Below are 144,179 nucleotides of genomic sequence, written 5' to 3' on the forward strand. Positions count from 1 at the left end.
TTGTGTTCGAACCCTGCACGTATATAACTTGTTGCAGTGCATGGCTGTGTCCTGGATATCTGCTGTCTTAAGTTGCCGGCAGTGACGAAATCTTTAATTGTGGAAGTATTCTGGCTCCTTCGTGGCCGAACACGACTCAAGGTGTGGCAAGGTGCCCATGCGCAAAGAGGATCATACAACATAAAACTGTACCTTGCGACAGAAACCGTTGCGGATGATCGTCAGGGTCAGCGGTAGCTTTCTCGTGTGACTTATATGCCGCCTATTTCTGAGACGTCTCACACAGGGTGAAACTTGCCGCCATGCATCGACCAACATACTGAAGCAGCAGCGAGGGTGTTTACTTCAAGACGAGGGAGTGTTGACAAACTTGAAACGCGATCCGGCGCATGCCTTGTGTACGCTCTGTGCACGTCTTGGCCGTGACGCGTGGCGCGCATCTGTGTTGGGTGCGCGCCTGCCTTTCAACGCTCCGCACTTAGCTAGATGATGGCTTCCTCCGAGATCGTGTGGCGCGTCGTTCGATCTCGGAGGTCACGTTTAGATGACGTCATCGCGAGCGTTCTGCAATCGCGCGGTCCGCTCTCTCCGTCTCCACACCCGCGCTTCCTCCTATATGCATCCTGTTGCCGCTCCATCTGTGGAGGGAGAGACACCACGCATCCAAAGTAATTGAAGGAGCTAAAGTTATATCGTCTTAGTATTACTATTTCATCAGGTAATGACAGTATACCGGGATTGCCGCGGAATACAATTTCATACTAAGCGCACGTTTAATTAGGCCTTTGCGCAACACAGTGTTGGGTGTTTCTCTACCGGGAAATGTTGCTTAGTGACTCAAAAGGTACTTCCGGCGAGTTGTCTGCTTCCCATTCGCTGAGGTCGCTTGCAATCAGAAATTTTCAGCTTTATTTCTCAATTTCTTTTTGATGAACTCCCTCTGCCACAAAGAGTTCATTCAAGGACATACAGCATCACGCAAGGCAAAAAAGTGAGGGAGTGCATTACAAAGGTACATCTCACTTTATTTTTCGTGTGATCACAGTGCGTAAAAAAGTACAACACGACGATGACAGCGGAACACCGACAGAGTTCTAAAAAAATCACCAAGCTCTCGCCAAACAGAGTTCTTCGTAATTTTGGCTTAGTTGTCGCACACGCGGCCACAATGGACTAACACAAAGACGCATCCATTTATGCATGCCGACGGACAGTGGGACCCTGGTAGAAATTGACTTTGCGACTTCGGACCGACGTGGCAACGTACCTGACGTCAGCCTGAAAGTTGTCTGAACACTGTTTTCCGACGCGAAGTCATATACAAGACAGACGGAACACAGACGCGGGCGCCGAGATTCCAGTTGGCACCAGTACCCAGGAAAAACGAGGCAGCGCGTCATTTGGCGTAGCTTACAAGACAAAATGGGGAGCTTTAGATTAAGGGGATGTAAGAACGCAAGGGTTGGGGCGCCCGCTATCCCTTGGGGCTACGGTACTGCGCATGAGCAGACCGTCTACGCATGCGCAGTACCGTGGCCCCAAGCGCTAAGGGGCCCCCCAACGCTTGCGTCCCCCTAATCTAAAGCTCTCTAATAGCTTCGAACTTCTCTCCAAAGTGCGAAGGTGATCACAGAGCAATGTTGCAACAACATGGCGCGCAGAGAAAATAATAACTAAAGCAAAGAAAGCAAAACGCACAGGACACCCGCAGTGGCCAAACCTGGCATTGCAACACCACTGTCAGAGAGGGCGTATGCGGGACTCGTTGTATTGAAAGACAAAGTAGCGTAGGCCGACGCCACTGCCGGCGCTTAAGTGAGAATATCTATAAGTATTGCAATGTGCTCGGTCGCACTGCCTTGCTGTAGCCTATAGTGCTGTGTGCAGCAACACTTTTTGTGCAGAACAGAACACAACTTACGAAATGTGGCTATAGTTGCCCTTTGAATAGATGACTGGCTAGAGGTCATCTTCAAGAGGACTGTAGCGTATGCCGGCGTTTTGTTTATTTAGCATGCTCTTTTAGCATGCACTTTTAGCAGGTGGATAAGTCTCTAGATAATTGTATAAAACACAGCGTAATGCGAAAGCCTCATCTGAGGATGCTTATTTTACTAACGCTACTTCTATCCACGCCAGGCGCTACTCTACCTTCACGCTAGCTTCAGAATCGCGCCATCGTGATATTGAAAACGTCAAGAGAAAACAACTCCAACCAGCTTAAATAGTGACGTCAAAAATTAAAGAAAGAAACAGCTCGGGCCACTTTACTGGTGTAGACATGCAGACACAGGGTCTGAATTGTGACATCCCAAGTGCAAAGTGAACAGACGGCAACGAAATTCGTACAGTCAACAGCAAAAGTTTGCGGGATGCGGTTTCCCTTTCAAATGTGAATTCCTGCACTGTTAATGCATGACACTTCGTTTTTAATGAATCACTGTGTAGGTGGCGAAGGCTACTACATGCTGGAACATTTAATTCGAGGCTGTGTGACCACGCTTCGCGAGAATTCAGCTTCTTGGCAGATCCTGCGTCCCGTAAACTTTTGCGATTGACTGTACATGTAGTAGACAAGAAGACAACGCTTAAATGTTAAGCTGTCCTTGGCAAACGACAGGTCAAAGAGCAAGATTAGACAACACGATCCGCATCTCTCGTATAAGCGTGCGAATAGAATGTTTGGCTACAGCGCCTTTAGAAACCAGATCAAGAGACATCTGTTCTCGATCTTAAACCGCAGATCACTTCTGGTCATATTTACGGGCACCCACGAATTCGCCTGTGAGCCACTGTTTTCTTTTTTTCCACGTGGGCGTTTTGCTTGGCACCGTCGAATCCTGCCATCTTGTCAACTCTGATGAGCTCACAAAGCGGCTCTGATTGGCTCTGCACAGAGCTCCGATTGGCTCGAAACGACGAAATGGCGGCATTTGACGGGATCTAGAATAACGCGACACGACAACACTCTCGGACGCGGAAAGTTGACCGTGGACGTATGCACGTCTTCGTGCTCGAGGAGCGAAAATGAATCGGCGATTCGACTCCGCAGAAGCGCAGGCGTTCCGCGTTTTCGCGGGCGTTAATTTGCGGCAATCAAAATCGGACACGAAGGCAGTTCGACGAAAGGGCCCCTCGTGTTGGGGACGTACGCGGGGCGTCAAGTGAGCCCCAGCCGCTGCAGGATCTGGACGAACCGGCTGCCCTCGAAGAGGGCCGAGTTGACCATGGCCAGGAGCACGGCGAGGACCATGATGGGCAGCACGACGGCGACCACGTAGTAGAGGATGACCAGAAGCGAGGCGAGCAGGACGATACCGACCAGGAAGAGCGCGTCGGCGCCCCACGGGTACTGGAGTATCTCGGACGCCACGACCAGCGCGGGCTCGACCAGGCGGGTGCACCAGTGCGCGGTCGCGAGCTTCTCGGGGCAGTCCCCAGGGTCCGCTGCGCCAGCGCCGCCGCCGCCGCAGGGTTTGTGGGTCGCCGCTACGGCGAGGCTGGGAGTGCAGGGCCACGGCTTTGCGTCCCGCGGTGAAATTTCGTCGGCTCTGCGTGTTTAGGGAGAGGAGTGATGCGTAAATGAATCACTGAAGGTACACTAAAGAGGTGAGTAGGCGGAAGTGTGTTATTGAATTACTTTTCTACAGATAAGGAGGAGTCACTGGAACCGAATCAATCAATCAATCAATCAATCAATCAATCAATCAATCAATCAATCAATCAATCAATCAATCAATCAATCAATCAATCAATCAATCAATTATTCATTTTCTTTCAGTGTTAAATTCCCACAAAATTTGTGGGGACTCAACATTCATATGGGAACGGATTAACAGCGAAGCCGTTTGGACTGCATACTCGGGTGTATACATTATAGACGGGGAGAGCTAAGAGAGTGCGAGTAGAAAAGCGGAGGAGAAGGGTGCAGCGGTACCATGAGGAGGGTATGGCGAAAGCGTAATGTTATGATCGACCTGTCGGGTGTGAGAGACATTCAGACGTACGATGCCATGACAAGATGATTTGCCTCGTACCAGAAAATGCTGTTAGGGTAATCCTGGACCGCGACAAGTCAAGTATGAAAAGCGTTCACGCGTTCCGAAACAGCGTCACCCCTTTTTTTCCCGAGCTGACACAAAGGGAAGGACGAAGAAAACTGCGAATCGGCCTAGTTGGAACAGATTCATCTTAAAACTTTTTGTGCGCAATGAAACAGAGACGAACAACCGGAGCAACACAAGCGCTCGTCCTTGTGTTGCTCCTATTCTTCGTCCCTGTTTGTTTGCGCACAAAAAGTTTTAAGATTAAGAAAAGAAAACCTGAAGGGCAGGAGGTCGCCGACAGCAGAACCTACTTCTGCAGGCTCCCCACAAATACGTCGACGATCACAAGACCGCCAGGGGTTATTTAAGGCCGTTGGCCCCCGCGTTAATCAGAACCGCTCGAGACTCTGATGAGAGTCACCACTATGTACCAATGAAGTAAATACAATCTTTCATTCTTTTTTTCATCATCACAATGCCCGCCTTCATCGTCGTTTCCTGAATCTTGCGGTGAAGACCCACCTTCCCCGCTCGAGATCAGTAACAAGAAAAACCTAGTGCCGCGCAAGACTGGCTCTGCGGTGACGACCTCTACGAGATGGCGCCATAATAGCGCGTCACCGTCTGTTCACCGATGACGCCATCAATAAGGTGTACGGCGAGCGCGTCCACCGATACCATATATGGAAACAAAGGGCTGCGTGAGCGGAGGTCTGTCTGCGGCGGCAGCTGTGAATGGCGCCCACGCGTCACCCACGCGCTGCCTCTCGCGATCTCCTGATTAGCGAGGCAGTCGCGCCACACTTCGCTCTGTTTGCAATGTTCCACACGAGACAGATTGTCCGCGCCAGCCACGCTACTCTCGCAGCGTTCTGTTTCTAATATAAACCGTGTACCTATGCAGTCATAATACAAAATATTGACATGCATACTTCTTTCACGTACAGAGCTGTGCTCAAATTGCGCGTTAGAGAGTATCGTATTTGTTGGCGAAATCTCTGTTTTTTTTATTTTTTTTTTTCTGCGAATGGAGGAGAGCAAATGCCGCATCTCCCACTATCGCTCATCTTTCGGCTCAGCTATTTCACGTGAATTTGCCGGAGGTACATTAAAGGACTCCTTGTCAGGCTCCGTAAGAAATTTTGGTTGTTCACAAGGAGTTGTATATGGCCGTCCAGGCCCGACGAGACGCCGTCAAAATGCACGACATCACGGCGAGTATATATATGCTGCGAGATGGGTGTCGCGACTCGCGTTTTATTTATGTATTTATTTATTTATTTGCTTCTTTTTAGGCTTACTGAAAGTTTCAGTTCTCACGGTTAAAATAGCTTTTCTCGTTTTGTAGAATTCTAATTTACTGACGCAGCCCAACTGAATTTCCCCTTCAGTGTCTCTTTAGAGAACGACAGGGTGGTCAGAATCACTCCGCAGCCTTCTCACTGCGGCGTCTCTATTGATAAAATTCTACGTCGACCAATTTCTTTGTCCGGTTTTTCGCGCGCTGCCGATTTTCTCCTTATGCGCGAATAACATCGCGTAACGCGACCGATCAAATGTGAGAGCGCTCGGGCAACCTTGCCGTGGTCTCTCTCGGGGGGAAAGGGTGTTCTAGATCGGGCCGCCTGAACTGGATGTGGTAACGAAACGCCGAAGGGCGACTCCGTTCCCCTCGAACCGACGCCATGGGCTCGTTCAGGGTCAAGTTTACTACCTCCTTGACCCTCTCTTGGATTCCTTATCTCAAGATCCTTGAATCTCGTTACACAACACGGTTTCACCGCACGCGCACAGCGCGCTGTCTCCCCCGCCAATAGAGAGTGAGAGGTTTTCATTTTCGGCGTGAACTCGCGGCGTTCGCCATGCCAGGAGTTTTCGTTGCTTCTCGACTCGCGCGATTACAACCTCAAAGATGGAGAAATGAAAGTGCAGCGTGTGCTTTTCTTTCGCTGTTGCCCCCCTGAAATCCTTTGCTGGCTTTGGCATCTCGTTTCTATTTGATTCACCGTAATTAGTTCGTTTGGAACTTTTCAGTGCCTGTGCATGAGGCGAACACGTTCGTGTTGAGCAGGTGTTGGGCTTTTAATTGGCTTCTTACGACACCGAAGGGAAGAGAGCATTGAGTTCCTGTACTCTAGGTTTTGTTAAGAGGGACTCTTCTGGGATGGGATAACGTAACGATCCCGTGTCAACGACATTTTCCGTGGCCTCAATTTTGCAGCGATGCCTTCCGCTGTGTTCTATGCCACTCTGCGATCCACCGTTCGCGGCCGGCCGATATCATCATCATCATCATCATCATCATCTTATCTTTACTGCAGGACGAAGGCGTCTCCCTGCGTTCTCCAATTACACCTGTCCTGCCTCCAACCGATCCCTCCCTCTTGCTTGGTATATATAGCGTGGCAAATATGGCAGATATAGCTCAATTCCGATCCTCAAACTGGATTACTGGAAGAGGTGGGCATTACTTCCACGACTAATTAACAAATGTGTCATGGTTCATTAATTAATTAATTTACGGCACATATTTGTAATTTACGAATGGCGTAGCCCATGAGTTCGCAATGTCTATTGATTAGGAACGAATTATCTGGATGACATCAATATCAAGATATCCATTGCCAAAGTTTGCAACGAAATGCAGTTCGCTTTCTAGTTACATTTTTTTTTTTTTTTAAGGAGAGAAAACCGTTTTATGCGTAGAAGCACAAAAGTAAGTGGACCAACATCGCACATTTACTACAAGTTTGGCGGTGCACATATATCTCGAAACCGGCTCAGAATTCGTTCCAAATCGATATACCTTTCAAGCTCGCCGGCTACAATTAGTCAATTGCAATGTGTGCATAAAGTAATAAATATGTAGCGAAGAAGACGGGGCGTGTGCTTTAGGCGCATCGTCAACGCCTCGCTCGAGAACAGATCGAGCTCGAGCGCTCGGTGCCCCACCAACAGACCTGCCTGTGTATCGTCTAACGTTCTGGCCTGTTAATTAAACTGGTGGTGGAGGTTGCTGGTTTCACCTAACCTAACCCTAGAACTCCGCAAGCGGAAGTTGCCGCCCATCATGCCTGACGACGCAAGCCAAACACCACCGCCGGCCTCTAAACTAAGGAATATTTGTTAATTACTCGACGACACATTTTTGTACCTCGCGGATGTTAATGTCCATCTCTTCGAGTAATCCAGTTCAAGAACTGGAATTGTGGCGCCTGCGCCAAAGGCAAGCGGTGTACCGCTTGCCTTGTCGTCTCCACGTTTGTCGTCACGCTGTGTTCTCGCATCTCTCTACTGTCGAACATGCACAAGCCGCCGCTGCTGATGCAGCTGCGGTACCGTAACCTATATGCCCCGCTTTCAACGCCATTAACCTCTGCGTTCGTTAACCTTTCTCCGAGCACATCACGAAGGGCGTGACGCCGTTCTACTAAAGAGCTTTAAACCGTGTCCTCCCAGCTGCGCGTTTCACCTCCTGCTGCGCCTTCGCGACATGCGTCAGAAGTTTGAGTAAGGACTTTATAAACCGGCGTGTTTCCTTTTTTGTTTGTTTCTTTTTTTGCCCCAGTCGTCAGGAGTGGCTGGGAGTCGCTCAAACGGTGCCGAAAGCCACTCGCTCTGGAGTATGGCGCTGGGAGTGTCGCGGTGACGTGTGTAGTATCTTGGGCGTATACATATAGGGCAACACGCGTGTTCACCGTGGACGTCGTTTGCGCCGCATTCGCCTCGACCGGCCGCATTCCTTTGCTCGTAATGAACGCGCGACGTATATGTAGGGTGTCCCAGCTAACTTTAGCCAAGCTCTTCAAAGAACGAAAGAAGAAACAAATATTGAAAGAACACCGTGCAAGACACGATTTTATTAAAAATGGTGTACGGTCGTCAGAGGTCTGGCTACCGAACACCGTAGCTCTTATATTTCTCTCGTGCAACGTGGGAAAACACGGGAAACGCGGGAGATTGAAATTCCAGACGACGAGCAAAACGAGAACAAGGTAAAAGCGGGAGCCTATGTTTCGACAAGTGGACTTGTCTTTTTTTCAAGGCGGCTTACAAATTCTCCCAGCGCGACAGCGGGATGCTCCACGTACGCATGCACGTTTTAGGAATAGTTGCGCCTAAGAAAGAACAAGCACAGGAAAAAACGAGCTACCTCGATTTTTTTCCCGTGTTTGTTCTTTCTTAGGCGCAACTCTTCCTAAAACATGGCCATGCACTAACTCGCCCAGCAAAACGTTCTTTTAAACTCTCCACGTACGCATTAGGCCATACACGCAGATCACCTCCTTCCAAAGCGGCAGCTTGCGCTTTCAGACGATTAACGCGTTGGTCACGTCACATTGCATAAATTTCGCTTATAACTGCAAGAGCGCGCCGTTACTTTAGTGCTTGAATGCATAAAACGACGTTTTATTAATAAGGTAACTGGAACGCCAATGCATTTCTCCGCAAAGCTCGGGAATTAGTATCTCGAAACTGGTGTCATCCTGAGAATTCGTTCCAAATGGATCCGTCTTGCGAACTGCACGGCTAGAATTTGTAAGTTGCAATGTGGGTCATTAAGTAATTAGTTAGAAAGTTAATTAGTGATTCTTTAATTAGCCGATTACGCATTTCAATCTTTTTGTGCATGTCCGCCTTTCGAGTAGACCAGCTGCATTAACTAGAACTGTGCTATCTGCCGCAGGTAACATTTAAACATATTGAATTGTAAGTGTCACCTGGTATATATGTACACTGCGCCAGCTTACTACCATTGGCTCGATCGGGCTTAGGGGCCATGAGTTTCCCCGCAGAATTTAGATACACCGCCTTTTAACATATAGAGCTTCGCCCAAATTTCAAAATGGGCAGTATCATAATCGTCGGTGAAACCTCGGTGAAATCGGTGAAAAAAGATATGAGGCACATCTTTCAAGGTGGCAAGAAGGAAGAGGTGCACGAATTTTTTTTTCAATATTACTTATTCCGCACCAAACATATAATTGGGACCCCAGAACCCAGATAAAAGTTCCTTGGGTGATTACGTGGGATTCGGCATACCGTAGACAGATACAACAGGATATAATGACGACGTATGTAAGCCCTGTCCTGTATGCCCTTCTGGATATGGCTCTGCGCTGCCGGGTTCGGTCTTCGCCGCGTATTTCATTGGAGGAGAAATGTCAAAGTGCTCGTGCACTTAGATTTAGGTGCATGCTAACAAACCCCAGGTGGTCAAAATTAATCCGGGTTACACCCCCCTCCCCCACGACCGTGCACCTCATAATCAGATCGTGGTTCTCGCGCGTAAAATTTCTACTAACGCGACAGCGTTAAGGAGCTCGTGTCGCAGAAAAGCCGGTGTCGTCGTTCTGTTTTTCTTTTTTTTTTCTTTGTACCCTTTTGGGACACACACTAAAGCGCATTTTCAACAGCACACCCGCCATTCGGAACTGAAATCTGCGCTGTGTTTACATAACGTGTTCCACATCGCGTGCTGCCCGCCCATGCCTTTCGTGCCATATAAATAGGATCATCTGGGAGTTGCGTCTGCCGAGTTGAGAAGGTCGCACACGACAGGAGTCACGCAAAGCGTACACGCTTGCCGTCCTTTGCTGTACAGCGTCTGGAGCGACGGCGTAGAGACACAATAGCAAGCTAGGAAGAATGAACCAAATGAAAAAAGAAAGCTCATTTTAGACGCGACCGCAGGAAGCACGGCGTTTCTGATAATTCTCACTCACAATGGCCGGCGCGTGTATGACTGTCCGGGTCGACCGAACGAACCAAGCACACGGGGACGGAAACCGCAAAGGTGACACGCACCGCGTCAGCGGAGATCTTGGCCAAGAAACGAGTTTCGGGATTACGAAAGAACAATTCGCGGGCCCCCACCGGTCGCGTGCCTCGTCGAGATAATGAGGCGTTCCGACCGAGTGTGCGTGACGCCGTTGCGTATGGGAGTCGCATGCCGCGACGCTTCGCTTTCGGGGCGCGCAGCGTATCCCAGTGAAAGAGTCCACCTAGTGGACACGGCCATTTCGCCTGCTACTGAAGTGCTGATTGGCTGGGGTGGTGCAGCTGATTGACTGGGGTGGCCCACCTAGTTGGACACGGCCATTTCGACTGCTGCTGAAGTGCTGATTGGCTGGGGTGGTGCAGCTGATTGACTGGGGTGGCCCACCTAGTTGGACACGGCCATTTCGACTGCTGCTGAAGTGCTGATTGGCTGGGGTGGTGCAGCTGATTGACTGGGGTGGCCCACCTAGTTGGACACGGCCATTTCGACTGCTGCTGAAGTGCTGATTGGCTGGGGTGGTGCAGCTGATTGACTGGGGTGGCCCACCTAGTTGGACACGGCCATTTCGACTGCTGCTGAAGTGCAGATTGGCTGGGGTGGTGCAGCTGATTGACTGGGGTGGCCCACCTAGTTGGACACGGCCATTTCGACTGCTGCTGAAGTGCTGATTGGCTGGGGTGGTGCAGCTGATTGACTGGGGTGGCCCACCTAGTTGGACACTGCCATTTCGACTGCTGCTTGTTGGGGTCTCGGTGCTGGCGCCCGTTATTGCGAATGGGTCGCAAGCCCCAAGGGTAGCGTTGGCCTGGCGGCCTGGGGCACTGGAAGCATCCGAAGGTCCCGGCAAAGCATGAGAAGACTGGTAACAGAACAACTTGTTTATTCTAACATAGCAAAAGAGCGGCCGGTCAGGTCGACCGAAGTGGAGAGACGGGAGAGCACGTAACTCAACAGTACAAATCGGAGCCTCTCTCCTGGCGTCCGGGGGCAGCTGCTCTTATACTCTCGGCGTCGCGGGCCAGAAGGAAGGTCACGGGATGAGCCCACGCGACGGCGGAGCATGAGCCCACGACGGCGCGCACGGTCGAGCCGAGAGACATGGTGAGCCGAGTGTAGTGACGCATCGCCAACCCGCCGACGGACAGACCTGCTGGCTCCTCACTTGGGGAGCTCCGCTCCCCGGCTGCCGCGCTTTGACAAGCGTGGGCACACACACACACACGCACATACGAAGACACGTGGCACTGAAACACGCCTGGACACGCTTGGCGGGGAGGCGTTGCGGCGGCGTCGAACGGCCCAAAATATCCGCCGCTTTGAACGAAGCCCCGGCGTTCGTTGCATCCGCGCCGGCATTACCGCGCGTTGTAGGCGAAACGTAACATGCTGAAGTGCTGATTGGCTGGGGTGGTGCAGCTGATTGACTGGGGTGGCTCACCTAGTTGGACACGGCCATTTCGCCTGCTCCTAAAGCGCTGATTGGCTGGGTGGTCCACCTAGTGGACACGTCCATTTCGCCTGCTCCTGAAGTGCTGATTGGCTGGGGTCGTCCCCCTAGTGGACACGTCCATTTCGCCTGCTCCTGAAGTGCTGATTGGCTGGGGTGGCCCACCTAGTGGACACGGCCATTTCGGCTGCTCCTGAAGTGCTGATTGGCTGGGGTGGTCCCCCTAGTGGACACGTCCATTTCGCCTGCTCCTGAAGTGCTGATTGGCTGGGGTGGCCCACCTAGTGGACACGGCCATTTCGGCTGCTCCTGAAGTGCTGATTGGCTGGGGTGGTCCCCCTAGTGGACACGTCCATTTCGCCTGCTCCTGAAGTGCTGATTGGCTGGGGTGGCCCACCTAGTGGACACGGCCATTTCGCCTGCTCCTGAAGTGCTGATTGGCTGGGGTGGCCCACCTAGTGGACACGGCCATTTCGGCTGCTCCTGAAGTGCTGATTGGCTGGGGTGGTCCCCCTAGTGGACACGTCCATTTCGCCTGCTCCTGAAGTGCTGATTGGCTGGGGTGGCCCACCTAGTGGACACGGCCATTTCGGCTGCTCCTGAAGTGCTGATTGGCTGGGGTGGTCCCCCTAGTGGACACGTCCATTTCGCCTGCTCCTGAAGGGCTGATTGGCTGGGGTGGCCCACCTAGTGGACACGGCCATTTCGGCTGCTCCTGAAGTGCTGATTGGCTGGGTGGTCCACCTAGTGGACACGGCCATTTCGCCTGCTCCTGAAGTGCTGATTGGCTGGGGTGGTCCAGCTGATTGGATGGGGTGTCCCACCTAGCGGACACTGCCATTTCGCCTGCTCCTGAAGTGCTGATTGGCTGGGGTGGTCCAGCTGATTGGATGGGGTGTCCCACCTAGCGGACACTGCCATTTCGCCTGCTCCTGAAGTGCTGATTGGCTGGGGTGGTCCAGCTGATTGGATGGGGTGTCCCACCTAGTGGACACGGCCATTTCGCCTGCTCCTGAAGTGCTGATTGGCTGGGGTGGTCCAGCTGAATGGATGGGGTGTCCCACCTAGCGGACACTGCCATTTCGCCTGCTCCTGAAGTGCTGATTGGCTGGGGTGGTCCAGCTGATTGGATGGGGTGTCCCACCTAGCGGACACTGCCATTTCGCCTGCTCCTGAAGTGCTGATTGGCTGGGGTGGTCCAGCTGATTGGATGGGGTGTCCCACCTAGCGGACACTGCCATTTCGCCTGCTCCTGAAGTGCTGATTGGCTGGGGTGGTCCAGCTGATTGGATGGGGTGTCCCACCTAGTGGACACGGCCATTTCGCCTGCTCCTGAAGTGCTGATTGGCTGGGGTGGTCCAGCTGATTGGATGGGGTGTCCCACCTAGCGGACACTGCCATTTCGCCTGCTCCTGAAGTGCTGATTGGCTGGGGTGGTCCAGCTGATTGGATGGGGTGTCCCACCTAGCGGACACTGCCATTTCGCCTGCTCCCGAAGTGCTGATTGGCTGGGGTGGTCCAGCTGATTGGATGGGGTGTCCCACCTAGCGGACACTGCCATTTCGCCTGCTCCTGAAGTGCTGATTGGCTGGAGTGGGCTGCGCATCCGCGGCAGCGAGGCGCAGCCCGTTTTTTCTCTTTTTTTTTTTTTAATCCGGACAGTGAATTTTTACCGTAAGTTTGACGCGGCAGATTCCGAAACCAGTGCCGTACTCAGAATTCATTCCGAAAGGATACGCCTTGCCAACACACTAGCTACAATTCGTAGATTGAAATGGGCCATACAGTATTTAATCAAGAATTTAATTAGTGCACTTACGTTATTTATTCAATTACGCATTATTTTTAAAAGCACCCTATAGAAGAAAATATGGCGCTTGCGTCTATGGGAGGCACAAGCATAGCGGTTCAGCCACCGTGGGAATGATTGCTGTAGTTACAATACAGTACATGGTTTCACATGAACTTCATCCTACTGCTTCGAGTGATTTTGCGACTACGCGAAGTTATTGTTTGCTGTACAATGTTGCGTTACAAATACAATTCGCAGTAGTTATGCAAGTGTGCAGGGTGTTGGGTACTCCAGGGTAGCGTAGCGTACTGCTGCCGAGTTGTAGCGACGCCTGTTTATCGAAGCTCGACCGACGTTACTTATTGGGTAGCGTGGCGTTGTCGGCGGGCTGCAGGCATCCGGTAGACCATGGCGACCAGGCAAGGACGAGACGATTTCTAGTGCGAAACTTGCACGGTTTATTCAATGGTTGGTGAAAGATGATAAGAAGAGAATGAAGGGATGAAAATACATTTCGGAGCCCCTTAAGTGGGCTCTCTAAAATCGTGGGAGGGATATAGCTCCCGTCCACGTCACGTGACAGGCACAGTCTGGTTTGTGTATGGGCGTCCCACCTACGTAGAGACCAAGCCTGCAGCAAGGAAAGAGCGTCCCGCATCCGTATATACCAAGCCGCAGGTCCGGGAATGTAGACGCTTTTTCCTTTATTCTAGGCGACGTTGGTTCGCGGAAAGGGCGTCTAGTTGCGAAAGGGCGACTGATCCATTCTCCCAGTTAACGTTTTTCGCGAGCGCCCTTCTGCAGGCGGCAGTCCGCGGTCCTGGGAATAGTAGACAGCTAAACCCTTCTCTTTCGCGCGTTGCTGGTTCGCGGAAGTTCTCCTGTAGACCTTGACAGTTCGAGGAAAGTGTCCCTCTAAAGTCGCACACACACAAAAGGGGCCTGTAAACACTGCGGGGCTTCCGCCAGACCGGCGTACACTCGAGACAACCATGGCGAATTTAGGAAGTCACACTTCGTTTCGATGAGGCATGGTGGGCGAGAATCCTTTTTGCACGGGGTGCTAGACGCCAACCGTAACAAGGGTCTTATCGCCTTCGTGCGTTCAGGCAACCATAAGTGCTTGGTAATTTCTACCAATAATGGAACATAAAGCGTGTTAAAGCCACAAGGACGTCTGAAGCCACAAGCGCGAGGAATAGACCAATTAAACACGGGATAATCCTTACACGAAGGAAAAAAAATTCAATCATAGGGTTTTACGTGCCAAAACCACGATCTGATTATGAGGCACGCAGTAGTGGGGGGCTCCGGAAATTTGGATCACCTGAGGTATTTTAACGTGTACCTAAATCTAAGTCAACGGGTGTTTTCGCATGTCGCCCCCATCGAAATGTGGCCACTGCGGCCGGGATTCAATCCCACGACCTCGTGCTTAGCAGCCCAACACCACATCCACTAAGCAACCACGGCGGGTGATCCTTGCATGATGCAAGTGACTTCAAGCAAAAGGGAAAAGTGTAGGAACGCTTGTAAATTTGTTTGAGACGTCAGTCCTGATGCTGTCAGCTTTATGTGTAGAGACAATGGTAGATAATTGAAAATATATCCCTAGAACCGCTGCGTTCTACGTTAGAAACCTTCTCGCCAGAGGCTGCTAGAAGCGTTTTGTAGAGCACATGCCTCCGTACCATCGTGAGACAGTAGTATAGTACTGTAACTGACACAGTTTTTTATATCATCCCTTCGTAACACGTTTTTATTGCCGTACCCCACATCACTAGTCATTGTCATCATTTTATAACTTCCGTATTTTACGAACTATACAGCAACTGATGTTTCTTTTTTTTTTAAGGCCCCTCTACAGTCATGCTACCTTCCGCAGTTCATTACTGCATTGAAAACTCGCGATCACTTGCTCGGCGCTCTTTGGCCAGACCTGCAGCCTTCTCGTGACGAAATCCTGACATCGATTAAATCGAGCAATGCTTGCTGGCGTTCGACGGAAGTGCTACAGGTTGTGAGGCAATGGACGAATTTTGCGTGATTGGCACATCGCCCAGCCAGTTAATGCGGGACGCGTCGCAACGTACGCAGCCCTATTGATCACGTGATCAATAGGATCACGTGATCACGCTCGTGTGTGAAGAGAAGAACCTCGCTTTCCGACTTTTTCAAACATGCGGCTAGTTGAAGAACCCGAGCACGTCTTAGCATCGTAACTTTTTTTTTTTCGTCCGCTCCTTACATCTTCATGTAGCCCACTTTCCGCTTCACCTGTATAATTTGCTCTCCATTTCCTCTTTTGACATGATTCCGCGTCATTGCCGGGATAACCTTCTTGTGCGAGGCTGTCAGAAGACATTTCATACAGTTCACACCCCCTCTACTTGGGCGCAAGCGCCAACAACGTGGGCGAGTTCTCAACTTGATTCAGTTGGCAACACGCGACGTATCACGTATAGGATGCGCGTAATTAGAAAATTCCGCTTGGTGAAAGTGTCTGCAATTTCATCTCACGTTGTTTTTCAACCCGTTTAGTGATATTCCTTACGTCCACTGCTTTCATGAATATGGTTGCACGTCTTGCAGTTATCTTCCTGATACTCGAATGCGGCGAAGTATCATAATCGCCCTTTTCGGATGGAAGTTTATTTCGGACTGGCTTGTTGTGAACGCGAAAAAAACTACGGCAGCTACGTGCCGAAGCAAACTACTTCATGCATCTCGGCGAAAGTACAGGGGCAGGGGATTCCGCAATAGAGGGTTTTAGATCAGGGAATCAAGCGGCTTGCGTACGCAAGAACTAGGGGCCACGGTACTGCGCGCATGCGCAGACTCTCACGTCGGGGTGTGCGCATGCGCAGTACCGTCGCCCCTAGTTGCGTACGCAAGCCGCTTGATCCCCTTATCTAAAACTCTCTAATAAAGCCGACAACACGCGCGCTGGCAAGCGTGCATGTTGTCTGCACTTAAGTTTCGCGAGGTTCGAGGCTAGTTGAGTGTTCAAAACTGGCCGAAATTAGCGAGGCCCAACGGCTACGGCACCGATAAGCAGGATGGCCAAAGTCTAATTCCTACTTGAAGAAGAGAGCGCTACGAAGATGCGGATTAAAAGAGGAACATGTACGACGGACAAGGCGTTACTTCCAACTACACTCTTCCAACTTCCTCTTTAGGTCGGCGTCTTCGTAGCGCTCTTTTCTTCAAGTATGCAAAGCCAACTCGCCCACATCAAGCTTCTGCTGCTTCTAATTCCTACGCGGGCGGCTGCGGTCGAGGTGGGCAGACGATAGAGTCGGCTTCTTCTGGAAGCACATAAATTATTATCGAAATTCGAAAGCAGATTTTGGCTTACTTCAACGTGTTTGTTAAACGGCGTATACACAGTAACATCAGGAAGAAGAGCGCTGATCCAAACACCCTTCTTGATTGATGTCAGCTATTTATTGGCCAAAAGCAGCCACGTATGGGAATCTGCTGTATTACGAAATCGAGGGTCCAGAAAGAAAGAGTGAGGAGCAGGCTTCTGTTGAAAAGAGAGTGTTTGAGAGAAAAGGGTGACTTCGTGCTCCGCTTGCGAGTCCCACTCGTCGCTTACGACTGCAAAGTTTGGCTGAGATGTTCACAGCAGCGTACGCTATCCGCGCACTGTGTTTTTTCACCAAGCCCCGATAGATGGTTCAGGACCCCTTAAAAAAAATGTCTTCGGCACGAAGCACGTCGTCGCGTGCGGCCGAGCAAGTGGCCATTGCCTTGGCCCTGCTGGACGACGGACATGCCAATATCTTCAGTGACTCCAGGGCAGCCATCCGCGCCTTCAGCGTTGGCGCCGTGTGTAAGGAAGCCTGTCGCATCCTCGACGGCAAAAGCATCGCCACCCACACTCACGTGGTTCTCCGCTCACATGGGATCCATCATGGGAGGCCCCACAAACCTCAACGAGCTGGCCAACTCCAAGGCGCGAGGTCTCGCTTCCCGCGGCCATGGAGAACTCCAACGCCGGCCCGCAGTGGCGGAGAACAAAGATCAGCCGACCACATACCATGAAATTACGCAGCACTTTTATCTCGGCAGGAGAGACTTTCCCCTTTCACACAAGAAGTTAAATAGAACGCAGGCATTGACTCTCAGATTATTGCAAACAGGCTCGTATCCCAGCCCGGCTTTATTCCGCAAGCTTTATCCCGACACCTATGCCAGTAGTTCTTGCAGGCACTGCAATGACTTAGCCAGCCTAGACCATATGCTCTGGTGTTGCCCCTCGTTACGAGGCACAGAACAAACCAATGAGGACAAGTGGCTCTCCGCTATCAAGAGCCCCGATGCCGGGGCGCAACTATGGGCTGTCCAGAGGGCCCACGATGCGGCGCTCGGGCATGGCCTGACTGTCCCAACGTGGGAGCGGCCCGCAGCGCGCCGAGTCGCGTACCTCAGGACCTTCATTAAAGTTTTGCATCCATCCATTCCTGAATTTGGGGTAATATATCGATTATTAGAAGAGAAGATTAAGGTCAAACTTCCATCATTTTTTTGTCGTGTCCGTAACCCCAGCGTCAGTGCGGGCAGTGTGACGTCACATATTTGAAAGAATTTTTCGTTTTTGCATTTGGGCCGTAGTGGCCCAGTATGACTTTCTTTTTTTAAATTGATAGTTCGATCTGTGGCTCTTTAAGAATACAATGTAATCCGTTATCTTTACCGATAAAAACGTTAACTTGACTGCAGCAGACGCCGTCAAAATCCGTGACGTAACGCCTATAGCTTGTGCGAGAACTTCGTGGCGACGTCGCCACCTGTCTTGTTTTTGCGTCTTTTCTGGTTTATTAATCTTCACTTCATCGTAAAAGGCCCTTCTTTTTTTTTATTGGTATCGTATAAGCGCATTATACAATATTCATGGTATTTCTTTTTAGTGTCTCTTTAAATAGTTTTTTTTTTCGATAATTCGTTAGAAGAGCACTTGTGTAGACGCGTGGTGACTCAAACCCACTGTCACGCCCGGTGACGCAAAAGGCGCCCCGAGCGGAAACTGTCTCCGACGACCGACAACGTTTCCTTCCCGGACCGGCGTCTCTTTGGTTCTAAAGAGTCAAGAGGAAACAGCCCCTGCTCTGCTGACTCGACAACGCGCCCAGTTCATTGCACCCGCACAGTGTGCGCGCTATCGACGAAAGAGGCATTACTGCGACAGGATGCCGAAAGACGGAAAGAACCGCGTGCCTGGCCTCTTCTTTGTTGCGTGTTTTCCGGCAGGGGCAAAACACTCCAAAAGAAGAAAAAAAGTTTATTGGTGGCAATGCTTTCTCCCCGTCGCCAATACTTCGATAGACGACAGCAGAAAGTATACGTATACCGAGCAGTGTCTTGCGCATGCGCACCTCCGACTACACCGAATCAGGGGCGAGAGAAGTCGTCAGCGTTTACGAATATTTCAACGCGATAGCAACATATAAGCGGACCTCAATCGCTCTCTAGGTAGGATGCCTCGATACCACGCTGGAATCGAGGGAACCCTATTTGGGCGCATCACGTCCCTCTGACGAAAAAAAAAAAAAAATGTTGCCCGATCTCACGCAGCTCCTCAAAGCGCTATAGCGGTGCACCTCGGAACGATTCGATTAGCTGGCGCGTTCAACACGCGCCAGGCGTTTCGAGGAGCGACTTTGGCACGCGAGAAGCATGCGCGCGATGGTGACCATCTAATGGTTTGGTCATTGGGCTGCTGCGCTGGGAGACAGAGGTTCGACGCCACCGTCGGTCGCGCATGTGCTTATATCACTACATAGACTGACTTCACCCACTTTGGAGCTAACAGAAAACGCGAGGTTTGTCGAGGCTATAGAAACGTCACGACACGTCACGAAACAGGAGGCTATAGAAACGTCACTTCAGTAAAACGATTTCTTGGCCGAGTTGGTCACCCATTGCAGGCATAACAGCAGCGCCAAAAAAACACACACAAAAGAAAGGAACACTGACAGACATCGACAATCGCTGGCACGACAATCAGCGCGGGTGCAGCAGCGATTGTCCGTGTCTGTCAGTGTTCCTTTCTTTTGCGTATGTTTTTTGGCGTTGCTGTCCTGCCTGCAAAAAAAAAAAAAAAAAGAACGTCACTTTGATAACTGAGGGTACCAGGTCGCCCGTGGTGCGCACATGCACTGCTGTCCATGCGTCGGAATCATCAGTCTTAGAGAGGTAGCGATGGTGCTGGCCTAATGTTTTCAAAAAAAAAAAAAAAGTAACGAAAATCGTTACGTCAGGCTGACGTCACTGGCACTTTCATGGGCGCGAAATTCAACAGGATAGTTTTCTCTTCCATTTTATTCGTTCATAATCAGCCTGTATCAGTCAAAAAATACCAGTAGAGTTCTGAATGCCTTCACCCAAAACTGATTTGAGGTTTTCGTGTGCCCACATATATGACCGTTGAGCACTTACACTGCGGAACTTATCTCGGCTCGCCTACGTTACGCCCTTTGTTATCTGTATCGAGTGGTCAACGTAGGTAGTTAAGCTCACCGCGCCCTCTGCCGCCTGTAGACACCTCGGCATCGGCGACAGTGCACCTCTTCAGTGCTGTCATCGGGCAACGTCTGCGTCCTGCAAAAAAGAAACACCGCATATCTTAGCAATTACTGCCACTCGGAGCTCGTTTACTGCTACAGCAGTCAGTCAATCAATCAATCAATCAATCAATCAATCAATCAATCAATCAATCAATCAATCAATCAATCAATCAATCAATCAATCAATGCGTCCATCTCCAATCAAATAAATGCTAAATTATTCTATGCATAAATCACCCATCAGCGCTAAAAAACATAACGACTTGTTTGCGTTGACAATGTCATTATTATCTATAACAATTTGTTTCGTGTTCCTGAAAATATTTATCTTGTAGTCGAGGACGTAAAGATAAATATTATGCAGATCCCACGCACTGTGGAAATCTACGTCAGCGGAGCTTTCTGTGCTGTGCGCAACTGACTACCGTCAATTGCACTTCGCTCCTCGAAGAGAGCAGGAAGTGTGTTGAGTTAGCTCCCGAACAACACTTTGCAGCGTGATGAACGCGGTTTCAATGTGGATCCGGGGACCTCAGAGAAGTGCGACCTAACGCTAACACGTTTCCCTCGCATTTGCTGCTACAGCGCCACTGCATTTGTTTTTTTTTCCTAACACGGAGCTTGAGCATCATATTTGGGCTATCCCGTGGGCGGTGACACGGCCAGCTTGGGGGAGGGGGGGGGGAGGAGGGGGTGACACGCGACGCTCGCTTGTCCATCGCCGTCGCTCAAAAGTGGGCGTACGTTTCGCTGGCCCAGTTCCGGGCCGTTCCCAGGTCACCGCCTCGACGCGCTCCTTTTTAATCTGCGCGCTGGGGCGCTCTTGCAGAACGGGCCGCCAGGTGTCGACCCGCGCAGGTCATCGGAGCGGTTTGGGGAGATAAAAGGAGGCGGTCCGACTACGAGCGGGGAGACCACAAACAACGGAGGCGTACAAAAAATCAGTTACCGATAGTGCTTCGGAAAGTTTGATGACGGGAATTTAAATAAATAAAAAAAAACAGCGGGGTGTAGGACATCAAGCAAAATGAGAGCAAGAGCTTGGTGGCGCAACCCACCGGCCCGTTTCAAAGGGGACGCCCGCAGCATCCATCCATGTATCGGAGAGCGGCGAGTGGTTCAGGTGCCCGTGGAGGAAGCGTATAACCGTGCACAGCACGCTTGCTTGGACAAGCCGACTTCATTCGTTGGGATTTGAAACTGAGCAAGCTCGTGGATATGCATCTTGCGAGTTGTGCAGCGCCCACTAAGCGTGAAACGACAGAAATGGAACTCATCGTGACCTTCCATATCGAAAGGGAAGGAGGTGCACGTTGCCTCAGTCAGCCGTCCATTGCTATGAGTGACAATTTAAGTATATGTATACCTTGTCTGCGCGTGCAGAAATTGAATGGGGTCTACGCATCACCTTAAAAGACTTTCGAGATGTTGCGACGTATATGCTTTTCCTTATATATATATATATATATATATATATATATATATATATATATATATATATATATATATATATATATATATATATATATATATATATATGAACGTTAACGAGAGGAAGTGTAACCGAGGGGCCCGATATTTAGTCATTGTATCATAAGCCAACAAACAGACACCAAGGACACCATAGGGGAAATTACATGTACTAGGAATATATACTTAGTCGTTTTTTTTTTCTCGTTTCATGAGAGATCGCCCTCTTTTCCGTCAAGTGCAAATGAGAACTAGAATTTTCGAACAATACTTTCTTTTTTAGTCAGAGATTCTTTAGTCTCCATACTCTGTAGAATGTCCAGTTAATGGAAGGTGGTTGTCAGAAACGTCTAGAGATGGATGAACCAACTGAATAAATCCTACCTTTTGCCAGTTGGTTCACACAACCCTAGACGTTTCGGACACCCAACTAAATCACCTCTGATAAAAAAAAGGTATTCGAAAATTCTATAATTTCGCTATAATTTCTAAAGTTTCCCTTCCAACAGACACTAGATTTTACCCTTTTTTCTTTTAAATGCAACAAGCGTCATCAAATTTGGTACAGCGGTTGCCGAGAAAAATTAGTTCTCTTTTTTCACATTTATTTAGACTCCGAGCTGAAGCTTCCTCTTACGACGTGTGCCTGAACTACTTTGGCACAGTTAGAAGCCTTCGAAACTTGCCAAGCCCAGTGTGATTTTTACAGAATGCAATTTTCATCCTACTTTTTTTTTTTTTACTGATAGGGAATTGACTGAGCCCGACTAACTGTTAAACTGATGACGTCACTGCGTGCGACCAGGTTCGGCAAATTATGGGCGGAGTCAACGTCGTGGCGCCGTGTTTCATTATTGTTCGAGCTTATAGATGCAACCCGCCGTGGTTGCTCAGTGGCTATGGTGTTGGGCTGCTGAGCACGAGGTCGCGGGATCGAATCCCGGCCACGGCGGCCGCATTTCGATGGGGGCGAAATGCGAAAACACCCGTGTGCTTAGATTTAGGTGCACGTTAAAGAACCCCAGGTGGTCGAAATTTCCGGAGTCCCCCACTACGGCGTGCCTCATAATCAGAAAGTGGTTTTGGCACGTAAAACCCCATAATCTAATCTATCTTATAGATGCAGGCTATCTAATTGTTTTAAGCGTCGCTTTAATGAAATCGTAATTAAACCAGTCTATGAAAACCGCTGCGCACGAGTATTGACACTGACACAAGTGTGCGCAGCAGCTTGCCAGTGTAGACAGCTGGTTGGCGTACGTGTCTGCCGAGACACAATAGGGAGTTTTAGGTTAGGGGACGCAAGCGGCTTGCATGCGCAAGAACTAGGGACCACGGTACTGCGCATGCGCAGACCCCTACGTCTCGGTCTGCGCATGCGCAGTACCGTGGTGCCTAGTTCTTGCGCACGCAAGCCGCTTGCGTTCCCTAACCAAAATCTCCCTGCTAGGCCGCTGAATTGCGCGTCTTGGTAAAACGACTGTTCACGTAATATATATAAATGAGTGACGCTTAAGAGACGCTCGAATGTCACGTATTTAAATACGTGTGCGACACAGATAACCCAGTCCATGCGTTATAAGTTATCTATTGTGCCCTCCCCGCTCTCCGCCTCTCTCCGAAAAACCCGTGATGGCGTCGCTTGGACGTTCGCCATCTTCCGAGATTCGAACGTTTCCCCGCTGCAACTTTTCTATAAGCTCCCTCATGCCTGCGTTAAGCGATATGTAAATGGGTAGATTCTATTTTTGAAGCCGGCTTCGTCTGTTTGCTGCCGTCCTCGCAGGATGCGTCATAATACAAATCACTAAAATGGCGCGTGGCGTGACGCATTGGATGTGACCTTTGCGTATAGAGAGTACATATGGGGGAACTGAATGCGGAAATCCAAGTTACCCGAGATCTTATTTATATGCGATTTCTTTTAGTAGGCTCTCGGTGATTTTCGCGCGCTGTATAGGCAGCCGAAAACTGGGAACGATGTACGTCTCCCGTCTTAGCTCGGGAGCTGCTATCTGAATACATGGGAAGGGAAAAATAATTTTGCTCTGCAGCAGTAGTGCGCGGAATTAGATGAGATTTGCTGCGCTTCAAAAGAAAAGTAAAGGTCTAACCCCCGTATAGGAAGCGGATATATATATATATTTTTCAAGTTGTGTTGATACAACTATATACTGAAGTTTGTCCGCTTGAAACAGAGCCAGTTTACAGAACTGCGATATGCTTTTGGTGCAGACACAAATTTGTAAACTTCGCGCTTGGGTGTATTGCTTTACCTTACCAGATTTCGGTAATTTTAGTCAAATTAGATATCTGTGTCTCGTTTTGGCGGTGATCGTCACAAGCCGCAAATAGCGGCTTGTAGCCTCTGCCTCTACCATTTTTCTGTAAATTGAATATTGATTATCTGAATAAATGTGTCCAGCGCTCAACGATATGCATGCAAACTTGGTTGGGTCGGTTTGAGTCAACCCGACTTGTGACCTGACACGATCCGTTCATGGAAATGGGAGCTACAGTTCGGGTGTCCACCGTTACGACTGGCGAAACTGTTTCTACGACAGGGGCCGATGTCATCTTCCGTTGTTTCCTTGTGAACTATAAACGCCGTCTAAAAAGGTGACTCGCCATCCCTGCCCTGCGAAGGTGCATGTCCAACGAAGCTGTGGAAAACCATACAACAGCTGAGGGGCCCATGAAGCGAAAAATCCGGCGTTGACATCCGAAGGTACCAAACCCACGTGAACTAGAGGTGACGTTGCGATTGACATGATGACAAAACGTGATGACGTCATCACCTCGAACATCGCGCGATGACATCATCACACCAAAGGTCGCGCGATGACGTCATCACTTCAAATGTGACGTCACGCAATGAAGTCATCGTCAAGTGATGATGTTACTTTGTGACGTCATGTGATGCCTCTTGGAGAAGCAGCACATGTGCGCTTCCCACTTCTTCGCGCTGTCTCCGGGATCGGCCCACATTCTCCATCGGCAGTGGGCGCATTAGAATTTCCGCTTCACAGAAATGTAATCTTTCTGCCAGTTTTATTGAGGCTGAAGGGTCGTCGAGTGCTCGGAACAGAAACTGCCGGACAGCATTATCGCAAGCGACGTCGTCAGAGCCGCGTTTGTAAGCACATGACGTCTACACCCTAAAGCCATTTATCGAGTGAGCACCAGTGATTAGCCCAGTCCAGTGATTGGTCCAGTAATTGCTATTTTTGTTTGCTAAGCCGCAGTGCTTTTGAGGGATAAACGAAATGAGTCGCCGGCTTCATATTCAGCGCGAACTTGCCTGCCGAATGTTACCGCGTTTATGCCAGCCGACGTCTACAGATATCGCAGTATATGATATCGCCCCGTTCGCTGTCAGCAGTTTGAACTACAAAAAAAATCAAGAGCAGCGGTTCTCGAGTGCTAGCAGTGGGAAACAAGTGCAGGCGGTTTCCTGTGTAAACGCAACATTGTCCACAGTGTCGATTTGAACTGCACCGTGTCGTTGACCCGAGAACAAAGACGACTGTCTCTCGCCCAGCACTGTCGGGTTTTGTTCCTCCACTCGGATGTCGCGCGTGTAATTAAGCGCTGGCGTTTAATTGATCAGTGACTCGATTACAAGCTGACGATGGTTAGTTGGGCTTCGCAGCTTTTCCTAGTGCGTGTGTTATACGTACATAGTAATCTCATAATCTACCTCATAATCAACTTCCGGTTCTCGTGGTGGACACGGCTTGGGCGCGAGGTCATCGGTTCGATTCCCAGCCGCTGCGGCCGCGATCCGACGGAGCGCAGGGACGCTTGTGTTCTCGTATGTAAGTGTCATTAAAATAATACAACGTCACTCTATCGTTTTCGAACTAGCACTGGAATGTGCAAAAAGATCAGCTGAACTGTAACCTGAACCACGTGACCCCTGCAGGCGCTTTTAAGGTTAATGCGGAACCCGCTTCTACAGTGCATTTCGCTGACCGCAGTGTGTTCTACGAGACAGAGTTGCCGGTAATCCGCATCATCTTATTTCTGTAACGGGTACTACGCAGACACGGCTTGAAAAATGAACGCGTCGAGGTTACTGTATAGTCTCTTTCGTCGTCTGCTCTGCAGATAACGAGCCACAGTGTGGAACTTCCGGACGACGCTTTACAAAAGAAGTACTGGATTGGAGGCGTTATATAAGTACTCACTGTGCATCTGAGAAAGCCGGTGCAGAAGGCGCCTTGGCCGCTCCGAATCGAGCTCCGAAGGCGCTCTGCACCGCCAGGAGTCGCCTGACACGCTTCGCAGCCCAGGAGGCGCCGGGAACCTGCGGCGATGGCGGAATGCGCGACGGACGGCGAGACATTTTTCGGTCATCTCACGTCGACGGCACAAGCGACACGTCAGACACAACATCCAAGAGGTTCAATCGCCGCTGCAAATTCCTCTTTTCCTTTTTCCTCCCGCGACCCGCCGTAAACAAGCGCGCCGCGGCGAAAACAGTGAGCCGGCCGGACGTCGCGCGTGCGCAGCGCCGATCGCATTTCCTCCCCCGAACTCCCGGCGCAGTACGTGTTCGAAGAGTCGTCGTTGACTGACTGACGACGCGCGCCGTTGCACGAGCACTCCGCGTGGGTTACAACAACAGTTTATCGAAATCTGATTGTTAGCGCGCCGCGTGGAATATGAGAAGGGAGATAGAGAGGGAGATAGGGGAGAGAGATCTGGGAGACGCGACGCTTTGTGTCTCCTCTCCGACTCCGCCACCGCCGGTTCATTCGGGCGTCGAGGCAGGCCGCCCGCCGGTTGCGTTTGCTGCTCCCAGGCGAGACGCAAAAGCGCGTCCTGTTTCCGTTCGGAACAGGCCGCTCGCCACCGGCTTGGCCGCAGAGGGGTTTCTTCGTGCCAGAGCCGGACGCTGTCGTGCTAGCTCCGGGCGGCCCCGTTCGGAACGTTTGTTTTGTGCGACTGCCTGGATTTTCGTGCGTGCATGGCCTCGTTTTCTCTCTCTCTCTCCTCGCCGTTTTCTACTCAACGGCAGGGCCCTGCCGTCACTGTGCGTGAATCTTTGTTGCTATCTTGTTCCTTTGGGTGTCAGAATAAGCAGACGACAGTATGGGATGGGGCAACGTGGGATGGGGATCGTATGCGAAGGCTTGAGTAGAGGGATTGGAGTTGAATGGGGGAAAGGTGTGGCGGAGGGTGACGCGGCCCCTCGGGAAATTTATGCAAGATGCACAAATGCTTGGTCGTTAGTCAGTGTTTAGCTCGACGGCCTTGTGTAGATGCGCCAGCCCTAATTACGTTTGTTCATATCGGTGAACCGAAGGCTTCTATAAATACCAGCGTCTCGTAAGACTGTTTCGGATCGCGGAGGCGCAGCAGGTAGGTGGAGTAGTATTCTGAGGTTGGAGCTTGTACCGAATTCTGAGGCTGCCACCGAGAACATGTGGCTTCAAGTCGACATTCCTAAACAACGGAAACAATGTGGACGACACATTCACATTTAAGCTTCCTGCCTCTCTCTCTCTGTAGCTTGCCTGCAACCTGCGTCGCTTGCATAGCTTGGGACTCTGGGCCGAAATATTATCTGTATTCTTTATCTAAATATTTTAATCTTATCTAAATTTCGAGGCATCCCCCTTTTTTCGACACGCGGTGGCCAATGATACTCCCGAGAACACGATTTTATTCATTCCGAATTGTTGCATTTATAGCGTAGTAAATGGCCGAAAATGATAATTTCCAAAGTTTCAAAGCCGTTTGAAGCCACAAGGACGAAGTTAATTTTGGCAAATCCATCTAGACATACTAATAATTGCCTTAGGACGTCTGAACCGCATTGCTACAGCTCCCCCTAGATACCATCGTCATAGTTTCCTTTGGTGTATTTTTACCCGCCGTGGTTGCTTAGTGGTGTTATGCTGCTGAGCTCGAGGTCGCGGGATCGAATCCCGGCCACGGTGGCCATATTTCGATGGGGGTGAAATGCGAAAACACCCGTGTACTTAGATTTAGGTGCACGTTAAAGAACCCCAGGTGGCCGAAATTTCCTGAGTCCTCCACTACGGCGTGCCTCATAATCAGAAAGTGGTTTCGGCACGTACAACCCCATAATTAAATTTTTTGGCGTACTTTTCTAAGAAATTCTATGCTACTAGAAGGAGGAGGGTAGGGAGGGAGGGAAGGAGTAACGTTGAAGGAGTTTTTGTGTCACCCGTTCGCCAGTCAAGGTTTCAAATCCGCTATAAATGCGCATGGTCGCGCAGGTGTTGTGGCCAGCTATATTTGGACGCGGCGCAAAGTAAAAATAGCAGCTGCGCAGTTTGGTTCAGCGATGCGCTGTCTCAAAAGCAGCGTTTCAGCTAGCTGCAAAAGTGTGCTTAAATAACAAAAGAAACGCCGTAAATCCCGACTCAACACAACCAGTGGCATTGAATGCGAGGAATGTTTGCGGGAATGCTAGCAAAAAAAAAAAAAGCTATGTATATATACTTTGTTATATTCTTCGCGAGAAGTCTTTCTCGTTTATTCGCTGCCTATATGAACGTAAGCGACCCTCACTGACCATGTAAACCAGGTAGACGATCATGTAGGGAACATTCATAGATGCCCGTGTTTAGAAATAAGTTGCGTGGCAATTGTTGAAGCATGTTCGGACGTCAACAAAGGTATACGGACTACGTGCTCGCCGAAAAACGCTAAATTTGTTCCCATGTATGGCATACGAATTAGAGTACACGAGTGCACTAGAAAGCTTGCTATGCCGTGTCTAAACAGAAATCCTCAATTTCAATTACATTCATAGGCGGAGGAGAAAGTCTGCTTTATCGTGGAATCCCTGGATTGCGTACTTTTTCTCAGGGGAGAAGAAAAAATAAATAAATTAAAAAATCACATATTCTGGGGCCTATAGCGTGGCCCCCCAATAGTTATCCTTATCAATCTTTTTTTTTTTTCCCACAAACGTCTAACACTGCTCTCGCTACTTTCCGGTAAGGAAAGGTATCTCACGCTTAGACGTTCGTGACCTAAAAGTACCGGTCACACAGCTTTAAAAAAAAAAAAGAAGGAAATACACGAAAGATGGGTGAGGATATTTGGGGAGTTGAGAAAAGCACCAAAAACATTCTAACTCTTGAAGTTGTTCAGTTTCGGCTCTGTAGAAATTCAGTTCGTCAGGCACATCCGCTCGTCAAGTGTTTCGGAGGCTTGCACCAGTTTCAATCAATGAATCAACCAATCACTCAGTAACAGTCGATCAATCAGGGGAGTCAATCCCAAACACTCAACCAGTCTCAGTTTTCAATCTCAGTGAGTCAGTGACAGACTAGTGATTGTCGAGTAATATTTTTATTCGATTAACGATTAATCATTAATCGTTTCATCCTTTAATCGATTAATCGCTCTCGATGCAGGGTTTTTCATCGATTTATTTATTAATGGAAAGTATTGCCGGGCACCCTTAAAAAGGTTGCATCAGTTAACTACTTTTATTGGACCCCATTTTGATGTCTGGGAGGTGGAACCATGTTTTAAACACAATTGCATAAACATTTGATAAAGAATAATATTTAACTTGCTAAAGACTTGCAGTTGGCACTAGTGGCTTTTGAAAAAGATAAACAATATATGTTATAAAATGGCACTTAGTGCAGAATTAAATAACCTACGCACAGTGCACTGGTGAATCCTTGTGCAGTTAAACAAGAAATAGGAAAAATTGCAGAAGCGATGGGTAAAGCCCAACTGAAATATGCTATAAAATGCAATATCCACAGGGGAAAAGAAAACTACTGGTTTAAGATTTTAAACCATATGCTCTTTTCCACAGAGCAAGGGAACGTCAATTAGCTGGGATGTTTGGGTGAAACCGACACCTTCTTTGAACGGCCACACAACTCGACACAAGCGAGAATATATGCTCGGACGCTGTAGATCTGGCTCGCTGGAATCGACACGAACTCCGTCGCTATGTCAAATACATGCTCCAAACTGGCATGCAAGCTGTGCCACCTCTTTAGTGGCCTATAGGAGTGGCACGACAATCAACGGCTGCGTTGCTATACTATAGTATGCCCTGAATCGCGAGGGAATTTCAAGCGTCCGGCTTGAATCCATGATAGAGTGTACAAGCGCGACTGAACGAGGACGCCGAAAGAAACAGACACACAGAGATACACACTGTCTCTGTGTGTCTGTTTCTTTCGACGCCCTCGTTCAGTCGCGCTTATGCACTCAATCATGGATTCTAACTAACTAGCCCGCCAACGCGTTTTAACCTCGGCTTGAAATTGAGGGAGAGGGGGAGGCGCTCGACTCGGCATCTCTCGAGACTCGGAAAAACAGTCGACATTCGCAGCTCTTGCGTCACCATTCCAGTACACGATTTCGAAATTTTGGCGCCTCTCTCGTCCAACTCTCTAAAACGATTTATTGAACATGTCTAATCGATTAAGTCGACGAAATTAAAGGTGGACATCGATGAAGATAAACCGTTTTGCGGGATAAATTTAATCGATTCATCGTTCATCGATATTACTAACCCTATATTACGGACGGACGGATTCCACGACGTTAGGACAAAAGTAGCCAAAAACAGCGACAAGACTGATTCTAATGGCCAGGACAAATAATAAATGGTCGCAAGCTGTATACGGAGTGAAAACGTACAGAACCGAGTTTCAAGATATGCGTTACCGAATCTACAGCGAAATGCATTGGTGTTCCGGTTACGTTTGCCTTACTTTGCTTAAACAGGGCGTTTTCGTTTTCTGTATAAAGGGGAACGGGACAGCAGCGTAGATTGCCGCGCAAGCATTACAGGGCTTAGCTCCCAACTGGCGCTGTAGATTCAGAATTGGTTCTAAGCGCACGTGCCTACAGACTCCCCGCGGCTTAAATTTGTACATTACAATATGCGCCCTAAAGCCCATTGGCCGTACAAGTTAATCAGTGAGATATTAATCGTAAATCACGTTAATTTGAATCGTGTGGTTCAAGGCAACACTTGTGGAGGAGAGAGAGACGCCGGACCGAAAGCCTCCGGACTCGCGTTGACCACCTATAGCTGCTAGGTTCTCTACCGTGCAAAATTTTGCATGTAAACGTGGCCGCTGCGCCTTGTTAGCGAACCCGTAACCTAGGAAGGCGCAGGAGCAGATCGTCATAGTCAGTGCGCGTTCGCAGCGGTTCGTGCAAGCAATGACCTGTTCTTCGAGTGATCCAATTTAGGTAGTAGAATTATGCTATCTGTCAAAGAGGTTGCGAAACATTTTTTAAGGTACAAAGACTACTGGTTTAAAAACTTATAACTACAATTGACCTCTTATGTGGTTTGCACAATTAGAGCTACACACTTCGTCGCTGTCGATCACGTCTTAATTGACGCAAAGCGCCCAGCTGTGGGTTGGCGGGAGGGGAGAGGAGGGATGTCGCGCAGACGGCGCGCGCGTGTGCTGTTGATGACAGCAGCGGCAGCAGCAACAAAAAACAAAAGGACGTAGCAAAAACCTTCAAATGATCGATGACATAGCTCTTCTGTGAGTCACGTTTAAATATGCACACTCGCGCGTTGAACTTTGGCCGCCCGCCAGCGCGAGGTGACAACAGCAAACGTGACGGGCGGAACGGCGGGCACCTGGCCGTGTCTTTTGTGTCACGCCAGCTTTGTCTCGCAGATAGGTCGTATCGTGCGTGGCCCGTCCGACAGACAGTGACGAAATCGAGACCACCGCGACACTCAATCGTCGATTTACGTGGACTTGCGCGACCCTGCGCTCCAAACATTTTTTTTACGCTGTTAAGGGTGTTGGCTTGTCCCATGGCTGACACCCTTATCTTTAGGGCTATAGCGTATTTATTTTTTGTTGCGCACGACGGCGAGCTCCAACTGGACGTGAGAAAAGACGTAGCTGAAAACTGCCCATTGTACCCACACTGTAAAATCATTTACACGCCTAAAAGTGAAAAGGGTGTAAATGGGTCTATAACTCACACATTAGGGTGTGAATCATTTACACCTTTAAAAGTGAGAAAAGGTGTAAATGTGTCTGTAACTCGCACTCTTAGGGTGTGGTCACCCGAAGTATGAGTTATAGACACATTTACACCCTTTTTCACTTTTGAGGGTGTAAATGATCTTACAGTGCACCTGGAGCGCGCAAAAAGATATCTGACGCGAGAATGTGACAGCGATAGCTACACGAAAGATTGTTTGATTCGCTTTTCGTGCCATCTGTCGCAGCTGTCATCAATTTGACTTGCCGCACAAAGTCGGCAAACAAGAAAACTTCATTGGTCCCCAACAAAAAGACTCGATCTTATACACCTCTTAAACGTGAGGGTGCTAGCCATGAGACAAACCTACCAACCTTCCCGAAGTTTCTGAAACGTTCCGAATTTGGTCTCGTTTTACGATTCTACATATATTGCGTCAAAATGTACACGAAATAAACCTTGCGCTTGTCGATCGTCTCCGAACTTTCAGTCCGACGTCTTACGACGCTAAAAGAACGCTAGAGGAGGTACTGGTTTCGAGCAAGTTTATTCAAACTAGTTCCCGAAGCAGGTGATATCGGCAACAGGAAAGTCCCTTCCTTTTCTGATTCCTTTTTGCTGCTGCTTGTTTGCATGCGTCTAAAGGGGAATAATAGTTTATAAGGTGCTTTTCGATTCCAGTAAAGGCGGATGCTCAGCGTGCGTCATAGAGAAAAACAAGTATTACTCTCTTGGGACACTTCTATATATGGCACAAGGAATTAGCGAAAACGAACTTTCATTTGACGTCAGTAGTTACATATATGCCTGGATTACAGGCTAATTAAACACTCCTAGATTCGGCTTCACAAAGCCTGTATATTCCGTAAGGTGTACATACCAGCCGGACAAAATAAATTAACGAGTATAATCTGTTGCAGAAATGTACGCGTCATGTACAGATGATTCAGCAGTTATAAATACACGGCACGCAACGGCTCTGCTAATTTAGGAATAACTGCAGCTGCTGCGGCCAACGGAATGCATATCCTCGTCAGACTCCTTGCACACTAACTTCAGTTATTTGCAAAATTAACTTTGAAGACAGGATGTGACGTCACAGGTGTTATTGGGGTTTGGTATGGTCTGTCGTATATAGTCGGACGTCGCTTAGTGGGTCGCTACGTAGCCCGCGCCGTCGGAGTGTCTCGGAAATGGTCAGCTGGCCTACGATACCGGGGCGTCACGCGGAACAGCGAATTGTTTGTTGAAATTTTTGCAGGTTGTTACAGAGCATGCAAATTTACAGGACTACTTCGTGGTATTGCAAGGGAACTCATATCTACAAGTTTTGGGGCCCTCACGCAACGCGCGAGGTGCCCCGTACAATATGAACAGCCTGTCTGTTCTCCGGATTCGTGGGCTAGGAAACCAGTGACGTCACGTATGGCCACTCAGGTGGCCCGAGGCCGTCGTAGAACTCCGCGTTTGAGGGTAAAACGATGAGGAAGGAAAAAAAAAAAAGAGCGGATTGGAGCGTCGCGTGACAATTTTGATGCCTAGTCATAAAAAACGTGAAGAAAAGGCTCGTGAGAAATAGGCGCCCACCACGTGACAGACCAGCCGCGATTTCTCGACTATATACGGGTGGGTTGTGGAAGGCGACTATGATGCGAGAGCGACACTAAATGCTGCCGCTAACCGAACGATCCACGCAATCTTGCAGGGCTTATTTTCCCAATATATCAACGCGCAACCAGCAGGCTCCAGAGGCGAGGATGCTCCATGACGATCGTGATTGACGTCCGCACGATAGCGACGCAAGACGCGTTTGTCTGAGCGATGAGACGAGACGAGAGGTCAGCGCCTCTGCGCGCTGATGGCCACGGCATGCCGAACATCACCTTCGCTCGTCGAATAGGCTGGCCACGTCATGAAGCATCAGTCCGCTCTCCGTGGCGGTATAGGCACGGGCTGCTTGCACATCTCGAAGGACCCGCGCGCTTTTTTTGACGGAATTTCTTGCAGAAGTCCTAGGAGCCGTGTCGTCGTCTCTGTCTCGGGACGAATGCCGCTCGATACGAACGATAAGAATGTAGAAGCTGCCACTGAAATTTGTTCACCGGATCTATTGCAATCATACTGGCGTTAGACCCTAAGGACACCTCTTAGAACCATAACTGATAATGATATTTCCTTGTCTTCTCTGCTATAATGTGGACGCCAGTTCCTTTCTTTTCTGCATGCGTGCTTATTGTGCCGCGCCTGATTTTCATATTGTTACGCTAGAGCGACCGCCAATACGCAAGAAAAAGGAAGACGATGTGGCCTTGTCTGTGGAGCGGCTCGCTGCCAGCGCGGCAACCCTTCTCCCCTTTTCATCATTGCATCTTTAAATAAGCGCACCCCACTGGCAACAATATAGTTTTACGTTTAGCTTATTCGCTAAGAACGTCTAATATTTGTGCTCGTACAATGCTATATAGCGCCCCCTTGCATACCTATCGCGCGTGTTTCAAAGCTGATATATTTTAACTATACTCAGAGGTCGCGATTTTCGTTTTGTTTGTTCTCTGCGTCGCCGTTCACGCTGTGTTAGGGAAATGGTTATTCCGGCATCCCCCCTCCGTTCCCCCTCCCCCCCTCCATACTTATGACAGGTATCCCGTGTTCGCCGCAAGGCATACGAAGGAAATCCGACTTCTCACGCACGATTGGAAGCAATCATTAGAACAGTTTTTGCGCGACTCACCGTTTTTGAAGGGCGCGCCTCCGTCACTCCGGTTTCGCTGGCCACCGAGGCGGTGTCGGTTAGTTCTCCATCCTCGTAGTCATCAGCCTGTAACGAAAAGGAGGGAGACTTCCGTGTTTCAGTTGGCCGACCGAGGCGGAAACAACGACTTCCGCCATCTACTTCCGCAGATCGTTTCCTTTTTCCGGCTGCTACGCGTGCATATGTTCTTGTAATGCTGTAATACTGGCCGAGCACGGACAGTGTTGCTGCCAAGCAGGGTTGAGTCATTGATCGATTAATCCTTCAAACCATTCTGCATTTTAATCGAACACTACACAGGAATATTAAGTTTAAACGGCACTAATGAAAATCATTACGTCATCTCGCGGTAAGAGGTCGATTACTGAAAGAGTAAGCGAGTGCAACATTATTGCTCTTTTATTTCTTTTTTTGTTTTTTCATTTTCGTGCTTTTATACAACAACGCCGCTACGTCACTGTGACGTGGATTTCAAAGTCTTTTCTCGCCTTCGGGACGCTGCGGCACTGTGAATTTTCTCCAATGACGAGAGCGAATTTTTTGGTCTCGCAGAACGGTGATTTGCTAATAAGCTTAACTTTCTCTTTAGTGCTACTTGCATTTGTATAGTATGCGATTTAGCAAACCCAGCCATGGCCAACGTTAGCCATGGCGTCGTGGTGCTGAGCACAATTCTCTCTCTCTCTCTCTCTCTTGATATATATATATATATATATATATATATATATATATATATATATATATATATATATATATATATATATATATATATCGCTTTCGTTTACTCTTAGTGTCCACTCATGAGGGAATATTACCTGTTTGGCCAACCTTCCAAAGTTAGTAGACCTGAAAGTTAGCTCTGAGTAAGTGTACTGCTGCCAGGTACGAAAGTATATATGGACTGTGTGTTACAAGCGCACTTTGCACCCCGACGCTGAATCGTTGCCAATCGGAACTCTTGGCAGGTGCTGCGGGGACGTGACGAGACGGTCACTTCCTGACCGTAAACGGAGATGTGCATGTAGCTGTAAAAGAAGCGCCGGTTACCTAACCGTAAAGAACCACAGGCCGAACGCGACACTTCGCTGGGTGAGGCAATCAATCGATCCAATCGATGTCGTGTTTTCTTTTTTTTTGGGGGGGGGGAGGGGGGAGGGGTGTCTGTGCGTTGGTTTGTTACGGTGTAACCACGACGACTCGCTCAGTTTTACTGCGCTGCCGTGGTTACCTTTAGGTTGTGCAAACGTGCAACTTCGTTTGCAGTGTACGGTAACAGAGGCACTAAACGCGGGGTACGGTAACAGAGGGATTCGCTGCGCAAGCGAGTCCCTGAAGTGAGCCTTTTGGCTTTGACGTTGGTCATCAATCTTCGCATCTCTCTCTCTCTGTCATGCTTCTGCTGCTTGTATTTTTAACGTCTTCCTTTTTTTTTTTTTTGCTCGAACGAGCTTTGTTCTGTGCGCGTGACACACTCGCGGTTGTGACCCTGCGGGACTCTGACTCCACGATCGAGTCCCGACGGTCCTGGACACCTGTTGTTAGTGCGCCGTTCCGACCGGGACGCGTGTGTTTTGGGCAGCGCTGCTCGCAGCCTTAACGGCAGTCGGCGGCTTTGTCCTATATACGGGTCGAAGAGAGAAGATGCGCTCTGTTTTATCTTCCCAGTTGGAGTAATTCGTGGTTGCCAACTCTCCCTCCAGCCGCGGTCTCGGTGTGACCATGGCGTTGCGCCGCTCCACGGGCGCGAGGTCATGGGTTCGATCCCCGCCGCGGCGTGTTGCTAAAGAACGCTCGTGTGCTTATATTTAGGTGGACGGGTTAAAGAAATCCCACGTTGTCAAAATTAATCAGGAATCCCCGGTGTGCCGTATACGAGGTGCCTCACAATTTTCGACGTGCCTCGTAATCAGATTCTAGTTTTTTTGCCGCGTTAAACCCCAGAATTTGATTTAAATTGCCAAGTCATTGCCAAATCTCCCCGAGTTTCCCGTAAGTTTCACGAATTCGTGCTCGTCCTGTACGTTCTTACGGATGTTTCTTCAAATTTTACGAAAAAATGAATTCTCTTGACGAATAGAAGTTTCGCTCGTTGGTGACCCCCACTGCGTATACCCTTGCAAGTCTTCTAATTGTAAAACGGGGGGTATACCTGCTCGGATCGAGTTTATTTGGAGGAGTTCCTGAATGCCGAGCACAACAATCGGGTTAAAGAAAAAGCCGCCGTGATATAAAAAGTTCGTTGTTTGTCATTTCGTGCTGTTTCAGGTGTTCCGTTGCTTGTGCGCTCCGACTAAATGTATATCAGGGTTAATAGTGTGCGCATGTATCGCACAATATGTAACGCATCTGCTAAATTTGTATGTGCTCAGGGCAATCTTAAATATGTGTGTGCAGCTACTTCTCCCCCCACATACACATCCCGGTGTTCTTTCTTTCAGGGTTTTTTTTTTTTTTTTCTCCAGGAATCAGATGCTTCCATATTGAGAGGTATAGCGATTTAATCTTGCAGGTTTCAGCCTGCCGCTCCCTAATTGAGTAAGTGTGAGCCGGAGAAATGGTCTCATATACGGAGCCGCTGCAACAATTTTTAATGAAATTTGTCACATTTATTTTAGTGAACATGCTTATAAATAGGCCACAAGAAAGGCAGGCACAATTGCGATTACAGGTAAAATCTCAAGGAACGAGCTGCACCAGGTCAAAGAAAGACGAACGTACGTCCTTACACGTCTTCGGTGTGAACCAATGTTAACAGCACGCAAAACCCTATAAACTGAAGTTCTGGCACTTTTATACATGACTCAAATCTCGAGAAAATCGACAATTTCAGTCTGATTGGGTGCAATTTACCCAACGGAGAACTACGATCGCACAGAGTACTTGTAAGTGTACTCAGTCGTGTTTTGAAGTACAGTTGTCGCGCGGATTGCTGCACCGAACTAGTTCAATAAAGGTACTAAAAAGGCATCCAGTGTTGCAGGTTATTCCGCGCAGTCCTGCGAGTAATGTGGAGGCGTGTTCGAAAAGGTCGCCAGCAGCGAAGCTCCTGCAGAGCCGGACGGGGCCCAAACATTAGCGTGGGTTTTCCTCTCGGCATGTTTTCTCGAGAAACGTGCAAACAGAGACCAGCCTCGCGAGGGTGGAAAGAAAAATATGACATGTCGTTTGCTCGCGCGGCAAAACCTTGACGTCGTGTTTTGACGTTGCGCAGCCCTTTTCGGTTCCTTCTGTGTTTTTCCTTCTTTTATTTTCTTTCCTGAGCGCACCCCTTAATAGGACAGACGACTACATGAGCAAGGTCAAAGGGGCGGGGAGGGAGGGGGGGCGTGTCGGCTTACGTGGTTGGTATTAAACGGGCCAGTGCATTCAAACGACGTCTGTGTTAGTAGTCGGTAAGGAATCAGAAGAAGAGTGCAATTTTGGAGAACGCTACCCACTGCAGCAGTGACAGGGACACAGGAGTGATTTCTAGCTCGGATAAACTCGGTTATAGTCTACATCGCGAGTTTCCAAGGAGAAGCCGATTCAAACACTTTTGAGTGCATGAAAACCAAGGCGCGCAGGCGCATAAAGTTCCTACACTTATAGAATTGTTTGCAAGCGACAGTGTCAGCTTACCGCGATGTTGAACGCATAGCGAAGGCGGCCATACACTTAACGGAAAGAGCACTTACGAACGAAAAAAGCTTTGTGTACTCGGTCCTATCGATTTGCGCACATCTTTAGCAAACTGCGCATCTTCGACAAATATTAGTTTCCTCTTTGTGGCTGTTCCGAGAGGCATCGAAGCCGTTTCGTTGATTGTGTATGGAGGCAGTTGTGTATAAACTGTCATTGTCATGTTGTAGGAAATACATATAGGACAGTGGTGCCTTACGTAAGAAAGAAGGCGGGGCCCGTGACGCATTCGTCACGCTATCCTCCAGCTCCGGTATGGGACAACGCAGGGAAGGAATTTCGCATGCGGAGGCTAGACGGGGCGAGTGGAGAGAGTGTCTCGCTTGTCAGTGGAGCTCGCCTACTGAAATCAAGGTTTCACGGCACTTGAAATATTTCGATCTTGGCTGTTAATGAACCAATTTGAAAATTCTTGCGGTAGAACGCTTCCTGAAGGGCACGTAACGACTTCAAGCTGATAACCAAAATTTGCTATGTTGCCTAGTGAGGGGCCCGTTAAGTGGGCTTTCTTTCTAAGGGTGCGAGTTAGACTGATTTGCGCCCTTAAGGACCCTTAAGTGTGCAACTCGGCTTACAGCGTTCAAAAGAACTCAAAACAGAACTTCAGAAATAATGTACTGCTTACATCGTGCTTCGGCTAGTTCTAAAAGCCGTCACCGAATCGGTGAGGGTTAGCGGTAGTCTATGTGCACACATTTATCGACATTCTGATATGGATCTGGGGCCCAATTCACGAAGCTTTCACTTTGTAAGTGTTCTTTGTCATTGACCGGCCGTCTTCGCTAACGAAATGTCCAGCATCTAGATTAGCTGGAATTTGCTCTTACGAACAATTATATGGTGTGCTAGGTTTCTGTGCACACAGGCAACGGGTATGCTATGGGGGCGGTTCTAAGCGTATACTGATATTTTTTTGCCGTTGTCGACGTTTAACCGTCGCCGTTATCGACGTGCGATTCAAGTCGCGGGCGTTGACTGAAGAACGCGCGTGGCGATTAAACAATTTGCCCGATATTGTAGCTTATCCAAAAAAATACCTTCTTGCTGGGCAATGTTCACGACTGCAGCGGACATCAGAAGCCATACGCTGCAGTCCCCGATTACGGCTTTGTTTATGAGGAAGAGTTCAATTCGGCACGGGGCCACCATTTATTTACCCACTAGTGTAAAACGCCGGAATGCGCTCATTAGACAAGCGTGTAAGTGATGTGAATAAAATGTGCCGTAATTAGGAGTGAAATACTGTAACATGAGATTTTGATTTAGGGCCTCGATTTTTTTTTTACAAACGTTTTCCAAGATTGAGAAGCTTTTATAAAATATTTAAGCGCAAATTTTGCGATCCAGTAACTGCGACATAAACATGCGTCGCATTTCTCTAAACTGCATCTGAAGCGGTCAAATTTGGTAAGAGTTAAATGATCACATTAATTCGTTACAGTGTTTACGGAGATTTTATCAAAGCCCTGTTGACAAATTACTGGGGTACTTATGATCGCTGTGCAATACTATTTTTTTGTCCACTCTAGATGTCTCAATAGATGGAGTTTACACAATTGCGATATTTCCTTCTTGTCCAGTTCATTCCATACTTCCATGTTTACAATTCTGCAATATACGATAATTATCTTAAAACATTTACTGACCGAAATAATCTAGCCCCTACATTCTGAAATTCCAATTTCACTGCAACAAACAGCACCGAAATTTGCTGTGGATGCAGAAAAAGAAAATGACTTTTCCTTTTACTGTGTACTCGCACAGACAGGTTCCTGAACTAAACGAGTGGTGCGAATTAATTAGTTCAAACGTACATGACGCACTTTCACAGCTGGACACAGTGAACGTGGGTGACATTGTATAGCATCTAATTTTCGTACCTATTTGCCAAAAAACCAGCCACGCAAAAAAAAAAAAAAGAAAATGCAAATCCAACGCACATCTCGGAGCCCTTGTTAAGGGATCGAGCTTTCGTGAAACGAATAATGAAATGCTTGCGGACTCGGGGCCGTGGCTTCTTAGCCACACTGCTGCAGCTGAGGCTCTGGGAGACCGACAGACAAGCGTGGAGCACCACCACAACCACTTTTACTTCGCTGCGTTCAGGTATGCATAGTATGCACTTCCGGTTTACGGTAGTGCCATGTTGGGGAACCTATAGACCTTTTCATCGGACGAGGAGGATAGGGCGCGCGGAGAGCCTTTCCTCCTCTCTGGCTTGGGCGAGCCGGCGCGGCGCTACTTGAAAGTATTGCTGTCGCGTGCTGCGGAACGATTTCGAGATGTTTTAGATGGTACTTTGTGAAATTTACGCCATGTCCGTTCATATAAGGTCGTCAGGGAAGCTTTTCGATGCATCGGTAACTACTGTAGGCGGAAATATCTCTTGGGGGCGCAAAAATGTGACGCGCTTTATCAGCCGCGGTGTACGCACGGTGTATGTATGTGTTGTGAACTATTTTGCTTATATCGGTTCTAATTCAACAAATAAAACCGGTGTCTCTGTATTAGCAGCATGAAATGGTAAATCTGCTCACTATCTGATCACTTGGCGTAGGAAGTAAAACATAAAGCATAAGAGCGCATGCTCGTGCACGGCCAACCTAAGGCAACCACGAAACATCTAAGCGGCAGGCGCTATCAAATATTTGTGATGCACCGGCATCGTTCTCGCGCATTTCAAGTCTAGTAGGCTTCAAATTACCATGTGTCTACGCTAGCCTTCCTGCATGAGGCTGATGGCGCTGCTCAACACAGCGATCTCTGCGGTTGGTGAACCAGCACGATACATATGTAAGCTGTGCGTTTCAGCATTGCCTTTTTGGCCTGTATACAGCCATAATATATGAGAGGGATCGCATAAAAAGAATGCGATGCCTATTTTTGAGGACAAAATTTTCGCAATACGTGTGAGTGCGTCGTAGAAAACGGAACGAACACAACCGAAAAAAAAAAAATTCGGTTATCATCCTCTTTCTCGAAAAAGCAAGAGAAAACGGACTAACGCCGCAATACGACCTCGCATAGTCACGCCGCACAACGTTTATAAATATATAACCGCTGATAATATATAACCGCTGGACCATGCGGTATATAGAACAAAGCTATCTGTAATCCAGCACCTACCACTGCTTACGACGCTTGCGCAGTTCGTAAGGAGTCCCTTTGCTGGACAAGCTTAATTCAGACTGTAAGGTATGCTACTATTGCTTGCCAAAACTATCTTATTCAGGGGCGGAAACCTTATCCATCGAACCAAGTAGTTACGCAATGTAACCTGTAGCGAACAGTTTTAACGATTGTCAAAGTATAACATCACAGCTCCTATCGTAGCAGAACGGTACCCACGCGATCGTCGCGTATGTTTCATCGCTCCTATAAACCGCAGCTTAGAAATAGAGGATAATACTGCAATAAGGTCACATTAGTGATCGGAACATTCAGAAATACACAATTGATCTCCGAGGCTGATTGTGGGGTCAAATATGCACGCACACATCGCGCTGCGTGTTCTGTCCACCTCAACGCCAGCAGAAATTCCAGCCATGATGCCTTAAACCACTTCAGCACGTTTCACAGAAACGTTTACCACGTAGAATACGCACGTCATACTAAACAGACCGCACGACCGCGAAAACAAACGCCAGAACCTACCGCCGAGCGCATACCTGCCATGCAAAAGACCGCTTTCACCCAAGCCAGTATGGCGCTGCTCATAGGCGGCGCCACTGCGTTCACAATATGGCGGCGCCTACGAAAAAACGGTCTATAGGCCTGTGCGCGCGCCTGTTCATAAGGTACCCCAAGATGGCGGAAGGTAGCGAAAGCAGGCGAAAGCAGCGGATGTGACGTCACGTGCATACTATGTATACCAACTGCCAGCTATCCAGATCCCCGGAGCGCTTGCATCGCGAAGAGCGTCTCGATGTCGAGGCACACTAGCATCGAGGCGTCGAGGCACCCTAACATGCAAGAAGGAAAACGATAAGGAGGGAGCATACCGCAACTCGATTGAAGCCAAACGTGGTGGCCCAACACGTGATCGCGCGTCGAAGTGCGCGTTTGGTTTTAGGGTTCCCGATCTGCAGGCAGAGCCATCGCAGGGCAGCCGAACAAACGCGCACCGAATAAAAACTACTGGCACAGCTATTCGGAACTCAACGTCTCGGCAAATCTCGATTCTCGCTCCCTGATCTCGACGCGAGAGGTCACGTGTTGGGCCACCGCTGTGGCTTCGTGGAGCGTTCGCTCGCCAATGCTGGCTGCGTGACGTAATGCTCCCTCCTATATTTTTTTATTTCCTCCATGCACCCTAGGCCACGGCTGATGGCAGCGCCCCACGCGCTGTAAACTTGTTCACATCATTCCTGCGTTGCAGTGTACTAGAATATAAGTGTACTAGAACGTAAGTGTACTAGAATGTTTGCCCAGCGTCGCCGGTTGCGTGAAGCCGCTGATGTCAACTTGGAAACGGAGTTACACATTGAAATGGAAGGTGCGGCCGCAGGGAAAGCGCGTATTACTACGCATGCATAGAAGAGCGGCGTCGAACTCCGTAAGCGTATGCGACCGCGTTCGCGCCCTCTCCGTTTGTACTTCGACGCTGCCGTGCTCGCTGTGCATGCTTGCGACGTCTCTTCTGCTATATGTATTATTCGGCTGTGCTATATTTTGAGGAAAGCGTCAGCGGAATTGTAGCTGTGTACCAGTTTCAAACCCCAGAAGCCTGAGTGGCTCCCCCGAGTGTTTAATGATTGTTATTAAGCATGCGCGAACTTCAAAGGCGTCAAAGCCAGTTCCCTGAGAAGGGTATACCCCCAATGCGTGTACCTTTTGATGCGCTTGTGCTGTTCATTTGGGCAATAAAAAGAAGAAGAAAAGAAGAAACGTAAGCGATGGTGGGCTAATGGTTAGAGCATTGGACTGACGTGCAGGGAGACCAAAGTTCGATCCAACTGAAAGGCCCGCAATTAATTCTCTCTTTCTTTTTTAAGTGTGAGCTACTTTGCAAGACTGCAGCAGCCCGTAGCAGCCACGGTCAGTAAAGCCCTGGAGGGCTCTCGAAGAAAGTTTCGCTTACGAAAAAAAGAAAGAAAAAAAATCAAGAATAAGAAATGAGTTCACAAGCTTTGGCGGCAGTTTGGCCTCCCCAGGCTTTGTGGGGACAGCGATATATGCGTGCACCGCGGATGCATTTGGCCACGAGCCTATAATACAGAACATGATCCTGAAGACTGCCGTTTGGAGGACAAGTGCCGCGTTTCATGCTGCAGCACAATCGGCTATTGTCTACGAGTATGACTCAGCTGCTTACGCGGCCGGCGCCCATGTCGCATTTGATCGCGCTGCGAAGCGCGCGCATTTTCTGCGAGGTTATAACTCATACTCTGTGTACAGCGGTTGCCTTAAACATTTTGCTTGACATTATTGTACGCACATATTAAATACGCGTGTATGTTTCCTTCGCTATTTTTATCCGACCTTTGCTTCTATCCGCCGTGGTGACTCAGTGGCTGTGGTGTTCTCGCTTGCCGTGCAAGAGGTCGCGGGTTGGACTCCCCACCGCGGCTGCATTTCAGTGGCGGCGGAACGCGAGAGCGTTCCCGTAGTTGCACGTTAAGGAAGCCCAGGTGGCCAAAATACAGATCTGTTTATGACGCGGCTGCTTGCACGTAGGTACGTGCCAGACTCTAGCATTTCCCGTACCGTTTGCGAATTTGGGCTCGTTTTACGATTTTAAGAATGTTCCGTCAAGTCATATGGAATATAGAAAAAATAAAAAAACGTTGTTAGCGGACAAACTTCGCTCGTTGGTCTCTGAACCTTCCGTTGGAAGCCTTACGATGATGAAAACGACATCAAAATAGATACTCTGCATCGACTGGCAAGTTAAAACTAATTTCCTGAAGCAAGCGTTATCAGAGACTTCCATGTCGCCGTGATCTGAAAACAAATGCGTTGCGTGTTATAGCCTACGCTGTCACAAGTTGACTGCCGCTTATGTGCGGCCGTCTAAAAGTGTAAACCATCGTTTATCCCTGAAAAGGCGTGTTGTCCAGGGCAACATTTAAAGTACCCGGGCTATTCTGAATATTAAACGACGAATATTTTATTGAGAACTTCGAAATTCGCAAGATCTTGCGGGCACGACAGGAAAAGAAAGAAAGGGGCGGGGGAGGACGTACAATTCGCCCACGCCTTCCCTTCCCTTCTTTTTTCTTTGTGTCGTGTCCGCACGAATTTTAAAGTTCAAAGGTTGTCAGGTGCGTGATTGGCTCTGACCCCATTGGTATTTCTGTGGAACTTCGGCCCAAAATGTGACAACTTTTTTTCTGCCCCTGTTCTTGCACGTTAACCCCAGAAGCTTGCTTCATTGCGAAACGAACAAGGACGAAGGGGGTAAAAGGAGAGGAAGTGTCATGAAAGTATGCTTCTTTAAACATTAGAGAGTTTTACATGTCCGTAAACTTATTGTTTGTAGATTACTGGGCCACCGAAGAAGCGATCGAACGGCATCAGTAGCGCTTGCAGCGCCATTGTTGCGACGCAGAGTTTAACGAGAGGGCGCACATAGCTTATGCTGCAGTGGATTACCTTATTCTATTTAACTAGTGCTGCATACGGCGTTGGTGTACCGACGTAATTGATTGAACGCGCAGTCCGTTTATGTTCACACGGGCACACCGTAGCTGGACAGAGCACCACAAGGTGTCGTTGCCAACTTTGCTGTATCCCTAAAGGGAAAGACGATTACGGAGACGCGAAGCGGTCTATTGCGGTAGCTCAGTGGCTATATATCTATAGCGTTTTCATCTGCCGAGAACGAAGTCGATGGTTCAATTCCCCAACGCGGCGGCAGCATAACGATGTGCAGGCGGGACGCAAGAAAACAGAGAAGCGCGTTAAAGAAAATATACAAGTGAAGAATAACCGTGAGGCGCTCCACTAGGGCCTCTTTCACAGACCCTGTCTTGTTTTGGTACATGGAAGTTCATCGATCAATCAAATTGTTTTCCCTTTGACGACCTTTTACTGCAGAGCGCTGTTATTCAGAAAAAGAATTTACCTCTTTGTGTCTTATCGTTTGCAGGTCTAATATTGGCCTTCGTTTACGCATCGGTTACTGAAGTCTTAAAGAAGTCCGTTCGCCAGTCTCCCGAATTTAATGTGACCCTGTCAAAAAAATCTCCTATAACACATGACACATATCCAATAATTTTACGTGATTATATGAGATTATTGGGTATGTGTCATATGTATCACTTTTTTTTTTTGCTGGGGATATATATCGTGTGAGATACTTTATAATTTAGCGTAAATGCTATATTTGTGCGGGTGTACTACATAGAATCATGACGTAAAAGTATCGGTAAGCAGCGAAGTGAGTTAAGAAAATAAATGTGCGGCTGCAGGAAAGAACTACGAACACAGGCGCCGAATGCCAAATGATATTTAGGGGTCAAAGGACGTATTCGTATACAATGTTCTTATGAATATTTCTTTTGCTACTGCTATCGCACTGTGCATGTGACATCAGTTTTTTTGTTAGCAGTGGTTATTTTTGCTGTTAATCTAAAATGTTCTCTTTCTAAACAGTTGCGATCCGTTCATTAAGTTCCTCAGCGTTGTTACTATATTTCTATAGGTTTGCTACCTACTGTTTGTGTGTATGGAATCATGTAACTGCAGCTACTAGTTATCGGGGCGCCTGTGGCCTATTCAGGCTATTGATCTCGACATCTCTAAAACCTTTAGTTTCCAATTATGTATATTGCGTTATGATGCAAACAAATTTGTTTACTATAACCAAGTACGTCGCAGTCACGTGGCAACGTCGGCCGGGTGCAGTGAAACAGCAAAATGAATTATTGGGCAAATTACATATAGTGTTCGAGAACCCCCTCACCTTATATGCATGTTTTACCCACGTATACGTCCTTTGGCCAATAAAGTTCAGTTAGTGTAGTCAACGCCTATTTTTTTTAGGTCCTTCCTCTAGCCACACATGTTTTTTTTTTTATTATGGGGTTTTACGTGCCAAAACCACTTTCTGATTATGAGGCACGCCGTAGTGGATGACCCCGGAAATTTCGACCACCTGGGGTTCTTTAACGTGCACCTAAATGTAAGTACACGCGTGTTTTCGCATTTCGCCCCCATCGAAATGCGGCTGCCGTGGCCGGGATTCGATCCCGAGACCTCGTGCTCAGCAGCCCAACACCATAGCCACTGAGCAACCACGGCGGCACATCTGGTTTGTTACCGCACTTCGCTACTCTTATTTTACATTTACATTGTTAACTGAGTTCGATAAAATCGCCCAAGCCGCTGTACCGAACAATTCTGGGTCAAATTTCGCGTTCCGCCATTGGTCCGTGCCGCTCATTTCAGCTGTTGTGCTGGCCGTAGCCACTGTAAACGTATGCCTTTTTTTTTTTAAACTGCCACAGCTGCTACGCGGAGTTCACAGACATAGCAAACAGACAGGTATCTGTTAATTTCCTGCAGTTTATTTGTTGTCATACGTGTTACGGCGGTGCTTCTCGATTTCCGCCGTTTAATCGGGAAGACGCAGAATCGCTCGGTGCGGAAGCAGGTGCGAGAGCGAGTGCGTCAGCCTAAAATTCCGACACATTTCGTCGCGGCGAGAGTGGAGCAGGTCGCGTCTTTTTATGCAGGTGCGAACGTCTTGCTCGTGTCACGCGTCGCTGTCTTTGATAGAAAGCAGTTTTGCTAGCACGCCTCTTTTAAACTCTTTCGTGTCCTTGATGTATAGATGGCGTGTCGAATGCTCTCCGTCTCATTACGCGACAGGTCGTCTAACAGTTCTGCGTGATAGGGGTCCGTACTTTGCATGGCGCAGCTGCCTCGATTGCATGCGACGCTTCAGCGGCGTCGCGACCTTGGAGACGTCTTCGCCTTATACATATACCGCGTTTTGTCGAGTATAGTGACGGCTGCCCGGTTCCCGCTTCGAAACTCATCGGGAGAGAGAGAGAAATGTACTAAGACAGAATGAAGCAAGAACGCAACGAAATACGTAATAAGACAAGAAGGAAGGAAGCACGAAAGGCGAGAATAAAGAAGGAGCTAGAAATGAGAAAGAAGGAAGGGAAGGAAGGTGAAATCGAATTCGTAAGAAAAGACCGAGAAAGGAAACAAGAAATTAGAGAATAGGAAAAAAGCAACCCAGGAAAGAAAGACGAAAGAGAATGAGGTTAAAAACTAGGGAAAGAAGGGAGCAATGACGTAGACGAAAGAAGCTATGAAAGAATCAAGAGAGAAAGAAACTGAGGAAGTAAGGAAGAAGCATTGAAGGAAGCAAGAAAAGGAAGGGAAGCATTAAGGAAGTAGGAAGGAAGCAAGGAGGTAAGCAAAGAAGCCACAAATGACGTTGTCCTGTTACAAAGCTTGGTATTGCACACACGAGCACGGTCAAAGACTTTGTAAGCGTTCATGGCGGATAGCGCTCCGCTGATGTCTCAGTTAACATTTATCAGCAGCGTGGGGCAATTTGCTGAGCGTTAACTGGAACAACGGGAATATGTTATTTCGGTTTTGTTACGCAATGTTACCTTAGATTAATTGTACCTGGATTCTTCTTAATGCTTGTTATGTTGGATTGATCATAATACTTTGAGATATAGAAATGATTGTTTCTTTTTTTGAACTGGTGGTGATTTTTAAGCTGGCGTTCAGCGATTCTTTCTGATGTGTTCGTTCATGTCTGATTGTACGACCTGCTTTGCAGAGCTTTTAGCCCACATTCATTTCCAAGATGCTTTCTGAAGGAATAAACATGAATTCAATTGAACATCAGCACTTCTCGCCACAGATTTTAAGGACCCACTTTTCAAAAGTGGTCAGATGTTCTCAAATATGACTTCATTACAGATCGGCTTCAATTTCTCTTGCAACGCATGCCCGACGATGAATAATTAATGTTAGTGAACTTCGTTATATAGGTAACACCACCGTGGCGATGTGTCGTACAAGTCCTCACGTGTTTCACCTCGTGATATATAGAGAGAAGGCGTTACGTCTGTTTGTACTTGCCGTCTTTTTTTTTCGTTTTTTGTTTTGTTTTTGGCGCAAGGACAGCCGGGGCCATATGTGTACCATGAGAGGTTCTGTTTACCACGCCGGGAAGTGAAAGGCAGGTTAGAGAGGAGAAAACGCGGTACGCGGCCTCGTCGTCGGTTCACTCACTGCTTCGTCGCAGAGCGGCGTCGGTGTCGGCTGCTCTACGCCGGTACCTGGATCCCGCTGTGACTCGGCCAACTTCTCTAGTTCTGCTTTGATGTCGTCTTCTCCGAAAGGCTCGGTAGAGACGCCATGTAGCAGAGACGTGACGCTCCTGCGTAGATAGGGCAGCATCGATGGGAACTGTCCGTTTCGGTCGGGTTGAGGCGTTGGGTATTTGAACCCCGCTCGAAAGTCGCCCTTGGCGCCTGCCGTTAGGCACGCATGTGTCGCGGTGAATCACGTGGCTCTTTTCTTCCTTCTTTTGAAAGCGCGTTCCGACTGCGTTTCCAGCAGATGCGCACAGCTGTGTTCGGTTTTGTCCTCCTCTTCCCTCTTTTTTTTTTTTTTATCGCTTGTCGCCATATTTGGATCGTCTGTTTGTTTTTCTGTGCGTTTCTTTTTCGTGTTCATCTGTTTTTGTTTCGCCTGTAAACAGGCGTACATTGCTCTCACTCACACACTCACAAAAAGAGGGGGGGGGGCAATCGAATGTGGAATGCATCGTGTATGTTTCAGGGCTAATGACGTCTTTTTTTACCTATTATCTTTTCGTATGTACTGCTTCATCTGAGGTTTCACCGGAAGTTTAATCTGTTTTTCCTGTTCGTCTGTTCCGTTTCGCACGGAAACAAATGATCGAGCAGACGAAGATGAGGTGGGTCGCATCGCGTTTGAGCACGTCTGCTACTTTCCGTTCTTTCTTGGTTTTGTTTACATGTTTCATCTTATTTTTACGTGCTTCTTCATTTAAATGTTAAATTAAGGAAAATGGGAAGCCAGCACTATGTAAGCCTGCTATCCCGAAATCCCCAATACATTGATCAGGCAAGAATAAAGAAGCAGAAGTGAGAAGGCGTACGCGTAAACAAGCACTACACGCGCGAATTCATCTGTATAGCATGGTCCAGTGCCTGGGACGATAGCCTTCACGTACGAGAGTCTGTAAACAGTTTAAAAGCACATGCACGGACACAGAAAAACGACAGGTTGTTACGATTGCATTTGAAAGCTAGCGACCCGCAAAACTTTTCTTCGTCGAGTCATCCGTGGATAAAAACAACGCGCTGTGCTGCCCGGGTCAATTGTTCCAGCGATGTAGCAACCTGCGGCACACGTTGCCATCCTCTTTCTCAATTTAAGCAGCGTCGCATAGTCGGCGCGCTATTTTCGATGCCGTGACTGTACTTGAGCGTGTTTCTTATTGCATCGAGCGCAACTGCATATATATTAAGAACGATTATATACCGTAGGAGCTCCTATTTGCATGGGAACGGAGAACTATTTTTCTTCTTTTTTTTTATTGGCACGAGCATTGAGCGACACTTTTCGTTCTTGCGCAGTACTTCGGGTTCACCATCTGAAATGATCGGAGAAGAAATTCGAAATAAATGAAAGAATAGGAAAATATAGTACAATACATAATTAATGGGTTTCGTTATAGATATATCAGATAATAAGATTAGTTGCAAGGTGAGTTAATTAGGTGTCTGGAATAATTAGAATTAGCAATCACTGAAACGACTGATGATGAAATTCAAAGTAAATCAGAAAAAAAATTAACAGTACAGAATTCATGATTTTCATATAGATATATTAGAGCATAAGTTAAGTTACAAGTTGAGTTACGGAAGTGTCTGGAATAATTAGAAATAATTAGAAATCACTGATTACCGCACAACAAAGCAATTAATCGACCCGCCACGCGTGGGCACGACTTTGGCGAAATTCCTGGAAACCTGGAAGTAGAAAGAGGAAGTAATGACGTCACTGTTGACGTACGTCACACACAAGGAGGTGGCGTGATATTTCACCGACTAATTAATGGAAAACAGTTGCCTCCGTGTTCGGTTCGTGCGATGCGTCCGCCTAAAGTTCACCTCAAGAACACCAACGCCGAGGTTAGAGTGCCACTAAGAGGTGCCCAAGCCAAAGATTAGGGCCGCCTACAATTTCTCTGCATACGCTGCACCGTACTTGACGTGTGTTACATCTATAGGGAAAATTTGAAATCGCCGGCTGTATGGAGCAAACTTTTTTTATTGTGGCCATCAAGTTTTCTTTAGGAAAATTCCTGAAAATTCCGAAGTTAAAAAATTAAGAACTAGGATCAAGCCTGCACCTATGTAACTAAGCAATGAAAAAGACGGTATCACAGTCCTTTAAACTGAGCCCACTGAGCCGTCGTTATAACAGACAAAAATTCAAGAAATATGCGCAGCTCTGACATAGAGCGCTGATTTGTGAGTAGGACTTTTGAAAAACCTTCTTGAAACACTGTAACAGTTTCGCGTATAAGTTGCAAACGCTCGTGGCAAACTTGTCTGCTTCAGGTGCATGCTCTGGAGATGCACTTTAAGAATTGTGATGTCTGTTTTTGTCGCAGAGCAATGGATTTGCAAACGCTGCATGTGCTTTATTATTGTCATAAACCTCTTATTTCCAAGGACTCAAAATGATAGCAAGCTTGTTTAGCGCTTTGCTTGAACTTCGCACATGGTTTTCTAACACGCGCAAGCTGCATGGCGCCACGCAGCACACGAGAGGGAGAAAGAGAGAGAGAGAGTAAAATGGCATTTATTTAGAATTAGGAAGGAAGGAGAGCGTAGGAAGAATCCCTTGGTGGTCCTGTTCCCTTTGACGTACTCCAGCGACTCGACTTATACCCGAGGGGCATCGTGGCCCAGTATCACGGCGCACCAAATCCTCGGAGGAATCTGAAGATTCGGCTGTGTCGCTCTCGTGATGCCTCGTCCTGATTAGGGATGCAACATTTCCGGATATTGTGAGTGGGAGGAAAGAACCGGTCTTCCTTTTTCTTTTTCAGGAATATTTGAACATATCGAGACAGGCTCAAATAGTTGGTATTTATTATTCCAGCAATAAAAGAAACTTTTGGTACGGTATCAGATCGACGGGAAACCTTCGGTGCCGCGTTATACCGGCGTTGCACTTTTTGTACGGTATCATATCGACGGGAAACCTTTGGCGCCGCGTTATACCGGCGTTGCACTTTTTGTACGGTATCATATCGACGGGAAACCTTTGGCGCCGCGTTATACCGGCGTTACACTTTTGGTACGGTATCATATCGACGGGAAACCTTTGGCGCCGCGTTATACCGGCGTTACACTTTTGGTACGGTATCATATCGACGGGAAACCTTTGGCGCCGCGTTATACCGGCGTTACACTTTTGGTACGGTATCAGATCGACGGGAAACCTTTGGCGCCGCGTTATACCGGCGTTACACTTTTGGTGCGGTATCATATCGACGGGAAACCTTTGGCGCCGCGTTATACCGGCGTTACACTTTTGGTACGGTATCATATCGACGGGAAACCTTTGGCGCCGCGTTATACCGGCGTTACACTTTTGGTACGGTATCAGATCGACGGGAAACCTTTGGCGCCGCGTTATACCGGCGTTACACTTTTGGTGCGGTATCATATCGACGGGAAACCTTTGGCGCCGCGTTATACCGGCGTTACACTTTTGGTACGGTATCATATCGACGGGAAACCTTTGGCGCCGCGTTATACCGGCGTTGCACTTTTGGTACGGTATCAGACCGACGGGAAACCTTTGGCGCCGCGTTATACCGGCGTTGCACTTTTGGTACGGTATCATATCGACGGGAAACCTTTGGCGCCGCGTTATACCGGCGTTGCACTTTTGGTACGGTATCAGATCGACGGGAAACCTTTGGCGCCGCGTTATACCGGCGTTACACTTTTGGTACGGTATCATATCGACGGGAAACCTTTGGCGCCGCGTTATACCGGCGTTACACTTTTGGTACGGTATCATATCGACGGGAAACCTTTGGCGCCGCGTTATACCGGCGTTACACTTTTGGTACGGTATCAGATCGACGGGAAACCTTTGGCGCCGCGTTATACCGGCGTTACACTTTTGGTGCGGTATCATATCGACGGGAAACCTTTGGCGCCGCGTTATACCGGCGTTACACTTTTGGTACGGTATCATATCGACGGGAAACCTTTGGCGCCGCGTTATACCGGCGTTGCACTTTTGGTACGGTATCAGACCGACGGGAAACCTTTGGCGCCGCGTTATACCGGCGTTGCACTTTTGGTACGGTATCAGATCGACGGGAAACCTCCGGTGCCGCGTTATACCGGCGTTGCACTTTTGGTACGGTATCAGACCGACGGGAAACCTTTGGCGCCGCGTTATACCGGCGTTACACTTTTTGTACGGTATCAGATCGACGGGAAACCTTTGGCGCCGCGTTATACCGGCGTTACACTTTTTGTACGGTATCATATCGACGGGAAACCTTTGGCGCCGCGTTATACCGGCGTTACACTTTTGGTACGGTATCAGATCGACGGGAAACCTTCGGTGCCGCGTTATACCGGCGTTGCACTTTTGGTACGGTATCAGACCGACGGGAAACCTTTGGCGCCGCGTTATACCGGCGTTGCACTTTTGGTACGGTATCAGATCGACGGGAAACCTTCGGTGCCGCGTTATACCGGCGTTGCACTTTTGGTACGGTATCAGATCGACGGGAAACCTTTGGCGCCGCGTTATACCGGCGTTACACTTTTGGTACGGTATCATATCGACGGGAAACCTTTGGCGCCGCGTTATACCGGCGTTACACTTTTGGTACGGTATCAGACCGACGGGAAACCTTTGGCGCCGCGTTATACCGGCGTTGCACTTTTGGTACGGTATCAGATCGACGGGAAACCTTCGGTGCCGCGTTATACCGGCGTTGCACTTTTGGTACGGTATCAGATCGACGGGAAACCTTCGGTGCCGCGTTATACCGGCGTTACACTTTTTGTACGGTATCAGACCGACGGGAAACCTTTGGCGCCGCGTTATACCGGCGTTACACTTTTTGTACGGTATCAGATCGACGGGAAACCTTTGGCGCCGCGTTATACCGGCGTTACACTTTTGGTACGGTATCAGATCGACGGGAAACCTTCGGTGCCGCGTTATACCGGCGTTGCACTTTTGGTACGGTATCAGACCGACGGGAAACCTTTGGCGCCGCGTTATACCGGCGTTGCACTTTTGGTACGGTATCAGATCGACGGGAAACCTTCGGTGCCGCGTTATACCGGCGTTACACTTTTTGTACGGTATCAGATCGACGGGAAACCTTTGGCGCCGCGTTATACCGGCGTTACACTTTTTGTACGGTATCATATCGACGGGAAACCTTTGGCGCCGCGTTATACCGGCGTTACACTTTTGGTACGGTATCAGATCGACGGGAAACCTTCGGTGCCGCGTTATACCGGCGTTGCACTTTTGGTACGGTATCAGACCGACGGGAAACCTTTGGCGCCGCGTTATACCGGCGTTACACTTTTTGTACGGTATCAGATCGACGGGAAACCTTTGGCGCCGCGTTATACCGGCGTTACACTTTTTGTACGCTATCAGATCGACGGGAAACCTTCGGTGCCGCGTTATACCGGCGTTGCACTTTTGGTACGCTATCAGATCGACGGGAAACCTTCGGTGCCGCGTTATACCGGCGTTGCACTTTTGGTACGCTATCAGATCGACGGGAAACCTTCGGTGCCGCGTTATACCGGCGTTACACTTTTTGTACGGTATCAGATCGACGGGAAACCTTTGGCGCCGCGTTATACCGGCGTTACACTTTTTGTACGGTATCAGATCGACGGGAAACCTTTGGCGCCGCGTTATACCGGCGTTACACTTTTGGTACGGTATAAGATCGACGGGAAACCTTCGGTGCCGCGTTATACCGGCGTTGCACTTTTTGTACGGTATCAGATCGACGGGAAACCTTCGGTGCCGCGTTATACCGGCGTTGCACTTTTGGTACGGTATCAGATCGACGGGAAACCTTCGGTGCCGCGTTATACCGGCGTTGCACTTTTGGTACGGTATCAGACCGACGGGAAACCTTTGGCGCCGCGTTATACCGGCGTTACACTTTTTGTACGGTATCAGATCGACGGGATACCTTTGGCGCCGCGTTATACCGGCGTTACACTTTTGGTACGGTATCAGATCTACGGGAAACCTTCGGTGCCGCGTTATACCGGCGTTGCACTTATGGTACGGTATCAGACCGACGGGAAACCTTCGGCGCCGCGTTATACCGGCGTTACACTTTTTGTACGGTATCAGATCGACGGGAAACCTTTGGCGCCGCGTTATACCGGCGTTACACTTTTGGTACTGTATCAGATCGACGGGAAACCTTCGGTGCCGCGTTATACCGGCGTTGCACTTTTGGTACGGTATCAGACCGACGGCAAACCTTTGGCGCCGCGTTATACCGGCGTTACACTTTTTGTACGGTATCATATCGACGGGAAACCTTTGGCGCCGCGTTATACCGGCGTTACACTTTTGGTACGGTATCAGATCGACGGGAAACCTTCGGTGCCGCGTTATACCGGCGTTGCACTTTTTGTACAGTATCATATCGACGGGAAACCTTTGGCGCCGCGTTATACCGGCGTTACACTTTTTGTACGGTATCATATCGACGGGAAACCTTTGGCGCCGCGTTATACCGGCGTTACACTTTTGGTACGGTATCAGATCGACGGGAAACCTTTGGCGTTTGTCAGCGCTATAATAAAGGAAAAGTAGGCACATTTATCTTGGAAGTGTGCTACCCACTGCAATCAGACCAGTGCATGCAGCACGTTGTGGCATCACATGGCTCCTCGGCAGGAACGCCAGCTCGTGCCCGCACAACGCTTGTGCCAGCAGCGGAAGAAACGCTGCATGCATGTTCTGGCTCCTGCTGAGCAGATTGAACGTAACGCGATGATGCGCATCCACTGCCTATGGTACATGTGTAAATAGTTACTGACTGTGGTTCACAAGACACACAAATGGAGTTTGGCTCCCGCGCTATTAAACGCCACGCATCTCCCGTAGCACAGAAATCTCCTATATGCTGCGCAGGATAAGGACTGAAAATTGCCAGAAAAAGAATTTAAAAGATGATTTTAGTGCTTTCGCATTCTTTGGTTACTGGGCGCACTTTCCGGGAGGCTGTGTTTGTATCTAACCGTTTTCCCGCCTACCTGGGTAGTTCGTGGTCGAATGGTTTGCGCATCGGGCTGCTGTGCTTCGAGGTAACAGGGTTCGAAACCAACCATCGGACCAGCTCGGGTCAGTGAATGTGTGCCAATGTCTTCATGCGTGGAAACTGCATGGAAATTAAAGTGGACGAAATTGGTAGACCATCGCACGCGCGAAATGCGAAGGTTGTGGTTTCGGTTCCCACCTGCGGCAACTTGTTTTTTCATCCACTTTAATTTCCATTAATTTATCATTTCTTTATTCCATTTATTAAGCACAAGTAATTTCCCCTATGTTGTCCTTGGTGTCCGTGTTTGTTCGCTTCCTATGATATGACTATATATATATATATATATATATATATATATATATATATATATATATATCTCCAAACTTGGCCATCGCAGAATGTGCTCCGCCCATGCACTGTACCACGGAAATTACGGCACTCAAGATCCGCTTCGGTATTTAACATACACGTAGCGACATCTAGGGACGCCTGCGCTGAGTACAGCGCGGTTGCTTTCTTCTACCTCCGATAGGTGGTAGTGCTGGCTGTAAGCGGTTCTTGGGCTGTTCTAATGGTCGTGCAGGACGACTGTGCTACAAAACGCCCAAAGCTAGAGCGGGAGCTAGCTGTAACAAATTCACATTAAACCTTTTTTGAGACCGAAGATACCGCTGCTGTTCTTCGCTAGTCAGGCATAACTGCCTGCGACAGATCTCAGTTCACCGAAACAGGGAAATGGCCGCAAGATATTTGCGCGGGTTTGGGGAGTAACTTCTGCGTTCCTCGCAGATTAGTCGGTAGCTGTACAACGGCGCACGATAGCTTCTTTCGAAGCGTTTAGAGTTCTCCATTTGAAAAGCTAAATTGGTTTAGGCACCGTGCCTCGTCCTACCCTCCGTGGTGGCGTAGTGGCTTTTGGCGTTGCGCAGCTAAGCCCGAGGTAGCGGGATCGAATTCCGGCCACGGCGGCCGCATTTCGATGGGGGCGAAATGAAGGAGCGTCCGTGTTCCGTGCATTGGGTGCACATTAAAGAACCCTGGTGGGTCAAAATTATACTGAAGTCCCCCACTACGGCGTGCTTCATCAGCATATCGTGGTTCTGTCACGTAAAACTCCAGAAATGGTTAACCGTGCCTCGCCGTGGTCCTGATATCTGTCGGCTGCGAGGTGGTAGCCTAGGGTGACCAGACACCCTAGCACAGTGTAAGACATGACAAAGCATAATGGGAAAATAATAATAACGAACTCATGCACATACTTTTTGGGTAAGGAGCAGTACACTACCAAATATCATGAAGTCATCGCGTGTTCGAGAACAACGTCTAGCGTTCGATTCAGGTATATGAGGTGTTGGTTCGGTTCTAGGGTAAGAAAGGAACATATATGTGGCATGAAAAAGACGTCGCAGCAATTTTGAGCCCGTGCAGACAAGACTATGAGTGGCTTGGACCAAATGGAGGATATCGTGTGTTCCGAATGATCAGTTATTCTGACTACTCGGAATTTAGTGAAAAGAAACATTGAGAAGTATCAGTAGTTTGAATGCAATGTATGTGTTTATATAAATAATAGAGGGACAAGCGTAACATGTGAGATTACCTACGTGGTTTTGTTAGTTCGGGGCCGATAATTAGCCGCACGGCGAAAGGCTCGTTCTTAGGTTCCGCCGCATTTTCAACGCTGTTTCCGTGATCGGTCACCGGTGCTTCGTCAAATCTCGGGAGTAACTGCTCCAGTTTGATTGAATGATCGATTGAAACTGTTATTAGAACGGTTAGCCCTTGGCCTTAGATGTGGGTAAGGATCAATCATACCTGCGTCCTTAGCGAAGGAAATTCTTGCGGTGGCGCTTATAAGCGACAGTTTTGCGTACTAGTGTATAGAGGGCGCCACATGTTCTAACGGCCATTCGCGAGTACCACGACAACGATACGACGGATGCATGACCTCCGAGCTTTCTTATGCCAGACGGCGCAGCACTGTGTTGGCCATCACGGAGGCTACAGGTTGCGCAAAAACCGAAGTGTGCTGTATGTGTAGATGGCGCTAATCTCCCGGAAATATTTTTCCTTGACGTTTGCTATTGTATTAATCACGGCAAGACTTCGATGCTCTTGACATTTCCAGCGCTTGTAAAAGGGCGGCACCAGAATTTTTCATTTGGGGCCGGAGCTTGGTAGGGGAAAGCTGAGGTTTGGGAGCGTGATCCCACGGAAAAGAGACTGTAGATCGGACGAGCTGGTTTGAGCTGAGTTGAGGGTTTTCACAACGAAGTCAAGGACGATAGCTTTGGGCAGGGAAGAACCTTGCGAGTCGTTATTACCAATCTCCAATGTCACTGACTCTTTTGCAGGGGCGGCTGGTTAAAGAAATTGTCGTTGATGCGCGTGCGTGCGTGCTGCGTGTGGCCACGACATGGGAGTACAGTCACCTAACTCCACCAGGCATTATTTTGGGGATGGTTGTGGTAGTTGTAGCTACAGCGGGAACTACAATTACTAAGTTTGTACGGTAACCGCAAGAAAGCGCCATGGCAAAACCCTTGAACTTGCACTAGCTTCCAGCTCCGCAAGTTTCACGTAATTCGTCTGACCTCCACGTGGAAATAATCTGAGACAAACGCTAAATTATTCGGTGAGGAACGTTTTAAAGCTGCATGATCACCTTTGTTATACTAGCTTCTTTCTTTCTTTCTTTCTTTCTTTCTTTTTCTCGTAGGCGCTACGCGTTGCGGCAAAGGACATGGAGCAATATCTTTGTGGAAATAACCTGGAATGAACAAAAATTCCTGTAAACGATAATTTCGCTGTACCGCGCACCAAGTGGAAAAATGGAAACTTCAGGTTTTATTTATTTTTTCTTCTAATAACCGACCGTTTCGCGAGAAGTGATCGAACATAGTTTTGAAAGAAGATTTCGCCAGTCTAAGTTCATTTCGCATTGATCTTCATAGTGTCTTAAAGTATGATGAGGGAATGTATCGGATCACGCTGCCGTTTATCGTCCGTTGCCCTTAGCATACTCAACCGCCGTACGCCTCTCTCCACGAATAATATGATTTTGGATCTCGCACAAGGCAACTGGTAACCCTTGTAAAATACAGCTAGTGTTTTTTTTTTTTTTTGCGACAAATAAAGCCCGAACATTTCACATCAAGAAATATGTCAAGAAAAAAAAAAGTAACTTGAATTGTTTACTGAAGAAATTAATTAGTCACATTTTCTTCACCATCCATAACTGAAACTTCACTCCATCATATCAAAAACGATACTTTCGGTTTGGGTTAAGTCTGCCACGCTTAAATCAGTATTTTGATGCCTTAAACTCAGCGTTTCAAAAATGATACGTTGGTATTTGTAACATTCAGCACCTTTCTGCGAGGTAGACTGACCGGCTGAATGTTTAAATTTTCCTCCGTTCTCGCACGCAGGTTATTTCTTGGCCGAAATTCGACAAAGAACCCACATCGTTGGAAAACATAGGCTTGAAGCGTAGGAAGAAACAGACTCATTGATGACGGAGATGGTTGTTATAGTTATACCTTCTAGAACGGATGGTTACTGCACCCTAGCCGATACGACCAACGCAGAAAGAAAAAAAAGAACCTTAGTATATAGAAATATTCACATTACCACACAGTTAGAATATGCACAGACAGGCAGCTATACCGTTCCGCATGGCATGTAGGGTTGAGAAAAAGAAGAGAGAGAGAAAAAATAAGAGGAAAAAAGGAAGCACCGTTTCTCCCGTGGCTCGAAGTGGTACCTAAGGAGAAAGAGAAACGATTACTAGACGGTATAGTTCCCGGACTTGCTGCAGTGACTGTTTCACACTTTAGGCGAGACCACGCGTTTTTCTATATTTCTTCAGTTCTTTTTTTCTTCTATACAATTTTTTCTAGCGTAGTGGGCGTGTTGCGGTCCGACCATCCGGGGACCTTCCGTGGGGGCGGTGTGTCTACGTTTATACCGCACAAGTAGAGGAACCGCGAAAACGGCACATCCACCCCCGCGCGCCTGGGTTTGAGACCCCGGTGCCTTTTGCCTAACGTGCTGCTTGCTTGCACGTATAGTGCCTCCCCCATCTCCCTCCCATCCCCCCCCTCCCCCGTCTCCTTTCGCTCCCCACCGCTTGGCTTCGCGTGATCCGTTTCAGTCTGCAAAGAGACGGTGGGCGTCACACGTCTTTTGCAGCGACGCTTCGGAAAAAGAAAAGTCGAAAGTGCGTTTGATTGATTATATAGATGGCGCTGCGAAGTCGCACGCGCGGCGTCGGTTCGGGGAAGTCTCTCTCCCTACCGCTAGGCCTATTTAGGTTGTATAAGTCTTTTCAGATGCCCACGCTGCCTCTATTGAGAGCGTGATCGGCGCCTCCCTCCCTCCCTTCTCCTCACCTTCTTGATTAATGCCGCGTCTGAGGCTATGCGTTTTTGGCAGATGTCATATCTTCCTTTTGTAGCGCCCGATTGACCCCCCACCGACAAATGAATATTTGAGTGAAGGCGTCTCGCCAGCAAAATGAACCCAGGGCAAATGGAGCGGAGAAAATCGAGAAATAAGCACGGGAAAGTGACAGAGAAACACCCTGGCTGGAGAGTTCAAACCCAGAATAAGCTCGAGAAGTGTAGCCTCTCTTTGAATTACACGCAGGAAGACCGTGACGCATGTTTCTTTATTATTTGCTTCCACCTTTTCCGTTTTCTCTCCTTTTTCTTTTATTATATATGAGTCATCTTGGGCTGCGTCTTGTCCGCGCCTTCGTCCTATAGTATTCTGGTTTGTTCACAAACGAGCAGCCCGTCATAGAAATCCTTCAGCTGGTACTGCTTTCAAGGTATCCGTACACGATATGTGCACCATATATGCAGCCACGTATTTGTAGACGGTTTGACTGCATCACTTTCGTAATGAGAACAACTTGAAAGGCACGGGTGATTCGGCAGGCGACACGAGCGTTGGCTGGAAACTACGAGGGCAAATCAGTAAGTGTTTGCCCCCCCCCCCCCCCCCCCCCCTTCTTTTTTTAGCCAAATTACGGCTGTAAACGCCAAGTCAACATATCCATTCCCAGCTGTGGACCTTTGTTGGACCGGCCCGGCGCGTTATCTGCCGGTAGCTCCGCGGCACGGCGCCGCTGTCAGTTGTTCAAGATGGCGGTTGTGCTTCACACGTCCACGGAGTACGAGCAACGAAGTGTGATTCGTTTTCTATGGAGCAAAGGACGAACGCCCATCGAAATCCAGAGAGGAATGCAGCCCACGTGTGGGGAAAGGTGTCTCGATTTGGGAAGTGTGAGGTGGTGGTGTTGCGAGTTCGCAAGAGGGCCGCGAAGACTTGCATAACAATGAGCGTTCGGGGAGGCCTCGTCAGCCGGACGAATTGTACCACATGAGCACCTCAAATTTAGTGCTGCGATGGGACAAATGTCTGAACCTGTACGGGGACTATGTGTAAAAATAGACAGATAGAGAGAACTTTAATGAAGTCCTGAGAAGAGCCGCACTTAGAGCAGTTCTGAAAAAAAAAAAAGGGGGGGGGGGGGTTGACGTGCCAAAACCACCATCTGATTATGAAGCACGCCGTATTGAGAGACTCTGAAATAATTTGGACCACCTGGGTTTCTTTAACGTGCAACTAAATATAAGTACATGGGTGTTTTCGCATTTCGCCCTCATCGAAATGCACCTGCCGTTGCCGGGATTTGATTCCGCGGCCTCGTGCTTAGCAGGTCAACACCATAGCCACTAAGCAACCGCGGAGGGTCGCAGTTTTGAGTATGTAACTTATATGCAACAACTAGCCGAATTGAACACAATACTATTAGTTTACTGTTGTTTCCACATAGATACGCGCTGCAAGATGCAGAAGTAAGCGGCGGGGAAAGAAGGTGGTTAGGGGGAGGGGTGCAGAGAAAGGGGTTAAAACTAAAATAATTCTAAAATTTCTATAACGCGCTCGCGTATTTTGTTTTATCCTATGTCATGGACACACGAGTTCGTAGAGAACTGACAATGAGTAGAAATCGGTGGTGATGTGGAGCGAATGTTAGACGAGAAAAAAAAAATTGACTTGATCTCCGTTGCTCCACAGCTAAGAAAGAGGTGACAACGTGTGTTGCTTTTTTGGGTATACATATTAACGGTTGTATTCGAATTTAACCCGATATCCTCAACAAGGAAGGGTCGGAAATGGATGGATGAATGAATAAATCGTTATCGATCAGAAAGGTAGTTCGGGATCTGCGTGGGTCAATTCGTCTGCTCAGGCGAACTGGTTTCTCGATCTACGTAGTCGCGGTCTTTTGGTAAGGACAATATGAACGCTTGCGTCTTTCGGCTGGTATGCTCGGACCCCACCCTTAGGGACTTTTCGAGCCATACTATACTGGAACCTTGACAGAGGTTGCCCCTAAAGGCTTTAATAACGTTTTTAAATGTAAGGGATAATTATCTATATATGTAATGAAATTTAGCAGTTTTATGAAGCTTACTTCTTCGAACACTGTTTCTTTTTTCGTCTGCGTTTTTACCAGCTTCAAACACACGGGACGGGCCGGTTTGCTGTTTTATATTCAGTGCACTGCGCGTACTTGTTTACGAAAGCGGTACTAACCTGCCGGAAGGCTTTTATGTCTCCTCACTATTAATCTAACGAGTTACCGTTTGTGGAGAAGCCGGTGACGAAGTAGTCACCAACATTAATTTCCAATGTCGTCTAATAAATAAATAAATAAATAATTAAATAAATAATTAAATAAATAAATAAACAAATAAACTGATTGATTACCAATCTAACGCAAGCCGATTCACCCGAGTTTGTCGCCAACTAAGTTGAAACACGTGCGGTATTTTGCTGTAGGCAGCAATGCGTATATAAGCCTCTGGATCCTTTGTGCATACGCCTGCATGAAAGCATTACACCTCTCGGGCTCCCTTCCCCGCTCGCAAAGGGTTGAAAACACAACGGCACCAAGAAGACGGTTGACGAGCGAAGCAAAAAACAACTGATCCGGCTTCGCGTGCACTGCCGAGGTGGACGCGTCCCCTAATTACAGTTTAATGTAACGCGTCAGCTTGTGCGTGTCGGTCGTCTTTTGTCGCGCCGCACCGCACGGATTCTGCGTTCTTTGCTGGCGCTCGCCTCACGATGTCTTTTGTTGCACGCACAGCGTTCGGTGATTCCCCGGACGAGCGTACGCCGGTCACGTGACAGCGCGCGCGCGGGCATCGCTTGCACTCGCAAGAGGAGGGGGAAGGATGTGCTGCGGGAACACAGGAAACCGTGGGACGAGTTAGAAAGTTCGTGTTTTATTATTTTTTTTTTAAAGCTTGGTAGTCCATCTTTAGTATTCGCTCTAAGTGGACGTGCCTTGCAAACTCACTGGCTAGAAATCGCAAATTGCGATATGTACAGTAAATTAAGTAAAACGGTAACTGGTGATGTTTTTCGAAATATGAGTTAATTAAGCATTTCGTTTTCTCGGGCGAGGTTTACTTGCCTCTTCGACTGGACCAGCTCGAGGACAAGAATTAACCTATCTGCCACAGGCGATTAAAAAAAAATTGCTTAGCCTTCGCTGAAACACCTGGTATAATTGACATTCGCAAGAGAGAGGCGCTGTACAGTTGCTTCACTCTTTTTTTCTTTTCTTGCCCCTCTTTATGTGTCAGCTGTAACGTTAAAGAAAGTCCTTCGCGATGGGAGTATTGAAAGTATACTTTATCAGTGCAAAATGATACAGCGTTTCTCATTAGTGTCCCACGAGCAGTGATTGGTCGGGACTCGTTGTAAAAAAGCAAAACTAACTTGTTAGTAAATATTACTGCATGACATAATAGCTTGTCGTAGTCGTCGACCATAACCAGCTTCTCAAGAGCAGCAGTGCCGTCCTTGGGCAACAATTTTTCTTTTTTTTTTTTTTTTTTGTATCGTACATGGGTAGTAAGTACACATAGCAGACATTAAGAATGCATTACCCGCGGGTCTGTGGGTAGCGAAAGTCCAATAATTAATTAGCCGCCAACTAGCGCAGCAAGAAAGCCTCTTTTGTGCTTTTTCATTTGGTGTTATGTGAGGCGGCGATGTTCCCTAACTCTACGGAGCACCGCGAAGCAAGAAATTCAGTGGCGAGCTAGCCGTGAATGCGAGAGAAATGTGTTACCATAACGGGTCGAACCTCTTTCAGGTCCCGGATGGATGATTTAAACCGCGTTCACCACATTGTACAGTGTTATTCAGGAGCTTGCTCGACACAAGTCCTGCCTCTTCGAGGAGCGGTGTTCCGCAGTATACAAAATCTGTGGCGGTGAATAAAAGCAAAAGAACAACCTGGCTCCGTTGGTATAGCATAAGAAAGTAAACACGACGTATGTCGGAAACACGTTCTTTTTCACTCTTAAACGTTTCGGCTGGTGAGCCAGCCTTCGTCAGAGTGACCACCGCGAAGTGTCTGTCATATATATACGCATGCGCACGCACTTTGACATCCTAATGCTAACGCATTAAAGGAGTCGCTAGCCAAAACGCCGTGTGCTTATTTTCCCTCCACACGGAGTGCCTATACAGTGAACGCTGCCAGGACCTCAGTGCGCGCATAATTGTTCCCCGACCCGTCGGCGACTTGTCCCTTTGCACCGTGTCGTTCCCAGCTCCGAGCCGGCGGCTACATCGCGTGTATCTATATAGCGTTTAATGAGAAAGGCGAGCTGTTGAGAAAGCAGCAGATGCGAGCGGGCTTACTCGAGCCAGCTTCGAATTCGCGGTGGCAGGAAGTTATTTGGCTTGCCAACGATCCGCGCGCGACGTCGCCACACGGGCAGACGACACGCGCAGACGATTTTCGTCTGCTATGCGCATTCCGCAAAAGCCGGCCGCAGAAAGAAAGCCGGGACTCCCTAACACACGTGCATGCGTGTGTGTGTGTGTGTGTCTATACGGCGTCTGTTCCACGAAACGTGGTAGGCTCGACTGAATCTCCCTTGTTTTTTGGTGTTTGCTTAGAAGTGAACAAGGTTCCTCGCGTGCCTAGAGAACATTTCCTTCGAAGCCGAGCGCAGCCGTAGCTGTAGCCAAAGATTTCTCCTTAGCAGAGACGGAGGGGGAGGATGGGGGAAGTTACGGCGGAAGAGATGACATTTGAGCTGTTGGACGCTCGGAACCGACCCCGGTGTTTATCCTATTACGTGGCCGAATTATTCATTTACTTAGCCACCGGATTGTGCCGGGACCTTTCAAGCTCCCGTGCTACACATGGGCAGGGGGGCCGTTCCGCGGGCTTTCCTTAAAAGGCGCAGCGGAAGGTGCTGTCTGTAGTCTCCGCTGGCTTTCTCGGAGATCTGAAAAGACGCCACAAGTTCAGGCTATATGCATTCAAAGCATGTTGGTGATGCAATATAGTGTGCCCCGGATAACCTTAGCCAAGCTGTTCAACTACAACATTAAAGACAGATAGTGCAAGATGCAAATTTAAGACCTAGGGCCTTCAATCGTCAGTCCTCTGACGTTACTGTAGGCCTTATAGTTGTATCTTGCACCGTATTAAAAAAAAATTTTTTTCCTGTTGAACAACTTGGCTAACGTTAGCTGGGACGCACGGTATCGAGAAAGCTTAGAATCACCTTAGCGTTGTGACAAATGCCGCCGTGGAAAGATGACGGCACTGTCAAAAGTTCAAATGTGCAAGCAGAATCCTTTAACTCCTCTTATGCGTACATAACGTGCATGATTGTCCCATGCACTGATCGAACCAGGTTTGCTTAGCGTTTTTACCGTGCCGTGCTTTGACACTATTGCATTATAGCTGCGCTAGCACATGTATAAGCGTGGCTTTGGGTAGAGTGACCTATGCCGAGCGATTTCTTGAGTCGTTGTTTCCATTCCCAAATACGTATACAACTGTGTTGCCTAGTCTGGCTAAACCTTCCCACGCACTTGCGTGTCCAGTGCGAAGTCCCTGCTGTCTCCACAGTCTGCAGCCGCCTGTGGATAAGCCAGATAGACCCTTGTCTTCGCAAGACCTCCTGCGCGACTGAGAGAGAGAGAGAGAGAGAGAGAGAGAGAGAGAGAGAGAGAGAGAAGAACCATGATTTCGGTGGCGTTGTTTTCACCGCCAGGTCTTGGGCTGTTCTTCCACACTGACAGATGATTCAAAGCGCGTTGTTAAAGCTGACGGTGGAACTGCTAGTACTGCAGGTACGTATTGATTATACGTACGGGACTTGGATCGGGGAACATCGTAGCTACGCATTCTACGCCGTCATGCAGCAGTTGTGACGTCCACCTTCCTTATTTTCGCAATCTGTGAGCTACTTTCGAATTCCAAGACCATGGCTGCACGAAATCGACACACTCCGTGAATCGCGAGGGCGTCTCCGCACTTGCACCTCGCACCAGCGGTCGCAGTCGGGGATAGGGTAGAGAGAGAGAGAGAGAGAGAGCAGGGAGGTTAACCAGAGCTAAAGTCTCCGGTTTGCTACCCTGCACTAGGGGAAGGGAAAGTAAAGTAGGAAGGGAGAGCGGGGACAGAAAGAAATGCGTAAAAAAAGAAAACTGAAGGGACGGGATCAGATCATTATAGTCTTTCTAATAGGCCACTGCCACGTAAAAAGATCAACAAAGCCTTCACCGACTTTCCGCGCGGCGGCAGTTCATGTCGGCATTTCAAGACTTACTGTTCAAAAAGTGGCCTGTCCTCAAGGCGTGCCAACACGCTCGAGTGACAGCCGGTGCGCGTTGTAGCGAGGGCAGTGGCAAATTACGTCTTCGATAGTCTCCTCGCCGCCGCAGTGACTGCAAGCCGTGCTCTCGTCCATACCGGCTTGGAAGGACGAAAGATCTTGTGCAAGCGACGTCAAGCCACAGTCGGCAAAGTACTGCCGTCTCGAGTCGAGAGAGTCCAGATGGGCGTCGAATTCGAAGGGACGGGTCCAGTCGGTGCAGACGTATGTGCTTCAAGCTTGGTGTGTTCCATGAAGATCTTAAGGCTTCATTTGCAAGCACACGAATTTTCATTGCGGAGTCTGTTGTTGAGAATGCAATGGAGTCTTGCAAGCCCTCCTCATGTGCAGATCGTGCTGCTGCATCGGCATGTTCGTTGCCCATTATGCCTCAGTGGCCTGGAATCCACCGTAACGTGATGTGCTGTCCTCAACTGCTCGACGAGGTGGTGAACCGGCAGTCTGATTTCTAGAACTAGTTGTTCGTGGTGTCCGCGGCGTAAAGGCAGAAACCAAACGAGACAATATTCTCATCAAGCGACAGCAAAAGTAGCAAGGTCGTCGTGTTTATTCGCCGTGAGCTCACTTACGTCGTCCAGCCTGTGCAACCTCATGACGACAATCAGTCGGTGATCGGGTAAATATTTGTTGTCGGTTATCAAGGAGATCAATGAGCTCATTGCTATCGAACGCCGACCCCCTATGCAGCTATTTCCCGCATTACTCGGGCCTATTTGGGCGCGTTTAGGCGTCGTTTTTATTTTCCTCGACTGCGAACGCTTGGCGCAGCCCTCGGCGTCTTCACTACCTCGTCTCCATTAGGGAGATCGTTATTTCTTTATCATGACGTCACGTGCTCCGGCCGGCTGGCTTTCTGCGGCTCACGCTTTTCATAAAATGCTCGGGGCGTTCGCCGTTGATTTATCGGCCGCTGTACCGCAACGTTTGCCGGCTCTGTCTTCACGACCGCGACGGCGTCTGGGAACTTGGATTGCGTGCGGGAAGGGGTTATTTTCGGTGATCATTGTGCGATGCGTGGGTTTTGCTGAAGGGGAATATCGTTTGCAGTCTATAGTTTCTACACACGCTGAGGCGTAATCGATGGCGGGTCAAAAGAGCACCGTCATTGCGACGTGAGTGTGCGTAATGCAATTTTTTACGGTACCCTCAGCTCCTTATGAAATTGCAGTCGGCATCTTATAGTTTCACTTAGTTATACACAAGGGTGTAGACATTCTTGCTAAACAACCTTAACGTTTTTTTTCCCTGTGCGAATGTTTCCTATTACGTCTACCTTGTTTCTCTTGGCTATTCAGTTCCAGAGCTGCTCGCCAGCCTTATCACAGAACAGCGCATAAGTGGTCGTATGTGTAGACGGCTTGTGTTGACGTCATCGACGTCGCCACCTTTGGGTATACTGGCACGTCGTGAAGCAGCGTAAATAAGAAATCTGAAAAAAAAAAGGCAGGACAATGCGTGCGTCATCTGGCGTAGTGACGTCATCCTGGATGCCATGTTCGGTAACTAGCACGGTGAGAAGCTAGGTCCTCGACGTCACGCGAAAACTATTGGTAAACCCGTATCGCATAATCTTCCTGTCGTTTCGTAATCGACGGTTGCAGAGTAAGGTTACAAGATCTGGCCTTGCCTCAGCGTTCCAGGTTTAGCTGAGCAAAGAGCGCTTACATTTGTTGCATAACGGTGGCCGTGCGATTGTTAGGTGGCGCCACATTAATTACAGTGGTGGGCTGATTGGCAATAGGGCCGGGCACCACGACAGAAACACAAATGAGGCAGCGAAAGGTAGCGTAAGTTAGGCTTCTTTCGAAATCAGAGAAGCGCAGAGCAAAATTAGTTTTGAACAATGAGCCAGGAACATGGACTAAAGGAAATGGGCGACATAAGTGCCCGACTAAATAACTACTGTTATTGCAGTAAAACACGTTGTGGGGCTAATTGGTGCATAGCTTTCAAAAGATGAAGCGCCAAAAGTGACGGCACTTTACGAAGGAACAAAGACAGCACAGATGTCCTGTCTTTGTTCCTTCCTAGTGTGCCGTCACTTTTGGCGCTTCATCTTTTGAATGATTACTACTGTTATCCGGGACAGCGTTCCGCATACGTACACACCTGTGCCCGTTATCGGGAATATTCACACACTTCTCTACCCGTAACATCGCTTAGTGCACGGCACACCATCGTACCATATGCCGTTTTCTTATTTTCCCAGTCCGCACCTGGTGTATTCTCCGCAGGGGCCAATTTGAGTTTAAACTAAACTTTTTTTGACATAGTCAGCACCCGCTGTGTAGTCCACAGGGACGAACTTCGACAGAAAAAAGGTATTTTAGCATGACTGCATTCATTAAACAGCAGGTAAGCAAACAGTTTGTCAACCGGTAAAAGCCTACTAAAAAGCCGTCAGAATCACTACAGTCGGCCTTGCCAGAACAGAAGTCAAGCATGTTGGATTCGACGAATAAGCCATTGCTGACCTTTGACAGGATTCTCGACAATATCACTGATGATATGGCCAGCATCAGAAATGGGTGATATTGTCTCTTGCAAGTGACTTGCGCAAGATGTTATTCGTAATACGGGCCCCTATTTCGCAGTGTGATTTAGCGCGGTTAAGGTTGCGCAGGCGCAATCTGTCCTCCTTACCTTCAAGTGCGCCTCCGATCTTGAGAAATAACATCACGTACAGCCCGTTCCGATAGATAGGCTGCGCCCCGCGAAACTTTCAAACTTGTATAGTCCGTAAATTACAGTATACTTAAACGTCGTTCAAGGTACATAGGTGCGTGAAACTAGGGTCCGGATAAAAGTTCCGGTTAAAATGCTGCTGATGAAAATCGCCACCTTTGATTCGCCTCCCGCGTCAACCCAGATCATCGGGATCGGTCAAGTTCAGCATTGCACAGCCTCCGGGACCCGCGAGAAACCGAACAGTGCCCCTGCTAACTTCTAGAGGAAGTATGCACACATATATATATATATAGGCCAAGGCAAATAGAAGTCGATCCTTTTCTTTCTAATGCGTTAGCATTAGGACTGTAAAGTGGAAAGAAGTATCTATGTGAATTGTGGGGAAGTCGGTCACGTGGTAGATGTAGAGAGGATAGCAAAGCATAGAAGAGCGGATCATCAGATGAACTACGCTCCTCGAATAGGCCGGACGTGTTAGCTCGTGAACAGCACCTTGTAATCTGGTGAACACGGTTTAAATCGTGGACCCAGGACCTGAAAGCGGTGCGATGTAATGCTAACGCAGTTCTCTCGTAATTACCGCTAAATCTCCGCTGAATTTCTTTTTGTTTCTTCCTCTTGCTTTCTTTTTCTCATTTGGTTCGAGAGGGAGTAGCTTGCCGTAAGGCACACGTTGGTTGTAGGTCTTGTTGTTTGCCTGGTTAGTACAGGTTCATCTCGGTAAAAACGACCCCCATACAAGCCGACAAATACGAGATGACAGGACAGGCGCCTGTCCTGGCATCTACCCTAATTTTTTGCCTAGTTTTGCGTCGCTTCTACCAAGAGAGCATACTGGAGTGAACACGGTGTCTCCCAATGTTCGGTGGTTGCTCTCCGATACGGTAACGGCTACGTCGATGCTCGAGCTGTTGTTCCTCCCTCCTAGGTGGCGCGATGATCGCGCGTGCAGCCGTGTATATGGTGGCTCGCTATTGTATAATGGCAGTTCGCGGGATCGCGCCCACCGCGAACTCATCGCCGCGGGCCGGCGTGCGACCCCGCTGGCTCGGCAACTGGCTTGGCTGTGGCTGCGTGCCAGTGCCGGTGGATCGCCGCACGGGGAGGAAGAGGAGAACGATTAAGACGTAATAACGGCTTCGAGAAACATCTGCACCGTAGATCCGTCGAGGCCCCGCGAGCTCGTTGTTGCTACCGCTTGCCGCCTGCGCGGTGGAGCTTACCTTCCCTCCGCAGTTCTCCGTATACCGTATTTATTCGTGTAAGAGCTGCCTTCACGTAAAGCCTGCAGTCCTTACTTTCGAGGTCAAGAATTAAAGAAAAATAATGTTTCACCAGGAAAGGAAATTTCAACACACATTGAGATCTGATCCTGCTTATACCGTCGCTAATAAGCTAAAAAAGAATAGCTGGTATAAATCTAACAGCAAGGACGACCATCTTTGATCCGATGAGGTATAGTAAGCTGAGGCTAATGATGGCAACAAGATCGAGAGCTCGAGCGATGAAGACTGGAGCGGAATTTGATCACTGATGCTTGAGTCTTGAACAAATGTGCTTGTGGTGTGCAGCCAGTGTCTGCATTATTTTGTACGTTATTCACGATATCGTCAGTGGTTTAGCGCGTTATATAAGCCCAAATCGGGTAAGAGCTGCACCTTGCTAAGAGCAGAGAGAGAGAGAGAGAGAGAGAGAAAAGCATAACGAGGGAGCTCAAGATCAACCAGACACGGCCGGTTTGCTACCTTGCACTGGGAAAAGGAGATAGTGGGACGAAAAGAAAGAAAGAAGGGGAGAGAGAGGGAGAGGACTATATGTATGCTCGTGCAATTAAAGGTGCGCATGTAGTCTGTAAACGGTCGCAGCGTTTTCTCGAGCCCAGATACCATAAGAAACAGTATGTGCTGGTTTCGTGCGAATTTCGCAGTGGTAACTAAGCTCCAAGTAAGACGGGAAAAATAAAATAAATAATAATAAAGAAAACAGACTGGCTAGCGATCGCTGGTTTTTTTTTTTTTTTGTTTCTTGTCTGTACAACACTTTGCGTTTTGTTAACCTATAGTCAGAATGCGAAAACAAGTAGCTCGCCAGTCTGTCCTGAACTACACGAGTAAATGCGGTATCTGTTTCTCCCTCTGTCATTCGTTGCAGCCATGCTTGTACTGTCTCTACTAAACGTTGAGAGTGTGGTGGTAGCGTGCGTGTAGGAGAGGATTGGGGGGGGGGGGGGGGGCATGCGTGGTCAAGAAGCCGAGAAGCCGGTGGAAGATCCCGGTTGAGTCTTCTCGGGAAGGCGTCGGCAGAGGCACCCTTGGCCTTGCCGCACCTGAGTCGTCGTCTTTATGGGCTCGCTGGTCTCTGTTTCGGCTCCTACCTCGGAGACGGCGAAACGAGCGACGTGCCTCTATCTTCTTGTGCCGGTAGAGAGAGAGAGAGAGAGAGAGAGAGAGAGAGAGGGGGGGAGGGGGGGGGGGGGTGTCCGTGATTGAGACGTGTGCCAGGCGGGGCCGGTAGCGCGCTACTTGCACCGGGGCCGAAAAGTGGCAGCAGCGGCGTGCGCAGCCCGCTCGCTTGCTGAGAAATGCTGGCGTTTGTATGCGGCGGCCTGCATCAGCAGTTCCAGGTGCCGTTGCCTGCATGCAACACCGTGTGTGCGTGACTACATGTGCACGCGTGCGTGCGGCGCATGTATTAGCTGCGTTCGTATGCGCGGGTATGCGTGAGTGTATTCCTTTAATCTCTTGTGTTTATAACGCGTGCTGTGCTCCCGTGCGTGTGTTACACACAGAAAACACAGACACACACACATGGGCTATCATTTCTAAGTTTTACGAAATTTTTAAATATTGCCTGTGGAAGATAGCACAATTCTTGTCATTTAGCTAGATTATTCGAAGAGGCGGACATTACTGGCGTGATAGATCGAAACACGTATTTAACTAATTGACAGTCATTAACTAATCAACTTCCTGATGGATTCTCTTGCGACACATTGAAATTTATGAATTGTAGCTGGTGAGTTTGCAAGGCGTATCCACTTAAAATGAATTTCCATGGGAGGACACAAGTTTCGAAATACAATTTGTCAATCTGTGGGACGAAATACATGGGCGTTGCGGTTGCTTTTTGGCTTCAATGCGTAAAAGACTTGTTTTGTTAAGGAAGGAAGTGGACCAACGGGGCATTATTGCGGCGACTTTGAGGTCGCACATCTCCAAGCTGGTACCCTTCTGGAAATTCGTTCCAACTGGACACGCCTCGTTAACCCGCCTGCTACAAAGCGTAAATTGCAATGTTGTGACGGGAGTCCGGCGCCTTGAACAGTGTTCCAAGCGGTACACGACACTGCCAAATCGCAGCCGTTCCAAAAAAAAAAAAAGACAACTATTGCCCTGACTCACTACTATTCTATATCCTTCTGCTTACCGTTCTCTTCCTCTTCTTTCACTTACGGCCTTTTTAGTTACCGTTACAACATGAGCCGTAAGGTAATTACGAAGTTAATTAGCGATTTCTATGAATTAGTTGAGTGTGTGTTTCCAATTATCTTGCAAGTGTAGCGTCTGGCCGCCTCTCTGAATAATCCCACTCAAGAACAAGAATTATGCCACCTGCCACAGGCAATACGTAAAACTTCCGTATTGAAGCAGAGCTTAAGAAATGATCACCCCGCATACATCCTGTAATGAGAGTGCGAATATGCACGCTGTACGTGCACGCACGTGGGAAGTCAGTCAGTATGGGCGTGCGGGTACGAGTGAGCAGTTAGCGCGTATTATGCGAAAGAACCATTGCACACCCGTACACTGTTTGTCTCGTTGAGCGGTCGTGCTTTACAGGTTATATGGAGAGGCCTCGCAACAAGCCAACGACCCGGTTTCGTGGAAGCCCGCCGCGCAGCGACTTCCTGGGACAGCTAGCGAAGACGGGAGACCATTACCAAGGATGCCTTCCGGCGCTCGAAAATTCCCTGCTAATTTTCTTTCTTTCTTTTTTTTGAAGTCGAAACGAGCTATTTCCAGGCGAACGGTGCGTCGTAAAAATAATGGGCGGTTATAGGATCCCGCTCCGGGCCCGCACCACGCTTGTTGTGGTGAGCCAAGTAAACGTTCATTCCACGTTGCGTTCTCACCATGCGTGGGCTTCCTGAGCTTCCCCAGCAACATGTAGCCTACGTATACTCGATGTAGTCTACGATGTTATAGGGCTTGGGGTCTGTAACGCGTGAAGACCCCCTCGACCCGTCCAAAATGTGCTTGCTGGTCACGATCTACGGGGCGGCCATCCATCCACCAGGTATTGTGGTTCGGCCCAGATCGATGGCTACTCTATAGAGGCGATTCTACGGCCTGCCGACAGGCGATCGTACGCTTTGGCTCATGCATGGAAATTTCAATAAGCCGCAGCTATACAACCTCTATACAGAAAACGGGTCCGCACGCTCTTATTTTAACACACATACATACTTCAGTGCGAGTTACTCAACAAAGTCAAATAAAAATAAAAACATTGGCTTAGGCAGCACGCGTGCGGGGACTTATAAATGACGTCTTTTGTTATTGTGTCTAATCTGTCGCACCAAGCCTCTACTCTGGGTCAGGGTTTTTTTTTTCGGTATCTTAGAAGTGTTATTTTAATATTACGGCTCAAATTACTTATCGCTTTAGTGTATACCTCTTTATCGTTCGCCCAGAGCATGGTGCAGGAGCTTTCTGCACTCTGCCGTCATTGTAATGCGGTCGTCGCATCTATGACTTAACCCGTGACCTCGTGCTCCGCAACGCAGCGCCACAGGCAGTGAGCTGCTGCTGAGAATGTCTTCTTTGTTTTTTCCCAGAGCTGGTGGGATGATTCAGCATATCTGCCAGCAAAGCTGTGTTTTGCCTGTGGGGCCAGCGCGTGTAGCTTCCAAAACACTCGGCGCGATTCGAAAAATTGCGTAATAAAAGAACAAACCGCAGCAATGACAACGACGACAATAATTTCTACGTGTTACTGATTTAGCATGCGATGAGTCGGCAAAAGGTTTAAAAATACCTTTCTAATGAGGAAGACATGTCTTAGGATGAGTTCTTGCAGTCTCTCGTACGTAAGAATTTCCACAGAGGGAAAAAAAGTATGGGGAAGCATTCCTTGCATATTGAAGGCTCATTCACCCCGTTTGTCGTATTACGTGTTTCAATCTATAGAATTGGAATCTCGGACTTGTGGTGGGGCAATGAATAGCCTCATTTACCTTGTTCCTGTGATACTACCAGTATAATTACTATCTGAAGTATCTGAAACAGTCACACATTGGGAGTGTTGCGCGTGCCGCCCGAAGGTCCACCACGTATAGCGACTTGCATACCTTTAAGTGTAGTGCCTTATTAATGCATCCGAAATTCCATAGCAAGAGTGAATATACTTGTCAACATCAAGCACTCTACTGCTCTAAAGAGAGGGAGAAGGACAGAAGAAAGGGGTAAAACAGGGAGGTTAACCAGAGGGGAAGATCCGGTTTGCGAACTTACGCCGGGGAGAGAGTGGAATCGAAGGGGAAGTGATGGGGAAGAAATGGGAACTGAAACTGAAAGGGAGCACAGATGCGCAATCACAGTTGGTGGCTATCACGGTGTACTATCACAGTAGCACTTGTAGCACCATAAACATCAGGTTGCAGTCGCTTGTCCAAGTCGGTTGTCCTTAAATGCTGCAACCTTGCCATCACCGGCCTCCGCTGAGATGGCTTGTGATGTCCGCGTTCTAAAATGATTTCCTGGGTTAAAGGTTTTTGACCAAAGCGCGCTTTCGCGATTGCGAGCGATCGTCTTTGTAAACTGCAGCGGGGACAGTCACAGAGGACGTGTTGAAGAGTCTCCTCGCTCCCACAGTCATCACACGAGGCGTCGTCCACTGCCCCGACGAAATGCAGTCACAAATGCACATCGCGGCACAACCCCGATGGTCAGTGCACGAAGCTGCAGTTTGCTTTTTCAACGAATCCGTTCCAAATCGGTCGCTTCATTTTGAGATGCATTGCATCTGGGCCTCTCGTAATTTTCACATCACTCGGGCTCTGACACGTCTGTGCATTCGGAACAGGGTAATGTCTATGAGAATTGATAACTCACTCAATTCACCCACCTTCCGGAGTAAGTACACGTAATTTAGGTATGCCACTTCGGCTTCTTCTTCTATTTTTAACACGAAATGATGGGGTCCACCATCAACTTCTTGACCGGACGTGACGTCGACGCGAACGCACAAAATATTGTCTCTCTTGGCAGAGAAGCATTATGTTGACAGGCAGAGAGAGAAAACAAGGGTAGGAAAGGCAGGGAGGTCAACCAGAACAGCATCCGGTTTGCTACCCTACACTGGGGGTGGGGGAAAGGGGAATAGAAAGAGGAAGAAAGGGAGAGAGGAAGCACTGAGTACGTGTGGGAGCGACACCATACACAAGGACACTATAGACGGTCTGTTAAGCCCGTGCACTTCAAGTACCGCACTAGTGCACGAATCGCTTTTCGAGCTAGTGACGGGTGTGGCCACGGTCCGAGTATCTTTGACTCGGTGAAACATCTCGAGTCCAGTCTGCGTAAAGTTGCCCGCAGAGAGAGGCGTTGGACATCGCAGCGAGGGCAGGTACACAATAGGTGCTCGATGGTCTCCTCGCACCCACAGGAGTCGCACATCGGGCTCTCGGCCATTCCCATACGGTAGGAGTATGCGTTCGTGAACGCCACTCCCAGCCACAAGCGACACAACAAGGTTGCTTCGCCGCGGGGAAGGCTAGATGGCAGTTGTAGCCGTAGCGTGGGGTCCAGTTTACGTAATCTGCAATTTAGGCCACTTGAAATCCAGAGATCTTGGGACTTCTTACGCGCAAGTTGGCGAAGTTCTCTGGCAGCGTCCGACCTCGCCAAAGGTGTTGGACGCGTCTTGGTATCTTCGTGGGCACACCGGGCAGCCTTGTCAGCTAGGTTGTTGCCGACGATGCCACAGTGAGCAGGAATCCACTGAAATATAATGTGGTGTCCACTTTCCAGAGCATGGTGGTGCAGTTCCCTGATTTCAGATGTCATTTGCTCGTAAGTTCTGGGACGTAATGCGGACTTGAAGCTGTGAAGGGCTGCCTTTGAGTCACAAAATACGACCCATTTCTCTGTAGGCTCTTCGGTGATGTACATCATAGCGGCATGGAGAGCTGCAAGTTCTGCCGATGTAGATGTAGTCGTGTGCGACAATTTGAATTTAACTGTAACGTTCTTGGCTGGAACGACGAATGCGGCAGTTGAGCTGGTAGGTGAGGTGGAACCATCGGTATATATATGTATGCGGTCATGATACGTCTGGTGCAGTAATATGAGTGTAAGTTGCTTCAGAGCCGGCGATGGATGATTGGACTTTTTTGTAATTCCAGGAATAGCAAAATTCACTTGAGGCTGTCGCAGGCACCACAGGGGAGAGGAAGGCTTCGCCGCCGGTGTAAATGATGCCGGTATGTACTCATGATGAGCGCTAATAACTCGTGAAAAGGTCGCTTGAGGTCTCTCGGCTGGTAGGGAGGCCAAATGATGGTCGGGGATCCTTGACAGATGGCGAATGTGCGCTCTGAGAGAGTCGACAGCTACATGTGTCTGGATTGTATGGTCTCCTGCGATGGCGATTGTCGCTGCTGTTGAGGTGCACCTAGGCAGCCCTAAACACGTGCGTAGGGCTTGACCTTGTATGCTCTCCAAGGCGCGAAAGTTCGTCTTGCATGCATTTGACAATACTGGTAGGCTGTAACGAAGGAGTCCGAGAAACAAAACCCTGTACAGCTGCAACATAGAATGGACTGGTGTACCCCAGTTTTTCCCGCATAGAAATCGGAAGACCTGAGCAATGGCGACTAGCTTCTTCTTCAGATAGACGCAGTGAGGGCTCCATGAGAGGTTGCGGTCAATGATGACGCCCAGAAAGCGATGCGTCTTAACATAGAGTACAGCTTGACCATTGATCGTAACAGGATACGATGACATTTGTTTCCGCGTAAAACCAAGTAATGCGCACTTTTCAGTAGACACACTGAGGCCTTGCTCTCGGAGATAAGAAGCCGTCATGGTTGCCGCCCGCTGAAGCCTGGCTCTTAGCTGAGGGCGAGTCACCGCAGAGGCCCAGATGCAAATGTCGTCGGCGTATATTGAGACATGTACTGTCTGCGGTAGGTAATCCGCTAGTCCTACCAGGACGAGGTTGAACAAAATAGGGCTCAACACTCCACCCTGCGGCACACCACGGCAGATGGAATGGTCTGAAGTTGGGCCGTCTTCGGTCTGTAAGAAAAAACGCCTCTCAGTCAAATAGTCCCGAATCCATTGATACATCCGGCCACCAACTCCAACAGCCTCAAGTGAGTTTAGTATGGCCTCGTGGGCGACGTTGTCGTATGCTCCTTTTATATCCAGAAAAAGTGCCGCAGATAGGCGCTTGAGGCTTTTTTGATTTTGGACCCATGTTACGATGTCAATGACGTTGTCGATGGACGTGCGACCTCGACGAAAACCTGTCATGGCGTCCGGATAGATGTTGAATCGTTCTAGGTACCATTCCAATCGAGCAAGAATCATTCTTTCCATCACTTTGCCGACGCAGCTCGAAAGCGCAATCGGACGATATGATGAGATCTCAAGCGGAGACTTTCCAGGTTTCAGAATGGGGATCAAGCGGCTCAATTTCCATTGTTTAGGAACGGCGCCGTTCTGCCAAGATTCATTGTAGTAGTTGAGCAGCTCATCACGTGCGTCATGTCCAAGGTGGCATAGGGCAGCATACGTGATGCCATCAGGTCCTGGTGACGAAGAACGCCGGCAGGTCGCCAACGCAGCATCGAGTTCTTCGAATGAAAATAGCACGTTCATTTCTGGTACACGTGCCTCAGGGATGTCATTCAATGCTACGTCAGTAATGATGGCCACGGACCCAGCAACCCGTGCACAGAACTCTTCAGCCACTTGAAGTTCCGAGCGGAGTTGGTAGAGGGCCAGAGCAGCGAAGGGCTTCCTTTGATGCGGAGATGAGCGAAGACCCCTAACCGTTCTCCATATGTGCGAGAGCGACTTGCGGGGATCAAGCGACTGACAGAATGCTTTCCATCTCTTATCTTCCAATTTATCCATGCGACGCTGGACTTTCTTTTGTATGCGTCGTGAAGCCCTCAGATCCAAGACGGACTTCGTGCGCCGATACCTCCTCTCCGCTTGTCGGCGTGCTGCACGCAGCCTCTCCAGTTCCATGTCCAAGTCTGTTCGCCTTGTTGACCTTGGAAGCGAGCAGATGGATGTTTTCAATGCTTCTGCGATTGCTTCTTCGATAGTGTGTGAGAGGCCTTCCTGACATGTGTCATCCATATCCTTCTGAAATTTTGACCAATCAACTGTACGCAAGGCAGTAGAGGAGCGTTGCTCAACTCCTCTAATCTTTATGTATGTTGGAATATGGTCGCTTCCATGTGTTTCTATGTCTGTAAACCATTGGACGCTCGAGGCAAAGCGCCTTGACACCAAAGTTAAATCCAAGCAGCTACTGTAGGTCGTGCCTCGCAGAAATGTAGGGCTGCCGTCATTCACGCAGCACAAATCATGGTCGGCAGCAAAGGAGGCAAGGCTCCTGCCTTTGGAGTCAATTTTAGTGCTTCCCCATAGCTGGTGATGCGCGTTGAAATCACCTGTGATAACCCAGGGGCCATTGTTCATTTGTAATATTTTCTTTAGTCGTTCACCGTCAAAGTGACCCGCTGGGGATATGTAGGCTCCAATTAGTGTAAATGACACATTCTTCTTTTGGACATTTACGCAGACATATTGGTTGTCGTCATGAGGCTCTATCGCATTAGCGACATATGTTAAGTCCGTGCGGATGTAGATTATCACTTTCGTGCTCGCACCGCATGTGGACGAGACGAAAGATTCATAACCGGACAGTCTGAGTGGAGTTGATGTATTTGGTTCGCAAATGACCAGTATGGGGAAGCGATGTGTGAAAATGAATTGGCGAAAGTCTGATATACGGGTCCTTAGACCCCTGGCATTCCATTGAAAGATCGACGCACTTTTAAGTTCAGTGCGGAAGGGGACTATTGATCGAGCCATGATGCTTAAACGATGCTAGCAAGCACTGGATTTAGTGCATCCAGTATTTGCAGAGCGCTTCGAGCTGCTGGTGTTTGCAGCTTGTTCAGTATAATGCGCATTGTATTAATTAGCGATTGCAGCATATCAGCCACCTGCCTGTCGTGGTCGCACAAATCGCCGACAGTAGACGTCGGGGGTTGTCCAGCGAAAGCTTGCTGTGTGTCTGTTGGTGAATGTTGTCGTTTCGGTAGAGCCGGCCAAGATTCGGCAGACGTGGTCTTCTCAGTGGACTTGTTCTTCGCGGTCCTGTCCACATTGTCTGGCCTGGGCGGTGGAGGAGGAGGTGGTGTTGTAGGAAGTGGCATGCGCCTTCCTTGAGGAGCCTTCCTTGAGGAGCGCCGGCGACGTGAACGTCGCTTCCTGATTTTTTCGGCGGCTTCGCGATGAGATGAATGATCTCTCGCCATCTCTTTCAATATGGCCATTTCCTTCTTAATATGTGGGCATTTCTTCGATGAAGCTTCATGGGATCCTCCGCAGTTGGAACACTTCACTACAGTCGCGCCACATTTATCTGCAGCGTGGGGCTCTCCGCAGCGGGGGCATGCTGCCTGATTTTCGCAGACGCTGCTCACGTGTCCCAGTTTCATGCATTTGCGGCACTGAAGAGGTTTCGCAATGAAAGGCCGCACTGCATGTCTGAAGTGTCCCACCTTAACATGCGAGGGTATATATTTACCCTTGAATGCTATTTTCACGCAGCGTGAACTGCCTAGCCGCTTAACATCAACGATGACCTCATCATTGGCTGGCTTGATAAGAATCGGCAAGTCGATATTAAGGATAGCAACGTCTACGTCGTAGATAACACCGGTGACTACGTCAGATCCCAGAGGGATGTAAGAGCGCACCTGAATGCCATCGAGGTCCGTTACGCTGCGTAGAGTGGTCAAACCAGCCGCATGCTGGACATCAACCGCCAGAAGATTTTTTCGGGTGTTCATTCGAATGTCCGATATTTCGTTTGGCACCAGGGCTTCCAGTGACATCGACACAGATTGCCTGTTAAGTAGCCTCATGTTGACGTTGGGAAGCAGGGGCACAAATATGATGGTATTGGCGTCCGGCCTCTGCGGCTGTCTCACTGTTTGCGTGCTTGACGATGAGGACGTCCTGGTGTTCCTTCTCTTCGCTCTGCGGCTCTGCACAAGCTGGAAGTCGTCATCGGAAGTATCCTCACTGCTGAGAGAGTAGACATGGGTGTCCTCGCTGTCGGTGTCGCTCTGCTGACCGATCCGCTTCCTGGAGGCGGCCGCCGCTGACGCCGCCATCGCCGGCAGACGTGCGGGGTCGTCCACTTCCATTACGACCGAGCAGGGAGCGAAGACCAGCGGATGAACTTAGGTTTTCACAGAAATAAGGCGGAGCTAGAAAGAACAGCGCTGTATCAAAAGACACCGCCATCTAGTAGCGTTGAAGCTAAGTGCTGCATGATGACACTGACGAGCGCCGACAGTGAGCGCTTCGGTAGTCTCAGCGCAGTGGAGGCTCCAACGCGGTGTAGCCTGGTGTAGGCGGTGTAGGCCTTCTGCTGAGGTGGCGGTGCACTTTCCGCGCATGGTTTGTCTTTCGCGTCCTATTTGCCTGCGACGCGTGGTCCGCTACGAGTGCAGCTTCAACATGCATCAGCCGCCGCTTACACGCCGCCTACTACTTAGCATGCGATGTCACCAGCTAAGAAAACGGCTGCGCAAAGCGGCGCAGAAAGGCGACGACGTCGACGGGCGAATCTCGCTTTGGTCCGGCGAGAGACACGCCAACGTGAAGCAGAACGCCTTCGCACGTTCGCGGCGCGAGCTGCGAACTCTGCCTCTCGCATTTTTGAAGCTGCGAGCGTCGCAACTGGCAGCACAAGACACTACGGAGCCGGACCAAAAATGCTCGCACCTTCGCCGAAGCGACTCGGCAGCAGTACGCCGCTCACCAACAGGACGACACGTACCAAGCAAACTTTCAATCCGCGATGTGGCAGCAGTGCTTTCATGACCCCAGAGAACTTCCGGTCAGCCATTTTCGAGAATCCAGTTAGCCAAGAAAAAGGAAGTATTTTGTCGCATAGTATACTGTAGGCACACATTCTTGATGTTTTCAGATATAAAGAACGTGCAGCATGCGTCGAAATCATGTGTGGGCTTTTTTGTTGTTGTTGTTGTTGTTGTTGCGCTTAACAATGCAATTCATTGCCAAACACTCCAACTCTCTAACAAAACTGTTGCCAGCTGGAGGGTCCTGTAAGTTTATAGGCTATTGTAACTTGTGTTGCTCCTGAGGGTTTAACCGGAAGTCTTCTGGGAGCTCTGTTTGTAAGAATGAAAAGGGTCACTGAGCTTGAGGGCCCGCAAATTATGCGCCTTTCACTGAAATGCGGATGGTTAGTTCACGAAGCGAACATGCAGCAGCTTCTGTGAAGACATGTTTCACTTTCATGTTCCGCCGATTCCTACTGATGGTCTACACCGTGATTTACCTGCGCCATCCTAACGGTCCCGGGCTGCTCAACGAGGCCGGTGCCCGCGTCGCACTCCACAGATGACGCATAGCTTGTTCTCGCAGGTCCTGATCAGTGCGCGCCATACCGGGTTGCTGCAATTTCTAAAAGTGAAGCCGAGCGTGCTAGCGGGCTTCCGCACTGTGGCTTGGTGGATAGCGGAGTGCGTCGGGTTACAGACGGGAAGAAGGAAAATGCAAAGAGGAAGGAAACGAAAGAAAGAAAGGAAGGGAAGTTAAGCAAAAATAGCCGTATTCCTTCGCGGTTGTCAAATTTATTAAGCTATTCGATCCGATCTGCATGCTTCGCCATAGAGAAACAAACGGCCGGCTTGTTTTGGGAGCGGTGCTTTCACCTGATACCTCGCACAGGCCTTTTGTCGGGGTAAAAGCTGAAAGCGGAAGCACCTATTTCATATATGGTGTGCACTTTGAGGCCAGCACAATATTAAAAAGAAAGTAGAAGAAAGAGAGAGAGAGAGAAAAAGAAAAGAAAGAAACATCCTGCATGTGGTACTTGCGCTCCGGTGGGGAATAGGTAATGCGACCTGAAAGTCGTTTCATGTTCGGCATCGTTCTCGGGACGCCTTTCATGCGCTGGTTGCAGTGACAACGTCGATGCGAGCAGGGCCTTTCTGAGCACCAACTTTTTTTGAAAAAAAAAAAAAAAAGTGCGTATCCTGATTACATGTTTACAGATGCACGCGGGCCACGTGACCCTAGCTGTATCCTTGTCGAACATGATCGCTCTTGCATACGGTGAGAAGGGCTTGACATTTTGCTAGGTTTAAGGAACGGTAGAGAGCTGCTCATGTTCGTAATTTCGAATGCGGAGTATTTGGTATGAAAGATGTATGTGATTAGAAATTTTGATATTCGGAATTTTCGAAGATTTTTGTTGTTGTTGTTGCCGAGTGATACGGGGTACGATTTGTTGTTAGGAACAACGCTGCAAGGCCTCCTCTGATGTGCGTTAATTGTGTATAAGCGTGTTAGTGTTATTGTTTGCACTTAGTTACGTTATCAAGAATGTAAATTTCCTAGGCTGTCTGCAATTCTTTTTTTTTTTGCATTAGGTTAGGCTAGATATTTTCCAACGAACCTAAAATATGTTCGCACATAAGCAGCGTGCTGGTTATCTTTTTTTTTTTTTAAAGAATAAATATTTTGCATTGGGGATGGGCCACCGGACGTCTGGACCCATTTTTGGCCGATGTCCCTCAGAATGTGCCATATGCTATTATGGCAGAAGAAGTACGTAGAAACCTTAAACGTTGTTTGGTACGTATCGTACACTTCTGTGCATACACCTGTCATCACCTTTCTTTCTCGTCAAGCGTCATGCATTGCCTTCGTCTTCGTGAAATATTGCTGCCTGCACGTCCCATACTATATATGCATTCGCCTGATATCGTGCTTTCATGACGGCATAGCTCGTGAGCAATGTAGTGCATAAACATATAAAAAAAAAAACTGTATGAGATTAGCGTGTTGATCTTTGTGGTGTGAACAAACATAAGCGGTGCGTGAGCCTGCACCGGTGCACGTGATGAAAGTAAACGCTATTTGACCGTCACTGTAGTTGTGTAGGTCTTAACGCGCGTCGCTTCACGTATAGAATGATAGATTGGCGTTGGATCTGCGAAATTTCTTTTTATGATTGTAGGCTTCGAAAATTGTCACGTGACGCTCCCTCCTAGTCGCTTTTTTTTTTTCTTCCTCCATGATGAAGGGACAGACGTCCCCATGAGCTTGATTTGTAAGAGCAGTGCAATCGTCTTGCGGAGGTCGTCGGTTCGGTTCCTACTGGCGGCAAGGTAATCTTTTTTTTTTTTTTTCCGCTTTCAGTTCATTTGTCCTTTATCCAGTTTATGAAGTTCATCGCAAATCTAACAATCATTCATAATGATTTGTACAATGCATATCTATTCTAGCAGTAAGCTTTCTTGTAATATAAAAAAAAAACAACGTCTTTATGTGCACTTCTGTGAAAATCGCGCTGTGCTATCTGTCGAGCTTTTTCGCGTCAACATTTACTTTCTGTATGTTACTTTTGGATCAACCTGTGTACGCGATACTGTAAATCAGGCTGCCTTAGATACCTGCATGCACGTATTGGTTGCATCCCCTGTATTTACCTTGTATTTTTATTCATTAATTTTTTTTGAATTCCGTGTTCCCGTAATTATAATTTTTTTACGCAACCCCCGGTAAACCCTAACAGATTGGGCGCGCTCCATTAAAAAAAAAAAAAAAAAAAGAAAGTAAAGGCGCGCTCTTGCGTTGACTTTCGGTGGGCTTCGCTCGAAAGAATATGAAATCTCGATCCAACGTCTGTCGTCAATTAGCCAAAAAGCCTCCAGCCTCCTAGAAAAAAATGAATCCCCTCCCCCTACTCAATAGGGAACATGATTCCTCGCTTCCTGTTTCCTTATTGATTTCAATATTTTTTTCTTTCTTTCTCTTTCTTCCTTCTTTCGGGCTTACTGCGCGCGCGCGCCCTTCATATCACATGGATTGCCCCCGTCTAGTTTCGCGAACAGCCCGTCATCCCCGAACGTATCGCGTTCGTTAATTTGAATGCGTACCCGCATTTGCCGGCGCGTATATGTACGTATCGTGTTTACAGCGGATGCCTTCGCTTTTCAGTTCGAAGAACAAAAGGCGGGAGAGCGCATGCGCAGAGAGAGCGGCGCGCGAGGGCCTATATGGCTTTCTGTCGTAGAGCGCAATAATTTGCAATATGATGAGCCCGACCCTCCGCTTTCGAGTGACGAGCGCGACAGGCTTGTATTCTTGCGGTTGTGCTACGCTGGAAGAAAAACGAATGAAAGGAAAAAAATATATAGAAAGGCGGGAGGGAGGTTGTAGTTTACTAAGGGAGCGGTGGTAACCCAGCCGCCATTCTTAAAGAGAAATCACCGCATTAGGCTTCGTGTTACGGATGTCGAAGCGTAGTGTGTGTGTGTTTGAATACCTTGGTGCATCCGGAACGAGAAAGAGAATGCGGACATACATGAGCTTGTCACGTATATGACTCACGACTGGAAGGAGGGGGGGGGGGGGAGGGGGGTTGAAAAGCATATACGGAAGGGGCTGTGTGTGTGTTATATGTTGAAATGGGGATTTAATAGGGACTCCTGCAAGGGCTCTAGTCAGGCGGTGAACGAGAAGTCCTGGCTCAGTCCTAGCCGCAGAAGGCAAACTGTGGCTATCAGCAAACAATTTTCAGCGATAGAAACTGCGAAAGCGGGTGTTCCTCGGGGCAGTGTGTTAGGACACTTCTTATTTAATCTGTGTATTATTAAAGGGACACTAAATGTTAATATTAAGTCAACGTGGACTGTTGAAATACCATCCCAGAAGCCTCGAAAGACTTGTTTCGTGCGAAGAAGAGACTTATTTTAAGAGAAAATGCATTCTGAAGCGTCCGCGTACCTCTAGCGCAGTTCAAATCACCCTCCCTCCGATCGAGGAGTATTGACGTCATGGTCTCATAGTGACGTTGCGCCGTCGGTGAGTAAAACGGCTCCCACAGACGGCGCTACGGCTTTTCTGCACAAAACGCAAACGCGCGGCCAGAAACAGAGCCAAGACAGAGCCGACAGTAGCGCGAAAGCGGAACTATGGCGGCTAGCGGAAGGGAAAGCGCATGACTATAAGCTGGTTCTTTATTTTATGACGCCAACTTCGACGCTCGTTGCAATGGATGACCCTGACAACGACACATTAGCTCGCGATGCTGGGCTCGAGTTCAGTGATTTAAGCACTGATGAACGTGACCTGCTGTTGGGGGCTCGCGCTGCCGGCGTCGTTGCGTACTACGACGACGACGGCCTGCTTTGAAGGGCACTTCACGCGACTTTAGTAAGTCGGCGTTGAACTCGTAATCCTCTGGACGAAAGTGCAGCGAGCACACTACGTGATTTTTCGGCTCTTTGCCAGCGCGCTGTGGCAGAGGTACGGCACTTAACCACTTCGAACGGAGAGGTTCACTCGTTGGCACACAGTGATAAGTAACGTTGGATTCGCCGCTGCAACTGCCCTTGGCCAAGTTCCGCGGACCGTTCGCGCATCCCAGGACATTACATGGACGTGGCATTCTCGCTGCTTGTTCCAAATGCAAGTTTCGCAAGCCAGCAGGACCACAGCAGCACGACGGGATAAAGAAACAACTGAAACTCCAAAGCGCGCGCGGCGCGAAGTCGAGCACGCAGAGTCGAGCGAAAACGAAACCTTTCGATCACCCATACTATTCAAGGGTAACGTCAGAATGTTATTTTTTCTTAGAATCGAATAGAAGTAGACAAGTAGCATTTTCTTCTGTCTTATAATCTAATGAAATTATCTTTTTAATACGAGTAGTTGAGTACTAGTGACAAATTATGATGAGGAGTGCTTTCGTCATCGGGCTAGTACCGGAATGTCGCTGGGGGGTCTCAAATCGTGTCATGCATTTACCTCAATTTCTCGGTTACTAAAGCTCTGTTAGCGACTATATTGACGCCTTAGACGTTCTAGAGCATTGCTTTATCACTTTAACTTGACTTTCTGCTAACCTTTAGTGTCCCTTTAATATCGTAAACATAACGAAACAGGCTTCATTCATAATTTATGCGGATGGCACTAAATTCTCTGCCTTAGCGCAAACGTTGTTCTCGATAAATTAAGTAACGGGAGTATAGCAAATGCATTGCAAATCAATACTACACATACCATCATACCATACCATACCATACCATACCATACCATACCATACCATCAAACCTTACCAGAATACACTTTAAATTTAATCTTAAAGATGGTCTAAGTTAAACTGAATTAGTTTACCTAATTCTCATTGCGAGTCATTCGTAATTTATCCTCCCAAACTTTTGTGATCAATAAAAAGATTCACCTCGTTCGTTCGCGTTGCCGCCAATCATGGCGAGGAGATGTGACAACTTACCGCTGTAAATTTTCTCGAATTCCGAGTGTCTCTTTAGGAGGTCGCTGCAGTCGTGTTGTTGCTCACGCATTCGTCTGGCACGTAGCGGAATGTGAAACTCGAGTGGTGTTTTACGCAGTTTCCTCTGCACTTGACCGCGGTGCCAGGGCGGCTCAGCTTATACATAATGATCAACACTGCATGGGTTGAACAAGGAACGTCTTTCGAGCCAACTTTTCGTCAAGGGTACTTGTCTTCGTCCGGGCAATGCCCTGACAAGGAATAATTAATTACTCATTCGAACCAGTGTTGATTCTTTGAAGGCTCCGTCTTCCTGGCACACTTGTTGGGATAATAGCTTTTACGAAAGCCTGCTCATTCCTTACTGGAATGTCCGACACACAGCGACCTGTGATTCGTGCGACTGTGAAGAGGCGATCGAGCACGTGTTGTGTTTTTGTAATTTCTATGACAACGAACGCGACGTTCTTCAGAGGGTGGTAAACCGATTAGATAACAGCCAAATTTTAGAGAATAAGATGGCCCCATGCGTCGCAGGCTTACAAAGCGACGCGGGCACTGCTACTTTTCACGAATGCAACTGGCAGTTATGGACAGCCGCACGTACTCACGCCAGTAGTACCATCTTCCATCCCTCTCCTCCCTTGTTTTCCCTTAAACCCCTTCCCCATGTGTAGGGTAGCAAACCAGACGTGCGTCTGGTTTACCTCCCTACCTTTCCTTCCTCCCTTTTCATCCTCCTCCTGCTCGGATAATAGCGTTCAGACACGCCGCTTTTTGCGCTGCAGACGAGGAGGTTTCTGAGTACAGTAGAAAGTTGCGTCTAGTAATAATGATCTTGACCGCGTTTACCATCGCGCGACCATTGTCTGTGGTGTCATCATCCAGGACAGCGCACCGGCACGAATTCAACCTCGTCCTCCGTTTCACGCGTCTTGAAGAAGGCGCGACGACTTGCAGAGCCCACGCTCGCCGCTACCGTGCACGGCGCCGAGTGCACAGCGATCGCGAGCCCGGGAGCTCGGCTCCCCGGCTTTCCGTTCTCGAGGAGTCCGCGCCCCGGTATATCTAGTCTCGTGATGAACGGTCCGTAATTGATCCTCCCTCGCGCAGCTCGCGCTGGGCACACCGGCAGCTCTCGGGCGCCGTTCCTTCGAAGTGCGTGCGTATGCGTTTGTGTGTGTGGCTTCGCGAGGTCTTTGGCGCATCGATCTTCGTTCGAGGGCCAATATGTTCTTCCCCCATCGTGTCCAGAGAGCGAGAAAAACGCGTCTCTCGTGTGTAGGGGGGTAGCGGGGGCTCCTCTTTCTCTTACGAACGATGGTGCGGAGTACACGAGATCCAGCTCCTTACTCTAAGATCCACGCTGTCTTTTCCTTGTTCTTCTCGTCTCGTGTCGCTGTCCCGCCGTGTGTGTACACTGGCCTTCGCCGGCAGTGAGCCATGGCATGATCGGAGTGGTCGGTGTCGCATGCCTGCATTTATTGCCTCTGGGTGCGGCGTGAGGACTTTCGTGGCCGGGCTTCCCGGGCAGATAGGTTGATTTCCTTCTTCGCGTGCATGTGTAGTTCTCGAAGAGTAAGTGTATAACGTGCTGGTTAGTGCGCTGAACTTCCTCTTGTTTGAGACGTTCCCTGCTTGGTCGGAAAACGAGAGAAGTGAAAGGTAAAAATGGTTAGCTCGCTGTCGGGTTCCGGGCCATCGGTGACGAATCGCGCAGTTTTTAAGGGGTCTGTGCTCTACAAACAGCACAGGAAGTAGTCTCCCGGGTTCGCTGACATCTCCAGCAAAATTTTACAGCGCCGTCCATGCTCGTAGCACGTGCAGTTCCAACGCGTGAAACGCCGTCGATAGAGCTGAAGTCGAGATGTGGTTTTGCGACAAAGGGGTTCATGTTGACTGCCGTCATTCCTGAGCCTTCCTCTGTCCCTCTCCCCCTGTGTAGGGTAGCAAACCAAGTACAAGATTGTTAATTTCCCTGTCTTTCCTATTCACGCACCTTCACTTCTGTGAACGGGCTAAAATCTTTTGTCTAGTCGGAACTCAACGTACGTTTAGTTCACGCGTGCACCTCCCCGATCGCGAGCCCATACGGGAAGACGGATCGGGTCGCTTCCAGACGTTAAGGGCTCTAGCTCCGGACGTCATTGCCCTGATTAGCATTGTTCTCCTCTTCTTCTTTCCCCCCTTTTCTATAGCAGCGACCCCCAGCGGACCGGACGTCAATTCGAGGCGGCGGCGCCGGCGCGCGAGCCCATCTATCTGCGGGGCATCAAGCGACGAGCTACTAGCGCCCCCCCCCCTCCTTAGTTCTATGTACGCTCGGCACTCGTCGTCGTCGTAGGCAACTGCTGGCGTTTGCCGGTCTGAGCGGGCGCCTCCCCTCGCTTATCAATACGTGCCTCGCGGGGCCATCCATCTCTGATGTGCCAGCCGTTCGGCCTGGCGCATCGCGCCAGGGCCTGCGGGGCTCGATTGATATGCGGGAGGGTGCCTGCGTTGCGTGCCTGTGATGCGCGCGCTCAGTGTGTTCGGGGCTTCGACGAGACCCGCGCGAAGTTTCTTCCTCGTCTCGCTCTCCTTCGTCGGCTGGCGTCATCGCTCAGCTCTGTCTAGCTGTGCCCGAGAGTTTAATTGCAAAAGATTTGGGAGTTCTAAATGCGCAAGCATCTCTGTAGTTACTCAACGAGAAACATTTGGAGGACGCTTAAGCTTCGCCTTTAAGAGTGGAACGCGATAGCATTCAAAGATCCCTGACTGCTGCTCACGCTTCCCGGAAACTGCAGCGTATGTAACCGTAATGTTTACAGGGAAGAGCTCGTGGCGAACTCTATGAACGAAGGCGGGCTTTCTGATAGATACGCGGCATCTTGCATGGGCTGCGATGCGGCGGAGGCGAGCGCCATCTGGAGGTGTTGCAAGGAAGAGGTCGCGCCGCTCCGTGGACTCTGAGATATTTACGCGCTGGCGTGCGCAAATGGCGGACACTCAACACCACGTCGCTACCACGAAGTACTTACGCTTCATTCAGATAACTCCCAGACGAGATTCTGTACAATATTTTAGTTTGTCTTGTCTCAAAGCTTACACTTCAGTGACCATATTCACCATATTCTATTTACACCATATTCTATTTAACTGCTTACGTAAAGCGTTAGCAGCGATTTTGACGTTTTGTCCATCGACGAAAACACACACGTGACACAAAAGATGTTTCATATGCATTGTTTAGTTGCACAAAGCGTCCGACGCGAAGTAGCTGCCATCTCTTGCCGTTTACGGCAAGCCGTAAGGGGTAATAAGTTTGCGGATAGGCTAGAGAGAGAGAGAGAGACGAAAAGGGAAAGGTAGCAAGGTTAAGCAAGGACATGCCCTGTTCGCCACTCTACACTTGTAGATGGGGAAAGGGAAGGAATATATAAGAAGGAGAGAGAAAAATGATAAACAGTGAGTCATTCGCAGAATCAGTCGCAGAGGAATGTCCACTGTCACAAGCGCTCGTGCTGCCCAGTAGCCTTCAAGAAGTGCAGAAGGGCTTTTGTACCAGTATCCATGGTACCAGCCATGGTACCATTATGGCGATGGTACCAGTATCGTAGGCCATGGTACCAGTATCTTTTCTTCCGACAGCAGTCTATTGTCTAATGGACTGAGTGTAGCTTGTAGAGCACACTGTTGAGCGTCAAAATATGGGAATGACGCAGAAGGTGCTCTAGGGTATCATCGCGCCCGCACAAATGGCACGCCGCACTGTGGGCCATTCCCACTAGGAATGAATAGAAATTTGTAAATGTGCGAACGGCCAATCACACTCGACGTGGTAAAGTTGTTTTGCGACGGTCGAGTCCAGGTGGCAGGCGAAGTCGTAAGCTAGAACTCTCTGGTGCCTATATACTGCAGTTACAATACAAGTATGGCGATTCAGCCACAATGGGAACGACGAACTGTAGGCATCATGCTTAAGAAGAATGCACCTTTAAACGGCTTGTACTTTCTCCTGTGGAAGCTATACTGGATATACCTGCTTGGAGTTTTATTGATTGGTGCCATAAGCTGTATGTGTCTTCCTTCGAAAGCAGTGGATATATTGTTCTTACGGTGCGTTTTTTGTTCAACTTAAGCTTCTCCGTAGATGCACCTTCATTGCTCTGGTTAAGCCTGCAGACGGCGGCTCTATGCGCATATTCTGCTAAACTTCGCCCTTCGGGCTTCTATGTCGGCTGTGTGGCTTCTCAGATTGGTCGTTTTCATCAAAATATTGATACGAATGCAACAAATCGCAGTGACTAGGCCTGCGGATTGCCATCGGATTGCCTGCGGATGATGCCGTCGTGCATTTCGAAGAAAAAGAAATGTTTTCTTGGAAATTTATAAATATAGCATGTAATCAAGGATTCGGCGAAATTTCGTCTGGTCAGGCATGGGTTGAAGAGAATCGCAGTCACTAAGTCTGGAGAAGGATCAGACGTTCAGACAAGGCGCCATAACCCCAAGAGAGCGTCTGGACCTACATGCACGAAGATTTTAGACAGGAATTAGCGGATATACTAAAAACCTGCGTTTACTCGATCGGTCGCTCGCTCACTTCACTGCGGAGAGTTTCGTTATTGTCGAGAGATCGAAGGTGTACGCTCATAGCAAACTATAGTTAACAATCGCGGAAAGTGATCGTATTGTGCATAAGGATGGTAACGAACAGCGTGGCGCGTTGGAACATGATTTCTAATCTCGGGCTAACGAAGACTATACTCACCGAAAACTCCCCACGGTGCGCATGCGCAGACTAGGGAGGCGGGGCTCGGCTCGCCGTACGAACGCATGCAAGCTAAGCAAGCGTGAGCTAGGTGAAATCACATCGCGGCAGACGCACTATACAGAACGAGCGAGTGAACCGGGGTCCCCTAATCCGGATGATATCCCGTCTGTGCACCTTCACATTGTATCCGGACAAAAGCTGCGCTAAATAAAAAGAACAGTCGGTCGCGAGAACCTTGCCAGACAGATGGAAAAGAGGCTTAGGCGATATGCCCGCGGGGCAACCCAGGGGAGGAGGAGGCCGTATTCACTGCGCGTAATAGTTCTGTAGAGCCGTATAGTGAAGAGCCCCTGTTGGCCTTTCCGAGTTCATTTGTCTGACTCCCGGCAGGCGGCGCAGGGCTTGTAGTTTAGCTAGGGCCACCCAATAATATATACGCCGGTTCCAGTTTTTTACTTACGTGAGAGGGCCAAGGAGGCCGGGGGCGAGAGCGTGGCCGTCTATACCCCAGATACACAGAGAGAGAGAAAGAGGGAGAGGGAGAGCAAGGTCTGGAAAGAGGACGTACGGTGGGCGTATTTGAATTTTTATCAAAGCAAAGCTCAGGCGAGAGCTTTTTTGTTCCCCGAGGAAGCTGGACTCCGGGGCGCGCTCCCTCCCCTTTTAAAATATTTATTAAGACGGACGGCACGCTGCCGCTTCGCATGCCATGCCTGGCGGACCTGAAGCCGGCCACTGGTGTTCAAACCTTCCTCGAGTCTAAAACCTCGCGCGCGAGCGCCCACCGGTGTGGTTAGAACCCGAAGCGCCGCCTGCTGTGTGCGCGCCTGGCGGCGCAGGAAATGCGCCGTCTGGCTTTCCCGGCGCGGACGCGCTGCCGCGTTACGTATATACGTCCTTTGTCTCGGCTTCCGTGGTCTTTTGTTTTGTCTTTGACAAAAACACCCTGCACCTTTTTTTGTTTCTTGCGTTCGTGGGATTCATCGCCGAGCGAGTTGTGAGCCCGCGATCTCATTTTACGCTGTACCGAGCTCGCGGCTTCCTTTTCGCGCGCCGCGGATGGACTCGTATTTGGGGAAAGCTGTATAATTCCGCAGAGATAAAGAAAGCGTTTGCTTGTTTTTTTTTTGTTTTTTTTACCATACTTTTTTTAAAACAAGGAGGGGGTGATTTTGGTGTCGCATATGCAGCCAGTTTGGGGGTCATTCGGATCCAGATCCCGAGGTCGCTGGCTAGCTCCACGCCATTGTCCACACGCGCACGCACGGACACACACACACACGCACACACACGTACACCCACACACAAAAGGGGGCCGAAGAACATCTCCATCCGAGGAGATGCGCGGTCCACGTTGGTTTTTGCGTGTGCAACGCCTGTATTATGCTACACAGGTAATGCTTAGCCCCGAGTTTGCGCTCGGCATGCTGCAGACTATAGTTTACTGTAACCACACAAGTTAGGCATGTACTCAGTGCGGCCTATTTCGAACAAGATTCCTTGAATGGCCGGCTCTTCCTTCGCTAAAGCTTCTTGCCTGTGCTATACTTTCTGGCTCATAACCGCGTTCCAAATAGATTACGCAAAGTGGAACATACTTGCAAATTACGACGAGGGCTACGAGAGAAGGCGAAGAAGGATAAGAACAGCAAGAAGCACAGCATGAAGCAAAAATACGAGAACACTGACGAGAAGAGCAAGAACTGTAGATGAGGACGACGAGCAAAAGTACTTGCGGCGCCCTTGAATCACACAGTCGACGCGGACGATATTACTATCTGGGTCTGTGACGGCAGCGACGGATCAATAGAACAACGACTCCAGACTGCAATAAACACAGAAGAGGAATAGCTCGTAGGAAGGGGCCTCAGATGCTCTGCAGAGAAATCCAAACTTCTCTTATACCACCCCACACTTAGGGGCAGGCCTCCCAAAGGATACGACAGAAACGAGGCTCGTGGGGAAATCAAGCTACACACCAAGAACGGGCTGAATATCCCAATAGTCAACCAGCTCGAGGTTCTGGGCCTAGTAATCGAGAATAAAGGCACAAATGGGGAAACCATAAAGTTAGACATAAAGGTAACAAACACCATTAGATTAACCAAACGAATTACTAACAAGCACTAGGGTATGAAGGAAGAAAGTATCATACGCCTGATACAATCATTCGTAATCAGTCATATCACATACACAGCAGCCTTCCACATTTAGTTTGCAGCTGAAAAGACTAAAATTAACAACCTGATAGAAAAAGGCATACATACTAGCACTAGCGATTCCCATCAGTACGATCACGGATCTCTTGCTAGAGTTAGGACTCCACAACACACTGGACGAACTCTTGGAAGCTCAAGAAACATCTCAGGCGGAACGACTAACCAAAACCAATACGGGTCGGCATACACAAGCTAGGAATGAATTACCACAATCTATACGGGGAAAAGAGGACGATAACGATAGAAATTCGTGACAAACTCCTAGTACCAAATATACCCAAGAACATGCATCCAGGTTACGAGGGCAGATGCTAGAGTAGTGCAGAGAAAATGATCCGAAGCTATGGGCCAGACCACAGAGCAACCTCCGTAGACGCGGCACGGAAATAGCTACGTGGCAGTAGCCGTATATCACACTCCGAAACCCCTTACAAGCGTGTCAGTTAATACCATGTATACATTCCGAGACAGCAGAGGATGTAGCCATTGCACTAGCTTTGGTCTCCACGAATGCTCAGTACATCATTAGCGATTCTCAAGCGGCCATTAAAAATTATGCAGAAGGTAGGATATATCCTGAGACATGGCACATCATCAGAGTCAGCGAAGCAAAGTTTTCCAACGCAAAGAAGCACGGCAGGCAATTGATGTGGTTCCCAGCGCATACGACTCCAGGCATTCCCGCAATCAATCCCAACGAGGTAGCACACCGCGAAGCTCGAGTTCTTACTCGCCGAGCTGAGCAAAGAGTGACTTCCATCGGTCAGGAGAACGCGGAGGAAGAGATCTGGAGGGAAAAAAGACAGATTAACAAGATTTTGCGATATTACCAGATTCTATCAAAATCGGAGGCGAGTATTACCACCGCCTCACACTAAACTGCACAGAGCTGAGTCCGTTACTAGGAGGCGATTACAAACAGAAACTTATACGAGTCCCGTGCCACTAAAAACTTTCTACCTCGATATACACGAGAGCGATATGTGCGAACCATGCAAGTCTGCTCGAGCCACCCTTCAACACATGTTGCGGCGATGTAAAATATATCAAGATAAAATGGTAGTCTGACCGGAAAATCTACGGGCGCGGTAATCGGCCGCGCTGCTCAGCTCAGAACTACAACACCAACTTTGGGCCGTCCAGCGAGTCATGGATGCCGTAGGGGAGCAGCAGCTCCCAGTGGCCATCTAGGCGGCCCCAGGCCTGGGCCTCCCAATCGCCGGATTCCATATAAAGTTATCTCGCTCGCGCGCTCGTAAGAGTAAACGCGACATCGTAATTACGAAAGACTGCTTGCATCTTCTTTGGAACTATAAAGTTAAAAGTTTCGCGTTGGTCCTGTGTGTTTCTTGCCCAGTTGCGTATCAGTTTGGCTCGGACAAGCAGTGTTCCATGAAGATGATACGAGCAGGCGGACCCAACTGCAGCGCATGCAGATCGACAGTGAAACAGCAGACGTTAAAGAGACAAAGAGGCTCGCAGACGGTGAAACAGACGACTGATTTGGGCTGATGGCATATAGCACAAATAACCCTACGAACAACAACAACAACAACAAAAAAGAAGTTCAATAACGTACTGATGGTGGTGTTCCGAACTTATCTCTCCGGTCAGTGAGCCTGCGAAACTGTGTGCGATATGATCACAGGGAAAGTGGCCAGGACAACGGGACGTCCCTCCAAATATCCTCGGCGGCGTTGTGTCGTCCGGGGCTGGAAATCTCACTCGTATCGTGCCCCCATTGTATACTCGAGAGATTCGCATTAACGACAGTCATACTGTCCACTGTCCACGAAAGTGGGTGCGCGATAAGTTCTCAGCACGTGATCGATACTGGGGGCCGTTACTTCGCATACATTATATAGCTCGCCGGACGGGCCATTTATTATCCGCGAACCTGAAGAAAAACGCAAGTCTGCGCAACCGTATTTCCCATGCTTATTCGAGAATGCCCGCGTCTTTGCCGCCTGGCAAGTCCAGTCCCACTGGAGGGCCGTCCGAGCCGTAAAAATAAAAACGACTCGTTTCGATGCTTCCGAGTCCAGGAAGAAACGTCGGCCGTAATAACTATAGCAGTGCACAATACCGCGAACTTCCCTTCCAGTGCTCCCGGCTGAACGACGTGTCGCAGTTTTAGCTGCTGTAGTAAAGATAGCACGCGCACATCGCGTTGTTCGCTATGGCATCGGAGAATGAATAACGCGGAAGACAGGCGGCTGGAAACCGTGGCTTCGTCTTCCTCAGTGAGATGGATGAGTCGTTCAACCCTTGCGTGGGCCGCGTAACGACCTTAGTTTATGGTCTCGACGGTTGTATTGTGTTCCGACCGCCCGACGCGAGCGCGTCGGATTGACGATGCCTTCGGACAGTGCGACGCGCGTTGGAAGGCGCGTGCGAGGTCCCCGATGAAGTACTGCACACCTAACAAAGAGGACAGCTGCTTGCAGCAACCGCTCGTATGCGGCCGTCGTCGGCTTTTGCGCCGAATGCGAGAATTATTCGGCGCGATGAACTTTAGGAGCGCAGTTTGTGCATTAGGCGGATTGCTGATGAAATGGCGGTGAAACTGCCGCGAGGACGCGGCCAAGCCGTGGGCTGGATTAACGAGGACTCCGAGATTGTCGGCACTAAAAGGAGGCTAAGGATGAAGAGAGAGAGAGAGAGAGAGAGAGAGAGAGATTAACTTTATTTCACAATGACTCTTAGAGGGACTCCAACAGCGACGACTTGGACTGAGTCTCAGGCCCTGATGTTGAGTCCATTTGGTGGGATCTGGTAATGTGTTTGAAGTTGGTTAACAGCAGTGGCCATAGACCATAGCAGTCCAGCTCGTCCGTGTGTAGGGGATGGAGGGACTTTCGAGCGAATTCTCGAAGTGTGGAGCACAGAGTGCTCTGGTGCATTCCCAGCAAATATGGTGTGCGTTGGAGTATTTGCCGGCATAACTGACACGCTGGTATGCCGTGTCTGTTCTCAATGTTGCGTTGGATAGCATCGTTCGGAAATCTGTGGCTTGTACGTGTCTAGCGGATCAGTCCAGCGTTCTCTCTAGCGTGTGTTTGTGGTGGGGATGGCCAGAAGAGTCGGTTGTTGTATTCCTGGCGCCGATTACGGCGTTGTTAACCTGTCAGCATCACGCGACGTCGTGGGTTTTGCTATCAGCACCTGTTCGTGTCCATGTCAGGTGTTTATGTGTAAGTGACTGTGTTGCATATTAAGGAACAAAATACGCAAGCTAGAAAGTTTCGAAGAGTAAGGCGCTGCGTCATAACGGTCTAAATGCGAGTGTATCAATTGAAATCCTCACGTCACACGTGGAACATCCGGCTTTTTTCTCGCTGCCTCTCAGCACGCCGGTGTCCGCTATGCTTTAGTGGATGTCGCGCGCTGACGTCATCGCCTACCCCCATAGTTAACGGCCATTTGAACGTTGAACGAGCTATGGAAAGAAGAATGATGGGTGTAACGTTAAGGGATAAGAAAAGAGCAGATTGGGTGAGGGAACAAACGCGAGTGAATGACATCTTAGTTGAAATCAAGAAAAAGAAATGGGCATGGGCAGGACATGTAATGAGGAGGGAAGATAACCGATGGTCATTAAGGGTTACGGACTGGATTCCAAGGGAAGGGAAGCGTAGCAGGGGGCGGCAGAAAGTTAGGTGGGCGGATGAGATTAAGAAGTTTGCAGGGACGACATGACCACAATTAGTACATGACCGGGGTAGTTAGAGAAGTATGGGAGAGGCCTTTGCCCTGCAGTGGGCGTAACCAGGCTGCTGCTGCTGATGATGATGATGTTGCTGCTGCTGCTGCTGATGATGATGATGAACGTTGAAAAGCTTGCGCATTAATCCGAATCCGAGCTTTGGAAGCTGCGAATGGTGTCCCACTTTTACAATAAAGTGGCGAGCCGGGCTTGTTGGTTATCGTTAATGTTGAACACATCTTGAAGCGCAGCGGAACACAAATTCTGTTTTTTTTTTTTCCTTTTTCAATGCAAATCAGACAGAACTGTGTTATTACGTCACATATACGCATGTAGTGTTATTACGCCCAATATCGCGCCGTATAAAAGCCATGGTATGTAGTCATCCCCATTACAGCCAAAGTGTCATAGAATCTCGTATGTCATCGACAAACGCTATCCGTCGCCGTTATTCAGTCGATACTTCATGGATTTCATGGATTTGGCTTCGAATCATTGGTTTCGCTTCCAACTAGATGTAATTTAGGGGCTTCGGCCACCTTAATAGATCACATATTTTCCCACCTTATGTGCCCTCCAGTTTGCGGTATACTTGAAATTAACATCACTGACCATTTTCCTGTCTTTTTTAAACTTCCTTATCAATTACATAAACATTGTCATGAATTCTATAAAGCCGTGATTAATAAAGACGACTTCATCGCTCGCGTTGGTGAGCTAAATTGGTGTTCTGTGTTTTCAGAATCAAACGCTGAATTTGCATTTAATGACTTCTCGGAGAACATAAAGAAATGTATCGTTAATTCTACAAGCTTTGTAAAATGCAGAAGACATGTCCCAGCTTTACAGAACCCTTGGTTAACCAATGGTCTACTCACTAGCCTACGTAAAAAAGATAACCTGTACCGAAAAGTTAAACACCGCCCTTTTAACATTCGACTCAAAACTCGCTATAAGATCTATTGTAACCTGCTAAACCGGCTGCTCAGGGTAGCCAAAAGAAAATATGAATTAAGAATAGCTGACGCCGGCGCAGATTCAAAACGGCAGTGGAATGTAATAAATTCCTTCTTGAACCGAACCCATCGGGCTAAACCAATAAGTACACTTCATTCATCAGACGCCACGTATGAACAAGCAGATGAAATCGCGAACGCATTTAATGAGTTCTTTTGTGACCATTCCTCTGATCATACCACTGACAGTCAACTATCATTTCAGCGATGCTTACAATCATTGTACCTATTTCCAACTGGCCCAGATGAAATAATTAATATCATACAAAATTTAAAGGTTACAGGAGCAGGTCTGGACGAAATCGGTTCTATTAATATTAAATTAGTAGCTCATCTTATCGCTCGCCCGTTATCTCAGGTTATCAGTTTGATCTTTAAGACTGGAGTATTTCTAGTCAACTAAAAAAAGCAAAAATTATTCCAGTATTTAAAAAGGGTGACCGCTCCTACATTTGTAATTATCGCCCTATTGCTATTCTTCCTTTCTGTAGCAAGATTATCGAAAAAGGTATTGAAAAACGCTTAACCAAATACTTCTCAAAATTTAACATTCTTTCGCCAAATCAATTTGGCTTCAGGGTAGGATCCTCGACTGATTGTGCTGTACTTTCTTTCACGGATAAAATAAAAGGCGCTATAGATGCCGGTTTCTACGCAGGATCAATTTTTATCGACTTATACAAAGCATTTTAATCAATAAACCACGTCATCTTACTTACTAAACTACGAGCAGTAGGCATCGATGGTCCAGCATTAGCACTTATAAAAAGTTACCTAACAGATAGACAACAAGCTGTGTATTTTAGTTCCTCACTTTCTAATTTCAGAATAACCAATAAAGGGGTCCCGCAGGGGTCTGTACTTGGCCCGCTACTATTCCTGCTTTATATAAATGATTTACCCGGCTGTTTAACAGAAACTGAGGCCTTTCTCTACGCCGATGACACTACATTACTTGCAACCGATCGTTCACTAACTTCCCTGACTACTAAGCTAAACACTGATCTGAAAAATATTTTAACGTGGTGCCAGGTTAACTCGCTAAGCATAAATCCTACCAAAAACGTCTTTTATGCTTTTTCATTCGAATCACAGGACACCAGAGTTCATTCCCACTGTCAACCTAAACTCTCTTAACATCAGTGCAGTTAATGAATGCTCATTTCTTGGAATAATTCTTGACTCAAACTTAAAATTTACGATGCATATCGCCTATTTGAATCGCAAGATTTCTCCCGGTATTAGAATTTTACTTAAATCTAGATATTATTTTAGCAAACCAACATTGCTGACCTTGTATTATTCTTTTATTCACAGCCATCTTAATTATTGCATTACAGCATGGGGTAACACATATCCAACTCATATAGCACCAGTACTACAGCATTTGCAGAATCAAGCCATCCGGATATTGTCATTCAGCTCATTCAACTGCAGTGTTTCTGATATGCTTTTCAACCACAGAATACTCTCAGTAAAAAATATTGTTAAATATAAATTAGCCATAACGTTATTTAAGGTAATACGTAATCCTTCTCCAGTAAATATATTTTCTGCGGCTACTTTGGTTAACTTGAACCGCACAAGGTTTGCAGCTAACAACGATTTCTTATTGCCACTAATACATACTAATTATGGAAAACAATCTGGATATTTCGCAGCATTATCCACTTGGAACAGCCTCCCATTAAATGTCAAGCACTCTTCGTCTTTGAGTTTCTTCAAGAAAACATTATTCACTTTTCTACTAGATAGCCAAAATAATCCACATATCTAAGCTATTCACTTCACTCCTGCTCATTTCCTTGCCGTTTTTTTCTCTTTTTTTTTAGTCTTTTTTTCTCTCATTTATAGCCTTTATAAGTATTTTGGTTTGTTCTGTTGCGAATGCCTTAAGCTACTGTTTTAATTGTACGACTAGCTATTGACTTTATATTACTTTACAGTTTGTACATATACTTTGAATAATCTTCCTCATAGTGACTACTGTATTGCTGTTTTATGCCTTGTATTTCCTTTAATGTATATATTTTCTGACAGGAGGTCCCCTTTCAGCCACATGCTCTGGGACCTCCTTTTGTATACTTATGTAAACATGTATGTCTCCTCCTTATTAAAGAAATAAACTGAAACTGAAAAAAAGCGCAAGATGCTCCGTTCCGTGCACTGGTAGAGCCAAGAATTGAGCCCTCGAGGTCTTGATTCTGAGCCTGGCGTTCATTTCTAAGCGGAAATGGAAACAGCGTTCTTGACGTCAGAGCAAGCATTTCACGCCTAAGTGTTAGCACCGCACGAAAGGCATATGGAGGTTTCTTTTATTTCCTTCCGTGACACCATACCACACGGAGCCAAACGATGTAGACCTCGGCACTTCGTTTATCATTCAAAAACCTATTCGCGTAAGCGTTCTCGTGCGCATACGCTATTGTTTTTATTTGCAGAAGTAAACAAATAAAAAAGGAGAAGACGAGTCTTACAGGGAACTTCGCCCACGCGTCGTTTATCAACCGCTCTTTCGCCGTATACTCGCGATGCGAGCACCCTCTGATATATCGCTTCTGCGGAGCGTCGAGATTTTGCGAGAGCATAAACGCGAGGTCGTCCCACAAATAGCCGCAAACCGAGCAGCAATGCGACGCATCCTCGCCGGAGAAAAAAAAAAAAAAAAAATGACGCGACGTGGAAGAAAACCACGCACTGCAACGCGCAAGTCTCTTCGCTGAAGTGGCTCCGCTTTCGAAAATATTTTGCGAGCGTTTTGGCAAACGGGGTCAATGATGCGGGATAAAACGCTTTTTTTCTCGCGCCCGCGATGCAACTGCCCGAAGAGCGTGCGTCGAACGACTGTCACCGCAGCGGCGCGTCTCCTCCGGCAAACCTTCATAAATGGACGTGCCCTGACATCCCGAGCCAAAGCCCGCGCCCGTAAAAAGAACGAAAAAAAAAAAAAAAAAAAAGATAGAGAAAGCGTTTCCTCACTCGCTGCCGCCGTCTTGTCACAGCAAAGCGCGCATGTATGTTTCCTGGCTCGGCTTTGTGGGCTTTGGCGCCGCGACGCCGAAAGCCGCCGCCATGTGGCGCTGGCGTCGGCGCGCGTCCAACGCGCGTCTGGGAGAAGTGCGCCCAGCGAGGCTTTTAGGCAAGCCGGAGTGTTGGCCCAAGGAAGCCCCTTTACATTATTTCATAACGGTTTGTTCAGATTCCTAAAATATATTGTTGTTGTGTCATCTAACAAGTAAAGAAAGAGAAAGCAGTAAAAAAAGCTTTCTATACGCCCTCTAGTGTCGCTAATTCCGTGCACTGCTGCGGAAGCCGCCGTGGCGGAAGCCGCAGCTGGTTTCAGCGAATCGGAGATGCCGGCGTACGCCGTCATGCTTTGCATGCTTCTCCGCGATATTACGAACGTGCGTGACGAACATGTCGTCAGCTTTCTGCATTGTGACGCAGACGACCGTATATCAAAGGCCTGTGTTATTAGGCTACATGAGTGTAATTCTGTCTGTTTTTATCGTAGCCATTCAATGTTGAATAGGGTAGTGCAACATTCCTAGTGCAATACTGATTCGTTGGTCTAACTGCAAACGTACCTACAAAAAAAAAAAAAAAAAAAACTACTAGAGGAAGTCTTGGCGCTGTGACTGGTCAGGTACTAGAATTACTGCATACGCTACCTATCAGGTACCATGGAAATGATGTAACAGGTGAATCTGCCTGTTCTTCATGTCCCGTGTAATCGCCTAACGATCATAGGGGCAGATTCGTGTACACTGCACCCAGCATTCCCGTGCTGTGGAAGTCACCGTATCTACAAATCCCGCAGACACTAGCACCATGTACAGCTGTCTATGGGGATATTTGTTATGAAACTCTGTTTAATCTCGGAGGCCACGCCTTAAGTCGCTTCGAGTTTTGCCCAGCGCTGCATTCTTTTAGACCTACAGCTCGCGTTTACATGGGGCCAAATAGGCGCAACTCCGCAGACATTCACCTTTTCAATGCGAGTTTTTGGTCTTCAGATGAATTGATGCTGTGGTCGTTGTCTGAAAGGCTGCCGAGGCTGTAGAAACAAAGCCGGGAGGAAAACCGGCATAAAAATACGCGGAGGCTTTTGCCCGTGTCTCCTCTATTCAAGCAGACGCGAGTGTCATACCAGAAAAGATGGATTTCGGATCGGTGAGCGAGCCGACGTTCCCATGCACGAATATAGAAAGACGACGGCGTTTCTTTCAGGCGCTCTTTTCCAGCATGCTACGTATAGCGCCCCGAGCCAATCATGGGACGCGTCGCTTGTGTCGAGGATTTGCCTTATTCTTCACGGGGCGAGAGGGGAGGGGGAGGGGACGTGACGGATTTGATTTGCGCGGAAGCTGTGTTCTGAGATTCGATAGCGTGTTGTCGTTGTGGAAATGTCATGTTTCGAACAAGGCAGACCGTATACACATGGGATTAGTACGCTCTGAGCCTTGCATTTAACGCAAGAGCTGAAGTCGGAAATGTCTATCATGTCTGTAGACCTTTAAACAACAACAGCAAGAACAACAAATTGTTGTTGGTGTGGTTAGTGCCAACAGCGCATCACAACTTGCCACCCATCACGGGCCCGTCCGCACAGGAACGTAACATCTATAGCGACAAGACCTTCTCACGCCAAACGCGAGCTAGCTCACTATCGCCGGCTCCTCGACGCTGTCGTTTGCAATTAATTCCCAGCATTACGCGCGCATTACATCATAATACGTCATAACACCCTTTGCGTTACAGCACGATATGTCTGGTAGCCGAGGAGCAGGCATGGCAGGTGGTTCGAGGGAATCAAGAAAGTTCAGTTGTAAATAATCTGCGCAACTCTCGAACCTATTTTGTTGAGGACACGACGGAAGTGTGCCCAGCGAACTTCATTGACATCCGTTGCTATCGAAATATCGCCGGAGTTGTCCTTTCACTCTTTTGCATCTTTCAAGTGGCTTTATCTTTCAAAAAGTGATACACTAGCTTGAAAGCAACGACAGTCTTGTAAGATGCGTGATTGTAAGTTTAAAAGTAGGCCATATAACTGATACACATTGTAGCGCTCCAGTAAATTCAGTGAACCGAGCTGGGCAGCGTGAGATGTCATGTCATCACTCGTGGTTGTAGAACAGCGTGTTTTTTTGTTTTTTTCAAGTTCGTGTGGAGTCTCTGTGCGTACTGAGTTTGTGCTTACAGCTGCTACTCATTTATTGCTGTTTATAAGCGAGTTGTGGTTGGTAAGCCAACTTCTTACCGTTTGTGGACTATACCGCGTAACCGGAGGCGTAAACGTGAGGGGCCGGTTTGGTGGCGCTTCCTGCTGGCGCAGAGCTCCACCAGATGAACACGGGGCTATTATTGCAATGATCAAGTATATTCTACTTCTCTGGTGGTGAAAATTTTCGACAGTGACCTAAATGTTCTCTTGTTCAACAAGAGCACTCATTGAACACGATAACGTGTCTACAAATCATTATGGTTAAACGAAACGTCATGTCTCTATCAGCGCGTCCACTAACCCGGTAAGACACAAACACCACTGCGTAACCGCAATACTGGACGTACTAGAACTCTCTATTGTTTCCATTTGATGCGACTCTGGAAGGCTTCCGGCATTCCTCAAACTGGGTTACGTTGTGTCTCAAAGCGACAGAAACATTCCGCTCCTATAAAAAAAGATCCTCGTGTGACGCATGCCACATATCCTATAACTTCTTATAATGAACACGTATGAAACGCGGGTTCATATGAACACATATGAAATTATTGCATGTGTGGCATATGTGCCATATGATCTTTTTTTGTTTTCCAGGGTCTTGTGCCTTGCGCCAGCCGACCTCCGCGCATAGGCGGTCATCTAGACGGAGGCGAGACAAGGTGAGTCCTGGCGCCCTTCGGTGACTATTGACGAACAAAAAGTCGCAGTTTCGCCCGAAACGCGAAGCATAGGGCGAAATCAGTAGACAGCTATATGAGGTAAGGATAGTAGTTTTATGGGCCGTATAAACTTGGAAATATTCGCTTACTAACTGTATTATTAAGCGGGGTGTCAGCGCGCACAGGCAAACATGAACACATCACCCTCGATGACCGCGGACGCTCGCTGTCAAAACGTTGGCGTGAGCAAGCTCGGCAGCAGTAGCGAGCGGAGGGACCTCGTAGCTGTCTGTCGTCTCAACGCAACCAGCGACGAGATCACATAATTTTCCTTAAGGGAGGTCAAGCGCACAAAGACACTGACTGCGGAAAGAAGACGGACAAAGTGCTACTTCCAGCTAATTGGAATGAGTCGTCTGCAGATCGCTTTCAATATACTTCGCGTGCGACCGCGCAACGCCGAGCAAAGTACCTAGTTGCTGCCCTCACTCCATCCCCCTCACGGTCTTCGCAGTTTGCTCTTCGTTTTCCACCCTCGCGTGGGCCAGATTGAGCCGTGATCGTCGGCTCCCTTCGCGTGCTTTCACTCGCACATACGGCGCGCAGTGACGGTGTTATACTTCCTGGACTTTATACGGAACATCACGGCGACGGCGACGGCAAATAAGGGGCGTGGAGGGTAATTGCTATCGCAGTAAAAGTAAGCTTCGTTCACGGTAACAGAACGTAAATAGTCAGGCTAGGTGGTTCTCATTCAAGCTTCAGGTAATCTTTATAGCGCTAGTAATGAAAAAGACGACGGATGCCCTTGCATGCTTCTCTGTCGTCAATGTGTTTTTGCTTGCGCTAGGAAAAAGAAAACTGACGGTGAATCCCTTCATGTCGCCAACAGCCGACACCATCTGGGAAGCGGCAATGATTCCTGAGTGATGGTTCCACGATAACAACATAACATTAAATGTATAGTACGCTGTCCCAGTCGAATGGTAGATTTGAATATTTCTATGACGTGAAGTGGCTCTGCCTGTTTAACACGGTTGTTTTTCTCCGTACAGATCAGTTTGCGGGGGGGTCACTGGTCTTAGAACCTTAACGTCCTGGCAAATGTTATGAGTGATCCCCTGATTTCAGTATGCAGACAAAGATAATATTTCAGCTTGAAACAATGGGCTTTTATATTTTCCAGTTAGCCTAGGATCTACGTTATCGGATCAAAGTCACTAAGCTGTGAGCGGACTCCAACTGACTCTGCTCTCTTTCTGAGGTGAACGGCAAGTGCACTGCGGTTTTATGGATGGATTTTGTATTGCCGGTAGTACATTCGTAATGCGTAATAAGCATTCTTTGGTGAGTATCCCAACCCGTCATGGGAGAAGTGTAGTGCCTTGTATCTGCAGAAAAATGCGTAATTTACGAATTTAATACATTTAATCGTTATGATAGCGTAAACGTAGATGATCGGAAGCTTTATAGGCGATACGAAACAATCGAAACCAAATGAAACAATAAAATTTATCACAGAGAATTTCTATAGGGATACATAGGGCTGTATAAAATATGCGCGGGGAAGCCATGTGGAAGTTGGGGCATGTGAAAGCTGGAAATGGGCGAATTTAAATATGGGAGTGGGCCAACTTGAAAACTGGGGATGTGCCAACTTGAAATTTAGGGGTTACCCAACTTGAAATTTAGGGATGGGCCAACTTGAAATTTGGGTGTGTGCCAAGTTAAATTTGGGGGTGAACCAACTGAAATTAGAGCGTATGCAGAAACTCCACTGGAGTTTCCTCATACTTTCGGCCTCGAGGGCCGCCACTGGAGGGATCGGCGCTGCTATCGCTATGGCGTAGGAAGGAGCGTCACGTGACTCGCGTTCGCGCCTTTGCCCCGTTCGACGCAGCTCGCTGGCTAGGCGATTGAAGCCTTGCTCGTAGGATTTTCCATGATACGTTTTATTCACGAGGCAGCAATTTAGTGGCACACTCTTAAAGCATGGTCTTACTTCTCGGTGCCCCAGTGCAGGACGCACTCTGTCGAACCCGGTGGCGAGTTTTCACGCATAGGCTCGAAACGAAGCGGCAGGCGAGATGAATGGCTGGTGAAGCTGAGAATTACACGCTCAAAAACTAGAGCGACGCTGTGAATCATGCACGGCGCAGTCAACGCGAATCGAAATGCTGCCTCTCGGCCGGGAACCGTCCGCGCAAAAGCAAGAGACAAGTGCGGGCATTCGCTTGTGGCACACTAAACATGCACCTTTACGAGACGTGAGAGCATTTGAAATTACAGGTTGCAAGGTTAATTTCATGGTATCTCACCTTTTAAGCTATAGTGGAATCTTCACGCTCGTACAGTTCATATCGCCGCGTACACGCGCTGTACGACGAGAGTGAACGACGCGGTCATGCCGCAGGTGGCTCGCTCGTTCGCTTGCTCGTCTCGCAGCCAGTACGACCCGACACACAACGCTTAAAACGTGCAAAAACTCTGAATTAACCGTGGCTGAATCAACGGAGGTACCGAACACTTTCGCGGCCGGTATCATGTGATGTTCCCTTCTAAGTCAGAGGGAGATTCCACCAGGTGGCGCCACGATGTGTCCTCGAGGACAATAAGCTGCTACAAAGTGGCAAAAATCTGACGACTCCTATGGGAAGGGAACCGTCCCTTGCGTTCCGCGGTTGCCTCGAGATCACCTTGTGATCACCTCGTGATCACTTCGTATACGCGGGGACGAAGGCGTGAGAATATGCACGGATTCCCTCTGAATGGCCGGGACAAATCATGAGGATCCCTTATGCAGGGACGTAAGGAATGCGATTGCTTTAAGAAGACTTTGCGGTTGCGTGTTATAGAGCTCTCACAAGAACCTTATACTTGCTGCAAGATGTAGATACACGTCCTTCTTTTTTTCGCGCCTTCTTTCAGGCGTCACAGAGTCAAGAGTCGGAGAGTAACGGCAGCACTGTCTTCTCGATTCGCGGCAAAAGAGAATCGCGGGAGCGCTGCAAAATAGAAGCGTGCATAATTTCAGCAGTCTTCCTTTGCAGCTAATGAGAAATTCACGAGTGAATTTAGTCCTATATTACTAGAAAAGTTATAATAAATTTGTGCTTGTGGCATGACACGTAATAATTTCGTCGAAAAAAATAAAAGAAAGTTATCCAAGGAGGTGTCTCGTACGTTGTGCTAATTTGGAAACACGCGTTTCTTTTTCTTCAGTATATTAGTCTAATAGTACTTGTAAGCGGAAGTTTCTTGGGAGTCGCAGGTTCACTGCGGGGAAGACACGTGGCAGGGCTGTACAAGTAAGGTGTTACTAAGTTGCTTTCTTTCTTGTTTTTTTTTTTTTAATCACATAACGTGAGTGACGGCAGGCTCCACATGCATTGATAAAAAGAAAAAGAAAAACAAACAATAACGTCCAAATTTTAGTAGAAAAAAAAAAAAAGATTGTAGCAGAGCGTGGTTTCGATCCACGGACCTCTGGGTTATGGGCCCAGCACGCTTCCACTGCGCCACTCTGCTCAGCGATTCTGACGGCGAATAATGTTCACTTTAAAGCAATTTACGTGATGAACAACATTCAGTGTTAGCTCTCTGTGATGTAGTTACGAAATCCGCACTATTCCTTCTACTTCTCGCCTTTACAGCCGGTTTGCTTCAGTTGATGGCGGCTGAAACCAGTGGCGTTATGGTTGCAGGCACTATATAGGTCGCGGGTTCGACCCGCTGCGGCCGGATTGCAACAGTGGTGGATTGCCCAAGAAAACTCGCGCTCATCGTTTTGTGTGCGCGTTAAAAATCGCAGCTGGTCAAAGTTTACGCGGATCTTTTCACAACCTCGTCGTCCCATAGCGGTCCTGTTTTCGAACGCTCAAGTAAGGATTATTTACGGAAAACGTTAACCGTGCCTTTGCTATAGGCACCTTCGTTACTACAAATCGCCTTCATGAATTTGATGAATAATGCAGACTTCTAAAGGAACAATAAAGGAAACTATTAAGTCGAGCTAGATTGAAAGATTAGGCTTCTGTAATAACGAATTCGTTATTGGTGGCGACAACACAGCTTTTGCAAGCGAGAAAGTGCAGAAAATGGAAAACGTGAGTGGCACCGCCTGTGGTGGGCTATGGTGACGTCACGTGACGTCAGCGCTGGCCGATTCATAGAGAGCAGCATAGGGGGACCTCACTTGGATTTTACGTGCATAAACTCGTCCGTCCTGACGCGAGCGGTTCAAATTGCCGTACATGCAGTAGCGGCACCTTCGGCGGTAATTTTCTACGCAACAAAGTGATATACTAGAATAAAAAAAATGATATACTTGTAGGCGAGTAATGTATCAATTGAGCTCGATATAATATTTTTCTTTAGTGTTAGATTAACTCTTAAGATTTAAATTTAAGGTTTCTGACATTTATGGTTAAAGTTGGATTAGGACAAAGCCGTAGTGCAAATCGAAATTGTTTGTTTTGTCTTGCCTATGCTACATTTGCATTTTGTGAGAAAGCGTACTTCGAGTGAATGCTATTTGGGTGTTCGTAAAAGTGTCCTTTTTTTTTAATGCACTACTTAGACTGTGTCGCGAAAATCGCCCTCGTGTATAAGCACGAGTCGGTGTTGTTCACGTGCGATACACGGGCTGCGTGTTGTCTAAATGTGGTAGGAGAAATAGCTTTACGTATGCTAGACGGCCTTTGTATCTTCAGCATTTGCTTTCTATACAGCCGGGAGAATCAAGTTCACAGACGGACGAAGACGTCTCCTAGCAATCTCCACTTAATTACGTCTATCCGCATCAACGGAGTCCATTCCGTGCGTGCGAAGTTCCTAATCTCATCCATTGCTTCTTTTATTCTAGTGTAATGAACCACTGGTTCACCTCTCTATAGGCACTGCATCACCTGCCCACCGCAATTCATCCTTTTAAACCCGAACTATAAGACATCGTCAATCGCCACGTTTCCTATGTGATCCCTGCCACCGTCTCCTGAAAGAAAAAATAACGAAAAAGGCCTCCCCCTCCCTCTCATGCACCATCCTTCCACCTTGCTGGCTTCAGCAGAACTGATTTTGCTACGGCCATCTCTTAAGGAAACGGTATACCCCATATGGGTTAGGTTATTTCTTGCGTAGGATTTAGTGCTTGCTGGAACACCATTACGGCCCGGTTTCCTGGCCGAAGCCAGTTCCTAATCGAATTGACAAAGCCAAGAACCGAAGCCGGCAAGTCAGTCACCCCGACAGAAAAACGACGGGGGCGAAGTACAGCACGTATATCGTCCTATGCCGTTTCAAAGACTCCGCGCCGACGAATTAATCAACCGCGTGTATGCATATGCTTTGCACGTGTCGACCTCGCGCGCTGCCGGTATCGAATTATGTCACGTGACGCGTCATGCGAGGAGGACTGAAAAGGAGGGGAAAGGGTGGAGGGAAGGAGATATAGGGACGCAGGAACAAAGTGCTTTTTCGGTGTGCATTTCGCGTCGAATCTGACGTTGCGTCTATATACCAGAGTTGGTCCGTTCTTTTCTGGCGAAGAGTCGGTACTGGCATCGAATCGAATTAGAGAAATCGAATTGGGACTGTACGCTTTCGTTGTCGTCTTGGTCGTGCGGAACGCGTGCGCACTTTGTAGGGTAAGACCACTTAGAAGTCGATGCGACAAGGGCGGAATAAGAAAGACAGAAAATGAAATTCGGAAACCCTTCAGACTAAGGACGAAGTGCAGCCATCCACACAAACGCGGGGTTCGCGAATTAGAACATTCCACCCACCTTAAGGGAAAAAAGGATCGCAGGCCGATTTGGTACATCGCAGTGGTGTCGGTGACGCTTTTTCTCCGCCATTTATTGGGACACTGTTGTCGGCAATAACAGTGCCTGGAATGCCTAAGTGATATGTACATATTCCTCGACACACAGTGCTTTCCTTCTCGTATCTTTTCTTTTCATCTTCTTCCTGTTCTTGAACAAAATAAACGATACTTCGCTTCGGCTTCCCGTCAGACGCGTGCCTGTCGAACTCGGTTTCATGTTCCGTGGATTTCATTTTTCTGTCTTTGAGACTTACGTGCCTACGGTGTTAGCATATGCACAATATATTTAAGGGAGAAAAAAAAAAAGAATAAGCCGGAGCAATTTGTCTCCCGCGTCGTATAGGTAATGCACAGGAAAGGCGTTTGTACATGGCGGGGTTAATAGGGTTCCACTGACGCGCGCTCCATTGCAGTCCGTCGTCGTCGACGTTTGTACAAAAGTGCAAAATGAAAACGAGAGCAATAGATAGGAAAGAGATCGGAAAGGCTGTGCTTGGGAAATGAGAGAAGAGGTGAATGATAAACTCGTGTCAGCATTTCGGGAAATGGTATTATGCAAAGTGGGCCCGGACATCGGTGATATGCGCGCTGGGTGAATTGTCGCTTGTCTTCGGGTGCGCTTGCAGACGACACAGCGACGCCTGTGTCTGCACTCGTGTGCAGACGACAGCAAAATACGCATACGCGTTGAAATTTGAGATCATTATGACTTCGTGTGCGTTTCAAGTTAACATATAAGGAAAAAAGAAGTATTGAGGTGGAATTGAGATGCGATTGGCGTCGTCTCCAAGCAAGTGTGACCCTGGCATATGATTTTTGTCGTGTTCCTAAAGGGTTTCGACGGTCTACGTATTCCCGTCCTGTCGCAACGTACATCTCCGCCATTAGTATGGCGCACTGATGGTTACGGTGCAAGTGGAACATTGGACAATGAACAATACAGGTATGCTGGCGTTGCGAACACACTTGTATGTGTAGTCATCGGTTCCCTCAGCCTCAGTGTCGTCTGCTGCAGTCTCGGCCACATGTCTGTATTGAAGTCACGAATTACAGGGCACGTTTTGATAACCGCGTTGATAAGGGTGCTGATAGGTGAAACTGAAACGCATTTAGTTTCCTTCAAAAATGACTACTATAGGTATAACAGCGGTGCTGGTGTCGAACAAGAGGCGCCAATATATCGGATTTCGCGGCATTTTTACGACCTCGTTTCGGTAAGATAACCGGATAAAGAGAAGCCTAATGGACTGTTAAAACACAACCTAAAAAATTAGTGAGGTCAACTTCCTGCTTAAACATTACGTGATAATGGCAGTGAAAGCTGACAGTCGCCAAAAGGCACAAACAGAAAAGGAGTTGCGAGAAAAACGCCTTATTGTGCATGAAATAAATTTTGATGTAGACCTCGTCATGCCTGTAATTGATGCTGGTTCACTTTGTAAAAGGGGAGGTTTATTGTACTCGTAGCTTGTTGTACAGGAAGTCGAAAAAAAAAAAAAGAAAACAACGTATGTTTAACAGTGAAGATGCAACAACACCTGTGGTTGGTTTCAAAGCGGAAGTTTAATGCATCTTGTATTATTTTACAACCTACATACTCTTGATTGTTTCCGACGTTTCATCAATGTTGTGCAAAATAACACAATCATCACAGCATTACACAATCACATAAGTGTATAAAAATTCGGAGCCATTCCACTCTCTGAAGGTGGATGACCAGAGGAGCTGTATATATGCTGTTAAATATGTTCATAATAAATGTGTTGATTGAAAGTAAAACATGGCGTAATGAATTTTGTTTCTTTCGTGATTTTTGTTGTTTTATTAAACTGCATACACAATGCCTTCTTTTTTAATTTTTAGCCTTCCTTAGTTTCTTTTTTGTATTTATAACATGGTAGGTGACTATCGCTTTATGATCGCTATGATACACGGCCGGTGGCTCTGCGGCGACACTGGAAAGGTTCTTGGCCAATGTGAGGTCTATACATGACCGATGGCGCCCCGTGGGCACGCTGATGTTTGTGGATATTCCTGTTCCGAGTCTCCGAATGGACGCTATAGCATCTCTTGTCAGCGATGTTTGCAAACGCTCGTTTTTCTTTTTCATTTCTGCATATTGTTTTCAAAGTGGTGCCGCGCTAAAGCCTATCTGCCAAACTCACTCACTCACTCACTCACTCACTCACTCACTCACTCACTCACTCACTCACTCACTCACTCACTCACTCACTCACTCACTCACTCACTCACTCACTCACTCACTCACTCACTCAATCAATCAATCAATCAATCAATCAATCAATCAATCAATCAATCAATCAATCAATCAATCAATCAATCAATCAATCAATCAATCAATCAACAGTTGTCTAAACGTTTCCAACCACGGAAGCCAACTCTATGGCTTCGTTAGAGGGGAACGGGAAGCGAAAAACGCACTGGACCGACGACGAGACGCGCGCGCTGCTGAAAGTGTGGGCAATCGGTGAGATTTGCGCCCGCCGATTTGCGCAGGTCGAAGCGCAACCTGAAAGTATACGTGTCGATCGCCAAGTGCTTGCTTGCGTAAGATGTCGACAATCATCGCCATCAATTGCCAATGCCAATTTGTACACCCGTGTAGACAGGGAACGCAAAACCGCAGTGACATTCGGTATGAATGTCAGTTACTGTGAATGACATTACACGTGCCGTGTGACAGAGGTATAAGAAGCGCCGACGCCACATCACGAACACGGTGACGTAAAGACCAGTTGCGCGAAAAGATCACGTTCGCATCGCGATCGCGGGTACAAACGCGCTCACCGATTGAGCGCCTCACGACTTGTCACACGCTTTTGGTCGCTGCACATTATCGTGTGACGAGTTGTTTCTGTTTTGTCACGGTTGGGGCAGTGACGAGCAGGGGCGATGATTGTAGGCCACCGGGGCTAGTCCTGTTTTCTTGCTGATAAAAGATCTTTCGACATGGAAGAAAGAGTACAATGGAGCATTACGTAACAAAATTCAAGCCAGAAAGAGTCAGCCCAACGCGTGATCACGTCACGGGAACCTTTAGCTTTCAATTCTTTACATTTCAATGAACTAACGTGGTTACACATAGCATATCGGGAGAAAACGCGCACGGACTGGTAGGCGAAAAAGCACGCGAACAAGTGCGAGACGAATAAAACCTACCGGAAACCAAGCGCACTGCGCCATTGATTGATTGATTGATTGATTGATTGATTGATTGATTGATTGATAGATAGATAGATAGATAGATAGATAGATAGATAGATAGATATAGAGAGAGAGAGAGAGAGAGAGAGAGAGAGAGAGAGAGAGAGAGAGAGAGAGAGAGAGAGAGATAGATAGATAGATAGATAGATAGATAGATAGATAGATAGATAGATAGATAGATAGATAGATAGATAGATAGATAGATAGAGAGAGAGAGAGAGAGAGAGAGAGAGAGAGGGCAAGGAGTTTAACCAGACTGAGTCCAGTTCGCCACCGTACAGGTGGGCAGAGAAATGGGGAGTGAAAGAGAGAGCGAGAGAAAACATGAATCTATATACCGCACTTTCACATGCACGAAGTTAGATGTAAGGTGTCTATAGTCGGGCACTCAAGTCTGTTGCCTTCAGATAGTGAAGAAGCGCTCGAACTGCTTTCTGGGCTAATGAACTGTGAGGCCAGGCTCCCAAAATCTTTGCTTCTGTAAATGGCCGGTCATCCAGTCTATTCAAGGCACCCTGGAGAGTCTGACGTTGCTTTTCAAAGCGAGAACAGTTGCACAGAAGATGACTGATGGTCTCCACACTTGCACTTAGAGCACGTTGGTGAGTCCGCCATTCCGATACGACAGCTGTAGGAGTTGGTGAATGCTCCTCCTACCCACAGCCGACACAGCAGTGTTGCGTCACGTCGTGAAATATTTGCTGGTTTCAGTGTTGGTTTCAGTTTCAGTGATGGGTCGAGGCTGTATATACGACACTTGAAGTTCTGTGGTGTATGCCAGTAACTTAACGTGATGGTACGAGCGAGACTGCGAAGCTCTCTTGCAGCGCCTACTCTCGATAAAGGTATAAGGAGTGTCGGTGCGCCATAGAGTTTTTGACTATATTACCCAGGGGAAAATGTGGCGCCGCTGCGCTGTTGTTTGCATGCGAACGTCCATAGAGGAAGCGAAAAAGTGAGCACTACGTCATGCAACCAGCCTTGGCAAGCAAATGCTCGTGACGTCAGTCCCTTCGCTCAGTGTCAGCCCAACACGTGACCTCTTGCGTCGATATCACGGAGCAAGAATCGAGATTTGCCGACATGGAGGAACATTTTTCTTCCTGCTTGCGAATGGGTACCCGAGAAAAATCAACCCGGAGTACTGAAACCTACCGCGCGCACTAACGTATCCTCCGTGCTCTGACGTCTACACCACGTGCTGGGACGGCACTCCTGGCTTCAGTTGCGTTGCGCGATCTCGCGAAAGCTTCAAGCTTCAAACAAAGAATGTTATGTTCTATAGAATCAAAAGCGATAGAAAAAATGTACCAACACAAAAGCTCAAATGCTCAAATGTCGCTATGATCAATGAAACACTTCATATTGTCCGCGAAACCTGCGATATTGGCAGCGTCAGTATAGATAACCCTGAGCGGAATCCAAAGTTAGAAGAGCTTAGTTTGTTAAATTTCGTGTAGTATTTATATAGTCTTGTTTCAATCAATTTCTCTAGAACTTTGTCAAGGAAGGGAAGACCAGAAATGGGACCGTAACTTTATGATAAAGATTTGACACCTTTTTTCCATACAGGTATGACCTTCGCAACCTTGAATTGGTCAGGCAAATCTTGAATTGTTCAGTTTGTCGTCTGTTCAAATTTTTTCTTAGCTGGATTCCGCATTGTAAGTGAGTAAATTTAATTGAAAGATGTAATATGGACGTATGAAAACCTTATATGAAGATTTTGTTTCAATAACGCATTATCTATGCAGCCATATCCACATTTAAGACGAATCCTCGCACAATTAACGCGAAGCCAACACAAGCCTGACGCCCACATACCGTCATTCCCATAAACGCACGGCGCTCGTTAGAAAACTCCCATAGACGGTGGCGCCAGATTTCCCTCTAGGTAATATAGCGAGAAACTATATGCGCTGCGCTGACTCCGCCGTGCGCAGGGTCACGTGTTGGGCCGACTCTTTTTTTTTTTTCGCATAGAAGAGGCGAAGGGGATGTCATCTGGGAAGGTTTGGCTTGCGAAGCGTGACTGCGTGACGTAACGCTGCCTCCTGTTTTGTTTCCTTCCTCCGTGGCTTTCGCTCGGACGCTTCCGCACTGCTGCCTGCCTGCCGGAACGGCTGCGCCGGCGTTAACCAAGCGTCACTACACGAGCCGCGGCTCTTGTCATGCAAGCGTTAGACTGTAGGAAGAGCACACGGGGCCTTGTTTAGAGGCGAGTTTTCTCTCCCGCCGACGCACCTGACCTGCATGCTAACGAGTTTGGCCGGCTGATTAGGGAAGCCGCGTCTTTGCCTTCTGCTGCTGTCGCTTGCGTTGTTTATTAAGTGCGACAAAATAGGTGTCCGACCCGGCGTGCTTAGCGCCTCACTGACCGCGCCACCGTGTTTTGCTCTTGGCGAGGGAAGCTGCGAGGCTTGTGCTGCGCTGAAGCTGTTGTGATCGAGAGAGCTGAAGAAGGCGAGGAGGTTAACCAGGCTTAGCCCGAGTGGCTACCCTGCATTGAGAAAGGGGGACTGAAGGATGAGAAGGAGAGAAGAAACGTTCGGCGGTACGCACACACACGCACGTACAGGCATTCCTCATTGTGGTCGAACGTCCAACGTCTGCGGGCCTGCGTGTTAGCCCCCACCCCCTCCGCCCCTGTTTCTCGGCGCTTTTCGGTCGGTTGCCCGATTATCTGACAGTCGTCGAACCGTTCTCGTTGCTACGTGACGTGGTTGCAGACTCGTCCCGCTTGAGGGCGCGTGCGGTTTTTTTTGGCTAACCACGCTATGCCTTAACTTCTGGCTAACTATTGGCTAACCATGCTATGCCTTAGCTTTCGCTACGTATATCCTGGCATAGCCGAGCTAAGCCACTGCCAATTTTTGTTTTAGGAGCGGTGTCTAAACACGGTATTTTCTCGGGCTGTTTGGGAGACTCACCCGCACTGAGCATCGGTTGCTGGCATCGAGTTTAGTTCTGAGGTTGCCAGAGGAAAGTCGGCGCTGCAATCGACCGGCGATCGTAGGAATCAAAGGGGGTATAGTTCATAAATTTCGACACGAGTCCGCAATGTGCTTGCTTTGGGAAAGGACGCTGCGGTTTTAGCGAGAAGCTTCCTTTACCTAACATCCACTGGATTCGATGTATGTAGCTATTTACCGTTTCTCGCCGAGTAGGCAACTTGTGCGAATGGGCCTGGTCAACTGGCTATGTTCTCACTGTCAAATCACCCAGGATGAATGTTCCACCTGGGCGCAAAGCGTATGAAGTAAGGCCTTAAATGCATTTCGATGCGCACCCCACTCCTCCGCATAGACCTCTCATCGCGATTATTTCCTTGTCAAGCATCATACGTTGTTTTTGTCCTCGTGGCGTAAACAGCTGACAGCGAGGGGCGACGAGGCCGTGCGCCTGTCATCCGTTACTGCGGCTACTTCGCTGTTTGAAACAAGCGTCGAGTTATTTAGATTCCAACATCGTAGTGCAGCTGCGTGCGTGTTGTCTTGTTTGTTTGTTTTTTACCAACAATGAAATCTGCTTCGCCTACCTGGAATAGGGTGGCCGCCTACCTTCGGGTATCAGCAGCTTGTCTCCGAAATAAGGTTTATTGACTCACAGCCTCAGCGTTTCTTCCGACTAGTTGAGACCTTGACATTTAGATAATATTATCGTGCAAATCTCCGCGCATGCGTCCGCATCGCTTGACTGTTATCCGTGAAGACCCCAGCGTCAGCTTGAGTTTGCGTTTCAATGTCGCCTGCCGACCTTGAGGTGTTCAGCTGCCAGCTGACGCTGATCTTCATACGTGCAGCATACGAGTTTGCATCTTATGCTACTATTCTTTTTTGCCTCACTCGATACGACAGCTGCTAAAGCGCATCCCAATCTCTCTCTCTCTCTCTCTCTCTCGGTTCTATTAAAAAGAAAAGGTTTTTGGCTTTCCATGCATCGTCTAGACCCCCCCCCCCCCCCTCCCCTCTCTCGCTAATGTTCACGGTGAGTTCGTTAAGAACTTCTTGATGAGGCCTGTAAAGTGAAACGAGAAAAAGAATGTGCAGTGACAGACAGAAGGAGGTACCGAGCTGCTCGCTCAGAACGAGCAGTCGCGATGGATTCGTTCCACGTCCGCACGCGGTAGATGAACGACGCAGCGCCGGCCACGAACTTGTCGCGCTTGATTAGAGCAGCGGCTGGGACGCAACGCGTGGGATGGAGGGGGAGGGCGGGGAAAGGGAGGAGGGAGGGGGAGGAGAGACAAGACGACCCGTGACGCGAGCCGCTTAGTTCGTTGAACGCCGAGGCGTGGCGCTTGCTGCCCGTGCTTTCCTCCTCTCCCGTTTTTTGGACTCCTCACGAGCAGTCAGCGCGCCGTTAATGCTCCTCCTTTCCTTCGTTTTCTTTTATTATTTTTTTTTAATTGCCCCTTCACGGGAATGAACGGATTAGGCCCCAGCCCGTCGCGTCCCGTGGGAAGCTGGCGCGAGATGAGTCAGAATAATTAGTGCGCGATGCGCTGCCTGGCTTTTGCCCGGCGCTGCAGTGATGTGCCCAACTGATTCATGACTCGGATGCTGCGCGTGGTGCTCGTGGTGCCCCGGCGGCGTTAACTCTTCTTTGCCTCGCTACTGTGAACTTCGTCATCGCGTACTCGCGTCTTTCTTTCTTAGTTCTTTCGATCAGTTTGAAATTCGTTATCGCTGTAAGTGTTGCGTAGTTTTCTTTTTCTTCTGCGGGACTATGCGCAGCTGTAGGCCAGTGAGGCTATCCATCAAGTGTTGTGGATCAGGAAATTTAGGCACGTAACCAGCCGTATAGTGGCTGGCTTGCCGGCTCGGCTTGCCAGTTTCCACAACAGTCGCCGAGTGTTAAGCCTCAGTCGAGTATTTGGCAGTGTGCGCAAGCCACCATTTTGTAACGACTCGTTTCTCTCAACTGAAAACGATAACAGGTGCCATCCTCTTATAAAAATGCTAATTTCTTAATTCATTTCTTCGTCGTTGTGTTCGCCGTTATCGTCGTTATCGCATCACAATATTCTTTATCCATCTAGCCGTGATTCCTTTTGTCGTTTTCAATTCATTCATTCATTCATTCATATGACCGAAGTATGACGACTTGCTTAACGTGAAAGTACGTCTCTAGCTCAGTGCACTTTTGCAAGAACATCGCGCTCTCATTAATAGGAAGTTCATTACAAACAAATTATCTAACACACGCACGATAGAACACAGATGAAGGTGCTTTCTTTCACGTTTGTTTATTCAAAGATGTTGGAGCGAGTTGCGCAGCAGGTTCTAATTCTGAAGCACATCATCATTTGTGCACCAGCGTAACCTAGCGTGCATCTGTGGCTCTCAGAGTGCTGTACTGCACTCTGCCGTGAAACTGCACCTCACTGAATGTATTCGAAGGGTATGATATTTACGTATCCTCTACTTTGACGGCCAATGAGATTATGACAGTGTCACGCGTGGGCTTTAGCATCGCCTTCATATCCCTACAGTTGAAGAAGGAGAAAGAGATGGAGAAAAGTTGTAGAAATCGGATGGTGTAATCTTATACCCTGACCCTGTGTTATTTTCATCGAGGAACAATATCTGTTCATCAATCATTACGCGACAACACAGAAAAGAAGGGACAGAAATAATAATAAAAAAGAAAGACGACGCCCTCAGATTTCTATCAACAACAATGAGAGAATCGTTCGCTCGACCCTGTTCCTCTGCAACCGTAATTAACCCGGGGTATCCTTGCTATGGGGGGTCCTTCTGTACCCTAGTGTCGCCACCGTGTTGCGCAGTCTTAATGGCATTTTGCTTCTGACTGTCGGACTTTGAGTGAAAACGAGACGACCTGATTTTTAAGCGCTGCAGAAACCGGCAAATATGATCTCTATATAGCGTCGTCCTTTCAAAAGCCATGTAACCCGCGGCTTGTTCTGTGAAATAAGAGACATTGCGTTGCAAGCAAGTTTGCGACCCGCTTCATGCGATCTTGCTCGTTTCGGTGATTATCGGGCTCTCCTTTCACATTGATATAACCAGCGCGAAAGAAGAAGCAAAACACAAGCAGACGCGACAAGAACAAGCTCCTTTCACGGTGGCCGGCCGCTACCCAGAAGTCGATATTTCGAAGCTCCACGCTCGAGTGTTTTGCAAGTTCTTACAGTCACGACTGTTTTTGGTGGCAGTGGCGCAAGTAAGATGGATTGCCGCATAAGTTGCGTCAGCCATTATTGCCGATGGAAGGAGGTTTAACGGTTACTAAATAGCAACATTGCATGCAGACCTGGTTTGATGTAAACTAAACTTCCAATTCATTCTTTTTCTTTCCTTCTTTCTTTCTATCTTTCTTTCTTTCTTTCTTTGTGCCGGCCACATATCTGCGGTGATCCACTAATATGTGAGGGATAATACGTTTCCGCGGAGAAGCTAAAACTGCTCTATACTATAGTCAAGTGACCACTTTACAGTTCTCTTATTGTGTCGCTTGTTTTAAGGTGAAACAAATGTCTGGGATACATTTTGTGGGTGATCCCGATGTAACGACTCCGCCAAAGATATTATTTTAGCTTCAAACAACGAGCTTTTATTTTCCGATTAGCCCGGCATTTAAATTAGCAAAGCAAAGTCACAGTTGTGAGCGGACTCCAGCTGGATCGGCTCTCTCTCAATGGTTAAGGCCAGCTGCAGCGCTTTTAAAGCATGTAATTGCTTTTAGCTCCCGTTGTCTGCGACCTTCAAGTGACTTTGAGGCGAACGAAAGAGGCGTTATCCGTACAAGGTGTGAGAACAATACGAAATAGTCCAGGCAACCAGCCAACCTTTTGAACAGGACCGCATTACATACGCTAGATACTGCACAAACAAGTTACAAAAAATATTGCTTCCGAGTTCTTCGTAATGTTTGTTCACAATATCACTCGAGCTGTAACTTCTAATACGCTGAAGTTTTATTTGTCATTTCCATTTAGCGACATCTAATACGCTGAAGTTTTATTTGTCATTTCCATTAGCGACATTCAGAAGGCAAGTGCGAGGACCATACTCTTCACTGTTATCTTTTGGCACTGGTCTGTGCTCCATTGAACGCCAGCGATCCGTGAGTTCCGCGGCACGAGTTTTGCGTCGCCTCGAGAGATGGCGCCACGCTTCCTGTCTCCGCGTTGCCGTCCGTGGCTTACGTTTTCAGCCTCCGAAAGAACCCTGGTTGTTTAAATGAAATTTTGCAAAGCACTTATTTTACCGTTGGAAATGCGATATCTTGAACTCGTAAGTTGGGAAAACCACGTCCGCGTCGAAAGACATTTAATCTGATATATTCACTGCAGCGTTTGGCGCGCGGCCGTTGTATCAGCGGTCGGCCAAGCAGCGACCACGATAACGGGCGAAGGAGCCAGAATTCTGGCACCACGATCGTTTAGCCAGCATGGCAATAATGGTTAGGATAGATTAGTCTAATCTGTCGGCTTTCGTCTTCAGACGTTCTTGCTGGTTTTGGTTCTTAACCTTTGTGCGTTTGTTGACTTGAATTTCGAAGTAATCATTGTTTTTTTTTTTCTAAACGCAAGAAAAGGGCAGCAGGAATCGGCGCGCATGTGTAATCATTGGAAATTGTTGCACTTATAGCACAAAATTTTGTGAAGTCGACGTTCGTAGCAGTAAGGACGTATATAGTCTCGAAGGACAATATTCTGTGCTCACTATTGGCACGCTGGCTATTTAGACAGCCATGCCTGCAGCTTCCGGAGACGCTGTGCCTTACTTCATTCTATAGTGATCGCTGCAGGAAACAGTGTGGCTCTTCGGGAGCTGTGAAACTATAGGAAGCAGCTTTCAACCGACTGCTATAGTAAATTTTCATGAAGAATAAGGTAACTAGATTTGCGCAGCAGACGAACTTATAAACTGCAACACAAGCGTCCCACAAGACACCCCGAGGAACGTAATGCGCGGCGAACTTAAAAGAAGCGCAAGCTGGCGACACGGAATTGATTCCTAGAAGTGTCTTCGTCTCATACACGTCCCCTTTCGCCTGCGCTCTTGTCTCTTCTGAACGGCGGCGATGTATGTATAGGACGTCTTGCAAAAGGGGGTCGGCGGAGTCGCTCGCATTCGCCTCGTGGTGTTCCGTTGCCCGAGCTGACGTGGGCAGCCCTTCGTACACAAAAAACGGGCGCCCCCCCTAATTAGTGCCGACTTCTCATCAGCAGTCCTCGTCGTATACGACTCTCAAGCTCGTCCAAAGTTCGCGCTTGGATGACCCTTTTCAGAGCGGGTCTTGCTCCCGCGTCCCAGCGAAGACTTGAATGCGCGCTCCCTGCGCCCTCACCAGCATATCCTTCCTTCTCCATTTCTCTTTGTCGGCTTGCTACTCCCCCGATTCTCTCTCGCATAAACCGTGCCGTGCGTTGGAAGCTAGCACAGGCGGCAACTAACGGAAAAGCTTTTATTTTTGTAGCTTCACCGCTAAGGTTATCGTTACGAGACAGTCGAGAGTGCCAGACTCTGTCCGTACACGCGTCACAATTTAGGGAATAGAGCAGACGATAAAGTGGGTAGACGCATTGGTGGCGCCACAATGTGGCGAAGTTTAACAAGAGAGGACACTGAGCTATATTGCTACAATGACCAACCAGATTTCGCTGAGGTGACAATCCGTGAATGGTAGCACTTACACGGACAGGCCTCTATGAGAGGTTCTCCGTGACATTGACAGCGCTGGAGGTGACATCTCCTTGTGGTTTGCTCAACCACAGAGCCTCGGAAACGTTCGTGTTTCGTGCTGTTCTTGTCGAAAGAGCTAACTAAAACATAGTACTGCCCCCTAACGTTACTATTCCAAAATCGCTTACCGTCCCTATGTCAGCTGTACCTTGCGTCTGTGCGCGCTTTATCTAATCCACGCTTCGGTACTGGCTGAACCATGCGATAGCGCAAATATATGCTGAAAATTTCTAATGTCCGGCGTATACGTGACTCGTGTTTCTTCTTCTTCTTCTGAGCTTCTTGTGTTCCGCAAAGCCATTTCTCATGGCGCAGGCTTTGCTCTGGTTTGCGCCACTGTGCGGATTATGTATTCAAGCAATCGACCGATGAAGAAAGTCCTGCTCAAAATTCCATTTCGAAGGTTGTCCGCTCGTGAAGGAAATTTAGTTCGCTAATTAATTAATAAACACGTAGCGGATTCATTATTAAGTACAGCGCGGCAGAAAGACAAAGGACAAGAACTAAGGGAGCGCTCAGTCCACTACACCTTTATTTTTAAAGTGCGATCTACGCATGCTTGTTATTTATTGCGCCTTCCGTGTTTCTTCAAATAAATGCAGTGTAAATCCAGCGCTTCGTGTGTTCGCTTCGTTCCTGACCTTTATCTTTCTGTCGTGCTGTAGTTAATGATGAATCCACATCATTTCACCTGGCCTTCGTTTCTTAGATATATCGGAGACCACTTGACCCGCTCAGGACGGCGATGATGATGATCATGATTTATTGGCATCCCCTTGAAACGTAATGCTGACAAATATTCATCTAGTCTGCTTGACCTAATCGGGTGTAGGCTATATATACACATCATTTTCAGTTTAGCACTTTGCTAACATCTTTTCTTTTTATTTCCTCTCTTCCGCAAAACTTCTGTATCTGTCTTGTACTGCTGCCTATCCTTGTAACGTTGCCTATGCCACAGCTGTAACGGATCCTCTAGTGTGACGCCGTCTAATAGTTCTCACCACATAGACTTTCCAGAAGGCTGCACAGATTTTATAGTGCCAAGTACAACAGAGAAGCTCGGCGTTGTTGTGCGCCTTAAACCTCCGCACCGACCTCCTCCATATTCCTATCTCGCACACTCGGGACGCTGCTCCCTCTAACGGTGAGACTTCGCATTTTCTAGTACTAGCGTCTCCGCCCCAAAGGTCGGTGGCGCCGTCTTCGGCGTTGACGTCTCAGTCTCTTTTCTCGTGGCCTTTCTTTTTTTTAAAACCCATTTCCCGTTTTCGCACCACGCTTCTTATCCTCCCTGCGTCGTCGTCTTCTCCCTGTCCGAAAGTAAATAAATAAATAAATAAATAAATAAATAAAGTAAGGATGCATGTGTCGCTTTCTCGTGCTGACTTAATGTGCGGCCAGGCGTTTCCGGACCCAGCCGCAGAGACGGGAGAATATGTCGCAGCTTTCGTTCGCTCAAGGGCTACTCAAGCTGTAGCATTCCCACACTCGACTCTCCGGACTTAGGCAACACCACTTCAAAGAATCGACGCTCTCGTCCTTGCTCCTCGCCGCCTACCTCCGTCCATTCGTCTCGACCGCCTCTCCCACCCGCACCCTTGCCCTCTATCCCCCCCTTCTCCCCCTTATGTCACCTCTCTTCTCTGCATCGCCACGCGATGCATTGTCTCTGCTGGCCCCAGCAGTAGCGACGCGTCCCATTTGCCTCGCGAAAGGGTGTTCTCAACAACATGCCTCCTCCTCGCCCTCTCCCTCCCCCAAATTTTCGACCCACTCTCGCCACGCGTAGCCGTGGAACGTTAAAGGGAGCTACCGCGCTCTCTCACTTTTGAACCTTGCTCCCCCCCCTCCGCCCGCCCCCCACTGTGTATTCCGATCCTTGTCCTCGTCATCCCGCGTCCATTGTCTTTCGAACGGTGTTGTCCTCTCGGGCCACCGCCGGTTTGTCGCGGCGGTGGTCACGTGACGCGAGCTCCGCTGCCCACTCATTGGCGGAAGAGAGGAAGGGGGCGGTGTTCTTGTCCCACGGCGCGCAGGCGCGCGCGACTGTCCCGCGTCGGGATATGCGATTTGTTTCGCTATTTTTTTTTCGAGTGCTTGCTGGGTATACGCGTGACGCCTAGAGAAATATAACTCATCTTGCTTGTTCTTCTTCCAGTTCTCTCTCACTCTCTTTTGTTAATTCTGCTCTTCGGATGGGAGTTGAGAGAGGGGGGTGCACTGTATGCCTCTTGCCGCAGCTTCCGGTTTTTGTAACGTTGAGATCTGTGTGTGTGCACGTTCTTTTTCTTTTATTGGCCCCGGCAGGATCGAAACAATATTCGTTTAGCGACGAAGAACGCGGGCGCCGGACAAGATGAAACGGCGCTAATAGCGAAAGGCCGGCGGTCTCGAAAGAGTCCCGAGCAAACATGAAAGAAGTTATGGCCACTGAAAGAGATTTTCAATATTCGCCGTAGTAACGCAGTGAAAAACAAATTTCGCAGGGAGCGAAAGCAAGATGCGGGACTCGCGCCGACAAAACTGCGAGTCTAGAGCGCTTCCTGGATTTATTTGAATAACTTTTATGTCCGCTTCTCGCATTAGGGTATTGTTGAAGAATGTTTATTGCTCAATGTGCTTAGCGCTGCGAAGTTGGTGATTAGGGCTGTTCTTGGCACATTGTTGGGCGTGTAGTTGCGTTTTTGCCACCCCCTCCCAGTAAACTACGGTATACACATTGTATATATGGGCGAGTGAATAAACCCGACAGAACTCTATTTGGATGAGTCTGTAAGTATTGCGTCGCCGTTTAAGTATTGCGTCGACGTTTAAGGTGCAGTATAGCTGAAATTCGGGCTTGTTTGTTATTCCTGATCGTCAAATACCAGCGCTTTAAAAAACGAGGGAATAACCAACTGGCAGGAATTTCAGCTCTGTAGTGAAAGTTCATCTCTAGTTTTGCCTGCCTTTGCTGCTACGTCCCTTCTGACAGCGCAGCGCATGTCTGTGTACGTTCGTTCCTTGTTTTTTGTTTGCGCCGGTATTTGACGATCAAAGTGCGATAACATGCGTTGATGCGACAAAGTTCCGGAACAACGCACCTGAGACTTCCAGCCTTCCAGCGAAAAGAAAAAAAAGAAAAGAAAAAGGTCGTATACTGTCGGAGGAAAAAGTAGTACTGTCGAAGATTAACGTCTTTCTATGCATATGTACGAGTAGTTGTCCGGTCTTCTTTTCTCTTTTTTGTACGGTATTTATATTTCCCTCGAAGGGCGGAAAATATCTCATATGTGTGTAAGTTCCAAGTGAGTCAGCGTTCCGCACAATTAACCTGCCGTGGTGGCTATATGGCATTGGGCTAATATGGGCGCCAGGGTACCGGGACGAAATGCCTGCCATGGCGGCCGCATTTATACGAGGGGCCAAATGCAAAAACGGCCGTGTACTGCGCATTGTGTGCGCGTTAATGAACCCCGGTGGGACAAAATTAACCCACAGTCTCCTGCAATGGCAGGCCTCACAATCAGGTCGTGGTTATGGCACTTAAAGCCGCAGAATTTCAATTGCTTTCTGCGTTACCTAACGGCGTGTAAGGCACTCTTAGGAAACGTGCACTGGCATTGTTATTCTTCCTGCTCTAGTAGTAGTTAAGTGGAAGCTTTAGCACGTGCCCAACCCCAATGCCGCTTATACTCAGAAGCATCGAAAACGCGAAAGTGTTTTTGTGAACTAACCCATTGGCCGATTTCAATGAAATTTGTTGCATGTGTTACACGCGAGAGCGACAGTTTAATTCTAGTGACTGTTGGAAGCGTAATTTTATTTTAAGGTCTCACTGTTCTTTAATGATTGGCCAAAAATTGGTAAGCTAGAAAAAAAAAAAAGAAAAGGACGCAAGCACGAAGTTTACAAAGCTGTAACTCTGCACCAATGTGAACTGCATCCGTAATAACATGCAAAGCGGACAAATTTGGTATGTGAATTTAAATCTTACGTAAATTTGTTACAACGTTTACGAAGGTTTTGAAAAAGTCTTGTTCACATTTTAGTGGTGTACGTAAGAGCCATGCATAAATTTTGCCCGCTTTAGACGTACTCTCCGATGCAATTTACAGAATTTAGATAACATTTTTTTATTGCTGAGTTAAAACTTAATAGTTTCCTTTCCTGAAAGTTCGCAATCTTCAACAATTATACTAAAAAGATCGATGGCCTAAATGAAATATCCGCTTAGAAAATCTCTAGATATTAACTTGGTTTTAAATGTAACAAACATCATTTAATTTGGTACAGTGGTCGCTGAGAAAAACGATTTCTCTTTTCTCATGTACCTATACAGGAACTCCCGAGAATAAAGCTTCCTCTTAAGCCGGTTCCGAGCGTCGCTTCCACTAGTAATGACCAATTAACAGGCCACTATTGCCACATCCCTACGGGCTCTCAAATAATAAGCCTGCTGGCCTGGTGGGAGTCACTTTGTTGACCTGCACGTCAGGCCTCTTTTTCCCAAAATCATCGTCCTGTCTTAAGCGCCAAGCAAAACATGATGGGAAGAGGACGGACTAGGGTGCTACACCCAATACACGGAGGCTAGGCGTTAAACTGTGCAATGATACGAGGAATTTGCTGAGAGAGAGAGAGAGAGAGAGAGAGAGAGAGAAAAGTCATAAGGGAAAGGTAGGGGTGCTAAAAAGTCTGAGTCCGGTTCGCAACCCTGCACTGGGGAAGCGGGAAATTTGCTGAAGAATACACGTTAGTCCTGGTTGGTTTATATTAATAGAAGTTCTTAACACCCAATCTGTATTTTGATCCTGGGCCATCTAGCGCAGGTTTGCGTTCTTTTCGCAAAGGTCCGAGAACTTGATTACTGTGGCGAATTGGGCCTGTTGGTACATTGGTACACATACAAAGACACTGACCGAGACAAGGCGACAGAGACGAGCGCTCAACTTTCAACATTTTTTTTTTTTTTCGGTGAATGATTAACGAATACAGTGTGTCCGATAAGTCATGTTGCACTTTTTATTGGTCACAGGAAATCAAAGAAACAAGATGGAAATGTGAAATGTTCACCAAATGAAACGAAAACTCCAAGTTAGTCTTGCTCAGGTGCAATTATCGTGCACACGAACGCGAAGATTTTTTGCGGCTCCTTAGGATAGCTCCCCCGTATAGCCTCTACAGACTCGTCACTTACCGATGGCCTACCAGAGCGGGGTTTTTCCAACAAGCTGCCGGCATCCTTCAAGTTTTTAGCCCACCGATTAATGTTATTCCTATATGGGGGCCCGCACCCGCGACGATATTCACGTCAAGAATTCGAATTTGGCAAGCCGCAGAACGCACTAAACTTTCCTCTGTACCGTCCACATCTCGACTGACGTGGGCGTGGGCCGATCCGCTGCGGCCCACTTCGTGTTGCCGCGTCATCACTCGTGTGGCGCACCTCGTACTGCTGCGTCATCACCTGTGTGTCGCACTTCGTGTTGCTGCGTCATCACCCATGTGTCGCACTTCGTGTTGCCGCGTCATCACTCGTGTGGCGCACCTCGTACTGCTGCGTCATCACCTGTGTGTCGCACTTCGTGTTGCTGCGTCATCACCTGTGTGTCGCACTTCGTGTTGCTGCGTCATCACCTGTGTGTCGCACTTCGTGTTGCTGCGTCATCACCTGTGTGTCGCACTTCGTGTTGCTGCGTCATCACCTGTGTGATGCACTTCGTGTTGCTGCGTCATCACCTGTGCGACGCATTTCGTGGAATGATGTGCACACACCCTTGCACATCATACTAGGGAAACTTGGAGAGTTTTCCTTTTCATTTGCTGAATATTTCACATTTCCATCTCGTTTTGCTGCTGTCCTGCGACCAGTTAAAAGTCCGTCATGACTTTACGGACACACTGTATATACGTGCTGTCCGAGCCAGGGGGTTATCATCTGCGCATGCGTAACTATGCCAGCTCTTTTGGTTTGTTCCCTAGCACGGTGTATTGAGACCGCGATGCGTAAAACGGTAGCTAGCGCATGGGCCAGATAGACTACGCACGAGAACTCCTCCAAGAACACATACACGTCCTAGAATCCTCGGCTGCTTGGTGCCCGAAAACGCCTCTTCGTGGCGATTCCAGATTACTATGCCGCTACCCATATTCGCGTGCGTCACTGACGCGTTACGGAGGTCCTCCTTAATTTGAAGGCACATGTCCGCCGCGCCGGTCGACAGCGACTGGGCGGTGTCCCTTCGCAGGTGAAAGGACGGCAATTTGTTCCGCAATGCAGTAAGGCACCCTGGGGCATGCGCGAGCTAGAGCTCAAACGGAAGCTCGTTCGCGGCTTGTTTTATGCATCGCAGGCTGGGCGGTTGTTACAACTCTAAGGGGGGTGCCGGATGTTGGGACCCCCCCCCCCCCCCCCCCTGTTGGGCTGTTGGGCTATAGCGGCGGCTGCAACTTCTCTTGCGGACGCTCCTCCTTAATTTATTTTTTGCCTGTTTCTGTATATCTGCACGAACACTCGAATGTTGACGTCTCTCTCTCCTTGCGAGTAAGCCGTAATTCGCTTGGCGTGTTTGGAACAGCAGCGACACGCACCTAGAGCTTGCAGGCGACTTTCTTTATAGAAGTTGTGAGCTTTCTGTTGTTGGTCTTTTGTGACGTGTGCCTATGCGCTGACGTGCTTTGGAGACGTGCGGCCGTGCGAAGAGTATAGTGAAAAGCGATCTCTAGCACGTGCACTGGCGAGCTAAATGTTTTCTGATTCAGTAGTGTGTGTCTCTTATATACATGAAGCACGCCGTAGTGGGACACTACCGATACATTTTCAACACCTGAGATTCTTTCACGTGCACCTGAATCTAAGCGCACTGACATTCTTGGCATAATAATTCTGCGCAAACCCGCAAGGTGGATGGTACTAATTAATAAAGGGAAAATGACACATCCACCCAATCGTAGCAGTGGCTACCAAGGAAGCCCATATGGTTTCCCGGAAAGAAAAGCCTCGCAGTTGAAGAAAAATTCGTCCCGGTACGGGACGAATTCTGGCGTTCTTGCGGCCCCCCATCGAAATGAAGGGGTGTAGTCCGGGGTCGAACCCCGCGGCTTCGGCCTTAGGAACGCTACGCCTACAAAGGAAGTAGGCCTACCGCGGTGGATTCTTTGCGTTTATCCATAGGGCCTATGCGGAACCGTCTGTATCGAAGTTCGTTGTATACGAAAGGGGAAAAGAATAGAGAGAAGCGAAGAGCGAACAAAATGAAACAAGTTTCTTAAATTTTTTGGGGGTAACATATTTGAAGCCGTTTTTATTAGTAAACAAATTCATAATTGAAGAATTTACTCGAGTTCAAAGTAAATACGCAAAAGAAAATTTTCAACTCCGTAACCGGGCACCAAGAACAGATATCGCAGTATGCAGTCGGCGTTAAATTGTTCTGTGTGTTAATTCTGCAAATAGCTCGTTCACGCATTGTTGACATGTTGTCCATTGTATAGCGTCTGTAGATATGAATGTAGCTTTTTTTTTTTCGGAGGACGCGTTAGGGGGCATCTAGAGGGCGGAGTGGTGTCGCAGAAACTATATTGTCCTGATTTTCTGCTCTCAATGGGATTTCATTTTTTGTTCGACAGGCATGCGGCTGCAATACGTCAATTTCGTCCTCTTCGGGCGTCCGAACTGACCAGGATTCCAGATATATATCACGTTTTTCTTTCGGGGGACGCGAAGTTGGAAACTCGATGGCTTATGTCTCATAAATTTGTGCGATTTGCGGAAAATCCTTTGCAATAAAGTTGATGGATTAGGTTCGTTGGTAAACTGAGGGCATCGCACAAAAAAAAAAAAAAAAAAACAGAAGATTAAGAAGGGAGAAAAGTCAAGGATGGAAAAGTCTACACACCACGAGTGCTAACTCGAAACTGAAGGTTAATTCGAACAATTCGTTTCTTTGCGTACCAACTGGCCCGAACGTCAACCTTTCTGGAGCACTTAGATCAAACTCCTGCTCCTATCACAATAATAAAAACGACGTACAGCGCGAAGGACAAGGACTGTGAGAGATGATGTAAGGTCGTTGTGAATGCTCGGCTTGGTGAAGCTCATGTGTCTTTGCTTAAGTGCGTGCTCCTCGACTTTTCTGGGGCCCACTCTGTTTTTGTGTATGTGTTTCATGGCAATGTTGTGCTGTTGGCTCGCACCCTGGCCGCTTCCAGAGAGCGCCTGCTTTGGGAAGGCGGTGGCCGGACGCTGTTCGGCGAAAAAGGGAGCGGCAGGGGTTCTCGCGCACTGGCTCTGGCGAGGGCCATAAATCGCGCAGCGAGCCGCTGTAGCGGCATCTGGAGAAGGGAGTAATTGGGGAGTGTTTTGCGTCGGGCCGAGGCGCCGCGGGGGGCTCGAGCGGCGGCCACCGCCGGTGCGAGTTACGCAGCCCGGGGACATGGGCCCGCGGCTGGCTGGGGGGTGATAATGGGCGCGGCTGAGCGGGCAGTGTGAGTTGAGGCCTGAGAGACGACGGACCGTTCTCGTCAGGTGCCCGATCGGAGCGACGGACTGCTCCGAGGCCTTGCTCAGCCGCATTCGTAAATGTGAAGCCGTTTTCCTTGTTTGCTTGTAACTCCTTGTACTCCATATACTCCGTGTAACCGTTACTATCTGCCTGTAAATAAACAGTTCGAATGATTGGCATCAAGCATCGTTAGTGCCGAGATACCGAAGCAGAGAGCAGGGAATCGGCTCAGGAAGAGCCGAGAGAGAACAACAACCACAAAGAAGGAAGAACCCGGCGGAAGAGGAAGAAGAAGAAGAAGAACTTTACTGATGACATACACTGCGCTGATACACATACACTCCTATCTCGCAGTCCTTGTGTTTCGCGCTGTACGTCGTTTTTATTATGAATTACCGACTAGCCCAAGCAACCACCATATATAGTTCCTGTCACAATGTCACAATGTCACCACAAACCGCTTCGTGTTGTCGCTTTCTAGAAGTGTCGCGTGGTCCTTGCGGTATAACTTCGCAACATCATGAATTTCTTTCTTAAGCTTTTACTGCGAATAATTGCGTTCAGATCGGTGCAGCGGTTCTCCAAAAAGGGACATTTCACGTGTTCGTAAGTATTTGAACAGGCGAGTATAAGGGTGGTGCCGAGCTAAAGCTTATTCTCAATGCTTCCCGAAGTGCTTGGGGACATAACATTTACGGCTCATCGCGGCCGGTGCAGCGCCCATTCGGCACCGACTTCGGCGTTGGCGCGATCCTTTTAAATTGCGGCCCGCGCTTGGGCTCCGGGTCGGATGTTTACCCTTCTCGCTTTGCGCTGGCACAACCCCCGAATGAACCTTCGTTATACTCGCGCTTCGAGTAGGTGGCGTCGGGGGAGGGGGTGGCCGGCGACTAGGTGTAATGACTTACGCGGAGAACTGTGCGGTGGAGAGCTATAGGTCGACTGATGAGAGATTGACAAGAGGGCAAAAAAAAAAAAAAAGATACGTAAGGAAGGTGGCAGGAAAGAAAGGAAGAAGGGAGAAACGAAAGGAAGCACGGGAAAAAGGGATGAACAAAGGAAAGCAATGAAAGACGGTAGGAACAAGGAACGATGGGATCAAGGAAAGATGGAAATAGTGAAAGACTGGATGACATGATGGAAAGACTGAAGGAAAAAACTGAAATAAGAAATTATTCAAAGGAAGAAGGAAGGAAATGAAGTAAGGAAGGATGGAAAGAGTGAAATAGCAAGGGAGGGAAGAAGGAAAGAACGTGGCAACTAAGAAAAAACGACAGGTAGTAATTGGAATCAAAGAAATGAAATGAGGAAGGCAACAAGGAAGGATGGAAAGAAAGAAGGAAAGAGAAAATGAAATTAATCAAGGAAGAAAGAACGAAAATCGGGCGACCGAGGCCGATGAATAATAAGGTTAGGCTAATTTTGAACTTCGTGGAACTCCTAAGAACGGTCGTCGTCGCCGCAGCGCGCCGCGGTTGCCTTGAGGAAGTCCTCAACTGCTAATCCTGCGATGACACAAAAAGGGTTGGCGGAGAGGGATGGGGAGGGATCCTTGGGGGGACACCCAGCGGGGATGGGGGCATTGGCGTTCGCTAATTACCACCTCGTTCAATTTGGAGATTGAACTTGGAATGAGCTGGGTTGGCCGTCACCGGAAAGGATCCACGGAGGACCTCCTCAGCTGAAAGGGGTTGGAGGGACGGCGAGTCTGTGCTTCGCATATCTCTGGAAAAAAAAAATCCTGCAGTGCAGAGGGAGCTATAAACTTTTTGCTGTGCTGTTCGTCATTCAGCATGTATGCTTGGGAAACCAGGCAATTTTCGATTGTTTGTGTGTGTGTGTGTGTGTGTGTGTTTCATCCCTAAAGTGTAAGGTAATGCAAAGTGTATGTCTATGCACCGCAGTGGTCACAGCTTTTATTTCGTGTGATGTCTTTGCACAACACTGTTTACGCCTGTACTCAAATGCAAACCCTAAATCAGGCGTATGCGCAGCATCAGGCATCTAGAGAGCGTTGTCACTAGAACGGAGGCCATGTACGATGCTTTTCGAAGCAAGAGTGATGATGATAGGCAGATAAATATTCACTTTAAAAGTTGCCTGGTAGTCGAGAAAGGGTGCAGTAATCAGTAATATAATAGGGAGCACCGTGCCATTTCTCAGCAACGATTACGTACCCGTGAGGCGGGGTTTAAAAGTCCAACCTAATGTGTGAGGAGTAAAAACCTGGCGGTAAAGTCCATATATAGAACATGGCTTCGATGGCTTATGTTCCCATATGGAGCGGAAGCTTGGAGGTTACCAAAGAAGCTTGACCAGATGTCAAGAACAGTGCAACGAGCGACGAGACGATAAATGTTAGGCACAACGTTAAGAGACAGTAAGACAGCGGTGTGGACTTGAGAGCACAACGGGGGCAGCCGATATTCCTGCTGGCAATAAGAGGGAGAAATATAGTTGGGCAGGTTATGTTATGAGTACAGCAGATGGCCGTTGTTTTATTGGGGTTACAAAATGACCGCAAGGAAGGGAATCCTGGTTGGGCATCGCAGAGACCTAGTGATGAAATGAGGAAATTGGCGAGCGTAGCAATGCGTCAGCTGGCGCAAGACGGTTACACTTAGTGATGACGTCCTGCAGTAGACATACTGCACTGGTGACGTACTGCACTGGTGACGTAATACTGCACTGGTGACGTAATACTGCACTGGTGACGTAATACCGCACTGGTGACGTTTATTTATTCATTGATTCATTCATACCTCCAGTGAACCACCCAAAGGGATGTTACATGAGGGGCGGGCCAAAAAAAAAAAAAAAAAGTAGTGGTTCTCAGTTAACACGTTAAGATGATTTTCCCCGTATACTTGTATGTAGCGCTATTTCTGATTATCACATCACGCGCTCTCCCTCAACAAGGTACTGTGCAGCTTTTCCGACGCGGAACTACGCACGATTTGCGCAGTTAATATGAGACTGTGGTTTCTGCGGTGGAGGGAGGGTAAGGGTAACCGAGAAGTTGAAATTGAGGAAAATGAGGGAGCTAGGGTTCGCGTCGAGAGTTTCCATGCTTGGCTCTGGGCGCAGTGACCCATCAACGCTCGACGCCGGAGTGGCGGACGCGCTCGGTCCCGTGTTCGTCGCTTTTGGGGCTCACCGCTAGATAGCGTGCGCGCGAGATTGCGAGCGAGAAGGCAGGGGGGGGGGGGGGGGGAGGGAACGCTTTTGAGGAAGAAGTGAACCGCGGTTGGCTCGCGGCCTCGGCCGCGGGTCTGTTTGCGCCTCGTCGGCCTCCCATATATAGAGACGGGCGTTTGTGTGCTCAGGTTAATTGGATGGCCTTTGATTGCGCGTGGCGCCGTCTACGTGGAGCTGCAGGCGCCGACCGCGTGTTCGGGTCGGGGGTTTGCGGAGTCGCCTCGGTTTGCCAGACTACAGGGTGCGCGCTCGGAACTTTCCCGAGGCGCGACGTGTCGGCGCCGAGAAGGTGTAGGCGCTCTGTTTTGAGTGTGAAGACTTTCGCGGCAGCGGAGACCCAGTGTCTGTAAACACGGAGATGATGTGCAGCCACGCCTAGTTGTTATTTGAGCCGAAATAAACGCATTTATTCCGCTTTGTACGAATAAAAGTGGTCTTTAAGACGTCTAACGCGCACGAAAATTCATTTCTCTCAGTTCTTGAGTGATGTATACATCTGCCAATTCCACATATTCTCTACGATTCTCTATACTGGTAGGCTGTCGACTTATAGCTTCGTATTTAGCGAAGACCGACCGTTTGTAAACATGGAGATGATGTGCAGGCACGCCTCGTTGTTATTTGAGCCGAAGTAAACGCATTTATACCGCTTTGTACGAATAAAAGTGGTCTTTAAGACGTCTAACACGCACGAAAATTCATTTCTCTCAGTTCTTGAGAGATGTACATCTGCCAATTCCACATATTCTCCACGATTCTCTACTGGTAGGCTGTCGGCTTATAGCTTCGTATTTAGCGAAGACCGACCGTTTGTAAACATGGAGATGATGTGCAGGTACGCCTCGTTGTTATTTGAGCCGAAGTAAACGCATTTATTCCGCTTTGTACGAATAAAAGTGGTCGTTAAGACTTAAAAGAACAAGTTTACAAGAGCGCAAATCATTCGAAGCCTTTTGATTATATGTATCAGTGAGGTGACGCAGGCGAATATTCATGATCACTTGCAGACAAGCTACAAATCAACGATTGCATACACAAAGCATGCGCAAGACGATGCGCTTGCGTTGGTGAGAGCACGTCGACATGAAACGGGAGAAACCGCAAATCCTGGAACTGATGAAGTAATTAATGTTCTCGTTTTCTTTTCTTCTTTGTTTTCTTTTTTGCGCGGTCGTTAGGGCTATGGGAGCGACAAGAGACAGCACATAGGGAAGCAGGCGTATACATTTGCCATGGGTTTCCAGGAAGCAGTTAGAGCGACGGATTCCGCTAATGAAGGCGTTTACAATTTTGTTGTTTTCTTGAAGTCTGTTTCGCTTTAGCCGCGAACGTATAGAGCTTTGAAAAACGTCATAATCTGACGGCCTCTACCCAGCTGCCACATGCGATCACACAACCGTGAAGAAACAAAAATTACGGCTAGCGATTGTTGCGGCGTTTCCGCCGGTGTTCATGTGTGGGCCTGCCCTGAGACACGTGCTAAGTGAACACATGTGCTTAGAAACGTGCGTGTACGCGTAGGCCAATTTTCCTTTTGCCGGCGAACGGCTCGCGGCACCGTTTGGAGGAGGCTGCGGGCGGGGGGGGGGGGCATCGTATTATTAGCCACCACCTGCCCGCGGGTGGCGCCTAACGACCATACGCCATCTCTCCCGTTTCCATTGGCCGATCACTCGTTACGGCAACAGCCAATCCAGTGTCTGCGATGCCACCTGAACCCTATAGCGTATTCATTACGCGAATGCATTGTTTCGGTCCTTCTGCCAGCGGCAGCACTTCCCTCTTGTCTCTCAACGACGACCCCTCCCCCTCCCACTTTCCCCGACACCCGACAAACCTGCCTCGGAAGCTGCTTTGAGCGAAGAAAGAAAATTATCATTTCGCTAATAATGAGCCGCTCCCGGCGATCGGTTTCGCTTGTCTCCTCTGTTTTCCCCTCGCGATAAGCATCGCTCGGTCGCCTCCAAACTTAACACGCGACGCTCGCTCAACCGCGAAGCAGCGGTACAGCCGTTGTTCCCAGACGGGCCGCCAGAATCCAATCCAATCCAAGCCTGTTTTTAATGCCGATGCCCACACCCCGTCCTTATCCACCTCCTCGCACTGCCAGGCCACACGCCATTCGTCGTGGGAAAGCCACCGAGATTGGTTGCATTATACTCACGTATACATGTTCTATACACGCTGCCTCCCCTCCTCCCCTTCCTCGCCGTGGGGAGGCTGTCTTGTAAATCTCTTTCTCGACAACGTGTTACACGGCTGCCGTCTCTCCCGGCCAATTAGCTGTGCCGAGAGAAGAGAGCCCGCGGGCAGCGCCTCGGGCTTGTTGTCTTTTGAAACCGCGCGTCGTCCGAGATGCCGACGACGATCGTTCTCATCTATTCACGGACGCGGAGGAAACAACGGCGTTGCAGCTGTCGCTCCCACAGCGGGACTCCTGGAAGAAACTGGAGTCTTTTTTTGTTCTTTTTTTTTCTCTCAAGTTCCCTAGCATTTTCGCGGCTATTCTCAACGGCCTGCAACCGCCGGCCCCCTCAACGTCTTCCCAACCGCGCTCCGCCACCACCACGTCGCCACTCGTAACGAGCGCGAATTAAAGCCAAGTCGCGCAGACAGGACCACACCGACGACTGGGGAATATAAGAAGTAAACGCACCTCGGCTATCGCATCCCTCCCGCCCGCCCACCCACCGCACTGAGCATATAGCAGTGGCGTGCGGATTCTGGCGTGTAGTATTAAGCGAGAGCTAGAGATCGCAATCTTCTGCATCGGCTTTCCCTGCATCTCGACGTAGTCGCCGTCCGTATATTCCGTTTCTGGCGCTGCGGGGTCCACGCACGAGAAACGTCGCCTCGCGTGGTCCCCGCGGGTTGATGATTAATGACTGTCGGATGTGGGCTTTACGTATATGTACGCAACGATTCGTTCGCGGCGTCGACCGAGGTGCTGCTCTCCGGCAGCGTGATGGTCCTTCCGCCTCGGACTGTACGCGGAGTCAGTGCGGAGGTCGTGTGTATTTCGGGCGCGCAATGTTTGAGCGAATTCAAAGGGTGGGGAAGGACGGGCACGATGGTTTGCTTTGCGGAGCCCTGCGCGCGCAGCATTAGAATTTTAAAAGAGCTTTTCGCTTGGCTCCCTCTAGGGTCGTCGCCTTCTGCGGTGCTCCCGTGTGAGCTTACTTAGATGATGTATAGGCTTGACTCCGGAGCGAACATTGTTTATACTTACGACAGGTCTATATACGGAATGTCAGTGGAATGATATTGTGATATGTGTAATAGTGTCCGTGGGATGGCGGTAATCTGGTTTTGAGTACGCTCCGCGGAACACTGCGAAAGAATAAACATAGTTAAGAAATGAAGAGACGATCGAAGAAAGAAATTTCGGACCCTGTGGAAGTTCTTCGTTCGTTCCTGCAATTGTGTGTCTTGGCCCATCCCAAACAGCGGGCAAGTGCCATGTTTTAAAAGATCATCAACATCGTGATCACTATCAGTGGCGGAAACGTGGCCGAGCTTGGACCTGCAGCGGCGTTTCTCTGCGATACATGTTGGAGTACGTCACTTCCCATCTAGTAACTCTGCGAGGGGTCCTTTCATGTTCCAAAGGTGACGATGGGATAATGACCGTTTAGCTTTGGAGGGCCGATAATAAAGGGTTAGATACGGCCACATGGGCGCTTCTACGCTACAGTTATTCTATGATGGTCAATATGACGATACACCAATATTTTGTGGGACATTAAGGTCAATATAGGGCAACGTACACAGGGGGGCTACTCTACTCAACTGTGAACAATATGTACTTGGCTCTCTTCGCGTAGAATGACTCTTCTTTTTTAAGAACGTGTAATAGCTGGGACACCAAGTATGGTTGCATGTACACAGCAAGCGGTTTAGTTAGAAGCAGCGCTTCTTTTGCCTTGGCTTCGTCTGTAAACGTATTACCTATTTCGGTATAGCGAGTTACGGGAGACGTAGACTGCAATAGCGACACGTCAGAACGCTTTGTGTCACCGCAAAACACGTCTCGTGACGCTGGCTCGCGCTTGCTGGCTCGGGCTTCGACGGAGCAGAGCAGGCGAAAGGCAGCACTCGGTGTCGCGATATCGCACCGTTTGTTGCGCGGGGATAGAGAGAAGGGGTTCATTATGAAGAAGGGCAAGGTTGGCAGTGTCTTCTGCAGACCTCGAAGTAGCACGGCTCGGAGGGTAACGCCACGTCACCCTCTCTTTCGCTCTCGGAAGCCTCACATAGGAAGCCTACGTTATCCGCGCGTTCCTTGTCCTACGCAGGCTCTCAAACTGCGCCTCGGTAAGGCGAAGTGAAAACGCGCCGAGTGTCTGAACGCGCTCGCTTGTCCACGAGGAGTTCATTAACTGGAAGGACCGCGCAGCGGCGTTCAATTGGACATTGATGCTTTCGCATTCGCAACTGTTATGAAGTGCTTAGGTGTCCTCGGAATTTTTTGTTACGGGATTCTCCTCGTCGAAGCGGGATTAAAAAGAGAGAGAGAGAAAAAGACTCCATGCCAACAATTATGTGCACAGACAACGCTTTACATCAGCGATACAATATAACATGGTTTGCTTACACATGCACGTGCACACACGCATACATACATACATACATACATACATACATACATACATACATACATACATACATACATGCATGCATACACATACATACATACATACATACATACATACATACATGCATGCATACACATACATACATACATACATACATACATGCATGCATGCATACATACATACATACATACATACATACATACATACATACATACATACATACATACATACATACATACATACATACATACATACATACATACGCACGCACGCACGCACGCACACCACGCAACAAAGGCTAGTCCCCGGAGGTCCAGCGGTGTAGCTAAGGGAGCCGAGCGCTCAGCGCGTCATTGTGCGAACTCGGTCGTGCAATTACGCCGATTGGCGTCGCGGGCAGACCACTTCGTATCGCGCGGCGTGTGTGTATGTACGTATCGTTTGTTGCGCGTCGCCCCCGTGCATGCAGAGCCCGGGCGACCATTTGTCACTGTCGCCCCGGCCTTCGAGCGCGCCGCCCCCGGCCTTTCCACCTGCCTCCGCCTCACACGAAGTGACCGCGCCGCGCCAACGCAGGCGCGTCACGCGATGTTGCGATGCCTCGCTGTTGCTACATAGCGCGCCGCTCGCTCGGCTCGCACACGCTCGGATTTTTAGAAGCGTGGTGCGGCCCGCTGCCACAATCGCTCGCCACGTAGGCGGTGGCGATGCGGTCGGTGCGTGCGGCGATCGTCGCACCTGCCCCGCGGATCGAGGGCCTCGCATTACACGTGCAAATGCCGCCGGAGGCTGGAAAAGGGCGCTTGCGCGTGCGTGCTTAGGGGAACTAGCTGACGCTGTATAGCGTCGCGTCTGATTGTACGGATGGGCAGGGGCGAGAGAGTGCGCCGAACGCGTGAATTCGCGTGCGCGTTTTAGTTCCTGCGAAAGAGTGAAACTGCAACGTTCTGTACGCGTCCGCGCTAGCTAAACGTTATTCGAACGGCCAATGTTTTGCTTGAACAATGGCGGCGGGAAATTGAAGATTCGGAAAGAGCTCGCATGTCCACTGGAAAAGTTAGATACGATGCCGGCGGCATTTTCCTTCTTTGTTTCGAAGTGAAAACAACGAGACAACGCTGTTCACGTACAGCCGCCTATGTCGCGTTCCATATTTCACCATCCCTAGCGTTCACGGCCTCCTAGTTCAGTGCTGTACGCAGTTTGTGAGTCTGAATGAACGACTGCATGTGCGCATGTTAAAAGCAAAGCGTGTGTGGTGGCACACGCTTTGGACACGGGTGGTCTCGTTACGTTGAAAGCGTAACCACTTCCCATCCTTCTGCGAAACCTCAGATGCGATGGTATTTCGACGCCATATATGAAACACACGCGAGACAGATGCGAAACACAAATACGCCATGTCCCATGCGTTGGAGGCACGTTAACAAACATTAGGTGCTTGAAATTAATCCGCAGTCTCCCACTACGGTGTGCCTCATAAACAGATCGCAGTTTTAGCACGTTATGCCACAGAAATATTTTTCATTAGACGATTTCAATTGTTTCCCACAAGAATATTGCCAGAATATTCCATTACATTAAAACTGGTCAAATTCACCAGTGATCAAATATTGAAAGAAGTTAATGAAAGAGTTAGAGACTCCATGAGTCATTCCGGGTACGAAACAAAGACCGCTGAGAGAAGCACTCGCACTGCAGTTCAATGGCAGAACATTTACGAAAAAATTCTGAAAAAGTTTCTTGTGCAAAAAAAAGAAAATTGATCTGATTGGAGTGTGCAAGGTTTCTCGAGCACACGTTTCTTTTGTTTCATCGTCTTAGCTCCATCGGTGCACGAGGTTCTTCAAAAAAAAAAAAAAAAAAAGACGTATGTGGGTACCAATTATGGCTCAGTAAAGGCTTCTCAGCCAGCCTAAAGTGAAACGTGATCACTGCGTTTTGGATGTCGCTCTATATATAGACGGCAGTGCGAGACTCTGCGGCAAACAGTTCAGATGCGTTCGGTAGCTGCACTTGTTTACATCGTGACCTGGACCAGGCCTGTTTTTGGAGATTTGTTGACTGAAAAGCGCGTCTCGATGCCGTGATTTTAAGTGGGCTCTATATTTATTCTATACCGTGTGTTGTAGCTAGCGTTAGCCGAGCTGTTAAAAAATTAAACGAAAGAAGAAAAGAAAGAGAAAACGCTGTAAAATATAAAATTACACCGTACAGTGCACCGTGTTTCCTTTCCCCCCTTTTTTTTCAACAGCTGGGCTAACTTTAGCTGCATGGGACGCCCCTTATATAGGAGGTAGCTTCCCCGCAACCCCCCCCCCCCCCCGCCCCTTTTTTTTTTTCATCGTTGTAGGCAGATTATTTCGCCGCCTTGAACCGCACGGCCGAGATTCTACATGTTTCTCTCTATCTCTTTGTTTATTCTTGTGTTGTATTTTTTCGTGTTTGAAATGCGTGCACATGTGGAGTGCCTGAAACACCGTTCTGTAGGTAACCTTGCGCCGCAAACTTCTGCTACTTTGTATTTCATAGGGCAGAAGTCTGGAGGGGTTAAGGTGACGTCAGATACGTGGATGTACCTTACGTGGATGCGTAGGGAACGTATAATACGTGAACGCCTAAAGAAGTTATGTACCGTGTCGTGTAGTGTATTAAAGTACGTTTAAACGTGTGTATCCATCTGAGTTTGCGTTTGCATTTCAGTAGTTCTTCTGAACGGTGTAATGCACAGATATGAAATCCGCGTGCTATTAGCGGTGGCACCGTTGCGGTCCCAACTTACGGTCCCAACTGAATGAAATTACACGCTGCATGGTATCCAAGTAAGCACGTATAACCGTTAATTGTAGAGAACTTAATTAACCGCTTCAGTAAAGCTTCGTTTCACAACGGATTGTGAAATATGGGCTCTGAATCGGCGCACGTCTGAAATACGTGGCAAACACTCGTAGCTCCTGCAGCAATTCAGCCGATGTGGAATTTCCCGTTTTAGCGGGAGGTACTGTGTTTAAAACCCAGTCAGATTAAGCTGGAAGTCGGACGGCAGTCGGATTAGGATGCACTGCGGAAAGGCTCTTCTGTTAGAAGATTTGGGGACACGTTAAGTAAAGGCGGGCGAATGAGAATTAATCCAGAGCCTGAGTATCGATTGCGGCATCTCTCCTATATATAACCGTACACTCGGATCGCCTCGGCGCAAGAACTTACGACATGGCCGGTGATGAATGAATGAATGAATGAATGAATGAATGAATGAATGAATGAATGAATGAATGAATGAATGAATGAATGAATGAATGAATGATTATTTTGACAGAAAGATGCAGACAATCTCTGTCAAAGAGGCTGACAAAAAGGCACGAATGCCTCCCCAACCTGTTCCCACTACACAAAACACTCAAGCGCACAGAATAAGCATGAACGTTCAGCTCTCCAGTCTTTTCGATTTTATTCGACTCGTTCAATCGGACCAGTTATTCGCCTGCTCTTCACGCAACACCGGCTGGTTCCACTCCGGTTACTCTGTTATTGCCCGATTCATAAGTGGAAACGGTGATCCTTCGCTGTGACGGCGCGTGGCAGCAACTCTCGGGCGCAGCGTTCTATAGCGACTAACGAGCGAAGCTCGTCTCCCGGAGTAATCGTTTACTTTTCCTCCGCGCGTAACCGGCAAGTGAAGTAAGTGAAAGGGTAGGTGGAAGACGATACCTACTAATTAGCTTCACCGATGGTCGGGGTGGCAGTTGCAACCCGATGACGGGCACCACGGTCAGCATGGAGCTGGGGAATCGGGAAGAAAGCCGAAACGTACAGACACGAGCGGGAAAGCAGATGCGTACACAAGAACTAAGGGCGGGCGCATCCACATGGGCACACGTGCGGGAACGTCATCACCGTTCGTTTTCCTTGCTGTAGTACGGTTATGTTTGCCGTAGCGTGGAGTCTGGCCAATTATATGCAACTCAAAGAGGGGGGAGCGTGCTAGAAGGCTGATTACGCATTTATGTATGTGATATTTATGGAGGGGTGATGTGTTCCGGGATTCCTTGTTTACTTAAAGAATCCCATACGCGTTATGCGTTCGAGACACCTTCGCTAATGCTGTCAGGGCCGTGCCAGGTTATAGCAGCATGGACAGGCGCTGTTAGACAAACGACGAAGAATTCGACCCTAGGTTGCGTCTCGATGGGTTTCGTTTAGGTTGCGGGAAGCTGCCTTTAACTTCGTTGCGCCCAGCTAAACCTAGATGGCGCTTGATGAGCCAGAAAAGGCGTCGTCGGGGGACTCTGGCTTAAAAGGATGGGGTTGCAAGCGGATTAGGGAGTAAGTTAAAAAAAAAGACACATTCGGGCTAAAGCCGTTGATTTCACCATCTCTTGATTCGGGCACTCCGTGCGAGCTGGCGAGCGCGAACGCTCGGAACCGGAAAAGATTTCGCGGATGCTCGCGCGAGGAGAAGCCGCGGCGACGTCCGAATTAGCGCGGATTAAGAAGGGATTAGGCGGGAAACGGACAGGTCGTTTTGATTTGAGCCCCCCCCCCCCCATCCTCCCTCCCCCGCACGGCGCCTCACGGCTTGCATCGGGACGGTCGCGTGTCCCGCGAACGGCGCTTTAGTTTGGTGGCTGCTTTTGGCCGCCCGTTTGCCCGTTGCCATCCGTGGGTCTCGACAAAGCTCTTACGTAAAATGTTTGCCTCCCGGTCTCTGGCAGTCGTGGTTCGTGCCGTTTTAATAAGACGAGCCCATCCTCCCTCGCCAGGCTGTCCCCACTGTCGCTCATTTGGGGTCTTCCCATCTCGTGCCGGTGGTCCCTAGGGGGCGCGACGGCGCGCGGATTCTTGGGGACCGCGGGAAAAGTTTTCGCCCGTAGCGACGTCGTCCCTGTCTCCCCACAAAGGGATTGGCATCCGATCATCCCGTGAAACCAGGGTCCTCCCTGGTTTCACGGGAGTTTGGCTTGCTGGTAGACGTATACTTTCCTTCCGGGCTTTCCACTCCTGTCGGCTACGTATGAGTTGCAAGTGCAGCCTTGCGTGTTTCCCTTAACGCGCACTTAAAGGGACCGTATAGTCGTAGTTGGACGCGATTACTTTTTTGATCGATTGCTGCAGAGGGACTGTTTACATAAGAGGCAGTGTGTTCGTTTACGCGCTCCTCTTAGAGGTGTGTGTGTGTGTGTGTGTGTGTGTGTGTGTGTGTGTGTGTGTGTGTGTGTGTGTGTGTGTGTGTGTGTGTGTGTGTGTGTGTGTGTGTGTGTGTGTGTGTGTGTGCCTTGCGTGCGTGCATGCGTGCGTGTGCGTGCGTGTGTCGAATCGTCCAGCTTTGCCTCCTTGTTCCACGAATTGTACGGAGAACTTTGACGTGAAGTACGGGAGCAGCCCACTAATGTGTTAACCACGGGAAACGGCGGTAGCTCGCGTCGATGATTGCACGACGATAGCAACCCGCCTTTGTTTTCTCCCATCTTCGTCCAGATCGCGTGTCATTCTTCCGAAGTATGAGCCAAACATGTCTTATCTCGACGTGACAACACCGAGCGTAGTTCGATGCGTCGCATGTCGTTGACCGATAGCAACTTGTAAGCATTTTATATTTCTCAGTAATCGAGCTATCAACTAGAGTGAGGCATTTTCAATTGTGCACTTCGTCTTTTTAGCTCTAAAAGGACGTTTTGAAGGTACTGCACCGTCATTTTTATCATTTCCTTTGCTCAACCAAATTGTACAGAAAAGACAGACATACAGAGTGAAGAATACAGGCTAGCTCAGTCGCTGAACACACCTCGCTGCATTAGCATAGCGACTGGCCTGCAGCGTCTTTCCTATGCTTTCACGTGCGAGTTCATCGCGGTTTCGACCGCGTCCACGTCGAAGCTTGCGTAAGCTTCCCGCTTTGAGGGACGTCTTTCTCGCACCGGACAGTCGACCTGCGACGCGGCGCCAACATCTATGTGTTTATAGTCGAGGTCGTGACGGTCTTATTTTCTCAGACACCTCCTAACGAGGCAAGCCAAGGCCCTTCAGATCGACGTCCAGTCCACGTGAGTGGTTCGAGGCATCGAGCTTTCTAGGAAACTTTGTGGCTTGAGGCAACTCGGAATGTTCACCGCGTCCTCGCAAACGCTTATTCCGCACCGCCATTATCGCACGCTCGTGTTAAGGCTTCTTCACCTTATACAGGCGATCGACAGAAACAAAGAAGACGCACGGCGGTCTTCTTCGGAAGCCGTTACGCGGTGTCTTTTTTTTACAGGTCTCGTTTAGAACAAAGCCGAACGTGACAACGATGACACTTGTTTTCCTCGCCTCGTCGAACAATGCGGACAATGGCGTGTCTGTGTCACGCACGTGGTTTGCCGCGCCATCCTTTGAGAGCGTCTGACAAAAGGGCACCGTGCACCGAAGACGGCGCACTTTAAGTGTTTTATTTTCTCGGTTTTCCATGTTCCTTTATGCGTACGCCCGGGCCTTTTAAATTCTTTTTTTTCTCGTGCCGTCTGCTCCTGCGTGCTTCAGCGTCCGCCCGCCCGCCCACCTTCTTGCTCCTGGTACGGTAATGGACGAGGCCATTTTATTACCCTCGCGCTGCCCGACGACCTGTCTCGTTAAATCGGTGCAGCAGTGTGAATATGATTGGGCAGGCCTCGGTATTGTAGTCGCAAGTTCTGACCACAAAACGGCGTCAATGTAGCCCCTGA

General features: G+C 48.5%; 1 protein-coding gene and 1 non-coding gene across 2 annotated transcripts; both read right to left on the bottom strand.

Annotated features, from left to right (window-relative positions):
- Nucleotides 1-1,004: 1,004 nt before the first annotated feature.
- Nucleotides 1,005-48,240, bottom strand: LOC126539265 (uncharacterized). The gene is made up of 5 exons (XM_050186048.3): nt 47,730-48,240; nt 33,822-33,908; nt 25,300-25,418; nt 19,593-19,673; nt 1,005-3,551 (listed from the first exon to the last, which is right to left on the bottom strand). The coding sequence occupies exons 1-5, from the start codon at nt 47,895-47,897 to the stop codon at nt 3,161-3,163; spliced, it is 846 nt and encodes a 281-aa protein (XP_050042005.1). The 5' UTR covers nt 47,898-48,240; the 3' UTR covers nt 1,005-3,160.
- A 58,649-nt stretch (nt 48,241-106,889) lies between these two features.
- TRNAM-CAU (transfer RNA methionine (anticodon CAU)) lies at nt 106,890-106,961 on the bottom strand. Its single transcript has one exon. It is a non-coding gene; the product is annotated as a tRNA-Met (tRNA).
- Between the last annotated feature and the right edge of the window lie 37,218 nt (nt 106,962-144,179).

The sequence above is a fragment of the Dermacentor andersoni genome, chromosome 11, assembly GCF_023375885.2.
Source record: "Dermacentor andersoni chromosome 11, qqDerAnde1_hic_scaffold, whole genome shotgun sequence".
NCBI lineage: Eukaryota > Metazoa > Arthropoda > Arachnida > Ixodida > Ixodidae > Dermacentor > Dermacentor andersoni.

Coding starts and splice junctions, on each gene's coding strand:
- LOC126539265 (XM_050186048.3), bottom strand. CDS start 47,897: ATGCTGCCCTATCTACGCAGGAGCGTCACGTCTCTGCTACATGGCGTC. Junction 19,674..25,299: donor CCGGCTTTCTCAGATGCACA/GTGAGTACTTAT, acceptor TCTTTTTTGCAG/GACGCAGACGTTGCCCGATG. Junction 3,552..19,592: donor TACAGGCGGCAGAGGGCGCG/GTGAGCTTAACT, acceptor CTAAACACGCAG/AGCCGACGAAATTTCACCGC.